Here is a 144,179-nt window from a genome sequence, read left to right on the forward strand (position 1 = left end):
TTAAAGTGCCATCCAAAGGAAACATGTGGTAAATTGGAAGCTCCCTGGCAGTCTTCTTACACAGCTACCATATAAGCATGCCGGGAAAGGCCTAGGGCTGAAGAGGGAACCAAGAATAATCAAGAATGCTGCTATGTGAACTGCACCATAGCACTTGTTCCTTAGTGCAAGCTTATGCCACTTGAAAAAAGGAATATGCAGAGAGTTACCAGGTTCTGAGGAACTCTGTTTTGTAAACACATATAGACCGATGATTCCCACATCAGCGAAAACCTCTCATCTTACATAAGGTATTTATTTACTAGCTATCAACCGAAGGCTACACATGGAATGTTGATGCTAACGGCTTAATTTTTTTTAATGGTTTCTGCGCTCACAGGGTAAATACACAGTTCTCCTTTTTGCCTCTTCATAAGATAAATAATGCCCAGGTAAAGTTTGCAACAGAAGCAGAAGCAGGGAGAAGAGAAATTCTGGACATCTGTTTTCACAATTATCTGGGTAAGGGTAGCACATTCTGAAATACTTTCTGAAAGTATAAATTAAATTTCCTGGCTACACTGCTTTATGAGTTTACCCTGTCAAAGAGATGTACTATGTTCAGCAACCACTCTACGTATGCCCTTCCCTCCCAGGAGGATGTATTAGAATATGACAGGACTGGGTCATTTTTAAAACCCATGTTCATATACTCTTGTCTCTCAAAACCACTTACAGAAAGTAAAAATCAATAAAATCTCCTGCATTGATTAAAATGGAGGAAGGATAGAAGGGATGAGTGGCATGACCTAAAAAGATTGCGAGACACTGCTTCGGAGCAACGTATATATACTGGTTCTCCTACTGGTGGTAGGAGCATCATTTGGTGGTGTTGAAGGACGTGTACCAAGGGCCAGCCAATGTGCCCTTGCTTTCAAGCCATGCTCTCCAGGCACTGCTGGCTTCCCACTAACTACAAATAGCCATGTTGGCTTTTTCCCCCAAGATCGAATAACAAAAGCAGAAACAGGACCTCCACAGAGACTAGGGCCTCCTGGGCTGGCTTCTCAACCTTCTCTCCACACACACAGACTCATCTCCACACGAAGATGCAAATGCCACAAAGATGCCGATGCTTTGATTTGAAGACCTGCTGTATCTGAACGTCCTGGTCCCCAGGTGTGGCACTGCTTCAGATTCTGAATTTCAGGCTACTTCTCTCTGTTTGTGCCTTCGAGTGTAAATCAATGCTGGCTAGTGATGGAAGCCAAAAAATAAAAATGAAAAAAAAAAAAACAAAAAACTAAAAAGAGTAGCTGAGGGGGTCCAGGAAAAAAGTATAAAGGACAGTTTCTCCTGGGCCTGGTTAGGAAAAACCAGCTCAAACAACATTCTGTGTTTGAGTCCCTCCACTCAAAAACCCTGTGAAATATACATACACATGTAGTTCCTGAACCTTGCTCACCCAAGGCAGACTATATACAGCCAAAGTAATTTTTCTTTACTGAATGGTACATAGCATCATAGTGAGACATTTATTGTGTACTTTAACGTTCTCCCCAGATAAGTAATGATGTCCATTATGTGTCTCATTGACAGTCTTGTGCCTTTTAAGTTATTTGTAGGTTCTAATTTTTTATTAGCTACGTCATTTTGCAGAATCATTATAATGTATAAAATTTAAACAGATAAATCCTTAAACCACTACCGAAGCTATTGAAGGATCACATTACCACAATCTTGTTTTCTTTCTAATGGCATAGTATTTTCTTGTATATTCCTTTAAACTATATCTAGGAGTAGTCACAAGTTTTGTATTGAAGGCAGTGTGTTAGAAACACTACCATATGACTCGTTTATTAAATCATACCAGCTAATAGAACATGAGTCTAGTAACATAGTAATTAACTATGTATTTGAAAATGGCTTCTCCTATCATCTCTTATTCTGAGAACTTTCGTCCTATAAAGATAGACATGCAAATTTTCCGGTAATTTCTTCTCCTTCCCTCCTATGTTCAGGATCTGAATAGAATGTCTGAATAAAAAGGATGCCGGCCTTCTGGACTGCCCCATTCTATGAAGGAAAAACACAGCCCTGGCTCTTTGGCTGAACCACATAAATGAGAAACAGATTTGTGCAATATGAGTTTGCTCCAAGCCACAGAAGGCCAGCACCATCCTTTGGCATATTTTTAAGGCTAAAGGGTAATTGAATCCCTTCTACACTAGACAGATAGTTAAAAAAAAAAAAACCAGCAGGGTTTGTCTGGAAGAGACAGTGCAGGCTCACATCTCACTTACGGGAGTGTCGTGGCAGGACTCAGGGGGCATATTTGGATTGTGCTACACGTCCCACAGGATTAGCCATGCATAAAAGGGCCCTTTAGTCATTTGAAGCCAAATGATCTGCAATGACTTCAGTCTTCACTCCTGTCGTGGAAGCTTGTGAAGCCGCCTCTTTTGGTCCCTGCCGGTTCAGCTCAGCCTCAGCTTTGCCTCATTCTGGTAATGATTCCCTAATTAGACATATGAAGGCCTGCCCTCATTAAGACTCTCTTGGTTACAAGTATCTCAAACCCACTCCAAAATAGCTTCCTAGGATGAGAGGATTTATTGCAAGGACATGGGCTACCTCATAGATTCCAGGCGTCAGAAAGGGTGGGAACCCAGGCAGTTCAATGAAGCTCAGGAAATTTTTGTTGATAATCACCCGAGAACTCCATCATTAATACAGCTTAACCTCTAACTTCCAGTCTTCTGTGCTTCTCAATAAAATATTCTCCAGACTCTAGAAGGGAATCAGATGGACTCAAGTTGGATCAGGTGTCCATGTGTGAACTAATCAACTGTGGTCAAAATTAATGGTCACATAATAAGATATATGTCATCTGCCCACCTCTGAAGGATAGAAAGGTACCCCAAGAAAGGGGTGAATTCTGGTAAAAAAAAATGTCTTTAATATCTTTAATAAGGTTTCAGCTGGACGTTACAGGAACCTGGAATCTCCTTGAAACGATATGGCTTAGTCCACCTTCATGTCTCCAGTTCCCAAGGGTAGGTTTAGAGACATTCTGTGCACTCAGTCTAAAGACAGTACAAACTTCCCCTTGTCCCCTGCCCAGCAGTAGCTCCCTTCTCTCTGTGTATAGGCTGACAATTCTGCACCTCTGTCTCCAGTCCAGATTCCTCTTCTGAGTGCCAGATTAAGTCATCCACTTCCTACTTGTCCTCTCCACTAGGATCTTCTAGAGAAATCTCAAATTCAACGTATCCCAAATGAAACTCATGATCTTCCTTCACAGAGCTGGTTTGCTTGCAGAATCTCCTCTCTTTAAGTGGGACCACACTTTACCCAGTCATGCAAGCTGGGAAGCTTGGAAGCAACTTGTGGTCTGCCTCTCATTGTCCTTATCCAGTCAAACACAAGACCATTCAATATTAAGTTTGAAATAGTTGTTGAATCAATTCAACTAACTCCTCAACAGTTGCCTCAAACGCCTGACTTTTATGTACTTCAATTTCTTTTTTTTAAGTTTATTTATTGTGAGACAGAGGGGGGAGAGAGAGAGAGAGAGAGAGAGAGAGCAAGGGAGGGGCAGAGAGAGAGAGAGAGAGAGAGAATCTGAATACACACTGTCAGTGCAGAGCCCAATGCAGGGCTCGATCTCATGAACCATGAGATCATGACCTGAACTGAAACAAAGAGCTGGGAGCTCAACAGACTGAGCCACCTAGGTGCCCCGGTGCTTCAATTTCTGCTAAAGCCTTTTTGCTCTCCTTGTCAGCAGAGTTACCTCCCTAGCATCTGTTCCCCATCCTGGGGACAGTATGGCACCATGCTGCTGCACAGCCTGCCATGACCTACCAATTGTCCATGGTATGAAACTCCAAGTCCTGATAGGGTTTATGATCTCACTGTCCACAGTCTTTAGCCATACCTCCTGCCATTCTCAGCTCTCACTCTCTATTCTCCAGCCATAAGGAGTCAGGTTCACTCCTCTGAACAGTATGTACCTGTCTCCGGGCACAGAGAAGTCTCTATTTAAAACTTCTTTACCTACCCCTGCGTGCAAATAGAGGACAATGTCCTGATTTTAACATTTGATCTGCCCCTGTCCTTCCAGACTGTGCTAGTTGACACTTCATTACATAGTCTAGTATAAGAGAAGGAAGTATAGTTTACAGAATATAAACCTGGGTGGGCTTTGGTGACAGACTGCTTAGATTCAAATCCTGTCTCTATCACATGCTAGGGGAATGGTCATTAATTCATAGAATCATGATGAGGATTAATATATTACCTACAACAAGTAATTAGTATAATGCCTGATCCTTGGTTAGTATTCAATAATTTTTCATTAATGCCATGGATTTGTCAGACAAAGTCAAGAGAGTAACAGTGTAATAGGTATCCTTTGGTATTACGACTTGAAAATAAATGTATTATTTTGGGCTTGGCTTACTGTCTGGATCTATAGAAGCTCACCTATATTTATTAATACAGCAAGTCCCCCAGTTTCTCTCCTCTGACCCCCAAGAGTGCAGCCAAGAAAGACAAAAAGAGAGATATAGGGATGAATAATCCCAGAATTTTATAAAATACCAGCAGGTTCTTTGGGTTCGGTTTTAAGTTTTTAAAATATTAGAAGTCTACCACTAAAAATGCTCCCGGATATTTGCTCATTGACATTTGAAACATGTGATCTGGCTACTCCTCCAAATTTGGCCTATTGGGGAAAATGATGAGAACATCATCAGGAAAATTCTGTTATTGGCATCATAGTCATGTGCAGATATGAGAGGTAATCGGGAGTTACATAGTCACATTGAGGGAATCTTTTCTTTCCTTGGGGGAATTTGCCTGTTTGTTGATTTCTTCCATGGGGACATTAATAGGTTGTAAGCAAGACACTATGGGGTCGGAGGGGACCTGTCAGAGCTTTTGATGGTTAATCAGGGCTGGCATAACAGATTGACAACTAGAGGCCAACCACAAAGCCTGTTTCTCCTGCAGGAAACTTGCTGAATTCTAGAATGGCATAGTAGTCTGTGAGCTAAATTGGAAAAACAGAACAAAATCCTGGCAGGGGGGAAGCCTGCAACAAACCATAATGAGTTTCTTCCTCAGAGCATCTTCACTGCAACTATATGGATGGGAAGCTAGAAAGCTAAGGTCCATATCCTACACTAAAAATAAAATTATTGGGGCTCCTGGGTGGCTCAGTCGGTTGAGCGTCCGACTTCAGCTCAGGTCACGATCTTGCGGTCCGTGAGTCCGAGACCCGCGTTGGGCTCTGTGCTGATGGCTCAGAGCCTGGAGGCTGCTTCCAATTCTGTGTCTCCCTCTCTCTCTGCCCCTCCCCCGTTCATGTTCTGTCTCTCTCTGTCTCAAAAATAAATAAACGTTAAAAAAAATTTTAAAGTAAAATAAAATTATTAGGCATGCAAAAAAGGTAGGAAAATGTAGGAAAAATTATGATTTTTAAAATAAAATCTGATGGTGGTACAACAATGTGAATGCACTTAAGTATGCCTTTCAAATGGCAGCTTAAAAGTTGTTAAAATGGGGGGCACCTGGATGGTTCAGTCAGTCAAGCATCCGACATTCGACTTTGGCTAAGGTCATGATGTCACAGTTCGTGAGTTTGAGCCCCACATCGGGCTTTGTGCTGACAGCTCAGAGCCTGGAGCTTGCTTCTGATTCTGTGTCTCTGTCTCTTTCTGCCCCTCCCCTGCTTGCACTCTGTGTGTGTGTGTGTGTCTCTCTCTCAAAAATAAATAAACGTTAAAAAAAATTAATGGTAAATTTTATGTTATACATATTTTGCCATAATGCAAATAAATAAATAAAATAAAAGCTGAACTGCAGCTGTTCAGATTTTGGAGTCAGCAGACAAGAACATTAGAATATCTATGATTAGTTATGTTCAAGAAATCAAAGTAAAAGGTACACAGAAAAAAGAAAATAAGTAAAATTTTAACTGTGAATTGGAATGTATAAAGAGAATCAAATGTGCATTCTGAATTAAAAATGCAGTGTCAGAATCAAAGAACTCGTGATATAGGTTTAACAGCAGACAAGATACAGCAGATGACAGGATTATTAAAGGTCACTAAATAATATCCAAACTAAAGCACCGTAATATATATTAAAAAATATATAAGGTGAGTAATAGTTAAAAAGTTTAATGTATCCATAATTGAAATGGCAGAGAGGAAACTGAAAGACAATATTTGAAAATATTTGAAGGGATAATGGTCAAGATTTTCCAAAACTGCTAAAAATATCAGTTCACAAACTTAAGAAGCCCAGATTCCCCTTCCCTCAATTATATGCAGACATATCATAACCAAAATCCTAAAAAATCTAAGACAAAAGAAAAATCTTAAAAGCAGCCAGGAGACAAAAACACACATTACCCTCAATAAAGGGACAATAAGATGGAAACAGATGATCTTTTCAGTAAGGAGAGCAGAGTCAGTTGAATAGTCACAGTAATGTAAAAGAAAGATCTCCTTATCCATGAAAAAGCAACCTGAATAAGTCTTTTGGATTTTATGATAAGCAGGGAAAAATCCAGACATGAAAGTGTTCATAACAGGTAATTCAATTTATATGAAATTCAAGAAAAGACAAAACTAATCAATGGTGTTAGAAGTCAGCAGTGGTTACCTAAGTGCAGCAGGATGTCTGTTGACTGGAAGGAGTAAGATAAATCACTGGGAATGTTGGAAATGTTCTGTTTCACCACCTGAGAGGTGGTTTCACACACACACACACACACACACACACACACACACACGTATGTATGCGTGTATATATATATAACTGATCCATCAAATTGCACACTAAAAATTTGTATGTTTCATCTCAATAAAAAACCAGAAATTCTATATATTTGTCCTTTATCTTGCTGATACCCTCCTTGCAGTATTTTTTTTATGTAGAGAACGAGGGCCAAATTCATGCACACAAAGGTAAAGGGCAGAATGAACTGACAACCTAGACACTGCAAAGCACAAACATGCACATTTGCATGCGTATCCTCAGAATTTCAGTTTTACAAACCACTACCATGCTGTCTCTCAATTCCAGACCATCATTTATGCTGTTTTCTCTGCCTGAAATGTGCTTTCTTCTCCCTTGACCTGCTTACTCATCCTCTATGTCTATTTGCTTGCTCTGGAAAATCTTTCCAGAACCCTATGTCTGAATTAGGAGACTCCCTTTAAAAATTTTATAATTGAAGGATAATTGACATACAGTGCTATATTAGTTTCAGGTGTACAACATATTGATAGTCAGGTGTACAACTCAGTACATTACTCAGTACTCACCATGACAAGTGTAGTCACCATGTCACCATACATTATTACCATATTATTGACTATATTTCCTAAGCTGTACTTTTCATCTCTGTGACTTGCTTACTTTATAACTGGATATTTGTACACCTTAATCCCCTTCCTTTTGAGTTCAGAGCCTCTCTCTGTGCTCCCATGGGCTCTTTTCTCACTATTATACATTCCTGGCACTCCATAGTGCAGTTCCCTTCTTGTTTGTCCCCCCAGGTGATCTGTAAGTTCCTGAAGAGGAAGCTGAGTTACTGAAGGTTGTATCTCTGTTGACACAGTGCCTGGTAGGTATTCACTAATCATTTGTTGAATGACTGAATGGATGCAGAACAAACTGGACCTGTTAATCATCCATGGAGAGACCATGCCTGGTACCTGATTCCAATAGGATAGCTCAATGGAATTCGAGACAATGCAGAGCACTTGTTCACGCCTACTCCTCATGTCTATGAGAGTTTCTGACTTCTTGGGTGTTACTGAGCACACCTCCAACACACAAAATATCACCTTATGGATGTAAAGAAAGGGAATGGGGACCTGGGTTACATCTCAGCTCTAAAAGGCCTTAAATAGGTATCCTAACTATCTAAATTGGATTTACAAACCCAAATGCAGAAAGGAGCTAGGCAGAGAGTATAGATGGATATGGCCAATTATTGTTCACAATTATTTGCTGCTCTTCCCGTGTTTTATATAACTTCACCATTGCCATATGACTTTCAGGACCTCCCTTTAGAGGAAGTATACTTCCTTGCCCCACTGAGGTCAGCTTGGCCTGTGATTCACTTTGGCCAATAAAATGTGAGCAAAAATGGCATGTACCAAGTCTGAGCAGAAGCGTTAAAAGCCATTGCTCCATTTGACCATTTTTCTTGTCCCTCTGCACCAAGAACAGCATATTCGAAATGGGGTTGCTCCTTCAGTCTGGATCCTGGAAGCCCTAGTCCTTCCACAGACAAAATGTAATGGGAGAGGGAAATGAGCCGATGCTGCTGAAGACACTGAGGCCTTGAGGTTTTTCCAGATTATCAGGTAGTCTAAGCTGACTGCTGCAAGCATCAGGTGAAGGACTTGGCTAACTCAAGAAAGCCTATCTGTCCTAAGGGACAGCCAATCCTCCCTCGGCTCCGGTGGATCCTCACCGGGCAGGGATGCAAGCTCACTCTTGGCAAATCTTCCCGATGTTTAAGAGGGGCCAGATTTTTAATTAAATCCTCTCCTAATAAATGCCTAATATGAACAATACATACCTTCTCTTCATTCTAAAAGAAGAAAAAATAATAAATCCCCTCCTGATTTTAATTAAAATATAACACCTTCTAAATATTGACAACTAAATCAATATATTTGGAAAGACACCTAGCGCCAAATCAAATTAAGGAATACATTTGCAATCTCTTCTCTACCCCTCAATTTTCTCATGTGTAGAATAAGAATAATACAGGTATCCCTCACTTTTTGAAATTTTCTTGTTGTGCCACTTTGCTTTCACGAAAGACCTATCTACATAAGAGCCTGTTTTCAGTAACCGAAAGAAATCCGAAGAGGATTCTCGCTTTTAGGGAAAAAGACAAAAAGTGAAAATAGCATCCAGTGTTTGTCGGACAGCTGACAGCAGTGGAGGCAGCCTGAGCAGGGAGAGCAAGGAGAGCGGCCCAGCCCAGCTCCTTCCGCTGGAACTCCTCTCAGCATCTCCCCCACACAGCCACCCCAGCCTTGAACTGCACCCGTGAGTGAGCTTTATCTCGATTTATTTTGTGCATCCGTTAACAAGATGTGTCCTAAGGTATTAGAAAAGCCTAAGGGAGGTTTTTGGAGGGGCGCGGTTCTGGAAACGCTCAGGTATGTTTCCATATAGATAGTAACTGCTTCTTTGCTTAATGCCATTTTAGCCTATGAAAAGTTTTATGAGAACGCTCTACTTTCCGATGGCAGGGAAAACGTGTATCTGTTCTGCCTCCCTAATTGGGTGATTTTGAACATCAGATTGGTCTAAATTTGTATTTATTTTAATTTTGCAATGGTAAGGTAACAAAAGAAGGTCGAGGAAAGAAGTGAAACCACTCTGGCAAAGCAGAGTGGTTTAAGTTTCCTCAAGCCAACAGGCTCCTAAGGAGGCCCGCAGTTGAAGCCACTCTTTCTCAACTTTCCTGTCCCTCCCCTCCTCTTCAGTTCTCCATGCAGAACATAAAAAGTGGACTTCTCCACAGGCAGATCAGACTAGCATGAAATCATTGTGAATCAGGACAGTGTGATCCTGAAATAGTTGGGACATAAGTAATTGGCAAAAAAGGATAATCCCCCATGGTGAATGAAACAAGTTCAAGCTAAGTTGATAGATCCAGATTGACTTTCCTACTTCGCCAAATTGTACTTCATCCTTCGTCTGGGCCAGTGACACTCAAGAAAAAAATAGCCTAAAGACATCCAGTAGCAAGAAATTGAGATAAGTTTTCTATGTGTGATTAAATGTCTTAAAAGTATTTGTTTTTTTACTTTAGGCATAGACACAAAATTCTCAAAAGATATGTAAATTTGTCTGACCCTTTTGCATGATGTATCTTACAAGTAGGGTTTCATGGTGATTCTGAATATGTGTTTCAGTAAGAATGTTAAGAAGATTGTGGAAATGCGTGCAAGGGAGAAGTATTAATCTGATGTAGATTTTTTCCGTTGCATCTCGAGATCTCACATTTTTCCTTCCATTACATAGACATGCCACTAGAGGTCACTGTACAGTCTTCCGCGCACCCTGCGTGTAAGTAATGCTGGGTCTGACCTCCAGTTTCTACACTGAGACCCTTACAGGTTTTGCCTGTCTTTAATCAAACTAGCTAGTGTCAACATATCTGCCTGAAGGAAGCTACAAACCCATACTTGACCCAAGGTCAATTCCCACTCTCCACATTATTAAGAGCTAACTAGTCCTTCCAAGTGACGGAGAGCAAAGCACCCATTTCTTTCCTGTGGCTTCATGTTCATGTAGGTGACTACCTATGTCATCTGGTGGCCAGCACTGATGACAATTTACTGACTGCCCTTCAGCCTCTGTAGGGTATTCTGCCAGATGCTGAAGGTAGAACAAGGGAGATAAGACTTACAAATATAATGAAAAGGACCATGCAGTAAAACAAATGAACTAGCCTAAGTGCTATAGGAGTTCTGAGAGTGGTTAATGAAGTGATCTGCTAGGAAAGTAGGAGGTCACATGAAGAAAAGTGTTCTCAACGGCCAAACAGTCCAGGTGGAAAAAGGTATGAAGGCTGGATTTTAGACTGATTTTCCTTTTCTCCTTCTGCCTTAGAAAGAGACTTCCATGCTGGGAGTAGCCTGAAACTAAGATATAATTTAGGAGACAGATGATAGACAGATAGATAGATGGATAGATAGATAGATAATAGATAGATGATAGATCCACCTCTGTTCCTCAAGATTGCCTGAAAGAAATTTCTTTTCTCTGCAGTGCAATATTTATTTATTGATTGATTTGACAAATCTTTATTGTCAACTGTGCCCCAAGCACTCAGTGGTAAATAAGATAGTCACAGGCAGGGCATGCACACTTAGAATTCATAGTCCAGTGAGGACACAAAGATGACTGCAGTGCAATACGTTAAGTCCTATGATAAGAGAAGAGCAGAGTGCAATATGGGTACAGAACCGGGGCCCCTGATGCAGACAGGAAGTTAGGGAAACCTTCCCGGAGGAAGTACTCTGAAATTGAGATCCTAAGCATAATAGAAGTAGATCATGTAAGAAGACAGTAAGTGTGTTCCAAACAGAGGTAATAAGCACAGAAGAAAAAAAAAAAAAAAAGAATCAAACAGGATTTTATTTTTGTATATGCAGTTTTGGATCTTGCCATTTTCCGCTTACTTTTTTTATCCTGAGTCTCCATATCAACTGTTTTTGAAAATATTATTTGATTTTATTTTTTGAAAACATGATTTTAATAGCTGCATAGTAATCCATTGTGAGGATAGTGACTAATTTATTTACCTATTTTCTTTTTTTTTTAATGTTTATTCATTTTTGAGAGATAGAGCATGAGTGTGGGACAGGCAGAGAGAGAGAGAGAGAGAGAGAGAGACAGAATCTGAAGCAGGCTCCAGGCTCTGAGCTGTCAGCACAGAGCCAGATGCAGTGCTCAAACCCATGAACTGTGATATCATGACCTGAGCAGAAGTTGGACGCTCAACCGACTGAGCCCCTTGTTTACCTATTTTCAAAGGGCAATAGCATTTTTAAGGCTCATGATAATTGTTCTCTCCTTAAAAATATGAAATCATGTGACATAATCTTTATTGATCATAATAATATCCAAAATAAATCTCCTTTATTTGAGTATCTGTTGAAAACAATTTCTGCAACCCAATCTGATATCCAGCCATAGCAAATACTAAATTAAGCAAGTTATTCATTTACTGAATATTGGTTACATTTAATGATTTGTAAATTTTGCTGTAATTGATTTTGCATGAATTGGCACAGGCTTCAGAGGGGCTTCAGGATTCTGGGGCTTTCACATTCTTGAGCTGTCTCTCAGAGACCCCTCTGTGTCCCTCAGTCTTAGTTCCCCCTCAGGTCTGCATCTCAGTGCCTTCTCTATCCCCTCAGAACCCCTCTCTGGGATGTTAGCTAACATTTATCTCCATATTTTCCCCAGTAAATGATTATTTTTTTTGTCTGTGGCGCCATATCCTGAGGCTGCAAACCACTAGTTTCCTAAATAGTTTCTTAACCACATTTTGGGTAAAAATGTACATATAATTTATTTGACAAATTGCTGACATAGCAAATTGATTTTCTGGGTCAAACAGGAAAGATATTCACGGCTCTCACAGGAAGGAGATCACCTTCTTTGAGCTGTTTCAGATTTAATTCATATGATTGTTTTTTTATGCCTCCCTTTAAAATGGATATGCCTCAGCCTTCCATAACCCACATTTTAACCTGCTTTACAACAAGATTTTTGGGTTGTCTATTTTTGGTTTTGAACGTTTGCATTTATTGCCTTGGCATTCACTCACGCTTACTTAGTGAGGCATATTTTGGAGAGAGATGATTCACTGACCGCAGCCATGTGGGCACTAGCTGTTGAATTGAAATGCTGTTTTGAATTCAAATTTTCCTGTGTTTCATGTACTTTCATATCGCTGTGTGGCTTGTCATGAGTTGGAGAGTTCTTTCAAACCCCAGAGCACTCAGTGGTAAGGCAACCTCTCAAATACATTTATTTCACGTGTAAGAAGTCATTGTCGTCCTGGCCCAGGAGAACACCTACATGAAAACCGAGAAGGTCTCTAGCTCCCTGATAGCTACCCCAGCCTTGCTCAGGGCCCCAGTCTCAGGCCATCAAGGTCCAATTCCTCTTCTTTCAAACGGGCAACTTCTGGAGACCACTGCCTTGCAACGCCCACTTAATTTATGCGAAGTAGACTTAACATGTAACAGCCAGTTCCCTGAAGTGAAGATTTTACTTAACACTTTAATCGGTGAAGCCGCTATCCATGTATCTTTATTGACAGATGTTTCACAAATTTGCATAATTTAAAATGCCTCCCAGGCCTATCAACTGATGCCTCAGAAAGGTGTGTCGGAAAGATAACAGAGTCCTAGCTGGGGCCACAGACTGCACTCCAGTTGTCTTTGGTGGTTTTCTGGTACTGACTTTTGAGAGCCAGCTCATGATCTCAGGATGTATGAAAAAACAATAATACTAACTGTATTACTACTCTCAGGTAAGTACATTTCTTTTTGTAGCATGATGCTGTTATAGTGGATATCAGATTCTAGGTTAAAATGTAAACTACCTGATTTTAGTTCTATCTTACTTAAAAGAATAAATAAATGAGTAGTATCTCAGAGCCCAGTCTGGTGGATGGATTTCTATTGGGACTCAGCTGGTAAGGTGGAGGGAATTGGGTTAAGGAGTTCTGTAATTGTGGCTGGATCACAATTTTCCAGTAGCATGCTTCAGTTCAAAGCCTCGCCACAGTGAAAAGAATTGTACCAAATATAATGAGAAATGTCTCTGTGTGAATAAATTTATTGCCTTATTTGTGCTTAATGAGGTTAACTTCTAAATTAAACGGTCATTAGTGAAAGTGATGGTGGATATGTGATCCTCAGTTTTCAAAACGTTTTGTGAAAAATTATAATCTCCTTCACCCGCCAAAAAAGTACAAGCTACAAGCATGAAGTCTGCATCCGTGGGGGAGCTGTTTCCCATTCTTTGGTCTTTTACTGAGGTATGATGGAGGAAGAAGAAAAAGCAGCTTATTGGCTTAAGTGTTAGGTGGTTTGGGGAGAAATCAAAATCAATTCATTAAGATAAAGAAATAATGTGGAGTATTACTAAGTTGTATTAAATCAGCAGTATCTGGGGCCTTTTTCTGAGAATGTGATGGTTAATGTCTTCTCAAATGCATTGTCTACGTGTTGGAAATACATAGATAAGGAACAGGCAGTTACTTGAAATGTATGGAGCCCTCAGACATGGCTCTAACTCAAATTGGAGCACATACTAAGGATCTACTGGACACTCTCTAGGAGATAGAGAAGGGAGCCAGCATTTTCTAAGATCTATTAGCCAATAAAAAAGTGTAATGGTTAAAGCATAGGGATGAGGAAGAGACAGCACTAAGCTCAAACCTGGTTTGACATCTGAAAGGCTGGGGGACATTAAGGCAAATTATCCTCTTTTCACCTCCCTGTCTTCATCTGTAAAATGCCTACAGTGTTGGTACCTGCCTCCTACTAATGAAATAATAAATTTCAATAGTAAATTAGTAAATGATATTAGTAAAATAATATGATAGTAATTACTGACTAGGGAACAAATCTGGGTGTGTGAGGATGATTTCTGAGAAGTCAGGGAAAATGGGACAATTACAGGAAAACAGGAGACTAACAAAATTACTCTCTTTTTTTTTTAAGTAGCAAAATATGAAAACATTTAGCTTGAAGAAAAGAAAACAAGCAGAAGGGATGTAGTATATTATTTAAATATATTCCAATACTTCTAGAGCTATTACACAGAAAAGAAAAGAGGTACTGTGCTGTTCAGAGGGCAAAGAAGGCCTACTCAATCGAACTAGATACATTACCCAGTTTTTTGTGGCAGGGGGTGGGGGATATTTGGAAAGGGTTCCTGGAGAAGAAATAAATGCTTCATGTCTACAACTGCTCAAGTGGATAGTGTACTAAGGTCTTCAATGACAGTTCATGAGAGGTCATCAAGGCCATGCGACCCCAAAGGCCCCCCGCGGCCTTCATTGCAAATGCTGCCATCATCTTTGCGTTTTCTGAAACCATCCAAAGACATTCTCTGGAATAATGGAATAATGGAAAGGTGTTTGAGCACCCCCTTACTCATTAGTTTAAGTAGAGAACCTGGAAAGTGGTTTAAACATCTTTGGCTAGGGGAAAAAATAAAGAAAATATGATATTTCTTTCCCTGGAGATCTTGAGGGTAAAAGCCACTATTCCTAATTCTAAATTTATCAGATGACATTTTCCAAATGGAGAGTAAGTTCTCTTGAAATTATTTGATTCCCAATCCCTGAATTCATTTACTCATTTGTTCGTTTGGCGCTTGTGTGTCAGGTGCTGGACACGGAGGCCACGCCAGTAGGATCAGTGAGCTCCTGTGGAGCACACAGTCAGGGCAGTGAGAGGGAGCACCAGCCCTAAACTGAATAAGTAAATCACTAACATAAGAACGATGATAAAGAACACCAATAAAATTAAGCCGGGAAAGGCGATAAACATAATGCAGAAGGCTGATTTACAAAAGGGTAGCAGGAAATTTTTCTTGGAGTAAGTGACATTTATGAAGGGAGGTAAATGACTGGAAGAAGCTGACCTCACAAAAGCTGGGGGAAGGACAAAGGCAACATTTCTGACACTGGACAAGAGTGTGTTCAATGCTTTTATTTGAAAATCAGATTCGGACACTAAGAAGGAATTTGAGAATGCACTATTGTAACACTTCAACCAGGAAATTCATAAACCAGGACCCTCTAAAGTAAACCCTCAGTTTCCTGGTTTTACTTTAAAATTTGTGCAAAATTTGCATTCTAGGCCACAATTTACTGATTTAATTGGAAGATCCCAAGGAACAGGTGTTATCACAGGTTTTATTCGTTAGTGTATCTCCAGAATCTCGCACAGCTCTTGACATGTCGTAGGATATCGGGTGAATCAGCAAGGAAGCAAGTAAAGGGAGGGAGAAAAAGGGGAAGGGAGGGAGGAGAAGGAAGGAAAGAATATTTGTTTTTATTTGTTTAGGCAAAATGAGAGCTCCGTGTAGGTAGACCATGATACCCTGGACATCTTATTCCATATGTCAGCAGGTACATCAGTTTGAAAAGCACATGCTTAGAAGGAGTAAGTAAAGAAACAGGCATCTCCATTTTCTCAGCGATCCAAAAAGAGAGCCTTTCTGTCCATGTAAATGTTGTAGGGAAGAGTTCTGAGCTGGGTTTCAGGGACTACTTGAATTTCTTACTAGTAAAACCTGTGTCTTTATTTATGCATCCCACACATTGCTAGGCACATAGTAAGCACTCAATAAATAATAGTTGCAGATATAAGAAATGACCAGAATTTTGCAGCAGACTAGTTTCACTGTGGAAAATCAATTCATCCTCATGGGCATCAGTTTCCTTGTCCCTATTGAATAAAACACAGAATAGATAGTATCTAAAATCCCTTCCATCGCTTAACTTCTATGAGTTCCCAAAGGTCAGCCTGAGATGACCTGTAGCCTTGTTCCCAAACCTATAAATCTCATGATCTTGGGGTAAAATTGGGTTTTTAGACAGAAATGGACACCTCACTATGAATGCCTGGGGAAGGATCCCTCAAAGAAGGGAAAAAAGAGACAGTACCTCAAGACTGACACCCACTAATTTTAAATTGGTAAACCAGATTTAGCATTCCTGTGATGGATTTCTTTTTACTTTGGTTTCTAGAAGATTATTGAAAACATCTATGAACCTTTTGGGGAAGCACATTTTAAGTAATTTCCTCAACTTGTCTTTATAGGCTATAGTTCCTCTCAACTAGCTACTGAAAGTGTCTCAGTGACTCACGAATCACCAGTAAGGGCCACGACTGTTCAATCACCACGTAAGTTACCAACAAAAGCAGATGGGTAATAGATTTCCAGCCATTCTCATCATTTCTGCATATTTAATTAGGAAAAGGTAAAAAAAAAAAAACATAATTAGGAAAAGGTAAAAAAAATGTAAAAGGTAAACTGAACAAATAATCTTTGCTTTCTAAGAGGCCTCTGTCATTAAGCAATGCTGACAAATATGAACAGGAAAACCAAGATACTGGCAGATGCATTTCATTGTGGTTACTCAAATAAACTTGGTTAGAATGTCTGCTGACTCTTATTTCAGGAATCTGATAGAGAAAAAAGCAAGAATTGTCGGTAAACAGAGGAGATACACCATCATTACTAATTTTCCCATTTTCAATTTTTAATAGGGCTTGTTTCTGTTATGTATATACACAACTTGTCCACATCTGTTACAATACACAGCTCATACATATCTGTTATGACACACAACTCTATTGTGATACATAACTCCAAGCCGCCAACAGCCATACTCCAGCAGCTAAGAGTATCAGAAAAGTGTCAGGTGCATAGAACCTTGGGACACTGTTCACTAAGAGACTTCTGTAACATCATGGGAGCCAGGCCCATGTCTGTCTCAGAAAATTAAATGACTCTAAAACCATTGTAGGCCCCAAATCATAAAATACCATACATTCTTCTCTCTGTCCCCAGGCATCATACCAACAGCCAGAGCAAAGGTGCTGGAGGAGATTCCTGACATCATCTCAGCTAAAGCTTCATCTCCTCTGATATTTTGGAATCAGACTCAAATTTAGCAATTTGCTTTGAAGATACAAGCAAAAGGCCTGGGTTTCTTTCCAAGAAACCGACATAACTGACAGAAGTGTTAAACTTAAGCAATTATCCAGTGATAGAGACAATGAACTGTCACCTTTACAAAAACCATATATAAAGAGGGAACAAGGGTCATGGCATATATTTAACTTTTCATGTATTCATTCAAGAAAAATGAGAAAAGTATTAGTTCAAACTGAACACTTTCTGTATATCAGGCACTATGCTAAGCCCTCTATTATTTTAAGCCCTCTATTATTTTAAGCCTCAGTTATTTTATTCTGACAATAACTCTATGGAATAGGTATTATTCCCATCGTGCAGATGAAAAAAAGAGGTTCAGAATGTTTTAAAAACTTGCCTGAGGAGCAAGTGAGCAGTCAGTGAGCAGGAAAGCTGGATACAAATCCAGGAGGTTTGACCATAGAACCCTCAGCCTTACCCAACATATTCTACTTCCTTCCTCAAGAGAGGAGAGCATCATTCCTGATCTGCTATCCAGAAATAAGCACTGTTGATATTTTGGTACAAATATTCCAGATGTTTTTTTCTAGGCATGTTTATAAATATGTACTTCAAAAATTACTGTAGGGGCTCCTGGGTGGCTCAGTTAGTTAAGCAACTGACTTCGGCTGAGGTCATGATCTCACGGTTCATGGGTTTGAGCCCCGCGTCGGGCTCTTTGCTGACAGCTCAGAGCCTGGAGCCTGCTTCAGATTCTGTGTCTCCCTCTCTCTCTGTTCCTCCCCTGCTAGCTCTCTGTCTCTTTCTGTCTCTCAAAAATAAATAAACGTTAAAAAATTTTTTTTAAATTACTGTATATAATATTCTGAAACCTGACTTTTCCTCACTTAAAAAGCATCTATTCCATATTAGTGAGTACACTTACAAAACATTTTAACGGCTCCACAATATTACATCTGATGCCTAACTATGGTTTGTTTAACCTATGCCATGTTTCAAATATTTAGGTTGTTTCTACTTTAGTCTGTTTTTGTTTGCTTGCTTCAAGTTTTTATTTAAACTGTAATTAGTTAACATATAGGGTAATATTGGTTTCAGGAGTAGAATTTAGTGATTCATCACTTACATACAACACCCAGTGCTCATCACAAATGCCTTCCTTAATACCTAAACAACACTATGATGGACATCCTTGTAGATTCATCTTTCTGTGTCAGAATATGTACTTTTTAAAGATTTTGATGAATATTGCTAAATTTGCTTCCCCAAAAGTTATGCCGAAGTATATACCCATCAGTAAATTTTGAAAGCATCTTGTCTCAGTACCTTCTTCCCAAATTGTGTCCCAGAAATCTGTATCTGAAATTAAGGTTAAGTGAAAAATATGGTGTATTTATGTTTTGACTTTTATTTCCTTGATTGCTAATGAAAACAAACCATTTCTGTGTGTGTGTGTGTGTGTGTGTGTGTGTGTGTTTAACAGCTTTACCAAGTTATAATTTGCATGCAGTGAAATTCACTAATTTCAAGTGTAGGACTCGGGACTGAAGATTAGAATGGGACAAGTGAGGTACTCACCTCAGGACCAAATTTAAGGGGGCACCAAAACCTTAGTCATCAAGATAAATACTTTCATAAAGTATTTTTTAAAAACTCAAAATTAATTCAAAAAATCAATCATGAATAACATGTCAGAATTTTAAACATAGCTGGGATCCATCAGAGTCAGGTCTGAGGTGAGGTGAGTGAGGTGAGGCAAACCAGTGCCAGGTCAGATCTTGGCTTCCAGTGGGCAGTTACTGAGAAGAAACATCTTAATCCACTCAGCAACTGAGCAACTGAGTTGCAACTAGCAATCCATCTTTTTGAAAGCTCACTTTCTGTCCCCCCCCCCACCCACACGCACTTCTAGGGAATAGCACTTTGGGGGCCCCAACTTAAAAATCTCATGGCGTTTATTTTAAAAAGTTTTTTTTAGAATAAGAGGTACCTGGCTGGCTCAGTTGGTAGAGCATATAGCTCTTGATCTCAGGGTCGTGAGTTTTGAGTGCCATGTTGGGTATGGAGAGTACTTGAATAAATAAACTTAAAAAAATTTTTTTTACACGTGTTGAGTTTGTCATGACTCCCACTCCTCCTCAGTGGGCCCTGAACCCCTAGTTCTGTGAGACCATTAAAATCTCTCACAAGTTTCAGGGCCTCTCAGGTCTCACTTGAAAATAGACAAATGTCTTCAGGGGAAAGCCAATGGCAAGCTCACCTCTCTGTACTTCCTCTCCACCTTCAGAGCCTGCTGTCTTGGTAGGCTCTGATGCCCTCTCTAGATGTGTTAAATTTGCTCAGCTTTTCTACTTGTTGTGGACAGGAGGCTTGATCTGCAAGAAGCTAGTTTGCCTTGACTGGAAGCTAGAAGTTTTAGTTTATTCCTCCAGATGAGTTTCAGAATGATTTGGGAAAGTTATCCCTTGTGCAACATAAAAATATTCCCAGGGTTATTTGGCTAGAATGGAATGAATGATAGAATTAAACGAATAAATTGGCTCAGAGCAAATAAAACATTTTGTAATAGTAAATCTTTGAATTGGGAATAGATCATGTTTTTTCACTGGGCCCTATCTCATGTCCTCTGAAGAGTTTGAAAAAAATTCGGAAAAAAATTCTGAAAAAAACTTTAGATAAATTTTATGTATTTCCTTTTGAAGAGATATTTTACATGTCCTTTTATTGTTTTAACTAAAATATATTTCATTACATTTTCAAATTGTTTATCAATGGCCTAAGATGAATTTATCACTTTGTATACGTTCATTTTATAAGTGACATGGCTAACCTTATTTGGTTAAAATAGTTGACTCTCTTCAATTTCCAAAATTAAGAATCATATTCCTTATAAAAGTGAAATTTTGTTTCTTCTTCACTTGAAATAAATGTTCATAGCTGCTTTTCTTATGATATTGCATTTGTTAGAACTTCTAAATGTTATTTATGTTAGTTAATGCTGTATAATGGTCGTGATAGTCATCCTTGTCTTGAGACTGTCTATAATATGAATGTCTCACCATTAATTATAATGTCTTCGGCTTTCAGCAAATAATCCTTATGTTAAGAAATTTCTTGCTAGCGTTAAACAAAGAGCTTTAATCAAGAAAAAGAAATCTTAAATTCTATAAAATGGCTTTTATGCATCATTGTTGAAACTTTGAAAGTTGACTTCCATAGCTTAATGGTAAAATAATAAATTTCCTGACAGTTGTCACAAGAAAGAAAGTATCTGTTATACCTAACATAACAGAAATACTTTTTAAACTTTTGTTTGGTTTTCTTTAAGAACGTCTGTTCATCTTATTAGTTTCTATTTATTTCACAGTATTTTTATTCTTCAATATGTTGAATGATGAATTATATCAATGGATATTATCACATTGCCCTATATCTCACATCCTAGTACTAATCACTTGGCTATTGTAAAGTATTCTTTTAATATCGTGCTGAATTTAATATTTGTCTTAGGATCATTTTACCTACATTTGTCATTTATAATTTTTTTTGAAATACCTTTGTGAGTACACAAGCATTTGCTATCAAAAAGTGAAAGAATTTTTGCCCATTTTATTTAAAAATAATTCATTAATCACTATGTACAAGTTTTAAGTGAGAGATATTTTGAAGGAGAATCATCTCTTCCAATTATAGTAGAGGATTTTTTTTTAATTTTTTTTAATCTTTATTTTTGAGAGAGAGAGAGACAGAGTATGAGCAGGGGAGGGTGCCAGAGAGAGAGGGAGACACAGAATCTGAAGCAGGCTCCAGGCTCTGAGCTGTCAACAAGAGCCTGACGTGGGGATCAAAGTCACAAACTGCGAGATCATGACCTGAGCCGAAGTCAGATGCTTAACCGACTGAGCCACCCAGGTGCCTCTCTATTTGGGGATTTTTGTTAAGAGTTTCTTTATATACAAATTATTATATGTAAGCACCAAAAAAGAAGGTGCCATATTTATTTTTAGTGTACAAAATTCTATGTATAGCTAATCAACTTTGGTACATCCATCTCTAGATGGGTATAGTATAGATTAGGTTCTGTATACAGTTACATTCCAAAGAATAATAGCCAGCATTCATAGAGCATTTACCTACTGCCAAGCAATACTCTAAGCCAGGTACATATATTTAATTTTTTGTGTGTGGAGACATACATGTAATAAAATTCACCATTTTAACCATTTTTAAATGTGCAATGCAGTGGTGGTATTTAATACATTCACAATGCTGTACTCCTGTAGCTGTTATCTAGTTTCAGAACGTTTTCATAAGCTTAAAAGGAAGTATCAAATGCATTAAACTCTTATTCCCCACCCCCCACCCCCACCAGCCTTGGCAACAGCTAATTTGCTTTCTGTTTCTGTTTCCCTGTTCTGAATATTTCATATACATGTAATCGTAAATACATGGTCTTTATGTCTGGCTTCATTCACTTAGCATGTAGCAAATGTTAGTATTTTATTCTATTTTATGAATGAATAATATTCTATTGCATGGATGTACCACATCTTATTTATTCATTCATCGGTTGATAGACTGGTCTTGTGTACATTTTTGGCTTTTGGAAATAGTGTTGTTATAAATATTCTTGTACAAGTTTTTTTTTTTAACACCTGTTTTCAATTCTCCTTTGAGTGTATCTAGGGGTAGAAATTCTGAGTCATATGGTATGTTATGTATAACTTATTGAGAAAATGCCATACTTTTTCCACAGAAGCTTCACTATTTTACAGCCCCTCCAGGAGTGTATGAGATTCCAATATCTCCACATCTTCAGCAACACTTGTTATTTTCTAGTAGGTGTGAAGTCATATTTCATTGTGGTTTTGACTTCCATTTCCTTAGTGACTAATGGTGTTGAGCATCTTTTCATGTGGTTGTTGGCCATTTGTGTATCTTCTTTGGAGAAATGTCTACTCAAGTTCTTTGCCCATTTTTAAATTGGGTTGTTTGTGGTTTTGTTACATTATAACAGTTCTTTATATACTCTGTATACAAGACCCTTATCAGATAGATGATTTGTAAATATTTTCTCCCATCCTGTGGATCATGTTTTTACTCTCTTGAGAACATCCTTTGATAACACAAAAAGTTTATAATTTTGATGAAGTCCAATTTATCTATTTTTTAAAATTTTGTTGCATGTGCCTTAGGTGTCCTATATTGCAAAAGAAAACCACTGCAAATCCAAGAACATAAAGATTTACTCCCATGTTTCCTTCTAAGGGTTTTATAATTTTAACTCATATTTATGTCTTTGGTCCTTTTTTTGATCTGATATTTTTAGATGATGTGAGATAAGAATCCAACTTCATTCTTTTGCATTAGGATACTAGTTGTCTTGCACAATTTGTTGAAGAGACTGTTCTTTCACTATTTAATGGTCTTGGAACCCTTGTTGAAAATTGATTGATAAAAATGTGGGTTTATTTCTAGACTCCCAATTCTATTCCTTTGATTCTTTGAGCAGCAGCACATTGTTTTTTTGTTTTGTTTTGTTTTATTTTGTTTGGTTGTGGGGTTTTTGTTGTTGTTGTTGTTGTTGTTGTTTTGTTTTTTTGGGTTTTTTTTTTTTTTTTTTTTTGGTCCTCAGAGTTTATTTTTTATTTATTTATTTTTTAATTTTATTTTTTATTTTTTAAAATTTACATCCAAATTAGTTAGCATACAGTGCAGCAATAATTTCAGGAGTAGATTCCTTGATGCCCCTTACCCATTTAGCCCATCCCCCCTCCCACAACCCCTCCAGCAACCCTCAGTTTGTTCTCCATATTTATGAGTCTCTTCTGTTTTGTCCCCCTCCCTGTTTTTATTTTTGTTTCCCTTCCCTTATGTTCATTTGTTTTGTCTCTTAAAGTCATCATATGAGCAAAGTCATATGATTTTTGTCTTTCTCTGAGTGACTAATTTCACTTAGCATAATACTCTCCAGTTCCATCCATGTGGTTGCAAATGGCAAGATTTCATTCTTTTTGATTGCCGAGTAATACTTCATTGTATATATATACCACATCTTCTTTATCCATTCATCCATCGATGGACATTTGGGCTCTTTCCATACTTTGGCTACTGTTGATAGTGCTGCTATAAACATGGGGGTCCACGTGTCCCTTTGAAACAGCACACCTGTATCCCGTGGATAAATGCCTAGTAGTGCAATTGCTGGGTCGTAGGGTAGTTCTATTTTTAGTTTTTTGAGGAACCTCCATACTGTTTTCCAGAGTAGCTTCACCAGCTTTCATTCCCACCAAGAATGCAAAAGAGATTCTCTTTCTCTGCATCCTCGCCAACATCTGTTGTTGCCTGAGTTGCTAATGTTAGCCATTCTGACGGATGTGAGGTGGTATCTCATGGTGGTTTTGATTTGCATTTCCCTGATGATGAGTGACGTTGAGCATTTTTTCATATGTCAGTTGGCCATCTGGATGTCTTCTTTGGAGAAGTGTCTATTCATGTCTTTTGCCCATTTCTTCACTGGATTCTTTGTTTTTTTGGTGTTGAGTTTGATAAGTTCTTTATAGATTTTGGATACTAACCCTTTATCTGATATGTCATTTGCAAATATCTTCTCCCATTCTGTCAGTTGCCTTTAGTTTTGCTGATTGTTTCCTTCGTTGTGCAGAAGCTTTTTATTTTGATGAGGTCCCAGTAGTTCATTTTTACTTTTGTTTCCCTTGCCTCCAGAGGTGTGTTGAGTAAGAAGTTTAGCAGCACACTGTTTAGATTACTGTTGCTTTGTAATAAGTTTTGAAATTTTGAAGTGTAAGTCCTCCACCTTTGTTCTTTTTCAAGATTAATTTGGTTATTTGTGGTTCTAGAAATTCCATAGGAATTTTAAGAACAGCTTTTCTATTTGTGCAAAAATTTACACATATTTTAACTCATTTTACTAAGTCAGTAATTTATAAGGTAAGCAACAATTATTATCCCCATTTTACAAAAGATGAAACAAGGGTACCGAGAAATTATCCAACCTGCCCAAGGCCTCAACTAGTAGGGAAATTAGTTTGAACCCACAAAGGCTGGCTCTAGAATCTATGCACTTAATCAATACATTAAACTACCTCGTTTGTCATATGGGCTTGTTTCAGGCTTGGCTCTTCTGACTTGCAACATTGTCAGTGTTCTGCTTATGCTTTCACTAAAGTGGAGCCTATAATGAAAGCTGATGGTCTGTCTTCTGCTGCTGCACTTAATGAACCCTAATTGGGGGACTATGATGTTAGCCTTTTGCTCCTTTTAATCTGGGCTAGGTACCTTTTAATCTAAGGATCATACCTTTGATGATTACCACTTATTTCTCAGTCATGATTGCACTTAAAAATCAAATGAAAGAAAATAATCCTAAAGTACGAAAAGTGAGTATAGTCCATCTATTAAAGCCAACTGGAAAGATGAACCATGGCAGTGAAATTGCATCTTGCTAGGAGAGACACTGCACAAATATGCCTCTTGGTGTCCTCTGAGCTATTCTGTCATGTACAGATCTCAAAGCCATCTTGTCAGGCAATTCAGCAACGTCACTTCAAAATGAGTCTATAGGAATGTAGGGACACACCGTAAAGTTTATTCTCATTGATTTATTACTCCAGAAAAGTCAACATCAATCACTTGTGATTGCAAGTCAGATATTTTTCAGGTCCTGTCAGTATTTCGTTTTGTTTTGTTTTTGCTTCATTAATCTATCACTGTTAAAATTGTTCCACAACCATTGCAATTCTGTCAGTTTCTTCTTTTGCTTTATATTTCTTGTTGCTCTGTTTTGGGGATATAATGGCCCATATTTACCTAAGAATCATTGTGTAATAGATCCTTTAACAGTATAAATTAATCCTCCATGTCTTTGTAAGTGTCTTTGCCTTTAATTCTACTTTGTCTAATCTTAAATTTTTGATTCCTGTTTTTATTTATTTTTATTTGTCTAACATACCTTCACACTTTTTTTTTTACACATTTTGCATTCTTTAGTTTTGTTTGTGCTCCTTGTGATCTAGCATACATTTGTTGGGGCCTTTTTTCCTATTTTGACTCAATCTAAAGGTCTTTGTATTTTAATATGGAAATTTAATTTATGTACGTTTATGGGCTCACAAGTGACATGTAGTATCTTTTGTTGCCTTTATTCCACACTTTTCTTTTTTTAATGATTTATTTCTGATGTTTTGACATACACACTATGGTCAGTTTGCTTTTATCCTCCTCCTGTTTTGAATGTATATAACCTATTTGTAATTATCCCAGTGGTTAACTTTATGTTCTTAAGAATTCTCTCTCAGAACTCTTAAATCAGTTTAATGATGCAGTACACTTAGAAACTGTAACTGCTTTTAGGGACCCTATAAAAGCTGGATAAGTTGTTCTAGGGTGGAGCCAACTTGGCAACAGCTCATGGGTGCCTTGAATGGATTTCAGTTGTGTCATGGGATGTCAATTCCCTCAGCCCCTCTGGAGGCCAGGTCTTCAGGTAGGGTACAGCAAGGTATATCAACGTTAGGACACATTCACATGTGATTAGGAAGTAGTGAATGTATACTGTAAGTCATTGTGCACAAGTATATAAACATATATGAAACAAAATTCCACAAAATAATAAGTGTCCTTATTATGTGTGATGCAGTCTCTTCTATTTTGTACAATTTACTATTTTAATGCCAGTAATGACACAGTGAATTGATTTCAAGGCCCATTAATGAAGGAATTCACTATCTTGACTACATGTTGGAATTATCTGAGGGACTGTCTCTATAAGATACTGACAACTGAGTTCCATAGCCAGAGATTCTAAATACAGTAATGCAGGAGCCAGCAAACTACAGCCTGGGAGCCAAACCCAGACCACCACTGGTCTAGGATAGCTTGCAAGTTAACAATGCCTTTTACTTTTTTAAGTGCTTTAAAAAATCAGAAGAATAATAATACTTTGTGACATGTGAGTATTATGTAAAATTAAAATGTTAGTGTCTATCGGGGTGCCTGGGTGGCTCAGTCTGTTAAGCGAATGACTTCAGGTCAGGTCATGATCTCATGGTCCATAGGTTCGAGCCCCATGTTGAGTTCTGTGCTGACAGCTCCGAGCCTGGAGCCTGCTTCGGATTCTGCGTCTCCCCCTTTCTCTGCCCTTCCCCTGCTCATGCTCTGTCTCTCTCTGCCTCTCAATAATAAATGAAAGTTAAAAAAAATTAATAAAATCTATAAAATCAATAAAATGTTAGTGTCTATCAATAATTATTGGAACAAAGCCATACTTATTTATTTATGCTTTGGCTTACACGTTGCCTATAGCTACTTTTGCACTGTAATGACAAGAGCTGTAACAGAGACCAACATGTGGCCCACAAAACCTCAGATATTTATTCTTTGTCCCTTTACAGAAAGTCTGCCAACTCTTGCACAAGGGATTTCATTCTGCAATTTGAAAAGTCAGTTTGAGACTGAGGATTTCCTAGCTAAGTTCTCGCAGAGCTCCTTGGAGCTGCCTCTAGCTGGCAGTGGGCACAGGGTGCGAGGCTCCAGGCTTACTGCCCACCTTCCCAGTAGAGCCATTCCACCTGTCGTCTGCTTCATACACTCAGGAGCTTACCCTTGCAAACTGCATGTAGTTAAATCAACTGCAGGGGGAGAGGGGCTTTTCTGAGACAAAACCACAAGAAGTACCATCATGTAATATGGAAAATTGTGAATGTTAGTATTTCTCAAGCAAATCAGGCTACTATCCAATTGTCTTCTGAATTTGTTCAAGCTCTAGATAAGGGTGCCATAAGAACCTCAGAAAATTTAAGAGTAGCTCTCAAAGCCCTGGAAAATGAAGCTTCTACATGTGGATTTAGTCTGGAGCAATGGCTCTCGCCACTGGCAGCACACTGGAATCTCATGCCTGTGCACCACAGATAGTTCTAATATGCAGTCAGGATTGAGAATGTTGATCTAGTTTCTATTGTTGCTATTTGTCATTGTTCAACCAGTGGCGGAAAGTATCAGTGGTGTGAGAACCTTGGGATAAGATTTTCTTTCTTTTTTTTTTTTTTTTCATTTTGCCAAGCAAGTGCACCATTGGGGGAGGGGCAGAAGGAAAGTGGCTCCCAAGCAGGCTCCACACCCGATGCAGGGCTTCATCTCACAATCGTTGAGATCATGACCTGAGTCAAAATCAAGAGTCGGATGCTTAACTGACTGAGCCACCCAGGCGCCCCTTCACTTTTAATTAGAATTTTTCTCATCCAGCCTAACTCCTTAAGTTCAAACCTAATGTGTGCAGGAAGTTCAGCTGCCAAAATGCCAATATTTTAAATAAAGCTGGCACACCTAAAGTACGTGATCCTCTTTTGTTCTGAGGATTTGGGATAGGCATAGTAAGTGGATTGAAAGATGCTTGGCTCAAAAAAAGGGAGGTTTCAGCTAACAAATTGTTACTAACCAGAAACATCTGTCTTTCCATAACATGGCTGTGACACTACATGTCACCCTGCCCTTCTGTGTTAGAGGTACCCCCCTCCCACCTCAGGTTACACACAAGGTGAGTTATTATTTTTGTATCTTTTCACTTAGCCCTACTTTGCCATAAGTGAAGACTTGTTTGAGAGTAGTTACATAATTTGTTGAGAATTTAATCTCTCAAAGCAACTTACTTGGAGCTCTCATTCTTTTTATTCTGCATAGATCATAGTAGACCTTTGGAGACAGCTCTGCAGTCAAATAGATCTGAATTTAAAACCCAGCTCTGCCATTTATCAACTGAATCTCTTAGGCAAGTTAGGCAATGTTTCTGATCTTTGTTTTTCTCCTCTACAAATAATGGTTAATGTATAATAATATGCTCTCAGGTTTTGAAGGTGGCAAGAGAGGATACCCAGCATGTAATGAATACATAATGTGTTAAATATGAATATTATTATCTCAGCCATATAAATTTCCATGATTCTGGAGTAGTGACATTCTTTACAGGATATCTGTTCCATTACTCTCATATTAGAAGCAAGAAACTGAGGCTCAGATAAGTTTAGTGACTTACTCAGATCCTCAGCCAGTGAGTGGCAAAGCTTGGACTGGACTGGAACTCTGACCTCTTTTCTCACTGGGACAATGTAGATGAACATCCCTTGCTTTCCTTCTGTCTGGGCTGAAGAACATACAGTGGCCGAGATTATAGGCTGATTTATCTCTCTAACCCTGCTGCCTCAACAATGATTTGAACCAACGAGAATGGCCAGCAGCTGGGTAGTACAGAACCAGGCTATAAAGTTCAAGGTTCCTGAGGGAAGCTGTTGTCATTCTAGTCCACAGCAGCTTCAAGTCAGACTCAATGAGGAGCTATTATTCTGTCAAGTTAAGGAAAGGCAGAAGTGTGACTACCTCGCTTCAAGGGAACTGCCAGAGCATGTCACTCTATAGACGAACAGAAGCTGGGTCATTGCGTTTGACACCTCACCTGCTAAATGCACCAGTTAACAGGCTGTTCCCTTCCTTAAGAGCTAGGGATCAGAAAGTTCAAACAGAATATTGAGAGCTATTCAAAACACTAGGCTCAAATATTATCACAACAACCACTCTGTTCTTTAGCAGGCTCATTTTTTCTGAATTGTAACTGGCTATTTTGGCTTACTAAAACCCTTCCAAAAAAGAAAAATGAATGACAACTTGACCCAGATTGAGTTTGTCAATCCTTTGGTTCAAGAGCAAAATTGAGTATATTATTGCTTAACAGCCAAAGCTTTCTCCAAACATTTTTTTTTTGGGGGGGGGCAGGCAAGATCCCTATTTATACATTCATTCTGTATAAAATAATAGGGCCTGGCAGAAAAGACACTGGGTTGGAAGTCAGCAGATGTGAGTTTTTGTCACTATTTTACCACAGATTAGCTATGTAAAACTTCCACAAATAAATGTATCAACCAACATTCATGGTCATCCAGTGCCAAAAAAACAAACAAACAAACAAACAAACCTATAGCACTTAGAAAATTTAGTTTTCTGAGTTGGAAACTATTTAAGGCATTTCATATGCAGGATGTGTCTTTGTAAGAGTTTGCTCTCTTAAGATAAGACTTCTATCAACTGTAAGTCAGGAGGGAACCAAACCCAAACCAACAGCTGTAAGAGCTGACTTTATCACATCATGACAGGAGCTCGGCTACTGGAAGTTTTGGCATAAAGCAAACTCGTAGGCTATTTGTCCAATATTGCACTTTATTTTTATTCCTTCTAATAACATTTCATGTTAGAATGTCAACTATTTGGGAGAGCTGTGTGATTTGGTGGATAGAGCACAGAGGATGGTGTTAGGAGACTGGACCTCTATTCCCCATTGTATCCCTAAATGTGTCCTGGGCCCACAAGTTGCCCCTCCTTCTTGGTACCCTGGGAATAGTGACAGGGACCTTCTCATGTTCCCTGCCTCAATATACAGATGTCTCAGTCTGTTTTAGTGCACAACTGTGAGGGCAGAGCTGTGAGGGTAAGAAAGAAAGGAGGTGAATGTTCTGGAACAATTCAGATATTATAAGTGTGAGATGATACAGTCATGAAAATTTGGAATCTTTGATATTCTGGGTGGTATATTAATTCATTCATTACACCCTTCCAGAACCTAAAACTATGTGATTCAGTTCCAGTCTCTGTAATGTACTTTGTACAAAGTGCCATAGCAAATGCCATTTCAGTATTTGGGGACTGAAACAAAATTTTAAATGAGGAATTTGAGGCCTTGCTGAAGCTACCCTTGTGTTTTATTTTGCACTAATTTTCTACTTAAACTTTAAATTCTTGTCAATCTGAGAAGTTTGCCAGCCTTTGCCTGCCACCTGTCTCCTGGTCTCCACACAAATGCACACTGCAATGTCCTTGTCTTCACATTTTAGCTCATGCTATTTCTTTACCTTCATTCCTCCCTTTCCACATTTCTACCTAAAGTTCTTCCCATCCTTCCAGTTTCGACCAGCGAGTCATTGTAAGTAAGCATGGGGTAAGGACTGCAGAGTATACTTTTTAGAGGAACTAAGGAAATGTGTAATGTTGGGTAGCCAAATGCTGACACACCTTCCATAATACCTCATATATATATATATATATATATATATATATATATATTCTATATATATATATTCAATATATATATTCGATATATATATTCTATATATATATATTCAATATATATATATTCTATACATATATATATTCAATATATATATTCTATATATATATTCAATATATATATTCTATATATATATTCAATATATATATTCTATATATATATTCAATATATATATATTCTACATATATATATTCAATATATATTCTACATATATATTCTATATATATTCTATATATATGTTCTATATATATATTCTATATATATATTCAATATATATATATTCTACATATATATTCAATATATATATTCTATATATATTCAATATATATATTCAATATATATATTCAATATATATATATTGAATATATATATATTGAATATATATACACATATATATGGCAGTGGGATTTTTCAGGAATAGTCTGGCTGTGCTCTTCCTAGGAAAATTGAACAGATTTAAAAAATGACCCTCGTGTCAAAATTACTAGAACAGTAATGGTTGTAGCAAGAGGCTATAGCAAGAGGACACTGAGGGCTAAGAGCTGTAATGTAATTAGTACAATAAATTGGTGTGAAAAAGTCAAAATGAATAATACATGACTATTTTAAAACTCCTTGGCCCTAGGATCCCAGAATTTAATTGTCTTTTTTGTGTGTGTGTACAATGCACCCTAAAGTTCACCAGCTAATATGCTAATACATCCAAGAAGTCTTGCTGACAAGATTTTGACCAGTCACAGATCTGGAAATGGAAACATTATTGGAACCAGCAGAATTAGGTCTTGGTTCTATTCCTTCCCAGCTGTGTTAAACTGAGCTTATCATTTAATTTTTATGATATCAAATTTCTTATGTGTAAAGTAAAGAAGTTGGATTGTTGTTCCAAGAGACCTTGTAATATAAAATGTAAAAGTACCTTCTGAGTTAAAAAGGACAGTATTTAAATTGACCTTTCATTAGCGAATGATGCAATCAGATTTGTTGAAAGCCAATTTATTTACAGAAATCTGGGGGCCCAGAGCACAAGAGAAAAAAGAGAGAGAGAGAGAGAGAGAGAGAGAGAGAGAGAGAGGCCTTTCTCATAAGCCCATCCCTAAGAGGTTTAGGCAAACCACATCTGTTGTTCAATGGTTGCAGATTTGCTTGGATGCTTTCTACCTAATCAATCTAACTGAAGATTCTATTGTAAAAAGCCCTGTGTATCCCCTTATTCGCAGAAATTTTGCTGCTTTGCATAACTGCATGTGTCCTCAGATGTCCATTAGCTGATTAGGGCCAAGGAACGTGGGAGAGCGAGATAGACTGGAGAGCTATTGCTGTCAAATGTAAACATCAAAATACTCCCAATGGTTGTTACGGGTATATATTATGGATTTTGGTTTCCTTACCTTGAATTTTGAAAGTAGCTTAAGCACCTGGGAATGTACAAAGAGATACTTCTTTTGTTTCTCCTAGGTGACATTTTTCAACCAGGGGCTAGTGTATTTAATTTGAAGTGTTTGATAAAATTATTCAATTTGTCCCATGTGAATCTATCTTTTAACTAAGTACTAGAAAATATAAAAATTTCTGTGAGTGAGTAGAGCTATTTTTCTTTCAAGCTGACATTTTTTTTTTTTTGCAAACTATGTATTTTAGCAACAGATATCTGAGTCCTCTTCATACTGCTGAGCAAGCACAAGTATTAACTACTATTGAAATATTTATAAGATTATCTGTTTTTCTTTCTGAAAATGGAAGGAAAACCATGACAAAGATCATTTTATAGATCAGCTCCAGATATTTGATTATTGAGCAAAAGAAGTTTAAAAGCATTTTTTATTAAGTTGCTCTTAAGACATTTGTTTATTTATTTACTGTAAGTATTTACTTACTGTGTTGGTGACTTTAGGTGACTGTGGTAAGAAATTGCATCAAAACAACTAAATCTGGAGAATTAAAGCAGGTATTTCTAAGAACATAACTGGAAAATTTTAGCCTCATATCAATTTGGCCACCATTCAGGTTTTGTAAGGGTGCAAGTAAAACACAACATTCACAATTGGGACTTGAATAAAGTATATGCAATTTTTGGAAATAGCCTCAAGGACTTTGTTCCTCTAAACAATGTGTTGCCTTTGATGTTAGATATTCCTGAGCTCTGACTACAACTTGGAGCTTTGGGCTTCAGCTTCTACTTCTTCGGAACAAAATTTCCACTAAACTCTCCTTTCCTCTGAGAAATAGCTGTTGGAAAAGAAAAAAAGTCTATTTGCTAGAGAATTAAAATGGTTTTGATAAAGTTCAAGACTTATTTTGATGAGGTCTCTTTCCCTAAGCATCTTCTCATTTCAATATCAAAAATTTTTTAAAAGTTACATGTACTTTGCTTACACATTTAAAATACTTTTTTCTCCTCCTCTGACTTTGTTTAAAATTCAGAGCACTAATGTACCAGTTTTAAGAAATGTTAGATACTATTGTTGGGTCTTTGCCATATTTTTTTACAAGTTGCTATAATTTTCTCCTCCTTTAAGCCTTTAGACTACAGGCCTTTTCCACCAAAAGCAATGCAAAGTAGTGATAAGGAAGCTCTGTGAGGAGGTGTGGCTGGGTTCCCAGGGAACTGCTTATCTTGGCCACTACTGAACACAAGGTGGGATACTCTTAAGATGAGTTCTGGGCATGCTTTTTTCCCACATCATCCAGCCTGCTATTGACAGTGGTCTTCCCCAAATGAAAATTTGGTTCAAACCCTTTATGGTCTTTCCACTGCTTTAAGGATATAGTCCAAATTCCCTACCACAGCCCACACCACACCGCACTTCACTACCTCTTCAGCTGTTTCCCTTGTTTGCTGCATTGGTCTCTTCACATCTTGTGCTGCAGTTGCATAGATACTTGCAGTTCCCTTAATAGTATCAAATTCCAACACACTGCTGACACTACTGACTCTACACCTAAATAGCCACACAGTCGAAATCCTAGAGTTCTCTCAAGAGGAGAACACCTCATGGAGGTGTTCCTTGCCACCTTCTGCTCCTTCCCAGAGAATTGACCATAGTTTCCTTTGTGCCCCCACTTCCCCACCACCCTAAGACACCTTATAATACATGGGTTAAATCTTTGGGTTTCTTTACTAAACTGGAATTTCCTTGCTGTGAAGACCGTGAATTATTCGTTTGTTGGTTTGTTTGTTGTGTTCTTTGTAAACATGCTAAAACACTTTTGTAAATTAATGTATAAATGAATGAATACCCAAGGTTCCCTGTAACCATGAAGGCCCTGGTAAGACAGATTTGGATTACAAACAGTCAATCATAAGGTTTCACTGGGACTCTACCACACCATGCCAAACCCTGGAGAGTTGGTAGAGTTTGTGGTCTAGGTAGGGAAAATAAGAAAGGACCTCCAAAAGGAAATGGTATTAAACTGAGACCTGAAAAGCAGATAGCTAGGCAAGGTGAGTCTGGGAAGGGATATTTCTGGCAAAGGGAAGAGGAAGCACAAAGGTGTGGGCATCGAAAGAGTACAGGACATTTCAGGAACCAAGAGGCGTCTTAGTGTGGCTTGCGCCTGAAGAGAGAAGGTTGGGGGCAAGCAATGAGGTGTGGAGAAAAGGGAGGGTGGCTGGATCACACAAGGCCTTATAGGTGTGCATAAAGAGGAGGGGGTCCGCGGCCCTTAGACTGAGCACACCTCCCTCACTGGCCCCAGACTCCTGCAGTCCCTGATGTCCTCTGGAAGACTTAGGAAGCCTGGAGGAGGGGCGTATTTGTGCTCACAGTGAAAACTCCTCACTGGCTTCAGTTAAAGTTTTTAGCATTTTAACACTTTTAACCCTTAAAAATTTGGGTGTGGTTTGTTTTCTTTCTCACTTTTAGATTTTTTTTCTTGGGCTTAAAAATATGTGAATGTTACTGAAATGTTTAAAGTATTTTGTTGGTCTTCTGTGAATGCGTGTTTTTCAAATATTCTTGCACTCATTCTGTACCTGCCACTTTGAGTAGGGTTTATTTACTTCCTTGTTATGTTCATTTTAGATGCAATCTGGAAACTCACCTAGTTGTTTCTCTATAAGAAATTGGCCAAAAACATAGTATAACTATTAGTATTTCACTGAATACCTATTATATACAAAGCACTCTTCTAATGCTGAGGGAATTCAAAATGAGCTAGCCCTGGGAACTAGCAGCCCTGGAAACAAGTTTTACATCTCAAAAGAATCTATTTGGTATCCTAAAGCAATTATAAATTAATGCCCTACATGTAAATAATTATACTGAACTGAAGGGTATAAAGGAGATGTAACATTAACTAAGAGCTATAGATAAGTTCGTTCATTAGTTATCCTTTTTTATAATTTTTACACACTTTCATTGATCCTCAATAAAAATATTTCTTTCCATAATTTTGATCTTAATATTTGCTGGAACTTCAAATACCATCACCAGGTTATTGTTTAAAAATGTTTTTTCTTATATTATCTTGAGTGTTGAAGCTTAACTTAGAGGTGTATTTCATTTATCATATGTAGTGAATCTGTACAGCAGTTTTTTTAAATACATGTGATGAATCAGGTGGTTGGACCAAGTTGAAGAACATGGTGAAAATAGGATTTATAAAAGAGGGGAAAACATTGCAGAAAACAGTTTGGGGATAATGTTTCCTGCCTGCACAATTTGGGGGTAAGGATTAGCTGGCAGCTGGTAGGAAGAGGGAGGTCTTGGTACTCTGACCTTGAGTAGACTGACCAGAAATGTCAGACATTTTCAATTCTTTGTAGATTCCCCAGGAAACCTTGAGCATTTAGCTGAAGCGCCAAAGTGACACTCTCTCTGGGGAACGTCTGGAGGCACTTTTCCACTCACTCTTCATTGTGGTTGGGCCCCATTTCTCTCACTAGAATGTTTCAAAGGTATAAGCAGAGATACATCCACAGAGTTTAGTTCACTGATATTTATCTAAGAATGACTTATAACTCTCATAAGCATAAATAACAGAAATGCTCAAAGTCAGTGATTGATGACTGAACAATGGTACATTCATACAATGGAATTCTATACAGCCATTAAAAATCTTGTCATAGAAGAATAATCTGTGGCATATGGTGCATGTCTGTGGTATAATATTTTAAACACTATGTACATATTTATACATACTTAAAACACAATGATCCTATATTTAGATGCAGTAGCTAAAAGTTCAAATGGCTATATACCAAAATGTTTAAAGTGCCCATCTCTAGGTGGTTTGATAATGGATGATTTTTATATTGTTCTTGCTTTCCTCACATTTCCCAACTTTTCTTCATTGAACCTAGATTATTTTTGCAATAAAAAATCCTATTTAATTTATCAAACTTGATAAAACAATTCATAATTTTACATTTATAAAGTTTAAAAGTATAATTGTTTAATGTTAAAAAACAATTTATAATGCATTTCATGAGATTTTAAAAGGATATATGAGAATATATTTGCGTGCTTATGTTTATTCTAAAGAATAACCATGGCCTAGAATTTATTCCATCACTTGGTTATCCACATCCTCAGCCAGTCACCTCAGACTGGAGCCAGCATTTCCTACAATTCTATTACAACTCTGAAATGCTACTTTTGAAAGAGAAAAAAGAATTGACTCACCCTCTATCAACAAGAAGAAAACTGAATTCGGTCATGCCTTTGTTTTAATTTTTACCAGGAAAGTAGAATTGGACCAAGGAGGTGGAGACAGGGAGGCATGAGGCAGAACTTTCATCCTATGTAATCATCACGATTCTCCCCCTTTCAACAATTTTTCAAAGTTATGGAAAATACTGTGCAAAAACAGCTTCCAGTCTTTCCCCCCTTTATAAGAATAATAACAATAATAACCAACATGTATTTAAAGCTCATTATGTGCCAAGTACTCTGTTAATGCGTGTATACACACACACACACACACACACACACACACACTAAACTAATTTAGTCCTTATAATATTTTGAGGCAGGTTTTATCATTTCACACATGAGGAAATAAAGATACATTTTCCTCAGCTGTAAAGCCCTGATGTAGAAATTCCAGAGCTGCCACTGGGAGAGACATGGAATAAATTTTTATTTTACGATATGTTCTGGAGTCCACTCAGTTACCTTATTTCTGATCTTTTTCTTAACTTCTGTTTTATACAGATGTGGTTACCACAGAGGCCTTACCTACCACAGAGGCCTTACCGTTCAGCATTCATGGTAAGAAAATAAGACAAGAATTTTTAGTTACTATACACCAGTATCTCTCAGATGGGGAACAAAGTTTGTTCATTAATTTTTTTTAATTCAGGTGTAATTAACATATAGTAGGATATTAGTTTCAGGTCTGAAACTAATCACAAGAAGTGATTACTGATCACAAGAAGTGTACTCTTATCCCTTCACCTATTTCACTGTTTGTGGAAATGCAAGCTGGTGTTGCCACTGTGAAAAATGGCATAGAGCTTCCTCAAAAAAATAGAAATCAAAATACCATATGATCCAGCAATTCCACTACTGAATATTTACCCAAAGAAAATCAAAACACTAATTTGAAAATATATGTGCACCCCTATGTTTATTGCAGCATTAATTACAACATCCAAGAAATGGAAGCAACCAGTGTCCATCCATAGGTGAATGGATAAAGAAGATGTAGTATACATACACAATGAAATATTACTCAGCCGTAAAAAAGAGTGAAATCTTGACATTTACAACAACATGAGTGGATTTAGAAGGTATAAGGCTAAGTGAAATAAGTCAGCCAGAGAAAAACAAGTACCATATAATTTTACTCATAGGTGGAATTTAAGAAACAAACAAAAACAAAGAAGAGACAACGAAAAAACAGGCTTTGTTCATATTTTAAAATAGTTACTTTGGAGTCATTGTTCTGACGCAACTCTATCTAATCAGACTTGTCATTGTGGCAAAACTGTGACAAACACTGAGAAACAGAAGCTAAGTAGATGCAATCCCTATTCCAGAGGAGTTCTCACTTCTGGAATACCTCCCAGAAATACTACTGTGGGATAAAAAAAATTAAAACAATCTATCAGAGTGAATAAATGCTGAATGCAACCACAAAATGGTGCACACAGGTAAAAGGGATCTCACGGTGCAGTGGTGAGGATGGTCTGTGGTCAAACCAAGCAGTGTTCAGCTGTCCCAGCTGTTGACCCTGAGTGAATTTCCCTAAGGGGTTTCTGTCCCCTGAATTTTAAAATAGGCCCATAACATTCATCTTACAGTATTTCTCTAAAGATCAAATAAGAAAATGTAGGCAAAATTGCTTCATCCCAAGCCTGACATAGCATAATTGCCTAGTAAATGAGAACTCTTATGCCAGGCTGAGTGCTGAGAAAAGGGTAGTCAGGTGGCATTCACTATGTCTGGTTATTTTTTTCTTTTCTTTTCTTTTCTTTTCTTTTCTTTTCTTTTCTTTTCTTTCTTTTCTATTTTCTTTTTTCTTCCCCTTTCTTTCCTCCTCTCCTCTCCTCTCCTCTCCTCTCCTCTCCTCTCCCCTCCCCTCCCCTCCCCTCCCCTCCCCTTCCCTTCCCTTCCATTCTATTCTCTTTTTTGCAGGCTCCACTCTCAGCACGGAACCTGACCCAGGGCTCGATCTTACGATCAAGAGTTGGATGTTTAACTGACTGAGCCACCCAGACACCCCTCCAGTTATTTTTCTAGGAAAAAGAAGATGACTTCACAAGAGCTGGCTGAATGCAGAAAGGGAAAGTGTCTTTTGCAGGTGGGATTTAGGCAAGATACTCTAGATTTTTTTTAAGGCTCAGAAAAAACTTAAGAGTGGCCGCAGGATCATTAGCTAATCGAAACATTGAGAAAATAACACTGAGATAAATGGAAGCAGCAGATTTTAAGAACAGAGACCAGGAGAGGAAAATTAGGCTAAGTGCTTGGAACTAATTATTAGGCTTCTGCATTCAGTGAGACAATCTAATTTTCAAAGTGACTTCAATGTGAAGCCAACATGATGGTGTCAAACCGGAAAGCATTTAAAGGTCAAATATAGACATCCAGTGCTATATGCCCTGAATCCTAAAAATAATGGCTAGCATGGTGGGGGATTGTAAGTGTTCCCATGCATTATCTAATTTTATCTTTGCAGACATCCAGAATTTTATCTTTGCAGAATCCAGAGAGACAGGTGTTATGATCTTCCTTTGCCCAAGAAATTATTAAAGCACAAAGAAATTGAGTAACTTGTCCAAGGTCACACAACTAGTAAAAGAGATTCTTATGACTGAAACCCCATTTGTTTTGCTCCAGAGCTCATACACCAACCACAACTACCAACTATCATGAAGAAAGAGAAGACAAGCCCCAAATAACCTTTAAACATACCTTCTAAGGAATGATCAAATATAACCAAGTCCCTGAGTATGTGACACAATAAGGTATAATGTTATTTGTAACAACTAAATTCAAGAAAATTGTAAGGTTGTAGTAGTCATATGGCTTCATGATTTAAAGTGGCATTGGAGACAGCAGAGAAAGAAATGTAAGATGTGGACTGATCAGGTTAACTCTGGTGGTGCATTAAGGCAACATCACTAGAAACTTCTGCAGATAGGGAATCCGGTGCAACCGTTGATAAAAGCTCAAATGAGACACAGTAAGGATTTGGATCCAGATGGTGACCGTGGTATAAATCTGGAAAACTCATAGCAACATGACCTCTCTTGGGGATGAGCTACAGTTCGTGTGGGGCAATGGCTCACTGTGTCTCCTTTTTCCTCACCATTTTTACATATTTTTGAAAATGCACTGCTTTTGATATAAGTCGATAAGTGCTTGAAAGTAGATACTGAAATTACTACTGTTAATATTGACACATCACTTCATAAATTTTACTAGCTAACTGCTTCAGATTGAATAGTAGCAGGGCCCCTGGGTGGCTCAGTCGGTTAAGCGTTGGACATCAGCTCAGGTCACAGTCTGGCAGTTCGTGAATTCGAGCCCTGGATCAGGCTCTGTGCTGACAGCTCAGAGCCTGGAGTCTGCTTCAGATTCTGTGTCTCCCTCTATCTCTGCCCCTCCTCTGCTCTCTCTCTCTCTCTCTCTCTCTCTCAAAAATAGTAAACATTAAAAACAATTTAAAAAAATTTAACAGTGGCTGCAAAACACAGTTAATAAAAAGAAACCCACTCAACAATCTAATTCCAATATGGAATTGTAAAGACACACTCTATGTATTCTGACTTTATTTTGAAATTTTCTTTTTTTAGGAGACGGACTACTTGAACACATTTTTTCTGCAGGAGGTATGTTAACAGTTGGTGTAGAATAATAATAATTTCATCTTAAACTATTGATTTAAGATCAACTAGACACATTACTAGTTGCAATTGCCTAAGAAAATAAAAAGCATCAATTTTTTTAAATAAATGTTTATTCATTTTTGAGAAAAAGAACATGAGGAGGGGAGGGGCAGAGAGAGAGGAGGACAGAGGATCCAAAGCAGGCTCCATGCTGAAAGCAGCAAGCCCAATGCAGGGCTCAAATTCATGAACCATGCTATCATGACCTAAGCTGAAGTCAGACACTCAACCAACTGAGCCACCCAGGTGCCCCAAAAAGCATCAATTTTTAAATCAGAAGAGCATATGTTGTTAACTCTCATCATACAAAACTGTAAAGGCAAACAACATATGCTCTTTTTAAAATTAAAATATGCATTTCTTATTTTCCTAAACATTTTGGAACTAGCAATACATAATCTGATATTAATTTTTCTTTTAATTTAGATATTTTAGCCTTCTAACCAACCATAGGTACTTGAGCAAAGTCTCATAAGAGCTTATAAAATAATTGAACTTCCTTGTTTCCTACTTGTAAAGCAAGCAAGGAGCTTAAAATCATCTGATTAATTGGCACCACATCAAGAATAAACATAGACCATTTATATCTCAATCCTGATTTATTTTGGGGCCTACCCTACCACTTTGGGGTTATCTTCCCAACCCTCTATGACTGGAGGACCGTCACCCCCACTTCTTAGGTGCTGCTGTGGACCTGGCTTTAGTTGATTCATGTGCTCCTTTACTATTCTGCATTTCTCAGCCTCCCTTCATACTTGGCCCGTATCCATACTTCGCACAAGAAAAATGGATAGTAGAACCGAATCCCTATTCATGAATTAAAACTAAATAGACAGGAAGCTGGACAACACCAGGGACAGGAAAAAACACTTTTACCTTTTTTTCAATCAATAATAAGTCTTTTAAGTATAAATTAGCCAAATAGATATGCCATTTTACTTCTATGTCTTGCCTTCAGTTCTATTTACCTCATTTGAAAGCAGTTTAAATATGAATGAATACGCAAGAAACTGTAACTTCAATTGTGTTTCATTCTCAACAAGTAAAAGATTTGAAAAATATTTTTAGTATATTTACAATGTCATATAGTTTGTCTATTACATTAGAAATATACTAATCAGTGTGCACATTATATATTATATTAGCATATAGTATAGTTTAGACATTGTTTTCTCTCATAACTTTGAAACTGTGAAAGAGTTTGTGGGTTTTTTCCATATCAAGATAGAATGTCCACATAGCTCTTATCCATAATTATGCCTGTGAGGTCCTGTAGAACAATGGAGGTGAGTTGGAACTCTTGAGTCTTGGTTGTCATTAGATGTGTGACCTTGGACAAAGACTTTAGCACTCAAAGTTCCAGTCTCCCACATGGTTACTGTGGAAACCTAATTTTCTAAAATATAAAATATACTTAAAAGTATATTAATAAATTTTCTGTAAAAACACAAAGTAATACTACCATGATTTTACCTGTTTTATTTTTCAGTTGCTTTGTGGTAGCTTATTGCATATTTCTGCAATTTTCTGCTCTCTTTTTCTCCCATAGAGATAACAGGGATTGTGTATGCAGTAATGGTTGGTATCATCGGAACTATCCTCTCAATTGCCTTCTGTATTAAACAACTAACAAAGGTGAGATTCAGTTTTTAATTTTGCTATAAGTGCACTTCCTCTGAGTGCAATTCAAGTCAAAGAGACACAAAATTTCATTCCATCTTTTTCAACTGGACACTTTTTTTTTTTTTTTTTGCATTTGCCCTATAGAGGAAGCTGAAATGTAAAACTATCCTCCATTTCCCAATGAAAAATTTTATAAAGTTTTGTCTCACTTGATTTAATATACTTTGATGCATAGAGATGAAAGAGTCAAATTTCTAATTGTAGTATATACTTTAACTTGTGTGTGCAAAATATTTAAAATAACATGATATATTTACATATGTTTAACACTTTTGCTGGTTTTCATTGTCATATTTCTTTTTTTTTTTTTAAGGTGAGAGGCATTGTCATATTTCTTTATACAAATTTTTCAAACTCCATCTATGTGTTTTCCAGCATGAGTGACTTTCTTTTCTTCATCACAAAAGCTAACTTTATGTCCATATGATACAGCATTCCAAAGCACATAACCTTTACTATAACTTTCTATTTAAGATGTTAAAAAAATTTTTTTTAATGTTTATTTACCTTTGAGACAGAGAAAGACAGAGTGTGAGCAGGGAAGTGGTAGAGAGAGAGGGAGACACAAAATCTGAAGCAGGCTCCAGGCTCTGAGCTGTCAGCACAGAGCCCGACTCGGGGCTTGAATTCACGAGCCGTGAGATCATGACCTGAGCAGAAGTCAGCTGCCCAAAGGACTGAGCCACCCAGGGGCCCCTTCTATTTAAGATGTTTAAGATACATTTGTGTGTGTCTATGCTGCTATAATTAGAACTGTGATCCTAGATCATTAAAGACCTAGTCACAAAAGAATGGTACGGTTGAGTTCTCATTCATCCTCTGCTCTTGATCTCTCTTTGTGATCTCCACACCATAACCACTATATATATTTTTTAAAAAGGCTTATTTAGAAGGGTTACAACATTGCTATGACAGGGGTGTAACAAGACTGATAGTAAATTCACATTAAGTTCCTTTGCCTTTTTCTTTTTTTCTTTTTTTTCTAATGTTTATTTATTTATTTATTTTCTCTGCGAGAGTGAGAGAGCCAAAGTGTGAGCAGGAGAAGGGCAGAGAGAAGAGCAGGAGACACAGAATCTGAAGCTCCAGGCTCTGAGCTGTCAGCATAGAGCCAGACGCAGGGCTCGAACCCACAAACGGCAAGCTCATGACCTGAGCCAAGTTGGACACTTAACTGACTGGGCCACCCAGGCACCCCTGCCTTTTTCTTTTTTAACGACTTCTATTAGGTGACTTCTGTAATGATCCAAACCTATGATGGATTATAAACACTCCATGTAAATGTATCTTGTCTAAATAATACTTCTTAATAAAAGTAATTGAGAGTGCCTGTTGTAATGTGAGAAATTTTGTAGAGACTTGAATGCGAGATGACTCCTCTTGTCTGCAGGATAAATATTGGGAGAAAATCATCTCCTTGTATTTGGGCATATATGGCAAAATGAGTTGTCTTCTCTCTTGGCTGGCGATCTAAAACCTAAAAACAATCAATAAAATACTTAGTTGGCAAAATTCAGAGAAAATATTCTATTTGTATATAGAAAAATTGGATCATGTCCAATATGCTAAGAGACCTTACTTCTTTTTTGTTTTTAATTTGAGAGAGAGAGAATGAGAATCTCAAGCAAGCTCCACACTCTGTGCAGAGCCCGATGCAGGGCTGGATCCCACGACCCTGGGATCATGACCTGGGACAAAATTAAGAGTCTGACCCTCAACCAACTAAGCCACCCAGGGGCTCCCTTACCTCTTTTTTTTTAAAAAATGTCCATTTTAGCTTTTCATTACAGCATGGAAATATGAGAGTCAATGTTTGGGGTAATAATTCACCTATGGAAACATCAAATACTATTTAGAAAGACAAATACAAATTGAAATCAAAGTTTGTAGATATCTATGAAACCATAAATTCTTCCAAAAATAACCTCTACAAAGCACATATTAATCAAAAGGAAACAAACTTCAGCCCCAAAAAATATTTAAAAAAATTTTTTAATGTTTATTTATTTTTGAGAGAGAAAGAAAAGCGCAAGCAGAGGAGGGGCAGAGAGAGAGGGAGACACAGAATCCAAAGCAGGCTCCAGGCTCTGAGCTGTCAGCACAGAGCCCGACGCAGAGCCCTACATGAGGCTCGAACTCATGGACATCGAGTTCATGACCTGAGCCAAAGTCAGGAGCTTAACCGATTGAGCTACCCAGGAGCCCCACCCCCCAAAATATTTTTAACTTGAGGCATTTTCTTTATAAGGTCTTAACTTTAGAAAATTGTGACATTAATATTTATCTGGTTTTTATTCATAGAAAACTCCATCTCCCCTGCAAACTGCACAACCAGAGGAGGCAGATCCTGAAAGTTCTATAGAAACAAGAAATCCAGGTTGGTGCTAATATTCTTAATGCCTTTTGCGTTTTGGTGAGGGAAAAAAAAAAATTAGTTACTTCTGATTTGGGAAAGGTATGCCCAAGTAAGATTCATTTGTATTCTATTTTATCGATGCTACTTCTGTAAGATTTTTTTATGTGAACATTTGTCTTCAGCATGAAATTATCCCTTAGGCACAAAGTATCTTTAAAAAAAAAAAAAAAGGTAAAACAGGGGCACCTGGGTGGCTCGGTTGGCTAAGCGTCTGACTTTTGATTTCAGCTCAGGTCGTAATCTCAAGGTTGCTCAGGTGGAGCCCCGAGTTGGGCTCTGCACTGCTGGTGGGAAGCCTGCTTGGGATTCTCTCTCTCTCCCTCTCTCTTTGACCCTCCCCACTTCCACTTGTGCTCTCTCTCTCTTTCTCAAAATAAATAAATAACATTTTTAAAAACAAGATAAAACAAATACTGTAACTAAAAGCAAAATTTAAGATCTTTTGTATACTTTTCATTTTCCAAACTGCAAAGTTATATCTAGGAGGCCCTATAGAGGATACAATTTAATAACCCCTGATCTGCAGTCAGACGTGGGTTTGAATCCATACTCCCAACACTTACTAACTACGTAACCATGAAGAAGCTACTAATATGGAGATAATGGTAGTTAATGTGGAGATAATTTAATAATGACATAATGATAATGTTGACCTCATGGAATTTTATGAGGATTAAATGAGCTATAACAAGTAAAGCATTGAGAACAGTTCTTGGCCATAGTAAATGCTCATGCCTGTTAGCTCTAATAAGTAATGTAGGCTCCATGGCCAAATGACCTCCTCTACACAACTGGCTAGTCACGTGGCCCCCTGTTTTTCCACTTGCAGGTGCTATGTAGATACACAACATGTGGAAAACTGCAGGTCAATTTTTTTCACAAAGAACAGTAATTTTTTTTTTTTAAGAGAGAGATATCACCTGAGCAGGAGAGAGGGGCAGAGGGAGAGAGAATCTTTAGCAGGTTCCATGTTCAGCCCAGAGCCCCATGCAGGGCTTGACCCCAAGACCCTGAGATCACGACCTGAGCCGAAATCAAGAGTCAAATGCTAAATTGACTGAGCCACCCAGGTACCCCTACATAGAACAGTATTAACTCACACAGTGGTTTTTTAAAAGAGCATTCATTGCCAACTTTAAAAAGTGGGAGATTTGTACATTTTAAAACATCCAAATATTAATGCTCCCTTACAGGAAAAAATATAAACTGTAACAATGCTGGAGTGTCTATACCAGCATGAGAGCAATTAATTCATAAGAGTCGAGGAGTGCTTGCAGCCTGAGCTATTGGTTTAAATACCAAGCCAATTTCATTTATTTTATTCATTATGGCCTCTTGTACAACCTCTATAATTAAGTGCATAGTTCCTATTAAATGTTGCCTGAAGCATAAACCCAAGTGATGTCTATTTTGGGAGATGTCCACCAAGAACAAATCTCTGTGAAATGGGCTTTAAGACTCAAGCAAAGAGGACCTGACTCTGCCTTCTGCAAAACTGACTGGGGTTTTTCCATAATTATAAAAAATTATGACAGAACTGAAGACCTGTAAATTTTTGGATTCTAGTTTTAACCTGGGACCAAGCACCTATCTTCAAAGGCCTTGCTAGGTTTCCTAGACTTTGGAGTGAGGAAAGGAAGTTTTAAAGATTCGCTCCAGCTACATAACCTATAAGCAGGACTTGCCTTGTCAGGTTATCTTGTGGATTGCTCTTAAAGCTTAACCATGGTTGTCACGTAATTACTTAGTCCCAGGAAGGTCATGCTATGTAGAGTAAATGGCATATACAGGAGGCACCTAGGTGGCTCAGTTGGTTAAGCATCCAACTTCAGCTCAGGTCATGATCTCACACATGGTTCATGAGTTCAAGTCCTGCATCAGGCTCTGTGCTGTCAGTTCAGAGCCTGGAGCCTGCTTCAGATTCTGTGTCTCCTTCTCTCTCTCTGTCTCCCCCGTTTGTGCTCTGTCTCTCTCTCCTTCAAAAGTAAATAAATAAACATTAAAAAAATTTTAAATGTCATATACAAAGTTCTCAGCTAAAAGGATTAATAAAACCCAATCTGCCTATACTTAAAGTTTTCAGTCATGTGCCAGATTTACTTAATTTACTTAGGCTACCTTGTTATAAGACTTGCAGGTGGAACTAACATGTGTATTTTTTAATCTACATTGTGCATGGTTTCAAAAAAATGTTTCGATGCTATTTCTAAAATGGAGCAATTACCACCCAAAGCCTAATTTTGTTTGTTACTCTATTGCTATATGCTTTTAACTACTGATGTATTTTGGTGACCAATTTAGTGTTTAGCATTTCCTCTGCCATTTCTTTCTATACAATATTGAGTCTCTCTGTACAATAGTCTGCAAAAGTTTGGGACAATTTAATCCACCAAAGCACATTAAAATACCATTGTTAGTTTAAGTGTAACAAATATTTACCAAATGCTTACTGTGGGCTAGGCACCACACTTAATTAGATTTACCAGTGAATGTCTCTACCCTTTAGAAGCTGAGAACCTAGTGAAAGGTGGTCATTGCAGTGAACAAATATTAAGGTATTAGGGGCAATACCATCTAAAGAGACTGGAGTAGGTAGCAGAGGCTTCTGGAGACAGAATCACCTGGGGCCCATCTTAAAAGAGAGATGAACTTGGGGCGCCTGGGTGGCTCAGTCGGTTGAGCATCCGACTTCAGCTCAGGTCACGATCTCAGGGTTCGTGAGTTCGAGCCCCGCATCAGGCTCTGGGCTGATGGCTCAGAGCCTGGAGCCTGCTTCCGATTCTGTGTCTCCCTCTCTCTCTGCCCCTCCCCCATTCATGCTCTGTCTCTCTCTGTCTCAAAAATAAATGAACATTAAAAAAAATTTTTTTAAATAAAAAAATAGAAAAGAAAAAAAAAAGAGAGATGAACATTACCCAGGGCAAGATAAGGCAGTTCCAGGCTGAAGGACAATATGACAAAAGGCATGGAAGAAGACAGAATATGCTGTACTCAAGGAATTATGTGCGTTTCTATATTAGCAAGATTAATGCTTTGGTTCTCAATTCATGTCTCAAATATATGGAAAGACAGTGAAAAGAACCAGTGGCAAGTCAGATGAGCCAAATTTCAGGCTTCTTTTATTTCCCCCTATTTGTGCAAATGAGGTTATTAAATGTGTCTTAGTAAGTCAGTGAAATGGGTTATAAAATCTGATCCATCTCACAGGAAACATTGGGAAACACACACAATTATTAAAAAATGTTTTAGTCCTGTTTTCATAGAATCCTGCTACAAAGAAATGTACAAGTCAAAGGCAGTAAGAGACAGTAGAGTGACAATGCCTTCTTAACAAGAGCTAGAAATGTTAGAGTGTAAAGTATGAACTGCTTTACCCCCCTTGAATTTGCACATTGTTTATGCCTGATGGGGAAGGAGAATAAGTGAGTCGGAGTTCGCTGTCCATGGTGGTGGGCGCATGTGACTCCATCAGCTCATTTCTCACGGGAAAATGTTTGGGATACACAGTTCCCATTATACCCAAATAGAAGAAAACTGTGGAAAACACTCTGTTTTAATAAGAGCAAAACTCTTCTCATCCATTTAACACACTCTCCAGCAGTAACATAAATCCAACTTTCTAGCCAAGAAAGGTGGAGGGTCAGATTTGATGAAGGAGACCAATCCAGCACCCTTTTCCCATGTGGTAGTATCAGAGAGAAATCTAGCAATGAGTTGTTGTACAGACTTCTTCTTGTTTATGTCCAAAGAAAAAAGTTATTCTCAAGAGAGATTATAGACTAGGGAGGTTGCTTTAGATTCAAAGACATATATGTTAATTCAATTCACTTATCATTTGCTGCCTTCCCACTGTACTCGGCTCCTACACAAGTTCTGTGTTAGTTTCTCATCTCTGTAGAAATTAGGAGCAGAGTAATTACGTTTGTGCCTTATCTAAGGCTTTTGGAATAGATTTTCTAAAAAATTCTGTCTTTCTCTACATATTATTCTAATAGTGCTAATCTGAAAGAAAATTCCTTTCATTCCCTAATAATTATGTTCAAGAACAGCTCTGTGAGAATGTAGAATTCTAAAGTATATTTTATGTATTCATTTCCGATTGTGCTTAAATATAACTATGTCCCATACTACTGCTTTTTTTCCCCTCTATAATCCTTCTACAGAAGAGTAATTCATGAGAATCTGCTCATCAAGCCAGATTTTGGAAGAAGTCAAAGACACGAGACTTCAGTCAAGTGAAAAATGAATGTGTGAATTACACACTCCAATAAAGCGTGTACCTTCCTAAGCTGTACGTACTTCAGGATGAAAATTTCATTGTAATGAGTCCAGTGACTCAGTGATGGAAAATGTCTGTATTCATTAGTTGTCTATTTCAAAATGTAGAACAAATATTTTCTTTCATGCTTGCTTTTGTGTGTTAGCATTATTTTTATAATTAATTGATTTGGAATTCTGATCCCCAAACTTTGGTTGGCTTCATCCGCAGTTATTTACAAGTGATTTATTCTATTTTATTATACTTTAATGATCATGCTGTCGAATGAAAGGCTTGTCACATCTAGACGAAATCTAAGTTCTCATTCCAAACTTCTGCATCTTGTCATTGTTTTACATATATTAAGGGACCTGAAATCCTAATATTTCCCTCATTGCAAGATAGGGGATTACACAGATGATGATGATGATGATATTTTAGTCACATGAGTAAACCTTGTGTTTGGAGATGCCTTCCATACACACATGCATAAAAACATGAGTTATATGTAACATAGATATAGATGTATAAAATGACATTCACATTCCTTCTCTCATAATAAAACAACACAAAAAGTTTCTCCCATGTTAAAAGGAAGCTGCATGTGTGTAAATGACCTATTTAAAAGAGTTTGTCTGACAGTCGAGCATTAACTCTTTCAGGGCACTGACAGATGCTTTGTGTTCCACTGGAAGAGTTATTTATGTAAGAGGTCACAGTGTCCTGACAAAGAAAGGAATTAATGACTTTACCTTGCAGAGTTAATAACCCTATAAATTCAGTAAGATGTGCCAATTTGACAAGCAGGTGAATATTTTAATAATTTGTACTGTGTTCTCAATTGAATTCTTTAATCCATCCAGTCCTACATTCTCTTCTTAATAAAGCTTTGGAAATTAGCTTAAATAATCCAAAGGAAATTTCTAGACATGAGACTAAGTCTTTGTAACTACACAGCTCTCACTCATTTATAGTAAAATTTAAAAAGCAATATAAAAACAAAGAAGTGCCCTCCTGTGATATTCTATTTCCAAATTACTACAAATCCATACGGCTTTTCATTGTGATAGTTAAGTAAATAATATTATGTACACATTTGGGCTTGGCAGCTTACATTTTTTAAAATAAATTACAAAATCTAAATCTTAATGTACACATTTTTTCTGAGTGTTACTTTGTTAAATTGATCATTCAGCTGAAAAGAAGAATAGGATATTTCTGTTAGTGTGTATTTTTTTAAGGTAGTTTTAACAGTATTATTGGGTTAATTTAATCAAATGAATGACTCAAGCACCAAGGCAATTTTTTTTATTCATTTTTTTGCACGAAGGCAATTTTAAATGTACTTTTTTCAATAAAAATAAAATGTTGAACCAAGAGAGAACAGACTCGGTTTGTTGCTAACGCAATTTACAAATCAAAGACAAGAGACTAGAGTGACTGTACCATCTCAGCAAGAGCAAGAGAATTCGGAGAATAATGAAAGTATGAATTGCTTTAAACTCCTGGAACTTTTCCAGTTAATTTCTCTGTACTTTGATCTGTGGACTTTTCACATTTCAATTTAATGTTTGTAGGAAGAAATTACCTTTACTCTCTTCATGTTGTTATAATTAAACCATCCTATAATGATAGTAAAGAAATCTTACCTTGGAAGCCAACATGAATGGTTTATATTGAATTTCTTAAAATTGAGACTAGAATCAGGGGTGGGAGTGATGCTGATTAGAAAATTCTATCCTCCAGGCCTGGGTGTTTGCCCACGTAGGTGTGAGCAGAGGGGCCATGCTAAGGGAAAAGAATGGAGAAAGGTGAGACACTTGCGAAGAACATGGGGAGCCAAGGAATGCTGTAGTGTAAGGGCTATATTAGTGATATTCATATACAGTAGTGGAGCAAGAGCCTTCTGGTTTATTCTAAGAATTTGTCTTATCAAATGTAGCACATTTCTCATAAGAAACTCCTAACAGCCACATGTCATCCAAGCAAAAATCAATACAAAATTCTACCCAAAATCATGCATGAACCTGTTCTTGTGTCAACAGGTATCTATCTAAGCTTATGCCCTCAGCTCTGTTCAGCTAGAATATGTGCACTGGCAACTAACTGGTAACCCACTTTCAGTCTCTAGAGTGAAACATGTGGTCTGAATTCTCACAGCACCTGTGCATCTTGCATTGCATTTACTATGATCTAAATTCTATCCCCTACTTAACTGAGATCCCTTGGGAGCAGGGACTTTAATTCATTTTTGTAACTCCTGTGAGGCCTGAAAAAATGTGCTCTTATTCCATGATGCTTTTCTTAATATTTAAAATGACATTATTCATAGCAATAGAAAGGCTTAGTCTGGCATGGTATGGAAAGAGAATCAATTTTGGATCCAGAGTTTGAACCCTTGCTTGTTTATTCACATAACTTCAGTTTCCTTACCTGTAATGGGAGGATGAGAATAACCGCCTTGAGGGGCACCTGGGTGGCTCGGTCAGTTGGGCGTCTGACTTTGGCTCAGGTCACAATCTCATGGTTCATGGGTTCGAGTCCTGCATTGGGCTCTGTGCTGACAGCTCAGAGCCTGGATCCTGCTTCGGATTCTGTGACTCCCTCGTTCTCTGCCCCTCCCTGCTTGCACTCTCTCTCAAAAATAAACATAAAAAAAAAAAGAAAAGAATAACTACCTTGCAAAAATGCCTTGACATTTGTGTGAAATGAGGTATGTAGGGTGTGTTCAGCACCAAGGAGGTGCTCAATAAAAAGGCAGCTCTGATTAACATCACCTGTGACAAAGTCTTCCTTACTTGCTACCCACAAAGCATCATAGAGTTCTAGAGACAATCCGCTTTAAATGCCCTGTGGAAATATGTACCTTTTAAAGTCTGTTCCTATGTTTCTTTTTGCCATCTCAGTTTTTTTGTTGTGAAAAACAGGAAAGGTAGTATTTCTTATCTTTTGTCACTGGAATGTTACAATATGTGTTTTCACTGATTAGATGTATAAAACGAAATCAGTTGCCTTTTACGATTTCAGTTCTCCTAAATAGCTTTGAAGTGTTACTTGGGATTAAATTGAAAAAGTAGGTTTGTTTTGAAGACAATAGAGTTAGAAAAACTGGATCTCAATGATAAAAGGAAGTAGTGATCAACTAATTTTCTTCATGTTTTAGATATCCGTCACACTCACTCACCGTAGGTTTTGTAATTGGAAAAAAAGCCTTCCCCTCTTATAATTCTGACTTGCTTTCTTTCCTTTCTTAGAGAATTAGATGGAAAGCATATGGAGATTCAGAGTGTTATGAAAAATATTCTTACCATTTGTACTTAATAGCTAATAATGGAACCACCCTACAAGTTAAGTGTTGCATAACTCTTAAGTGCCAGTTACAGTGCATACAATTTACCAGGAAAAAAATTTCCTCAAAGTAAGAAGTCACTATTTTTTAGATATTAAATGACTATTAAACTGACAGAAGCATAGCCATTCTTTTCAGAATTACTCATTCTATTGACTTTTAAACCCAGAAAGTTTTGATCATTTTGACATATTCTCTTTGAAAAGAGAATTCTCTTTTCTAATTCCAGGTGCTTTCTAGATCCATAAACCTTCCTAAACTGTCTCTTCTCCTTAAATGACATGGTTGTGATTATAACAATGATTTGTTTCACTTTCCTGCCTGCATAAATGTGAACATTGGCATTATATATCTTAGACTGTAATGTCTTAGCAGAAACAAGATTGATTTTTTTTCTTTTTTCTTACCACAGCACCGTAGTACAATTATGCATTCAATAAATATTTTACCATTTGAGTTTATTTTCAGGACACCTGGGTGGCTCAGTGGGTTAAGTGTCCAACTTCAGCTCAGGTCATGATCTCATAGTTTGTGGGTTCGAGCCCCACATCAGGCTCTGTGCTGACAGCTCAGAGCCTGGAGCCTGCTTGGGATTGTGTGACTCTCTCTTTCTCTGCCCCTCCCCCACTCACATTCTGTCTTTCAAAAATTAATAAACGTTAAATAAATAAATAAATAAATAAAATTTATTTGAAGCACAAACTTCATGGATAATGATACCTTAACATAACATTTATTGAGCATTTGCCATATGTCAAACTGCTTGAAATGCTTAATGTGATCTTCACAAAACCACAAAACCTAAGACCTAAGACAGGTATTAGTTTATTCTTGAAAAGGTAGATGACAGTATGTTTTCCCCTAAAAAAAAAAAAAAAACCAGGTACATAAACTAATAAGTTCGGAAAAAATGTTCAGCGATACTTAATAGTTTCTTTTTCCTTGTTGTTAAGCGGCGCTAGTGAAACCAACATTGCAGGATCCTGCTGAATATCTCTAAGCCAGAGTTCTATTTTAAACCTGAACACCAGCGATACCTTGGTATTGCACCATGGTTCATATCTCATGAAACATATTTTTGGGTGTGCTCAAAACGTGCTGTGACTCTGCAAAACTCGTCCTTGAAACTTGAAGGATAACTGTTTCAAAGAAAGTGAAAAACAGAAAAATTCATCAATAAAATAACTTGGCCTGTACACTTTAAAAGGAACGTGATCCCATTTTTGTAACATGCTATAGTCTTAAAAACTATTTTTTTTTCCTATTCAGACATCTATCAGTTTGGCGCAATGTTAGGAGTACGTATGTATATGATAATTCATGAGCTCAACAAATTTTACATCATTTAAATCCTTGTTTGAAAGAATCAGGCTACTTCTCCCTCTTAGAAACCCAAGGAAGCCATAGCAGAGTATCATCCCAACAACAGAAGACAGAAATAGTGCATCTGTTTCCCACCCCTCCCAATAAGTCTGCTAGTGAATAGTGTTTATTTCCAGATTATCTGCTAGCCACCCCATGCAGCAGTGGAACAGGGACCATGGTTCCCACAGGGGCCTTATAAAGAAAACCCAAAAAGAAAGCAAAAGAAGCCATCATGTCTCTTACTGAACCATTTGAACAAAACGCATAGGAGTTATGTTGTCCGTTTCCCCTGACATATAACAGTTCCTTTTCACTTCTAAAGCAAAACTCAACCCTCTAAGAAATGATAACAGTGTAGTATTAAAAACAACAACAACAACCTTTAATTATTTGCTTTGATCTCCTTACCTCAGGGTTATCACAAAGCTTCCAATATATGGGAGCTCCACGTTCCCAGCTTTCTTCCCTTATTCTTACTTAATACAGCTGTATAGTATTGCCTCCAGTATCATGTGTTTTACTCTTCTCTTACCTCCAGTGTGTACCAGCAGAGTTTCCAGGGCAATACAGAGGATCTTCACATCTAACTCCTTCACCGTGCTCAGAATAGAGCCCACCACAATGATACATTATTACATAGGCGTCTGGTAACTTCTTGAAATCAAAACTGGGACAGACCAAGAGTTCATGTATTTTTTTTGTCCTCAAGTATTCTGAAGACATACTTGGAAATGAGAACAGTACTGTGTTTCCTGGTAGTTTCTTCAAGTGACTGATACTGATTTTGGATTTTTAAGAAGGGCTTTTCCCACAATTCCTCCACAAATTGAAAAATGGACTTGAATCCTACCTCTTTCATCTGGCTGCTGACCAGATAGCCCTCTTCTCTGTATCCTCAGGGCCTGATGTGATGGTGATTCCAAGCCTACTCAGGTTGCCATCCATTTGAGTTTGAGTATTGTCACTGTCTGAAATTACTGCTACATTATCTCACCCACCAGATTGCCTGTGGCTTTAATTAGAGCAGTTTAAGCCCCAAAATATAATGATGCTAACACATAAAAAAGTTTGTTTTTTGTTCGGGTAAAGATACAGAAATATTCCAAGTCAGTGGGGAATAGAGATTATCCTTCACATAGTCGTTCATGAATCTAAGCTGATGGCATCTTTGCCATCGTCAACACATGGTTTCCAAAGTTTCCCTGGACATCATTATTCCAGAAGAGGGAAATAGTATATAGAAGCATATGCGGGAGGTTTCATCCGTCCTTCCCATGAATCAAGAACCAAAAGGACAGGGATGGGGAATGGCCATTTCTCAACTCACATTCCATTAACTAGTATTCAGTCACGTTGCCACACTTAACTGCAAGGGGATCTGGGAAAAGTCAAGCCCTGGGTCCAGGAATAAAGGTAGAATGGATTTTATTGGACATCTGGCTGTCCCTTCCACAACCCAGGCCTCTGGTCATGACATACTCATGTATACCCTCATTCCCACACATGTATCACACTCTTCTCTTTTTCCCTCTGTTATTGTATGTACAGCAAAGCCCAGGATGTCTTAGGATGTACAGTCTTCTCATCAGGTTGCAATGTACTTTCTCATGGCCAGACAGTCAATAAACTAAGAAGACAAGTTTTCTGCCTACTGCTATACCTAATACACAATGGTGGAACCAAGATATCTGCAAAAAAGAGAGATGAATTGGCAACACATTATCAGTCAGTTGTCCATAGCAATGAGAGAATCTGATGGGCAACACTGTGAAGACTCCTGCCCAGGATATGGAAAGATCCATTATTCTCTATGGCAATGCACTTACATTTGGTTTTGTACTTGGTAAGTTCTTCCTGGTCATTAAATTCCATGGCCATATTTGAACTGAGTGTTGAACAGTGTGCCCTGTGTATAGCTTGTGAGTATACAAATTTTGTAACACGTTTTCTAATGATGCTAGGGTTGTTTGGCTAGAGAAACAGGCAAAAGCTTTTTCAAGCCAGGCTGACACTTACTCTGGCAACACAAATTCCCTAGAAAATTAAGTGACTTCTAGTCAGTTTGCTTTCAGTCAGCTCCATTTGCCTGTAACTACACCCAAAGTTATTTCTGAGACAAAATTCTACATCTTTTCCTTTCTTTGTGGACTGGAATTAATCCTTGCCTCTAACTTAATGACAGCTCCTTTGAGGCATCTTAAATAATGGGCTATGATGAAAAGCAATATTCTTGATGTGATCTCAGCCCTAGGGCCGAGTTCTTTTGGTTAATGAGAAGCATTGATGTCTTTTCCCTCTAAGTCTTTGACAGTCTTATCTGTCCTAGTGTTTTAAGCTCAGAAGCGTTTGCTTTTCCCAACACTCTGAGATTCTTAATTTCTTCTTGAAAATCAGGCAATTCTTTCCTAACTAAACTCATTTTTTGTTATAATATTGTTAAAAGCAATAACAATTAAGAAACACTAAAACTTGGGCTCTAACCACTCTCCTAAACTATAGATGCAGAAGGCACACAGTATCCCTTCCAAATTATTGTAAACAATGCTTACCAGATTACTTACTTCAGCATAGCATGAATAGTCTGCTTTGGGGAAGTGATATCTAAATCTTTGTCTCCTGACACCCAAATACTAAGCCGATGACATATATTTCAGGCTTTTGTTGTGGTAGAATCTCTATTTCTGTATTAGATAGGCTAAGTGCTATAACAAGGCAAAAATTTTAGGGTTCAGCACAATTAAATTTTGTCATTTTGGTCACATAACTGTCCAGTGTGAATCTGGGAAGGGAAGGGAAGAGATTTCTGTTCCATAAAGTCATTCAGGGATCTAGGCTCATAGTTCCTCTTGGTCTGCAAAGTCATCTTCCCAATCACCTAGTGGCAGGGAAAAAGAAGAGAAGGACACTCATTTGAGGTTTTCTGGGCCAGACTGGCAAGTGGTATAAGTGGTAACCTTCACTCACATGCCATTGGCCAGACTTAGTTGCATAACCACAACTAAAGGTCATGGAGGCTAAGACTTGTTGTTTTAGCCACTATCTTCAGTAATATGTTAAACAGTAGCAGTGATAGTTGGCATCCTTCTCACTCTTTTTCTTAAAGGGAATATGTCTGAACTGAAGTTTCTCCATGAAGAATAATATAAGTTTTTTGTCTACAACCGTTATAGTTTAAGAAAGCTCCGTCCTAATTGCTAGGGGATATTTTTTTCATCAGCAACAGTTATTGAATCCTATCAAATGCTTTTTTTCTTCAGCTATTGAGAATTTGTAAATTTAAATATTTCTTACTCTTGTAATTATTGCTTGAATAGAACTGCACCTGATTTCAAGCCCAGGTTTTTCCACTACAAAAGGGTTTGGCAGCCACTCCTAAGAAGCTTCTGTGCAACATGGAAATAAAATTATGCATAGGAATGATGGTAATAAAAGAGAAATCATGAGGCACATCTTGCCTCCAGAGAAACAACACAAGTGTTCCAGGAATTGAGATGAGAGAGAAAGATCATGTTCAGCTGTAGGTTTCAAGAAAGACTGAAAGGGTTAGACACCAGACTCAGAGAAATATGAAGCATATATAAGAAGCATATGTAAGCCCAAAGTCAAGTTTGGGAGAGCAGGCTGGGGGTGGATCACAAGTTATACCCTATGAATCCTAATACAAATACCACTCCTCTAGGTCATGTAAAAGCAGACTTTTCATTCAAGATGGTACAATGGACATGTGACTATGTATTTTCTCTTTTCTAAGACATCATCTAACAATAATAGTAAGGTATAAGAAGCAAAATGGAAAGAACAGAAGAAATAATAATAACAACAGATGAATATTTCAGTAAAGATCTGGAAAACGGAAAAGAAATTAAAGGGTTAACTGATGAATTAGAAAGGAAGAGGAAACATGATTTGTGTATTAGAATTTTTCCAAAAAACAGTAAGCTACCTGGGGAATAACAAGACCACCTGTGTGAGTGTTGGTTTCTAGGGCCTAAAATGAGCAGTGGGGAGAGGCTGGAACAAAGAATTGTTACAGAATAGCATAGTGGTTAAAAACACAGTTCTTATGGCCATGACACATGGGTTTGAATCCAAGTTCTACCAGTACTAGTTGTGAGGTCTTGAAAATGCTATTTAACCTCTCTGTGCCCCATTACTCTTATTTGCAAAATAGGGTGATAATAACAGAAGTACCTTCTCAATGGGCTGTAGTGAGGAGTGAATGAGTTTATATATATATTTATATATATATATATATATATATATATATATAACATTTAGAATAGTGATCAATTAATATCAACTGTTATGATTTTTATTATAATCCCATGAAAAGACATTTGACTTTTAAAAATGTACATGTATTACCTTGATGATTTATTATTTTCAAAATTTTAAGCCCATCCCAGGAGGATAAATATGAAGGTATGAACAAAGCCAAGAGCAGAGAATGTGCAGAAGCATGAGGAAGACATCAGCCTGTATTCTCACTGTGTGGCTGTCCGGGCACAAATGAAATAACATGTAAGGGATGGGAAAGGAATGCAATAGAAAAACTGAGACTTTCAAGTACCCCAGGTGCCTGCTGATAAAGCTGCACTGTGATTAAAAACAAGCAGGGGTGCCTGGGTGGCTCAGTCGGTTGAGCAGCTGCCTTCAGTTCAGGTTATGATCTCACACACTGTGAGTTCGAGCCCTGTGTTGGGCTCTGTGCAGACAGCTCAGAGCCTGGAGCTTGCTTCGGATTCTGTCTCCCTCTCTCTTTCTGGCCCTCCCCTACTCATGCTCTGTCTTTCTCTCTCTCTCTGTCAAAAATAAATAAACATTAAAAAAAATTTTTTTAATAAATAAAAGAAGCAAAAGGCCAAGTTTATTATTCTGTGAGCAGCTTGAGGGCAGGGAATGAGTTTAATTCAAGTCTTCGCCTCCAAGGCACGGTTTTTGTTAGGCTTCCATTGGTATGAAGTGATCTCAATTATAGTTCACCTGCCTGGAGTTTAACAGTAAAGAGAGTGACAAGCATAGGGTAGAAACATGCAGAGGAAGGCCAGACATCCAGATGATCTCTGGAGAGTACCTGTCATCTCAAGGACAGGGCAGATCCTGGGGCAGAAATGTCTGACAGACTGCATGAGCCCCTCAGGCGTATGACATAAAGTTTAAACAAAAGGGTCTAATGTCACAACATGTAGTCCTCCCCCCGCCATCACTCACACCAGATGCACCATGACAGCTTTGCCCTAGAAGTGTAGGTAAGGGATGTCTGAGGTTTCATGTCTCCTGTCCTAAGAGACAGGGTATGGCAGGGCCCTGGCCACACGTCACATGCCTTCCCTTGATAGACTATAAGAAGACTGTCGCACATCTGTGTTGCTCAGCAGCATCGTTTGCCTAAATGCATACCATGAACTCCCAAAGTGACAATTTAGAATGTATAAGTTCTAGTGTATTTTGGAAATCTCAGAACATTACTTAACAGTCACACTATACTGGGTCTGTTAGATTTAATGACAAGGAATGTGGTTTGTTACATGTTTAAAAGATTACCAACCTGGGGGTGCCTGGGTGTCTCAGTTGGTTAAACACCCGCCCCTTGACTTTGGCTCAGGTTATGACCTCATAGTTTGTGGGTTCAAGCCTCATGTCAGGCTCTGCATTGACAGTGAGGAACCTGCTTGGGTTTCTCTCTCTCTCCTCTCTCTCTCTGCCCCTCTCCTGCTTGCTCTCTTTCAAAATAAATAAACTTTAAAAATGTTTAAAAATTAAAAAAAAAGATTACAAAGGGGTCCAATAGTAAGAGCTCATTGTGTGTGTGTGTGTGTGTGTGTGTGTGTGTGTGTGTATACAGGTGCACACACGAGCACATGCATATGTGTGGTTAGAAATGGTATTATAGCTAATTTTAGGGTGTTTTTTTTTACATTTGCCTAGCTTTCAAATTTTCTATAATAAGCTGTATTACGTCTTTAAAGAAAAACTGCAATAGAAATCACTAACTTTTTCGAAGTTAAAAAAAAAAATCATGACCACACAGTTGCTAACTCACACTTCTCTAATGGATAAACTATATTAGTCTACATGGGGTTTTACTTACAAATAATAAAAACAGTCCTCTAGATCTATGAGTTCCTAGACTGTGTTGCTTGCCTGTCTAATATGTTCTAGTGACTGCTTAATTGTGGTTTACAGAGAATTGTGACTTCAGTTCAAATTAGAGACAAGAATTTCAGTCCTTCAGGGGGTATCCAAAATGTTCTTCAGTATAGATGGGTTTGGGAATGGAATTTGAGATGATCAGCATGTGCTGAGTGTTTTCTATTTATTTGAGCTTGGCCTTGAACTTATATGACCCTAAGAGTCATTCCTAGATTTGATCTTATGCTCAGGCCAGTCATTTCGCAATAAAGAACATACAATTTCTCAAACCTCCCTCTTTCCAAGTTTTATGACTAGAGTTCAACCTGAGTTCACATTATCAGTTGATGAACATCACTCAGTGGAGCTTATTAACTGGGATTGTTGTCTTATTTTGGGTCTCTTCCAGATGTTTTTGCCAAATGCTATCAGTGCATCATATATTAAAACATGTTATTTCAGCCTCTACTTATGTTACTCACAGGATGTCCTTGACCCTTCTCATGGACTCTTCTCTCCTGAGGGTAGTGTTATTTGTAATGAGATGTGCTCTGAGGAAAGCTAATAAAATAATTTTTAGACCATTTATCAACCGAAGTTGAGTAATTATTTCAAATATTGCCAACGATGTGAAAATAATTTCCATTCTCCGATGAAACATAATATCTTTAAATCAAAAGCAATCCGTTTAATGTAAGTCTTACTTACCCTAAATCAATGCAATTCTTTCTAGGCCTACTAAAGCACAAAAGTGCTTTATATTATAAATTTTCTCAGATCAAAGTAACTCCATCCCTAAGTATTTTGAAATTTAGAAAAGGGAGCACTGAAAAGTGACCAACATCATTTATTCTTACTACAAAGAATAGATGAGATTGTCTGGAACACAGTGACAGCCCACATTTTATCTCCCTAACTCTATTCTTATTTCCTACAACTCCCTCTACCACAAAGCAATCCGAGTAATTTTTCTAAAACTTAAAAAATTAAAATATAAACTACTTCCCAGGACACCTGGGTGGCTCACTTGGTTGAGCGTCCAGCTTTGGCTAAGGTCATGGTCTCATGGTTCGTGAGTTCGAGCCCTGCGTTGGGCTCTGTGCTGACAGCTCAGAGCCTGGAGCCTGTTTCAGATTCTGTGTCTCCCTCTCTCTCTCTGCTCTTCCCCTGCTCATGCTCTGTCTCTCTCTTTCTCTCTCTCTCTCTCTCTCTCTCTCTCTCAAAAATAAATAAATAAACACTAAAAAAATTTTTTTTTAAACCCATAAACTATTTCCCTTATTTAAAAATCTCCATTAGGCTTCCCATTGTACCAGAGCAAAACCCTTACTCTTCAGCATGCTCTTCAAGGATCTCATCGTCCTTAGGCCAGATCTTATCTCTCCCTCCCCTACCCTCTTCAACCCTTTCCTTATTCATAGGCCCCAGCCACTGACCGTTTCTCCTGAAACTCCAACACGCTATGCTTCTTCCTTTCTTGTTCTACCTTTTTTTCCTTTTTGTCTCATATCTTTGCTTGGTTGCCTCCTGCATATCATTCCTGTCTCACACATTCAAAGGTTATTGATGGTTTTACTTTTTGTCTGCTTTGTTTACCACTATATCCCCAAAGCTGGGAATAGTGAGTGGGCAGAAAATACAATGACATTTTGTTGAATGAAATAGGTCTCTCCTGCCTACCCAAAGTAAAGCAGCTGCCTCTCTCCTTCCTCCATTATATTCTATCTCACTTTTTTCCTTTATTTTCTTCATAGCACTCAGTTCCTAGGACTATCCTCTTTATTTGTATAACTGGTTATTGGTAAGTCTCGATTCACCTGGGTAAAAAAACATTCAATCTTTTTTTTTTTAATTTTTTAATGTTTATTTTTGAGAGATAGAGAGTGAAAGAGAGAATGGGGTAGGTGCAAAGAGAGAGGGAGACACAGAATCCAAAGCAGGCTCCAGGCTCTGAGCTGTCAGCACAGAACCCAACATGGGGCTCAAGCTCATGGACAGAGATCATGGTCTGAGCTGAAGTCAGACGCTTAACTGACTGAGCCACCCAGGTGCCCCAAAACATTCAATCTTTTATTCACTTACGCTATATGGAATATACATTTCCTATTACTTCCAGACATCTTGGAAACTTAATAAACTTTCTGGTCTCTTTTGTTATTAAAGCTATTTCAATTTCAAAATGTGAAGTACAAAATTCATTGTACTTAACTGTTCCAGGTTGTGGTTCTCTGCCTGATGGTTGTAGCTGCTAATCTGGCTTACACAAACTGGCCACCAGTGGACTCTGGGAGTCAAAGTACAAAGCTGGATCTCTCAAAGGCATGGGGAATCTCAGAGGATTTTGACATCACATGGGGATTATACCAGCTCTACCTCTTCCATTCTGGCTCAACTCCCATCCCCAACTTCTTGTCCCAAGGCTCTTACTGTTAATGTCACTTTGCTTAGGGAGCAGTCCTTTTATGCCAGATGCCAGTGACATAATTCTTTGGCCACTTTCCACTAGATCTGTTGGATATTCTGGCATCTGTACACACCAAATGGATGGAGTTCAGCTGCTCAAGCGCTGCCCTTCTCTAAGCCCTGTTGTTCCATTCAGGTGTCTCTCCCCTACTCATATAGAAATAGAGCCATATTGGCAAAATGCTGCCCACATAGCCTTCCAACAGTAAGCAAAATGTCAGTCTCTCCTATTTTCTTGCAGACGTCCTCAAACTTTATAAGCTTTTCTTTCAGAGTCCCTTTCCCTTCCCCACTTAGATTCTGGGAATAGAAAGCACCCTTCTTTCCTCCTCCATATGTTCCCTACCAGATCACTGACCAGGAATCCCTGATGAGTTTCTTCCCTCCACATTGTTCACTTTCTATGAACCTGGCCAGTAGAAAGTCGTTCTGTAAAGTCTAAGAAACTCCTGTGAGGTGGCTGGGCCCCAGAAGTGAGCAGCAGTTCAGTGGTTCTCTTTAGAATCAGGTGGTACTCAGTCTTTCTCGTCATGGATACCTATTATGAGAGAATGGGAATATCTCACAACATCTTATAACATTGGCTTCCTTGTTTGTCATAAGCCACTTACAGCCCCACAGGCACCAGGATTTAAGTTTCTTGAGAGCAACGACTGTAGCGGTCCCTATATACCTGGACTAGTGAGTAGAAGAGAGACATCACTCAATAAATAGGTGGTGGAATGACTGACGGGAAAGTTTCAAACCTTTCCCTAGGATGTATAATATTTGTTAGAGCAATTAGCAGATCACATCCCCTAAAAATATTTAACACATTCAATGTTGCTTTTCAAAACGAACTTTTTCAGAACTCATCCTACCTCTGATCAATACACTTCTATTCAAACTTGCAGCCACACTGATAAAAGATGCCAGCTCAGTCCTTGATACATGTTTTACGTAAATCTCTTTTATGCTCAAAGTCCATCTTTAGCAATGAAAACCTCTCACACAACTGATTTCTTACAGAAATGTGTGTTTTCTGCATTGGTGGTTTGATCTTTGTAGACCCTTATGGATTTAACCCATTCTACAACTTAAAAGGTGAACAAAACATGGTTTCCCTTTGCAAAGAAACTTACCTCCCCTATCTTTACCAGCTTTGTTGTGAACACACCATTCTTCCCCTATTCAAAGAAAGCTTCATTTTGACTTTGTTTTAGTTACCCACCCTTCCCCATCATGTACGCTGGTTTCATCATGGTTTAGTGTAATGACTTGCTCTTTGTATCTTCATTCCCTGTGCTTAACCACACCAAGTCACTCTTTATGCTGTGTTTTCAAATAGCCTGTTTCAATTGTCTCCCCAAGTCAATTGCTTTCAAATCAGGGACTGATTCACCTGTCACCACTATACCCATATCACCTCACATGGTAACGGGCATACATTGGGCACTTATAGACACTCACTGTGTAATTGAATGAATAAATGGATTGGTTTATTAAAACTCTAGTGAAATCTTATGAAACATTTACGTTTTACATCAGCTTCTAAAATTAAAGCTTGCAATTACAGAGTGAAAAATGATATTGGTTTTGTTTTTGTTATTATTATTACTGAGAGTAGCATTATTATTTCTACTGTGAGTAGAAAAGCAGTAGATGGGCATAGAAATTACATGAAGAAAAATCTAAAAATGAAGGTCAAAATTCTCTTCCCTAGGAATCCTCCTCCCATAGATGTCTACTTGGTTTCTCCTTCATATCCTTCAAATGTACTCTCAAAAAAGTTTTAAGAGAAGCTCCCCTGATTATCTTTTAAAATAAGCAATCCCTTGCTCCCCACCCCCCACCATGCACACCTTCTAATGGATACAGTGCTACTGGTTGATTACTGCTATTAGCTGTCTCTGGGAATTGCCTTGCACAGAAGAAAGTCACCTCACAAGGTCACACTCCCTTCCCCAGGGACAGCTTGCAACCACTCTTTGGTCATTGCAGGAGCATAAAGACCTGGGCTCCTTTGCCACAATTCAACACTATTCTGAAGGCCCTTCCTGGCTTCCCAGATCCCAGGGTGTTAGTGGAAGCCTAGTTGTGTCTACTTTGTAGCCCAAGTTCTCCCCCCAACCAATCCTACCTCCTCCCGTTCTCTGACAAGTGTTGATCCTTTCAGTAAACTTTCTGCATTTAATCTCCATCCCAGTTTCTGCTTCCTGGACAACCTCCCTTCTTCCACTTTATTTTTCTTCATGGCACTTCTTACACTTCCTGCTCTATCCTATATTCATTACTGACCTATTGGATACTCATTTTCCACTGTATTATGGACCACAACACCCCCCCCCCCATTAAATTGTAAGCTCCATTTCAGCAGATGCTTTGTTTTATTTGCTACTGTGACCACAAAACTTGGAATACTGTAAGCAATAGATTTCAGTGGTAAATATTGAATGAATGAAAATTGGAATTTGCAAAACTATACCCTGGTTAGATAGCCATTGCTCAAAAGGGTTCTTAAACCTCAAATTTCACCATCTACCAGAAATCCAAAATACCTACAGTGGTATACATTAATTAAGATCAGAGCAAAAATTAAGAATATGAAAAGGGCATGCCCTAGCCTAATTAAGACTCCAACATTGAAAGTTAACATTTCCAGGGGCTCCTGAAAGTTAACATTACTGGGTGGCTCAGTAGTTGGTTAAGCATCCGACTTCAGCTCAGGTCATGATCTCATGGTTCATGAGTTTGAGACCCTCATAAGGCTCTGTGCTGACAGCTTTGAGCCTAGAGCCTGCTTTGGATTCTGTATGTCCCTCTCTCTATTCCCTTCCCCTGCTCGCACGCTGTGTGTGTGTGTCTCTCTCTCTCAAAAATAAATAAGCCTTAAAAAATTTTTTAAATTAATATTTCCAGCACTACTTCTGTTATATTTCTATAATTTGGGTAACTTTGGTTGTAATAGCCATCTCAGAATAATGATAGCTAGAATTTGCATAGAGTTCTGTGAGTCATAAAGCACTGCATATATTATTTTCATTTGGTTTGATACTGACAAAAATCATGCAAAGGACACAGAATTGTGAAGTCAGCTTTACTGATGAGAAGATGAAGTCTCTGAGAGTTTAAAGGACTTTTTCAGTGACACAGCTGGTACCTGAGTCAACTCTGGGTTTGCCACTGTCCTTTTTCTCAGGACACTATCCCAAGAACTCCCCACAGAGTCCTCTACAAAGCTAAAGTTGTGCGGTAACACCTATAAGAACAAAATTTGAACAACTCAGTCACCCATTTAAAAGATATCCTGTGTGCAGCTTATTTAAAGTTAGTGTTGATAGTATATTTACGGAAGCAACATTTTGTGGAAATTCTGAGTGATTTGTTTTGTTTCATTTTTTACATCTGTATCTGTGAATTAATGCCATAGATCTTCTGGACAAAAGACACATGCTACTTGCTAATTCTTATACCTCTAAACGTTTATTTGCAATTCTTTGTCCTTCTTTGGAAGAAGATCTGTAGAGATGACCCTTGAACAGCACAGGTTTGAACTGTGTGAGTCCACTTATATGTGGACTTTTTTTTAGAGTACCTTACTATAAATGTATTTTTTTCCTCCTTATCATTTTCTTAATAACGTTTTCTTTTCTTCAGCTTACTTTATTGTAAGAATACAGTATATAATATATATGACACACAAAATATGTGTTAATTGTTTATGTTACCAGTAAGGCTAATAGTCAACAGTAGGCTATTATTAGTAGTTAAGTTTTTGGGGAGTCAAAAATTATATGCAGATTTTCCACTGCATGGCAGGGTCAGCACCCCAACCCTCATGTTGCTCAAGGATCAAGTGTATTTCACCCATCTATAAAATTGACTTGCTTTTGGTTGTTAGTGACTTTCATTCTCTTTTACATATTTTGAACACAGAAATATAAAAAAAATCATATTGGGCACCTGGCTGGATCAGTTGGTAGAGCATCTGACTCTGGATCTTGGTGTTTCAGTTCAAGTTGCCCATTGGGTGTAGAGATTACTTTAAAAAGATGAAATCTTTTTTAAAAATTCATATAAACAAAAGCAAAGAAAATTACATATAGCATCTCCACAAAGAGATCACATTATCACACTAATATTTTTTATATATCCTTCTAATACTATACATATATGATGCTATATGATATATATACATGTAATACTTATTATTTTACTAATTTATTTTCCCTAAATCTTTTTCTGATGATACATAAATGTTGTCTTCTCATTTGAATATCTAGAAATCAATTAGGATTTAAAAATCATTTTAAATTTGTAGATAAGTTCTTACCAACACTGATACACACAATTAATATGATTGCCCACAGCAAATAAGTCAATAATGACCTAAAACTTCCACCTTAAAAATAAGAGGAAAACATCTATGTAGAAAATCCAAAATAATGGACCAAAATATTCCTGGAACTAATAAGCAATTATATCAAGGATGCAGGATACAAGTGTAATATACAAAAGTCAATTGCCTTCCTGTATACCAGCAATGAGCAAGTAGAACTTGAAATTAAAAACACAATACCATTTACATTAGCACCTAAGGAAATTAAATACTTAGGTGTAATTCTAACAAAATAAGTATAAGATCTATATAAGAAAAACTATTAAACTCTGATGAATGAAATGTAAGAACTAAGTAAATGGAGAGATATGCCACATTTATGAATAAGAAGACACTATATTGTCAAGATGACAGTTCCTCCCAACTTGATCTAAAGATTCACTGTAATCCTAATAAAATTTCAGCAAGTTATTTTGTGGATAATGACAAACTGATTCTAAAGTTTGTATGGAGAGGCAAAGACCAAGAACAGCTGACACAATATTGCAGGAGAAGAAAAGGTTGGAGGACTGACAGTACCAGATCTCAGGACTTACTATAAAACTATAGTAGCCAATCCAGTGTAGTATTGGTGAAAGAATAGACACATAGGTCAATGGTGCAGAATAAGTGGCCTAGAAATAGACCCACATAAATATAGTCAACTGATCTTTGGCAAAAGAGCAACGGGAGTATGATGGAAAAAAAAGATAGTCTTTTTAACAAATGGTGCTCAAACAACTGGACATACTACATGCAAAACAAAATCTGGACACAGAACTTAAACCTGTCACAAAAATTAACTCAAAATAAATCATAGACATAAATGTAAAATGCGAATCAATAAAACCCTTAGAAAACCTAAATGAACTTGGGTATGGTGATGACTTCATAGGTAAAACACCATAGGCATAAACCATGAAAAAAATTATTGATAAGCTGGGCTTCACTAAAATTAAAAATTTCTGCTCTGGAGGAGCTGTTCAGGGGCACCACCAGGAGCTGCCACATCCAAGACCGGGAGCCGCTGCCATCAGGGCCATGGTGTCAGCAATCAACACTGTAGACGCCTCTTACTAGGACATGATTCACGATGCCCAAATGGATCACTATGGCACCTGCCTGGCAACCTGTTCATCAGACAGGTCCATCAGAATCTTCAGTGTGCACAATGGAGGGCAGATCCTCATTGGTGACCTCAGGGGTCATGAGGATCCTGTGTGGAAAGTGGCCTGGGACCACTCTCTGTATGTCAACATCCTGGCATGCTGCTCCTTTGACCAAAAAATCCTTATCAAGAAAGAAGAGAATGGCATCTGGGAGAAGACGGACGGACAAGCATACAGGATACGACTTCTCAGTAAATTCTGTGTGCTGGGCCCTTCCATGACTATGCCCTATATCAACTCAGATGGGGCCATATCCCTGCTGTCGTACACGGGAGATGACCAGTAGGAAGTGAAAAAGATCAACAACGCTCACATTATTGGCCGCAATGCAGTCAGTTGACCCCCTCCTTTTGAACCTGGAAGCCTCATAGTCCAGCTATCGGTGCAGAAGCCCAACTGCATTAAGAAGTTTGCGTCAAGTGGCTGTGACAACCTCATCAAGCTGTGGAAGGAAGAGGAGACCAGCCAACAGAAGAAACAGAAGCTACAAGTGCACAGTGACTGGGTTCGAGATGTGGCCTGGGCCCTCTCCATTAGCCTGCCCACCAGCACCATCACCAGCAGCTCCCAGGATGGTCATATGTTCATTTGGACCCATGACGATGCCTCAGGCAATATGTGGTTGCTCAAACTGCTGCATAAATTCAATGATGTGTGGCATGTGAGCTGGTCCATCATGGCCAACATCCTGCCTTTCTCAGGCAGAAATAATAAGGAGGCCCTGTGGAAGGAGTCCATCAATGGGCAGTGGGTGTGCACCAGTGATGTCAACAAGGGCCAGGATTCTGTGCCTGCTTCCATCACAGCGGACGAGCAGAATGAGTAGTGACAAGACAGGTGAGGCCCACTGCTGTCTCCAGGACTTCTTCTTCTGGACCAACTGACCAAACAGCCCAGAGGAATAGCTCCAACAAGATTACTTTCCCAGAAGCAGCTACAAATGCAGCCAGATTGATTATGTGCTTTAACACAGTTTGAAATGGTTTGTAATTTACTGTCCTGCAGAAAGAGTTCATGTGATGAGGAAAAAGCTACAATGACCTTCAAATCTACTATTTTAAAATATGTTTTGCCATTTTTACGTACCTTTTAGGTTCAGACATTATTGGGGGGGAAGGGGTTGTTTCCAAAATAGTTAAATCAACTCATATTGCTCATAAAAAAAATCTGCTCTGAAAAAGACAATGTCGAGAGAATGAGAAGACACGTCACAGACTGGGAGAAAAATATTTGCAAAAGATGCATCTGATAAAGGACGATATTCAAAATGTACAAAGAACCCTTAAAGTCAACAGTAAGAGTACAAACAACCCAACTAAAAAATGGGCCAGAGACCTTACCAGACACTTCATCGAAGTATATATATTTTATAGATAAAATATATATATATTTTAGAATGGCAAAATCCAGAAAACTGACAACACCACATGCTGGCAAGGATGTAGAGCTGGTAGAAATGCAAAAAAGATACAACCATTTTGGGAGAGTTTGGCAGTTTCTTATAAAACATTAAACACATATATATTCTGACCCTCTGATCCAGTAATCACACTGCTTGGTAGTTATCCAAAGGTGTTGAAAACTTATATCCACACAAAAAACCTATACATGGACGTTTACAGCAGCTTTGTTTACACTTTCCAATACTTAGAAGCAACCAATATGTCTTTCACTAGGTGAATGGATAAAAAACTGTGGTATATCCACACAACGGAATATTATTTGGCACTAAAAACGAATACACTATCAATCCATGAAAAAACATAGAGGAAACTTAAATGCATATTACAAAATGAAAGGAGCCCATCTGAAAAGTCTACATACTGTATGATTCCAACTACATGACATTCTGGAAAAAGCAAAAATATGGAGGCAGTAAAAAGATCAGTGGTTACCAGGGTTGGGTGAGGAGAGATGAATAAATAGGTGGAGCACAGAGGATTTCTAGGGTATAAAAATACTCTGTATGATACTATATAATGATAGCTATGTGTCATTATACATTTGTCCAAACCCATGGACTGTCCAACACCAACAGTGAACCCTGATGTAAACCCTGGACTTCAGGTGATTATGATACATCAATGTAGGTTCATCAATTGTAACAAAGGTACCACTCTGTTGGAAGATGTTGATAAGGGACAAGGCTATGCATTGCGGGGGCAGAGGAAATCTCTATACTTTCCTTTTAATTATTCTGTGAACCTAAAAGTGCTTTAAAAAAAAATCTTAAGTCTATTTTAAATACTGAGAACAAACTGAGGACTGATGGGGGATGGGGGGGAGGGAAAGTGGGTGATGGGCATTGAGGAGGGCACCTGTTGGGATGAGCACTGGGTGTTGTATGGAAACCAATTTGACAATAAATTATATATAAAAAATTTTTTTTAAATCTTAAGTCTAAATAAACAAATGGAAAGGAAAATATGCCTTTAATTTTTTTGTATACCTTATTTCTGTCAACCAGTAAACCAGCAAGCATACAAGAGACTATCCAAGGCTTGTGTTGGCCTATCTCAGACTGCTCAGGCTGCCATAACAAAATGTCACAGACTACAGGATTTAAACAACAGAAATTTATTTTTTTCACAGTTTTCGAGGCTGGAAAGTTCAAGATCAATTTCCAACAGTGTTTAGCTCCTGGGGAGAACTCACTTCCTGACTTATAGATAATTGCCTTCTTTCTGTGTCCCCATATGGTAAAAACAGAAAGCAACCTCTATGGTATCTCTTCTTATAAGAATACTAATCCTATCACATCAAGGTCACACTCTTATGATCTCATTTAACCTTAATTACTTCCATTTCTAAATACAGTCACATAAGGAGTTATAGCTTCCACATATAAATTTGTTATGGACATTCAGTCCATAACATGGCCCAAGCCTAAAATGAAGAATGTATTTAAATAATACACTCTCAAAGAAAGATTTTGGAAGCAACTGAATATGACAGCTCTTTGTGTCCCAAATCCTCTCTGGGCAAGGCACACCACTATCTGGATAGTAGCCAAGGTGTCATATAAGTCTACACATTGCTACTGTCAGTAGGTCACTTTACCTAAGTCTCTGTTCCCCTATGTGAAACTAAGAATAATATTTACATTGAAGGACTAGGGTAAGGGTTAAGCAAAATTGTGAATATGACTGCCAACTATAGCATTTCCATATAAACTCAATAAACGTTAGTAGAAATAAAGGAATAACAAACTGTTTCAGCTCACCTCAAGGATTATTCAGCAGCTTAGATTAGCTAAGGTCCATCGAGGTATGCTCCCAGAGTGCTAACCCAGCACCAAGGAAAGATCTGGGTTTACTCCACAAGCTATAAACATATATATTAAATACCTGCTTACCCTCTGCCAGGTTCTGTATCAGGCTCAAGGTTTTCTATAGCGTATTAGCCTAGGTAATATACATTCCTAGGTAGAAATGATCAGATTTAAGGTGTTTAATTAACTATAGCTAACCTATAATTAGATAAGCACATCAGAGGGCAGTGCCTACTGGTCACAGTCTTTGAGGGCCTTGGAGTTACAAGTCACTTTTTCTAAGAAGTGAGTCACTCTCTTTGATGATTATTAAACCCAATGACAATGACTACACCTCCTGAGCACATCTCAGTATTAGAGCTCATTGGCTTTCTGAGTCCTCTGGCTTGTTGCTCATCCCCAGGGAAGATACCCTGTGGTAACCATGAGGAGACTTGAAATACCCCTTTATCATACCAATAGCAGTGTCACAAAAAATTGCAGTTTTCCATGGAGCACTGCTACTGCCAGTAACAGACCCTGAGTTAGATCCACCCCTCATGTTACTTCCTTTGTGTCTCACAACTCCATGAAGCCAGTATATTTATTATTCCCATTCTACCAATGGGTGGGGGGGGGGGGGGGCAGTGGGGGAGAGGCTTCAAAAGGGACTTGGCCTGAAAGAGGGGACCTAGACCCGCTGACTCCATTTTGTTCTGTGTCCTCCATCTTGAGTGACTATGTCCCCGACATGGCCCCTTTCCAGGAAAACCACAGAAAGAAATTCCCACTCAAACCTCAGACCACGCCTCCTCCCTTGAGTAACTTCCCGCTCACCTGTTCAAACTTCCCGTTCAAGCCACGTCTGGCAACCTGCACCACGGGACTCTGACCCTTCCCCAGCCAATCGGCTAAGGCCACGACCATTACCCCACCAACTGCCCCTAGATCCCTATAAAACCTTTGTGCCTTTGAAACTCGCTCTCTCTCCCGCATCTCACTGCTGCATCGGTACAGGTAGGGGATTGAGCTCCAGCTAGCTCGAATAAAGTCTCTTTGCTTTTGCATCAGACTCAGCTCCCTGGTGGTCTTTGGGGATCACGAATTCTGGGCATAACAGGCCAAATAAAAATATAAGGGGCTGCGTAAAGTTTCAACCTGCAATCTAACTCCAAAATCCATGCATGAGTCTATCACAGGCTGGTTGATGAGGGGCAAACTAAAATCAAGGAAGACTGGCAATTTAGAATTCTAAATTGCTGGCAAAGGCATTTCTCATTTCACTTTCAGTAAAGGCTTACAGCTAATATGACACATACAATCCAACTTCGTATCAGGACCCTGACAAGAATGACACAAAATGACTATTAGAGGCCAAGTGTGCAAGAAAATGAGAATAATCAACTTTTCAGAGCTATTTATTTTCACCCAGAGATAGAAAATGATATTAAACTCTTATTTATATCCGGTAAGGAATCATACCTATTGTCGAACTCTGCATCTGATTATTACCATGGCACTGAGCAATACACTTCGGTGTAAACAAAATAATTCTGAGCTTGATTAAAAAAAAAAAAAAAACGTTTTTTAAAAACTACCTATGAAGGGGAAATCATAATTCTCCTTTGGTCTTTTTTTTCCTGATGGGTGAGCATTTTTCCATTTTTCGAAGACATCGAAGTAAATTCTACAAGGCTTAACTTGCTCACGTGACTTTTGGTATATCTTTTAGCGCTGCCGAAGGGATGTCGGACAAAACATATCTCCTTCACTGTGGTATGAGTCAAACTTGAAACGCCAGGCTTGAAAAAGAAGGCAGAATTTTGCTTTGTATACTGAAAACAGTCCATATTTTTCTCTCAGGAATGTAAAAACTTTGGAGGTGAAAAATAATTGAGAGAAAGGAGTAAAGGAAAAATACTTTTTTTGATCGTATGTAAACATCTAAAAGCAAATTCTCTCCTGAAATCTCAGTAATACAAGTAAATTAGTATGCTAGTAGCAAGCTCTTCCTCTCTAATACAGAGTCTATTTACTGCTCATTCGTTTCCATAAAGCTCCCCCAAGGTGGTAGAACATGAAGAAAATTGTTTGGAAAAATAGATAACTTTAGAAGTGCTTTTCAAATATCCCTCTGCCACCAAAATTTTAAATGGATCTGTTTACCTACCCTGGCCAAAGCCAAAGTGATGAATATCACCATTCTCCCTTCTAGTGATTGTCACAGACTTCTACAGCTTTTATTTTTTACCCAAGAAGTCATAATTCATCTGCCTGAAAGAAATATATTCAGCTATCTCAAAGGCACCAAAAAATGATCCTAAAGTTGATTTTTTTAAGATAAAGTTTATTGATTTTTTTTCCTACTAGAACGTGTTCTTCTGGACACATCCTATGCCAATTTACTTGAATTGCTGATATTTCAGGATAGGATTTGTTTTTAGATGTTGACATATAATCAACAAAAGCATTTTTCCTTTACCCTTTTTTCTCAGATGTTTATTTTTCACCTTTAAAACTTTTTCATTCCCAAGAGAAAAACATGGACAATTTTTAGTACACAGCAAAATTCTGTCGATCTTTATATCCTTTATTTTTTTTAATTTTTAAAAATTTATTTATTTATTTTGAGAGAGACAGAGACAATGTGAGTAAGAAAGGGGCAGAGAGACAGGGAGAGAGAGAGAGAATCTGAAGCAGGCTCCACACCATCAGTGCACAGCCCTATGTGAGGCTCAAACTCCTAAAACCTTGAGATCATGACCTGAGTCAAAAACTGAGAGTTGGGCACTTAACCGACTGAGGCACCCAGGAGCCTCATATCTTCATATCCTTTAGATCTTGGGTTGATACATACATAAAACAATAGATTTGTTCACATATTTTAAGAAAATGTATAGCCTGAAAGAAACAAAGCAAAGAGAGGATATAGGAATAAACAGGATGGAGTGAATTTTATGCATAAGTATAGATGTCATCTAAAGGAATAGATGTTTCAAAACCCATGTCCTTGCCCTTCTCCATGACTTCTGCCAGTTGTGTCTCACGGCCATTTTCTACCCAATATAACCCAACAAGGCAGCATTTATCATTAACACAAAGTGTGTGCCAGGGTGCATTCCTAATGCCAGCTAGAAAAGGGGATCTGGACTTACCTGTCTTTGTTCAGCACAGTTATAGACCCGAATCTCTCTGAAACTTCAGTTTTGTGAGCAACTAAATCCTGGCTAAGATTTATGTTTCTGCAATCTTTAACATACCTGTTTCTCACTTTAATCGCAAACTCTGATTGGATTGGATGTTATAAACTTAATTCTTTAAGACTTATAGTGTCTTAAACTTTCTTTAATTAGACTTTCAAATCCTAAAGAGACCCGAAGATAATTACTTTTTAAATCTTTATAACTCTACTCATATCCATGTGCAAATAGATGCTCTGTTATCAAGAAGTGACTAAATAAATGCCCAGTAGGTGTCAACCAATCTTTTGAACCGGGAAAGGAAAGCTCCAGAGTGATTAGCTTGAGTGACAAGCTGTCTAATTTATCTGCTGAGCAAAATGTATTCATTTGCCAGGAATAATAGTAACACAAAAATAAAAAGGCCATGCAAGTGCCAAGTAATTTAGCATGGTAATGGAATTACCTCAGGGTGCTGTGGGGGGTCTAGGTTTTAGTACAACACCGATAGGAAATTGATTTGAATTATCTAGATGATCACGCCTTTTCTTTACATGTCTTATACTACCAATTTGAAATATTCTGGTCTTCTTTACTATTTTTTTCTAGGATTAGGCCAGCTAGAGGGCAGATGCTTTTACTTTTACATATGTAGTCTGTCAGTGTACAGAAATGTTCTTGTCTTCCAGAGACACATAAATAACATAAAATGCCACCGTTCCCCTGTGTTGTAGAAGTACCTTAAATATTTGATTGATAGGGATTCAAACTGTCAGTCAGACTATAAAGACTCTACTATCTGCCAATATTCTAAACAGAAATTGCAAAATATGTTGTGATGGAGACAAAAAAACAAAACAAAACCAGAAGAACAGGGGCCTAGTTTATAAAAGAACAGTGATTGACTAAACCCTGTTTTTATGTCCTTCATTCTCTAGGACTTACGGTACTTTGGTGGGTGGAGACACTGACACAGACATGAGTTCTTTATGGAAAGCAGCTCTAAGGAACACATATCCCTTAAAAAGGCAACAATAGCCTAGTGTCCAAGTGGCCCCAATTAAAAATAATACTTATTCACACTTTTTATTCTAACAGACCTCCTACCGTCCCACGCTCCCAATTACCCCCACCTCATAAAAGGACAGTCCATCATGAGGTGTTATGTACTTATGGGATACTTCTTTTCTTTTAATTCTATTTAGATTTATAAAGATTTGTGTAGAAGTGCTTGTGAAAATAGAATATGGAGTTGGCCCAACTCCCAAGTATTAGAAGCTTTGGGATAAAATTTTTCTAATTGAATGTCAGAACTGTGGCAACAAAACTCTGCTTGCAAGAACAGATAAGGTCCAACAGATCACAGATCAGGTTAAGTGAGAAAAAAAATTAGATGATTACTATGTCATGCTCCCTGCCCTGAAGAAATAAATCTGAGATTTGGGTCTTCTTAAAGTCATGAAACTAAACTGCAGAAATCCATCTTCTCCTTTTTACCCTTCTATGGTTTACAGAAAAACAAAAAACAAACAAACACACAAACAAAACCACTCTCATCTGCAAAAAATCTCTAGTGCCAGGGTCTGGAACTCACAGGTCCTGATATTCTCACATGTAGGCACATCACTTTGTCAGGCACCCAATAGAGTCCTTTGCTTGCTTTACTTACAAAGAAGATTCTACAGTAATGCCTGGGTGGCTCAGCCAGTTGAGTGTCTGACTTTGGCTCTGGTCATGATCTCACTGTTCATAGGTTTGAGCCCCGCATCAGGTTATGTGCTGACAGCTCGGAGTCTGGAGCCTGCATCATGGATTTTGCATCTCCCTCTGTCTTTGCCCCTCCCCTGCTTGTGCTTTGTCTCTCTCTCTCTCTCTCTCTCTTTTTCTCTCTCTTTCTCTTTCTCAAAAATAAATAGACATTAAGAAATTTAAAAAAGAAAAGAACAAAGATAACAGTCTCTGCAGATAGCATTAATTGTATATTTTCCAGCTAACTCAGGGATCACCTCCAACTGTGATTAACAGCAAAAATGAGAAAAGCATTTTCTTGTATTTTGCTACCGTGATGATGGCAAATGTTACTTTTGAAGCAAAAAACTAAGTTGGAAAAGTTAGTGAGATCCTAAAGAGTGAAATAAAGACAATACAAATAGAATATGCCATGTTGAGGTCAAGCAAAGTGAGCTGTATTATCATGAATGAAACAATACTAAAGTAATATTGTAAATTAGTCCAGTTAACGCTATGCTCTGGGTAAGAAATTCTGTAAAGATGAAACCGAGTATATCTTTCTCAAAATCCATTTGCTTCATAATCTAATTGTTCAGTTTTTATAATAAATCCAAAGAATTGTTCTAATTTAATGAAAATTCAGAGGAAGAATGTTGACAGAAAAATCACAAAAAGAAGGAATACAATTAGGCCTGAACACATGGAAAAAATATTCCATTTCCTTTTGAGTCCAAACTTTCTTGAGACTCTTGGAGAAATGTATCTCCAGGCTCGCCTGACCAGTAAGTCCAGTGTGAATGTGTCCTGAGATTTTTTACAATTACAGTCTATCCAACTGTTTGGAAAACAAACAAATAAATAAATAGGAATTTATTTATTAAGTTCTGGAACATCCATAAAATGAAATAGTCTGCCACTGTTAAAGGTTATCTCAGAGAAGTGTATTTATTATAAAAGAAATATTCAAGATTAAAGTAGAGAATTTCACATAACTGTTTTATGAGTCATATTGGATATGCCCTCTTTGATTTGAGTGATATTCCATGGCCCTAAATAAAGTCATGGTAATTTCATCTTTGTAAAAAAAAAAAAAAAAATAGTCTTTATGCTATAGAAACTTCTCCTCCCCAGCACCAGCCTCCCCGGAGTCTCCAGAGTAAGTGAGGTGTGGACAGAGGTAAGTGAGCCTGTGAGCTAGAGGAGCAGAATCTGCCAAAGTGAAAATAGGATGACAAAGACGTGAGGTTTCAAATGCCCAGAGCATCAAAATAGCTGTGTGTAAACTAGGTAACATCGTGCCCGTATTTGATTTTATTTGCAAAACTTACATCGTTTGTAAATGTCAAGGATGAGATTGTGAGGAAGCAGATCCCTCAAAGACTGCTGACGGAAGATGAGAGTAGAATAGGGAAGTCACCTCAGTAGTAGCACACTTGAAAATATTCTAATCTAGGAACCCACAGTTTACGTTTTAGATACCTATCCTTTAAAAATTAATCCAAAACACTCAGATAGATATCTACATTAAAAAAAAAAACCCACTCAGGATTTTATACACAGAAAAAACTTCATTTCAATCTTTTTTATTTATTTATTGACATATTTGCTAATTTCAAAACTTGGAAATGGTTAACAGGGAATGGATAAATAAAACGTGGTACATTTTTATGATAGAACATTATATGCAATTAAGAGAAGTAAGATAGATTTATATCATAGATGTATCACGTGTAAAATGTATCATGGAGTGGACAAAGCCAACAATGAAAAGATACATATATATATGTATATATATATGTATATATATATACATATATATATAATATTCTATTAGAATAAGAAATACATAGGATTAGAGCAAAATCAGAAGCAGCTACTATGGACATCTTGGTTGGGGGAAGGGGGTGTCTCATGGAGGTATCTCCTAAAGTTACAAGTAACCCACCTACTGAGCAGTAGGAGCACAGTACCTGGACACCCAGGTATTTTGGGGATGTGCCCTACTTCGTATAAGACAAGAATGTTTTATTTTTTAAACTGTAGTAGGGGAGCTTGAAGTCCCATCTTTTTGGCAATCTCAGTGCCTCTATCTCTGAACCAGGCACCGAAAAGAAAAGTATCACCTGCTTTCACCTTTCTCTTCTTGTCCCCCATCTCTACTTTTCCCACCTGCTTCGTCTTCTACCCCTCCCTCACACAGTTGATTTCAGATGAAGTAGGGAAGGGAGAATTGTGTAGGACAGTTGGTTGATAAGAAAGCAATTCTTTTCCTGACCCTCTTCCCATAATATAATATCGAATTCTATATATTACGGATGTATAATACATATGCATTGAGTAGAACTGAGTTAGGGAAAAAAACACCCAGTTTTTCCCTCCTGTGTCTTTCTTTTCCGTGTGTCTCCTTTATTCACCACATTCACAAACCTCTGGCACCAGATGTGTGGAGGTTTTTCCCCACACCAAGCAATTCTCTGTGACACCAGCTGATATCTTACAATCGAACTCAGTGCTAATATTATCTACCTTAAGATAGTGTCAGATGCCACAGGTTATGAGCTCAGTCCCACAAGACTGCTTCCACCTACTTCAGTCGCTACTTCAGTCACCAGTCTCGAGTATATGTCCCCAGGTTACTCATGACTTCTGTTCCATGTGGCTAAAACTTAGAGGTGCCTATGGCCCTCTTCTCAACTTTGATTAATTTGTGAGACCAGCTCACAAACTCCGGGAAATACTTACTTACATTTACCAGCTCATTAAAGGATATGGTAAAAGATACAGATGAATAATCAGATGAAGAAATACACAGGTTCTGGAGTGAGGTGTGGAAGGGTCCTGAGTTGCAGGAGCTTCTGTCTCCATGGAGCTGGCGTGTGCCATCCTCCCACTGTGGATGTGTTTGCCAACCTGGAAGCTCTCTGAACCCCACAGTATTGGGTTTTATAGAGCTTCATCATATAGGCATCCACAATTAGTTCCATTTTCTGCCCTTCTCCCGTCTCAAGAGAATGGGTGTGGGAGACTGAAAATTCCAAGCTTCTAATCATGGCTTGGACTTACTGATGACCAGTCCTCATCCAGGAGCCATCCAGGAGTTCACCCAGAGTCACCTTATTAGAATAAAAGACATTCTCATTATTCAGAAAATTACAAGGGTTTCAGGAGCCCAGTGTCAGGAGCAAAAGATGATCCTAGTGCTCTTATCACTTTAGGAAGTTACATGGGTTTTAGGAGTTCTGTTACAGGAACTGGAGGAAAAGACATATAGTATCAGTATATATGTATCAGAGTATCAGTATGTATGTATGTGTATATATATATATATATATATGTGTGTGTGTGTGTGTGTACATTATACACTACATTATATACATTACATGTGATGAAAATATATATGCATTCTATTCTCTAACAATTACAAATGTATTTATACACATTATATATGTGATAAAGAACATATGTACACATTATATTATCTAACAATTACAAACAACAGCTTCACAAATCAACAGAGTATCAAACCATAGATCTTACAAAGTAAGGCTTTATCTGTGTTCAAAACTATGTAGGTTAACACTTCTCAAATTGTAAGACCCTCCCCCTTTGAAACCAGAGTCCTCTTTCCATTTCCACCTTCTCCTCCTCCAAGAATTCCAGAGGATATCTGAGATACTAGACAGATCTCAGTCATCCTAAATTCCAGAAGGTCTTATAGAATCTAACATTGGTTTCCTCTTGTTAGAGAACAGACACATTTCTAGAATATGGTTTTTGTTTTTGTTTAGAATAGCATTGATTTATCAGATTTGTCTATTGTTTCCTTTTTTTCTCAGGAGGGGAAAAATAATCATGATCATATTTCTTACCTAATTACTAGTTTAAGATGAAATGAAGAATTTTTACATCAAAGATTTCTTTGCAGGGGTAAGAGTAGGGGAGTTACATAGAAACTAAAGAATGTATAATCACATTTTGATACAACTTTATGAAGCTAGAATCAATACATTTAAATAGAGCCAGACCATTAGTTTCATTTGGAAGCATGGGCTTAACTACATGACTTGGATGAAATTCAGTATTGTATTTTGGCTCTCAAGCCACAGAATATAAACCACAGTTTCACTAAAGCAACAGAGTATTAAGCCACATAATTTTACAAAACCAGGTCTTTTTCTATGTCCAAAAAGTTTTTGTGTTAGTCTCAACATCTCCTACATTTCCACAGAGAAATGAGAATTAGAAATGACATAAAATTATTCAGTATTATTACTTGCAATCAAGCCCCATTTTGTTAGCACTTGAAAATTGAGTATGTGTGTGGCTATTTAGGAAGATGAATTCCATTGATGCTGATGTTTTGTTATGATGAACTTTGCCCAGTGGCCCAGTACATTGTTCTTTATCACTCTACTTAATCTAACTACACTTCCTTCTTGGCCAAAAGTTCATATATATAATAACTCCTGTTTATTCAAATGGCTGTGGGATGGCTGACTCGTATCATCGATTTGACAGGCAACTGACTCTTATCTTTGTTCTTCCCTGAGGCCTCTGTATGCTTCCTTCAATGAGATTAAAACAATTTCCATTTCCTGGAAACTGAAAAATAAGAGAGTATCAGTATTACTTCTCGAGAAAGGAAATGTTTACACCCCCTAGAGTGGCACTTCCCAATTTATAGGACCTTCTCTTCAAAGCCAGGGTCCTCCTCATTTTCAGAATTCCAGAGGTGAATTTGACCCACAGTGATCCCTCAGATACACATCAAGGTTCTGGCTAATCACCCAAGATTGTTCTAATTTAGTATTCTTTTAGAATAGTTCTGATTGGATTAAATATATTTTGTAATGTTTTGGAGAAAATGAGATGCTATATTTGGAATGCCACCTGTTTATACATTGGTCACTGCCTATAATTTTATCACTGAATATAACTAACTACAACTACTAGGAATAGTAAAGCTGGATGATGTATAGGAATCCTACAAGTTATGTATGGGTTTCCTCAACTAATTATCTTAACTTGTCTGTGCCTCAACACCCTTGCTGGTAAATGGGGGATGATAGTAACTATCCAACCTACCACATACAGTTCTTATGAGGATTAAATGAGATTTAAAAAATTTCAAAATTTTTTGAAACCTATGAAGCATTGCACAAACTCAATAAATTACTTTTAATAACCTCAGAGATATAACCTATCAAAAAATGTAAGCCAGTAGTAACACAAGGAAAAACACACTACTAAAAAGCAGCCACATGTTTCTAATTTACAATTTTATAGTTTATTATTTTAATATGTTTTTCTACATGGAGTGGATATGTAAAAGGAAAAAATGCTTCTTTCCTTTGGTTAACACCACTCAAATTACTTCAGATCTGCCTTTGTCTCCTCTCTCTCCCACACCCTCCAAACCCAGCCCATCAAATGGCCAAGTCCTCCCGATGCTACTCCTGAAATGTCACTTCATCTCCTCACCTCATACCCACTGGTACTCTCCATGTAGTCAGGCCTTTTTTATATATATCAAAATTTTTCAGAAGTAAATCTAACTTGAGGCACGTTTGCATTCGGGAGATCAAATGACACTGTCCTCACTCTGTTGCCTCCGTCAAAGGCCGTTTTTCACCGGCAAGCCCTACACGTATGAAGGCAGTAAGGCCACCAGCTTCTCCGGCCTCACATCCACCAGCTACGCAACCTCAGTGGAAGCAGTACTTCTGTCCCAATAGTTGTGAAAGAAGTCCAGTGCTGACGGGGGTCCCCTATCTCTTCCAGAACTGAGCTCACTGACCAGAGAGATGAACACAATTCGTTGACCAGCAGGGATCACATGCTTGACCACACCTACCCATCTGCCTTCAAAGAGCAGCCCCCTCACCCGCACGGGGCCTGGGTCTGCCCCACCCCAAATTACATAGTCTGTGGGTGTAGAGGAAGTAGCTTTCCATGTAATAATAATAATAATGACAGAATAATCAGTGGAAGAAGGAGAAAGAAAGAGAAATAGAGGCTGGTCAAGCAAAACATATGTCCACTACACTCTCCTAACCTAGGCTCCCATAATCTACTGTCCCCTTCTAGGTTTAATAAAACTGACCTGAGATTAGTCTTCAGTAACATCAATTTTAAATGAATTTTTAAAGTTTTAAATATTTTTTAATTTAAAAAATATTAAATATATTCTTAAAATTATTAAACATTAAAACAATTACAGGAAGCCACATGTATGTACTACCCTAAAAGTTATCCAACAAGGCTGCTTCCATTGCTACAAAACCAAAATCCTGTTTGCATTGTTTGCTTGTGCTGACTCTTCTTGGGTTCCCAGTCAATTCCTCCCTCAGGGCTGAATAAAACCCAATGCAAGCTCATTTTATTTCAAAATACAAATCATATTTCACTTCTGTGACCAAAAATTATACAAAAATCCAGACAATTATTTTCCTTTTTTTTTTTTTTTTTTTTTAAGTTTGTTTATTTTGAGAGAGAGAGAATCCCAAGCAGGCTCTGTGCTGGCAACTCTGGGCAGGAACTTATGAACCGTGAGATCATGACCTGAGCTAAAACCAAGAGTCGGATGTTTAACAACTGAGCCACCCAGGCTTTTAAAATTTACAGACACTATGGGGGTTAAACTGACCCATCTGTTTTTTCACTGTTTTGCTGCCTCTTTTTTTTTTTTTTTTAATGTTTATTTATCTTTGAGATAGAAAGAGAGAGAGAGAGAAAGAGAAGGGAAGGAGCAGAGACAGAGGGACACACAGAATCCAAAGCAGGCTCCAGACTTGACACTGTCAGCACAGAGTCTGATGTGGGTCTTGAACTCACAAACTGTGAGATCATGACCTAAGTCTATGTCAGACGCTTAACCAATTGAGCCACTCAAGCACCCCTTGCTGCCTCTTCTTGATGCAAGCTTGTTTCTCCTGACATTTATGTCTATTTTCTTCTAAAATATTGTTTGCATTTAAATAAATGCATCCTTATTATTCTAAAATTTGCTCTTCTTTACTCCCTGTGTTGGACATCTTTTATTCCCTATCTTATGACATCTAGGTCTATTCTTCAGTGATTGCTACACTAACCAGATACAAACATGGATAGTCTGACAACCCCTCACCTCAGCTGGACCCCTTTTCTCTTGCTTTCTTCCCCTGTGCTCCTCTACCTTCTCAGGGTAGGATGGCCACAGGAAGGTGCTCAGCCATTCAGACCTATGTGAAAACCTAGAAATGTGAGAATTTAATCCACTCTGAGTCAATTTTTGACCCATGAGGGCAAGAGCCAATAGATAAATATTCCCCTCCTGCATGCTTTGGGCAGGCAATATTGAGGGGAACTTTACATAGTTCCTCAGAGAGACCCCAGTGGAACTGAACTCCAACTGCCCACACCAGTAGACCAGTTTAATATTCAAATGAACCTTGAATTTGCTTTCTTTTTCTCCCAAGCTAACTCTTCTCCAGCTTCCTGGGACCCCTCCAGTCCCTATTCAGTGCTTTAAATTTGAGCAATGCGAGTATCCACGCTAAGACATTCCATGTTTACCTGTGATGAAGTTGCTTGTTGTAGACTATTCTTCATGCCAAAAACAATAAGAAAAGCCAACTAAAATTCTAAAAGAAAAAAAAAAATTATTTGTTTGAAGGCGTTGGAGAACTTCCAGTGGCAGCCAGACCCTTAAGGTGTCAAGATCCCAAGGAGAAAGAAAATCCAGAAACATGACTTTTGAATGCTGTTTACCCCTCAAGGCTTTGCCAATTCTAGATATCAATTGTGAGGTTAAGAATCTTTATTCCACTGCTAGAGATCAGAAAATCTAAGTGCATTTTTGGTAATTTTCCAAGTCTGGGTAAACAAAAATTAGAGTTACGCTGTCAAGGCAGCCAGAATCTTAGAGTTTAAGCCTAGACAGAAGGGAGGTGCAAAAAAGTAAGAATGATACTCAGCTTGTTTTTCTGTCAGTGTATTTTGTGAATTTAGCCGATGAGGGCAATAAGCTAAGAAGCCAAGCATAAAGCCATTGAAAATCAGAGCAGATTAAAAAAAAAAATCTTTTTTTTAAAGAAGATAAAACTGGAGGCCATGACTCACCAAGGAAAAGGCACTCCAATGAACATTGCATGCTGTCATTTGAAACCTTTGGGATGCCATACCACTCAAGAAGGAAATTAAACTTGAGAAAGAGTGAAATACAGCTTTTGATCTTCTAGGTTCAGTTGGTTATGGTGATTTGCCTCCATTAGAACTACCAAGCGGAGGATGGGGAAAACTCACCAGAAAGAGATAACACAATCTATATCATCTCCAATTTTTCATTTGCAATGTCTGGTGTTCAATAAAAATATACCAGGTACACAAAACAAAATGACACCAACACAACAACAAATAGGAACAAAAGAAAAAATAGATAACAGGGAAAGGCTCAGAGATGACCCAGATATTGGAATTAGTAATCACTGACATAATATAACTATGCTTAAAATATCTAAGAAAATAAAGACAAAGTGGGAAATTTCAGCAAACAACTGGAATCTCTTACTAAGAGTCATATAAAAATTCTAGAACTGCAGAATACAGTAACAAAAATTAAGAAATCCATATATAGATTTAACAACAGATTGATTATAGCTGGATAAAGGATTAGTCAATTTTAAAACTACAAATTTAGACGATGTAGATGGTGTTTTGTTATTGTAACTAATTGTAAATTTTATTTTACATTACAGTCAATAATGTTCTTTATTATTTTTTTTAATGTTTATTTTTTGAGAGAGGGAGACAGAGCATGAGCATGGGAGGGGCAGAGAGAGGGAGACAGAATCCAAAGCAGGCTCTAGGCTCTGTTAGCACAGAGCCCCATTCAGGGCTCAATTTCGCAAACTGTGAGATGATTACCTGAGCTAAAGTTGGACAGTTAACCAACTGAGCCACATAAACAGAAATGTTCTTTATTGATGGGAGAAGGAAAAGCCCAAATGAGTTTTACTCAAACAAAAAAATGGGGCCAGGGGTAGCAAAAAAAAAAAAGAAAGAAAAATAGTAAGGTAGGAAGAAATAGTTCTCTGAACAGGGATCATTTACATGGTTCAGATTAGTGATGAGAACCTTCACTACATATGTGCACTCTCTTTTTTAGATTTATTTTTCTGTATGATGACTTCTACAAGCCAAAAAACCAAAGTAAAATTGAAACTGAGATCAGAATAAGGCTAATAATTTGGTTATGATAATTATATAATTAAAGGACTCTTATTAATGAACATAAAGAGTAGAAGCACTGTAAAGACCTCAGAGTTAAAACTGCCCAAAGTTAAGAAATGCACACATACTGAACATTGGTTGTGGTGCAAAAAACATTGATTTTTAAGTTATATAGTATATTAATTTAGGTCCCCACCAGACAAAATTTTAAGTATAAGCAATTTACTTCTACAAAAATAAGTAGGAGAGGGGCACCTGGGTGGCTCAGTATGTTAAGCAACCGACTCTTGATTTCGGCTCAGGTCATGATCTCACAGTTTCGTGAGTTCGAGCCCTGCATCACGGGTTCTGAACGCTGACCACACAGACCTGCTTGGAATTCTCTCTCTCCCTCTCTGTCGGCCCCTCCCCCACCCATGCTCTCTCTGTCTCTCTCAAAAGAAATAAATAAACTTAAAGAAATAAATAGGAGAGTTACATAAGTGGAACAGGACAAGGATAAAAGTTTGCCATTAAGCAAGCTACCACTGTGGGTGTTTAGTATCTATGAGCTCTGAGAAATGGTATAAAATATATGCCTGCATGTTATCACAGTAGAGGAGCAAGAGAGCTGGGGTATTCACATGCCAACTCCCATCATTCATTGTTTGAGGGTTGCTCATGAGGGGACAGGGCCAATTTCTCAGAACTTCCAGCTTGGAGTCTGCATGCACAGAGCAGTGTTCTGCTCCTTACGGGAAAGCCCTTAGCAAGAAGAGGAAGAAGAAGAAGAAGAAGAAGAAGAAGAAGAAGAAGAAGAAGAAGGAGAAGGAGGGGGAGGAGGAGGCGGAGAGGGAGAGGGAGAGGGAGGGGAAGGGAAAGGAGAAAGAGAAGAGGAAGGAGGAGGAGGAGGAGGAGAGAGAGAAGGAGAAGGAAAAGAAGGGGAAGGGTGAGGAGAAGAGGAAGAAGGAGAAGGAGAAGAAGAAAAAGAATAAAAAGGAGGAGGAGGAGGAAGGGGAGGGGGAGGAGGAGGGAGAAGGGGAAGGGGAGGGGGAAGAGGAGGAGGAGAAGGAGAAGGAAAGGAAGGGGAGGGGAAGGAGAAGAGGAAGAAGAAGAAGAAGAAGAAGAAGAAGAAGAAGGAGGAGGAGGAGGAGGAGGGGAGGGGGAGGGAGAGAGGGAGGGGGGAGGAAGGGGAGGAGGAGGAGGAAGTGGAAGAGGGAGGAGGGGGAGGGGGAGGAGAAGGAGAAAATACTGCAAGTTGGAAGTCATTGACTCACTGGAGCGGACTGCAAGTGGTAAGGCCCAAGAAATAAGGGTGAGGCACTGTCAGCATCTGCTTCAGGCAGGGATTGAACATGGTGAGTAATGTGGTAAGTTGTACAGCACTAAAGGCCCAAGTGTTCACCTCTTCCTGTATGTATGCCTTTTGCCAAGCGACTTTAAATGTCTTCTCATATACAGGAGAGGCCCACCTCCCTTCTTGTTGATCCTGAGTTTGGCCTTATCATCTATTTTGGCCAACAGGAAGACAGCAGATGCATGCAGAGGCTTGAAAAAAGCATTTTTGACTTCCACTACCTCTCTTTCTCCTCTGACTTTGCCATAAGGCCTACCTTGGCTAGCCTACTGAAGAATGAGACATAGTAGGGCAAAGCCAGGACATCCCGTTCATCCCAGATAAAGTCGTACCAGATCAGCCAAATTGCAGCCAATCTCCGAGTATGTGAGACCAGAAGAACCAAATGATCCACAGACTTATTACTAAATAAATGTTTATTGTTTTAAGCAAACAAAGTTTGTGGTTGTGTTACTGAACCATGCTGGAATGCTGGCGGAAAAACCAAGGGGCACTCGGAGAACTTGGTGGATCAGAGATTTATTTAACACCGGCGGGCTCAGAAGAGACTGTTTCTCCAAAGATTTGAGCGCTAAAAGCAAGTGGGAAGGGTAATTTATAGTTGTCAGCTTCCATATCTATGGCAGGTTTTCGTGTGTGCAGCAAACAGGGCAAGAAGAACCCAGAAGAGGGGTCTCTGAGCCCGAGACCAGAGCTTGTTTTAGTCCCGTAGGCCATCTTTGGCACAGTACTTTATTCATTTCTCCAACAGTTATAATAATGCACCATATTATTATAGCAATAGATAATTAGTACCTAGAAGGAGTGTGCTGCCATAGCAGAAATCAAATATGCGGAATTGGTTTTAGACAAGGTAGATGAAAGAGGCGGAAAACTGGCAAGGAAATTGCTAGAAAAGACTAAAAACATGGTAGCTTGTGTTATATAGTCATGAAACATTTGGTGGAACTGTCGTGTGAGGTAACGTGAAGATACAAAATGTACCTTATGAATTTTTGGACTTGACTTCCAGGCAGAATGTTGAAAATATCAACTGACTCTTATACACTTGATTAGTTGCATATAAGTTATACAAGCAAAAGATGAACTTGGGAAAGAACACACACAGTTTACAGGGAGAATTTTGTGGGAATCCTGAGACCAAAACTTGCTAAGATGGAAACCAGAACTTATCCCTACTCTCACAAACCAAAAAAAGATTCCCAGATGAAGACATGGCCCCAAGGTAAAGATAAAATCAAGGGTGTGGGCAGCATACCTTTTATTAACACCTTTTAAAGAATTAAGCCAGGTTCCAGTAATAGCTCTTAGCAAACAAAAGAACTTCCAGGAAATTTAGGGTGTTGTCCCTCAGGAGTCAATATATGCAGAGTAGCAGTGATTAACTGTAGAGAGGCAAGCCTGCAATCTGACTATAGGAGAATGCTAACCCTGAATAAGTATTGTGCTTTCTCTCCCCCCTCTCTCTTTTCTCTCTCCCTCTTTCTCTCTCAGCCTAAGTTTTCCATCTAAAATTTTCAAATACCCCCAAGTCATGACTGAAAATTAATAAAAAGAAACCTCATTTAAAATGGGCTGGTGGAGTGCACCGGGGTGGCTCAGTCAGCTAAGCTACCGACTCTTGATTTTGGCTCAGGTCATGATCTCACAGGTCATGATCTCACAGTTCATGAGTTTGAACCCCAAGTCAGGCTCTGTGCTGGGGGTGCAGAGCCTGCTTGGAATTCTCTCTCCTTTTATCTTTACCCCTCCTTCTCTCTCAAAAATAAATAAATAAACTTAAAAAAAAACCTCAAATAAATAAAATGGACTTGGGGAGCATCTGGGTGGCTCAGTCGGTTAAGCAGCTGATTCTTGATTTCGGCTCAGGTCTTGATCTCATGGTTCATGACTTCGAGCCCCATACCTCAGGCTCTGCACTGACAGTAAAGAGCCTGCTTGGGGTTCTCTCTTTCAGCTCCTCTCCTGCTCACATGTGCATGCACTCTCTCTCTCTCTAAGTAAATAAAATAAACTTTAAAAAAATAAATAAAAAAATGGAGTAAGGAGGTTAGAAGAGGGAGTTCTCATGCCTTACCACTTATCAATGGCAGACCCAACAAGAAGAGATGGACCTTGTATGTGAATACTACTTTAATATCGAAGCAGGAAAAGGAATGTTTTTCCTCCTGAAACAGGGTACTGTCGGAAAAAACACCAGACGCTGAATAGAAGTGAGGCAAGATTTTATTCACGGCCAGGCCAAACCTGATCTCCTGATCTTAAGGAGAAAAGTGCAGGGAATGGTCCGAACAAAGGTAGCAGTGAGCTTATATGGATTTTAGCAAGTCAGAGTACATCATTATTTAGTTAGCCAATTATAATTTACAGCATTTCATGGTAGCCAATCATATTGTGACACACAGATGTTAGTCTTGGTGGGAACCTATCAATTTAAAGTTCTTTGTCCTAAGAGGATTTAAAATGACCAAGCATAGTTAGACACCTAAGATACCATGGGGCAGTGAGTTCTGACTTTTTACATGTTGGTCTTGCTTAGGCTAGATCTTGGTGGAAGGGGTGGGGGAGCGTTTTGCAACCTAAATTATCTATTTAGCAAGCAGGCGAAGTTACAGAAGCGAGATAGGGCGGTTAGTAATTTCTGATAACCCTAATAGGGAACTACATAAGCTTTTATCTCAATTATTCATGAAAGGTGAGTTTAAGCCGAACTTATATACAATAATCTTTCTAATATCTTAAAAGTTGACCTATTACACTCCTATCCTGGCAACAGGCCAGTCAATGAGAGACAGTCACAACTCAGCCAATGAGAAGCCACTCTACTCCCACTTTACTCCAATGGACCTTGTGTTTATAACAGCTCCTCCCAGATTCTGCTTTCCTCTAAAAGAGTGTTCGTCTCCTTTGTTCTGAGGACTTGTCTATGGTTTTGTCATAGCTTGCTCATCCCAGATTGCAATTTTCTGCTATTTCCAAATGAACTCATCATGCTGGTAAAATAACTGGCAGTTTTATTTTTAAGGTTAACACCACCTAGAGTCAGACTTAGGTAGGAATCAGCAATTTCATACCTGTTATATGTGCATTTGCAACTTTTTGGAACCAAACCAAAGGTGTGTTGGCAGATTACTTATCATATCAGTAGTCAGAGCCTTCATTGCTGATTCTTTTGTCCTTCCAAGTTAATATAAATCAATGTGTAACGGTTAACAAACCAACAACAGCAAGGGCAAGCTGCCCAGGGAATACAGTCTAAGGAGATTGAAATAGTCAAGACGTTCCAAATTCTGGGGTGTGGAATTACTGAAAGAGAATCCTGGAACAATGTGCTTGTCAGAAATGTATCTTCGGAGACTGAGGATAGAATCTGAAAAGTTTAATTTGACTTGAGAAGTTATTCTGCATGCATTAAACAGCTATAAGCCTTGCTGTTGGCCCTCCACATCATACAGTTTTTTAATAATCAAATACCTTTATTTCCCAGGAGTAATACCTGGTTTACAATTACGAACAACACTGCGGGTCAGGGAGACAGACACTCCTCTTTTGAAATTGACTTGAAAAACTCCTTTTGATCTCTATAGCCAGAGGCAACAGAGTTAATAAGTTTCAAACACTACAACCTCCAGAGACTAGTTTTTCTTATTTGGAAAAGCAAGTATAAATAAAAATAAGCATAAAAACCTTACCATGGAAGTATTTAAATTTCTAGCCCAGTATATTAAAAAGTTCTTAATAATACTCAAAAATAAAAAGCAAAAAACTACATTGGTTCACAAAAGGACCAGGCCCGTGTCTTCTTTTTTCCTTAAATTTATTTATTTATATTGAGAGAGAGAGAGAGCACGTGAGCACAATTGCTAGGGAAGAGCGGAGAGAGAGGGAGAGAGAGAGAATCCCAAGCAAGCTCTACACTTGTCAGCATGGAGCCAAACGAAGGGCTCAAACTCACAAACTGTGCGATCATGACCTGAGCTAACCAAATGAGCCACCCAGTGCCCCAGACCCATGTCTTCTGATTCCCACTCCAATGCTCCTTTAATTGCTGCCTCATTTGACTGGATGTTTTACATACTATTAAGATTATTTCTATCCTAAATAACTCCAATGTCATTTTCTTTAATATTGAGATTCTGTAAATTGTTACTAAGAATAAAAACTTTTTTTGGGGAAAAAAGGCACATTACAAACAGTATGTATTATGATGTCATATTTGGAACACATGTTTTAGACTTCTAATATAATTGACTATTGAACCAATTAAATTCCTATTAAGTTGAAGACACTTGCCAATTAATTGAATGAAAACAAGATTAAATCTAAACAGAAGGAAAGCCAATATTTCATGATTATCTTTGAAGGATATAGATGAAGGAAAACAATTGCTTTTCACCAAATGTTTTCAGTCAACCCATGAGGGGCTTGTGATTAAAAGGGGCCATGGTGGGCAGGGCACCTAGGTGGCTCAGTTGGTTAAGCATCTGACTCTTGGGTTTGGCTCAGTTCATGATCTCACAGTTTTGTGAGTTCCAGCCCAGAGTCAGGCTTAGCTTGGAGCCTGCTTGGAATTTTCTCTCTCTCCCCCTCTCTCTGTCCCTCCCCCACTCGTGCTTTCTCTGTCTCTCTCAAAATAAATACATAAAACTTTAAATAAATAAATAAATAAATAAATAAATAAATAAATAAAAGGGGCCACTAGGTGAGAATCACCAAATAATATTTTGAAATGGAATGAGTGGGATTATGGGCTGATAAGTTATTATTTAAGTTCATGTAACCTTTATCTCTAAAGTAGCCCTATAAGGAACTAAGAAATCCTAGAATGCTTGGAATAAAAAGGTTTTGAAAAGACTTCAGTGTTCAGGCAAAATCATACCTCAACCAAGCCAGTGGTAAATGTTGGCTTATTAATTTGGGGCAGAGATTATATTCAAAACATGTAACCACTTCTATTACATGTGCCACCCAATCAGAATGAATACTGACTGACATAATGCAACAGTGCAGGATAGTTAAATATCAGCCCCATTTTTAGGTAAAATTAATAAAATGAGATAAGCAATAAGGGGCCATATTCTATTGTTTATGCCCTAAACCTTTAATGTAAATGCTTGAAAAGGTGGGAATCCATGTTCTTTAGCTGCCATATTGAGAGATGTTCTAATACTGATGCTACAAATCACTGAGGCACTTCTGATATAAGGGCTAATTTTGCTTGACCTGCACAGCATATGTTTAATGTGAATTAACTGACAATGTCTTATAATAAATAAACTTCACATAAAATGTTTTAGCTTCTCTTGAAATATCAAAAGATCTATGAATAATGATCTCACAACTCCTCACGACAACAGGGACCAGCAGTTGCTCCCTTCAGAAGGGACATGCTCCCTGTCTGGACGCAGTTGCCACCAGCCATGTTCTATCTACACTTTTAGGGAACATGCGTCATGCTTATAGACACTTGAGCTTGGAACTTGTGTAGAGTCCAGTTAGTCAAACTACTGAGAACAGCCTCAAGCTTCCTATGCATTTAGGTCATCTAATTAGAGTTCCTCTACCCCACGTGTCCTTCTACAACCCAATCCAACCGTTGCATAAGTAGAAACAGCCTCAAAGATAAATAAGTGACTTGGAAATGAATGTAAATGGTATGAACAGGCCATTACAAAAAGCAGGCTACTTGGGGCGCCTGGGTGGCTTGGTCGGTTAAGCATCCGACTTCGGCTCAGGTCACGATCTCGCGGTCGGTGGGTTCGAGCCCGCGTCGGGCTCTGTGCTGACAGCTCAGAGCCTGGAGCCTGTTTCAGATTCTGTGTCTCCCTCTCTCTGTGACCCTCCTGCGTTCATGCTCTGTCTCTCTCTGTCTCAAAAATAAATAAACGTTAAAAAAAAATTTTTTTTTAAAAAGCAGGCTACAGATTATTTGATGATTTTACAAACAAAAACAAAAACAAAAAAAAGTTAGTGTTTCCTGTGTCATTTCCTTACAATTTGTCACAATGCCTCTTTATAAGGAGTAATTATTCCAACCCAGTGCCTAAATTGCAATTGGAATTGGATGTCAGATGAACTATTTCATGTCTCCTAAAATTTCAATTAAAAATTCAGACTTATTTTATCTTGCTAATAAAGACCTTGTCTAGCTGTGGTTGGCTGAAGGGTTAGACACAAAGCAATTAGTATGCTTTGACTCTTCTTGTGACTCCGAAACACGCATTTGTAAAATCCTCATACTATAATACAACCTGGTTTACTAGACAATAAGAGTATAAAACACTTCCAACTGCAAATGCTTAATAACAGTTGATTACTATTGATCAAAGAAGGTACAGAAGAGGGATGCAAAGCCTAGTCAATATCTAGTCATGTCAAATAAAACTCACTTCCTTTTTCCAATAGGATTACTAGGTTGGTAGATCAGGGGAATGTGGCTACATAGTATATCTACAAATGACAAATGTTTATGTAAGCTTTTTTTATTATATTATTGTGGACATATGGAGGAATATGGACAAAATGAAATCACAATTAGGATGTTATCTTTTGCTTAAAACTGGCTTTTCCCCCAGGGTTTTCTTAGTTCATAGTATTGTCATTCACCACCAAATATCCAAGCTAGAAATTTCAGTATCACCCTGATTCCTTTTTCTCCTTCACTCATGTTCGACACTCTACCACATCTAGAATCCAGTGTCCTTCTCAGCCTCACTGCTGCTTCTCTGATACAAGCCTTCCTACTACTACAACTTTCTGACTGTTCATGCCCTGCAATCTATCCCCACAAGCCACCAGATTGACTTTTTTTTTTTTAAATAAAAGTACCTCCATGGCACTACTATACATAATACCCATCAATAATTCCCCTTCCAAAGCCCTCAATGATCTGAGGTTGCAATAATGAAATTCAAGACCTAGGATGCAGGCAGTGGAAATGCTGCTTTGTTCTTCATGGGTAGACCACACCCAGGTGGGCAAACCAGAAAGAAACCAGAATCACCAAGAACCACACAACCCTTTCATATGGATATTTTGTATGCAAGTGAAAAATCTGTGGGTATATAGAACAATTTGGAATGATTGTAGGACAGTTGTTAGATTTGTTCTGCAAAGGCCCAAGAAATGTAACTAGAATTCATATATATATTAAAGAACCAATTTTTGGTGATTACAAGCAACAACTTTTAATGCTCAGAACTAAACAAGATTCTTCAAGGAAAGTGATGCATTTCCCATCACAGAAAGTATTCAAACACAGACCCGATAATTTATATGCCTGATCAGATTATTATAGAAACGACTCAAGTCTCTAATAATTTAGTTATGTGAACTTTAAAGTTCTTCAAATTCCAATATGCTATGATTGATTTTCCAAAATTAAAGACACTCAATACTACTAACCCTTCTATTATAAGATTTAATGTATCAAAATACTGCCAACCAATGGCTTATTTATAATAACAATTTCTCTCTCGTCCCTTTTGGCCACCACACCCACTTCCCAATTACCCATCTCATCAGTTTTAACAATCTTAACTGAAGTAAATAAGACCTCCTTGGTTTAGAAAAAACTCAATGATATGCACAACTACTACCCACAATTCCTTCCAGGACTCAGTGAGCAAGTCTGTCACTCTGGGAGTGCCAATCTCAAAGCATTTGCCACTCCATGTCCTTCAGAGATATCCTTGCACACTAACTACATAATAACATTTTTCAAAGATTCTAATTTTAAACTCAAGTCTAACATTCCTGATGAAATAAAGACTCTTATGAAGATTCTTACCTCTGCCATCCAAACTCTCTATGACACTCAGAGCCAGAAGAAGTGGGAAAAGGCCATGTAGGAAAACAAAAAAACAAAACGACAAAAAAAAAAACCCAAAACCTAAAGCAATACTGCAAAGTAACTTATGTAGTCAAATTTTCATTATTTGGTGTGATCAATTTTGTTATTTTTATGGTACAAAACAAGTTTCTAGGACTAGAACTCTCTTCTAGGAAGAAATTAGATCATAAATTTCCCATGTGCCTTCTTTCAAGGAACATTGGGAAAGGCTACATAAATATGACATAATTATGGCAAGGGGGATGGTATCATATTATTTTTCTACTGCTATTCAAGTCTTTTCTTCTTGCCAAGTTTAGAGGAATTGAGTGTATATAAAGATTTAGCAAACTTTTCAACATTCTGGCCACTGCACAGGAAAGATGTTACCAAGAGCCATCTAGAAACTCATAACTATGAAGTTGGGAGTCAGGCTCCTCCCTTGATGACCCTCCAAGCATCTAAAGGAAGCAGGTCTGGGTCAAGCTGAGGTTTCCGTAGCCCAGGGGGATGTTCACAAGATGGTGGTCAGCCTTCAGGACAAAGATAGATGGCTCTGGTGCTTTCTCCAGTACACATGCTATAGCATGCTGGCTCCTGTTGTGATGTGGTAACAATGTCAGAGGAAAATCCAGACACAGAAATACAGGAGGATTGGGGTGCCTGGGTGGCTCAATCGGTGAAGCTTCCGACTTCACAGCTTAGGTCATGATCCCATGGTTCATGAGTTTGAGATCTGCATAGGGCTCTGTGCTGACAGCTCAGAGCCTGGAGCCTGATTTGGATTCTGTGTCTCCCTCTCCCTCTGCCCCTCCCCTGCTTGTGCTGTCTCTCTATCTCTCAAAAATAAATAAAAACAAACAAACAAAAGAAAGAAATGCAGGAAGATAGACAGATCTAGGGCGTGTGTAGTGAAAGAGAAATGGGAACCATAATTCAGATTCTTTCATAGCTTGCCCTTCACTGGCCACATGTCTTAAGTGGGAGAATCTGTGCCTGTTCTCAGTCTGGACTTCGACAGAGGAGGGGTTGAGGGAGGGGGTTGATGAGCTTTCTGAAGCCTTTAATTTAGAAATTCAGAGACAGGGAAGTCTCTTCTCATTACACATAACTGCAAAATGTCAATAAATTACCCTTGATGTCTTTTCCAAAATATCCCATAATGTATGGACTCTAATGGAATGTTAATACCCAAAAAAATCAGAAAGGAAAGTTCAGATGATCATGAAACATAAAAATATAGTCATCAATTCATTCTCCACTCTTAGTCCTATTAATCAGCTTTCCCTGAATCTTTGATGCATAATGACTCTCATTTGCACCCCTTCTGGAAATGGCTAAATATGTTTTGAAATTGGATGGCTCATTTCGTGGTCATTCTAACAGCAATTACAATATTCTGTGGTTAACACAGCATAATGTTCACTGAAACTCTATCATAATTATGCCAGCCAGTTGTAAGTGAATTACCATGGCAGGCACTCTGGGAATATAATACCACCGAATAACCTTCCCTGGCCACCCACACGGAGAGCTCTCCCTATCAGAGTGGAGGATAGGTTTGTATATCTCTCTCAGGACCTCTGAAAGAAGTTGTACACGGCAACTGAAAAAATACCTTCTGATGGTATCATTTGTTCCTAAATACTGATGACCTGAAGGAGTTCAAAAACATCAGTCTCCAAGCCACATTTCCCCTGTGGTAGATTATATCTAATGCCCCACAGGGCTTTCTTCTTGCTAATGAATCATTTTAAACGACTCTTCTCCCTATGGTTCACAGCTTGTTGCTGCCATGCCATCTATTTTTCCATTGTAAATGGACTCTTGTGATTATTTAAAGTTAGTTTCAATTGTAATATATTTTGCATACACGGGATTAGAAGAATTCCATTCCTGCCTTGTTTCTCTTGACCACAGTATTCATCCTGAAGAGAGGCAGGAGAAGGAAGAGAGGGAAAGCAGAAATAGAACCCATGGTTTTCTTGAACCCAACTCTTTCCAGGTAAAAAGCTTCTGGCTTTCATCCTCCACTAGGACGAGCTGCCTGACTCCATAATTCTTGCTCTTACTTTCTGCACGTGACTCGATTCCATAGTTTCTGGCCCCTATAGGAAAAAGCAACACACAAAAGAAACTGTACCAGGCTTGGCATTTTTTCAATGCCCATAAGCTGGAATTCTGTGCTCAAGGCACCAGTAAAGGTTTTCCCTCAGAAACTGGCCTCAGGAGCTAGGGATTGCCTCTGTGGCATTCATGGTGGTCTCAGTTCTTACTTCCTTGTAGACACAAACATTTCCCACACTGAAATTTCCCTTTCACATCCTTTTCAACTTCAATTCTTTGTTCTATTTGCTTTGGTTCCAAGTGGGAATCCAGTGCTCCCCCCACAAGCTAATTAATTAGTTAATTAATTAATTAAATCTTAATTTAATTTAATAAATTAAAAAAATTAAAACTCATAAAAATAAAAAGAAGAAAGGAAGTGACAATAAACATCAGGTAAGACTTCTTAAGCACCTCTATGAGCCAAGAATTCTAAAAAAGGTGTGTATATCTAAATGCCTGCCTCACTAGCTAGAAGTCAGAGGGATAGCAAAACCAAGAATTGGGCTAATGAGTGAAATAGTGGGCAGTAGCTGGCCATGCTGGTCTCATTCACTGAAATTCTGAAGAACTACATTGTGTCCTCTGTCATTGGCATGGTACATATCTGTTCTAAATAGATGGCCACAGTTCCAGACAGGACTTTTTCAATTCTGAAAACATTTATATTTATATTTATATTTATATTTATATTTATATTTATATTTATATTTATATTTATATTATTTATATTTATATTTATATTTATATTTATATTTATATTTATATTTATATTTATATTTATATAAAACTGTGACCAGATAATATTTTTCAGATTCAATCTATATTCCTTTCTCTCCCTTCCATTCAAGCAGATACACAGTCATGCATTCCTTGCCTGGGAGGAGAAACCTAACAACAAAAAGCAAAATTTATCTTAAGTTTCTCCAGCCTTTGGATGCCAAGCACACAAGTTCCAGAGAAGGAAGTCTACGTGATATTAACAAAATATTTTTAAGAAGCAAGAGGGGGAGAACAAATAGCCCCAGCAGAAAGGTTCTCTAGGGCTGCAGGAAGTGAGAAGCAGGAACTGCTTCTTGCTTGCTGTGCAGTGCAGACAAAGAAGTGGCAAAATCACAGAGGAGAAATGGCTCAGCGTGCACCTTAAAAATTGAGGCAAGGCAAGGGGTGTGCCAAGGAGCCAGAGGACATCGAGGACTGCACTGAAAGACAGGATGGGTGTCTTACTGTTCACCTGTGTGGGTAAGTGACTCAATGACCAGAGGCCATGCTCTGAAATCTTAGCACTAGGCAAGTTTTTAGAGCTATGACACAAATTCCACAGAGATAGAAGAATCCTTCAAAAGACTAGGGTTAACGTTTTCTGCCTTTCTGGAGGCATAGAAGCCCCAAATAAGACTTATGATGAATTACAGAAAACTAAAGAGGTACTTCCTCCCCACCTGCAGTGTTTCCCCAGCCAGAGTAGGTGGGGATTCATGATTTCACTGTAATCAGCACATAGCCATGTAACAATGCGCCATAGTTCTTTTGTTTCCCACCTGCAATTCCATTCCAGCAGCTAATATTTCTCCCACCTCAGCAAAGGATGGAGGCAATTCTACATTTTCCAGTTATGTAATCATTAGGCACCTAATCCACGTGGGATTTGCAAACACTTAACCTGTTTCAGTGAGAATTTTCAGACACTAATTCCCCTCTCAGCTCTAAGGTCTTGATTCTTCCTTAGGACGTGGGCTTTAGCAAAGTACACAGCAAAGTCCCTTACGTTATCCTCTAATGTATACCCTTTCACACTCCTGCATGCTTCACAAGCCACAGAACTCCCTCTGCAACCTTGAATAGGTGAGAAAAATGTCTTCTACAGATAGTTTCATCCTAGACATTTTTGTGCAGCAATCAGAGATTAAATTCTGTGTGTGCCGCAGCCACCTGACCGATTGACTACTGTGCAAAGAAAATTCATCTCAGTCTTTCCTGTTGTTTGAGAGCAATGCTGGGTCGATACCTACTACATAGTTTCACTGCTATCAGTTCAATCAATGTCTCCATTTTTGTTCTCTGCTTCTTACAATGGGACCTGATGTTTCACTTTATCAGTAACTGAGCAAAGCCTGATGACAAGGCATTTTATTCCAAACCACAACTGGCAATCTGTTTTAGTTTTTTCCCTACTTGGAAACTCAGAACAAGTACAGGTCATTGTCTCTTGCCTGTGTTGTTGCCTTTTTGATGGCATCTTCACAATGGGAAGCAATCTACTCACCTGGCACCTCGCTTGCTTTGATAAACGTTAATTAATAATTGCAGCCTTTGTTGTTGTTATAGTAATGAAAAGTGAAAACAAGGATAGAAGAGTGGATCCCAGGGTCTGGGCCAGGAAATAGATTGCTTCTGTGGGGCCAAAAGACAAGCTAAGGAGACATACAGGCTGTAGAATAATTGGCAGAGTGAAAAGGAAGAGCTGGAGAGAGAAAGGGAAAAGAGCCAGAAGACTAAGAAGAAGAAGCCAGATTCATTAAGAAAGTAGCACCCAGGAAGAGATCCGGAGGTGAAGAAAGATCCCCTGCATTCAGAGAAATACGTGGAAAGAGAGAAATCCAAAAAAGGAGAGAGGCAAGCAATGAAAATAAACAAAACGCAGGAGAGAAGGGGGCTTAGTAAGTTCAGAATTGCTTTTGTTAGCTTATGGGTTTCAGAGGAAATTATCACATATTACTTTCACCCTTTGAAATTCTAACCTGATTATTAACTTTTATTTGTAATTTTTGTTTTGGGGGGGTCCAAAGTGAGTCCTCACTGAAGAGGTAATAGCTTCCCACTTGATGAAGAGAGGAACAAGGATAATTGTTTTCAAACTGTCAGAAGTGACCAAAGTAATACTATCACCGAGACCTGATATTGTAGTAGAAAATCGCATCAGGTAGCCAAATACTTCATCACCCTCTGTGTTAATCTTTTGAACAAGTTCAACTCAAAGACTGAATTATGCTACCTCTAAGAGTGTTAAAAAGATTAATGACCTTAATATCAGTAAAGTTCTTTGAAGGTTAAAAAGTACACATACTAAGTTTTTAAAAGCCAGCATGTAATTTGGGTAACTAAAATATATTGTAATGTTTCATTTAGACAAGTCTTTGAGAAAGAAAGAAACATGCATGAATTACATTGATTTATGTCCCTGTGCTGCTCCTGATTGGGAAAGTGATTTGTTAGATGACCTTGGAAAAGATACAAGATGCCAGAACGGGGATGGTGAGGAGAGAAAGCTAACTAAGGAAAGCCACCTACTTTGAAATCATAGCTATCACAGGAGCACAGCCAGGACTATAAGACTGGAAAATAGAGTTGGCCTTTGTGAACACCTTCACTGCCTCTTAAGGCAACTCTCAAGTGCAGACATCATGCTTTTGCTCACCCTACCCACTGGCTGTCTGGAAGCACTTCATTTTCTGTGCCCCAGACCCTGGATCAACTCCAGCTCCAGCTCCAGCTTCTCAGATTGAAAAATCCCACTTTCTTTTTTTTTTAACATTATTTTTTTTCTTCAAGTTTACTTATTTATTTTGAGAGAGAGAGAAGGAGAGAGCACAGGAGGGGCAGTGAAAGAAGAGAGAGAGAATCCCAAGCAGGCTCGGCACTGTCAGCCCAGAGACTGACCCAGGGCTGGAACTCACAAAATTTGAGACCTGACCTGACCTGAAATCAAGAGTCAGGTGCTTAACTGACTGAGTCACCCAGGCATGCCCCAAAATCCCACTTTCTTAACAACACATCCTGCCCTTCCATTTCTCTCAACCCCTTCCTGCCACTGTATCTGTTCTTCCACCATGGAGATATTTGTTTTCCTTCTTGGCCCATCATAGTTTCAACTTCTTCCCTCCTGCCTGGCTACTCAGTAGCTCCAACCACACTATCTGCTTCCTCACCCTCTTCTCTCCCTGCTCCCAACCAATGAAGTCTGTCCTGGATAAGTATAATCCCACACTTCTTATTTTGTGCCTATAAGACCTCCAGCTTTGTCTCTACCAATTAAATGCGATAATATAAAGTAAAATACACAAGATAGGACAAGAGGAGAGAGAAGAGAAGAGAAGAGAAGAGAAGAGAAGAGAAGAGAAGAGAAGAGAAGAGAAGAGGAGAGGAGAGGAGAGGAGAGGAGAGGAGAGGAGAGGAGAGGAGAAGAGAAGAGAAGAGAAGAGAAGAGAAGAGAAGAGAAGAGAAGAGAAGTTTCTATTTTTATTGGCCTCAGCTACAAAATGATGACTTCAATTGGACTGTTGGTCTCATTGCACTCAAAACTCTCTCCATCCAGCTGTTTGTGTTCTTTGGGGTAACAGTTCCAACCCTTACCCTTCTCAAATTCTCTATTCCATTCCCATTTTCAATTTTCCACTGATGATCTTGTCTCATGCTTCTCACAGTAAAGAGAGACCACCAGACAGGACCTCCAACCTCTCTTTCTCTACCTTTAATATTGACCCATTACCTTTTCTCCTAAGGACAAAGTGGCTCCTAGACGATCTGTATGATGAACATATTTCAAGAATATTTCTATGCAAATAATAATAATAGGAAAATGATCTTTTATCTGCTATTTTATAGTATCTTAAACATTTCTCTCTCCTTCTGTCACCTGCCCATTCTGAAGTAATAGAAGCTTATTGGCTTTTCACTTGGACCAAGCTTTTTGTATCTTACGATACAAAAAAAAAAAAAAACCCAGAAAATGATAAAGCAGCTTTTAAAAAATGATTCTATAAAAATGTATGCCCTTAGAAGTTTGCTAAAATGTAAACTTTGCAAGATCAGCAAAGAGGACTATAGTAGTATCAGATGCTTTTTAAACACTTGTACAATTCCAATTCGTAACTTCCAAGATTCGGAAAACTTGTTAATTGCTCTTCATTTGCCCTACTAAGAGTCAGAGATATCACCTCAATGTGATACTCTCAAACTGCCTTTAGATGTTTATCCTTACTTAGCATTTGAGGAACCTAAGACTCAGAGTGTTAATTAAGGCCCTTAAGCTACTTACGAGAGCACCTGAGATGTATGTGCAGACCCTCTCCTTTCCAGGCTCAGGGGGGTTTTGTTTGCTACTGTACTATGCTATTTTTCATTAGACAACTATTTTAGCCTTTAATTCATCTATTTCTGATGAAAATCCTTCTCCTTCTCCCCCTCCTCCTCCTCCTCCTCCTCCTCCTCCTCCTCCTTCTTCTTCTTCTTCTCCTTCTCCTTCTCCTTCTTCTTCATTATCATCTCAGAAACCATTATTTTAGGTAAGATAATTTAATACTGTTTCATCATAAAATAAAAAAAAAAAACAATGTATTCTCATTCTGTCACCACTAAGCTAAACCAAGTATCAAAAAATATTCTAGCTTTATGTAATTTGGGCAGAATTTAGCCATGGCAAAATATTAACCTTTATCCTGAATGGGTACCTTGAACTTTTTCAAAAGGTAGCAGAATTAGTAATAGCCATAGGTTTAGGGGCAATAGATGCATTTATAATGTGCTATTATAATGAGTTCAATGGGAATCTAGTTGAGAAAATTAGAGATTACTCTGCTAACAAAGGCTAGTGTTACCAGTACCTCAGTTTGAAATTGGACAGTGACACCTGCGAGTGATATAGCACTGTTGACCTTCAGGATTGTCCTTAGTTACATAAAGCAAACTGGAGAGGTGGTCAGCTATTTGAAACAAGAAAATTTGCATAAGCTTTTTGCATAAGGACATTGCTTTTGGATAAAAGCAGAATATGAAGGTTGTAGAAAAAGACACAGTGCAAGAAGGGGAAATAGGAGATGCTGTTGGGGCTGTATGGAATGACTATATGACATTCAGGGTATAGGCTTTGTTAGGTTCTTAAGGGATAAAGTGCAGAACCCACAATGAGAAAATGAAACAAGAGCCACATGCACCTTGAGGGCTGATAACTCTGGGAACATCAGATAATAATGCCCATAATTTTGACACTATTATTCTCAGGTGAGCATAGGAAGCAGTGGCAGTGATGAGGTATCATGAAGTTTTCTAGACAGAGCGTCAGCAACAAGGGTGGAAATAAAGTCTGGGGCAAACAACTTACAGATACTGTGGCTGGCAGATGAGTTTTTGCTGGAGGATTCGCAAGAGGACACTGTATACCCTCCTACCAACTGAGGCCTTATTTTATGGCAAAGAATATGTGCCTATAGCTTCCTCTAAAATAAACTATTTTTTTCAGGAGATTTCTCAATCCTTCCTGAGAAAAGAAAACTACAGGCCAGTATCCCCAATGAGCATAGATGCAAAAATTCTCAATAATATGGAAGCAAATCAAACTCAGCAGCATATTAAAAGGATCATTCACCAAGATCAAGCGGGATTTATCTCTGGGATGCAAGGATGGTTCAACATACACAAGTCAATTCCTCTTGAAGATAGTAGGCCCTATCCCCCCGATGTGCCAGGATCTTGAGATAAGCTTTAGGCCAATCTGAGGTCACAAGAATGAAATTTAATCAATATTTCCCTATAATTACTGTTCCACATTTTTCTAGACTCTTTCTGTTACAAAGTTCATTCTCAAGCACTCCCAGGAATGGAGACCAAACAATTCAGCAATTCTTTTCTAGGTCCTGGCAAGGGGTTGATGGCTCCAATCATCTGTGTTTATGACCCAGCAGGAGATGAGAAAAATTACAGAACTCCTGTGTCTTACTTTTCACAGAGAAGAAAGACTGTTCTGAGCTTGCTAGAGTCTCCCTCGATTTCTTCCACCCCTCTACCACACCAGACATTCCTCCTCCTCCCCAATGGTAACTATCTCTAGAAAAACTTTTCCCTACATCTCTCAGATGAATCACTACAGTTTCAGCCCCCTGCATTTGTCCTTTTACCTCAAAGACTCATAGTACAAGCGCTTCCATGATTTTGGTTTAGTTTTGCCTACTCCTGATGGATAGGGTGTCTAGAGAAGTCTGGAGAACCATTCAGTTAATTCTAACCTCTCCTTAGCTTCCATTTCCTAAGCTAGTCTGTGGATAACCAAGAAGCAGAGGGGCCGGGCCCCAATGCCATGTGTCACTCACCCAAGATGTAGACAGATGAGATATGCACAGTGGAGTGAGTTTACTTGAGGCAGTCACTTCCCATATGGCCCACATCACCTCCTTTGCCTGATTGCCAACAGGGACAGCCTTCCTGTGGCTGCAGGTTTGGCACAGGGTAATGGCACTACAGCACCCCCCCCCCCTGCATTGGTGGTTTTGTATCGAACCTCTGAAAGCATACTCTCCCAGAATGAAAGCTCAATGTCTCTTTTGACTACTTTGTTACCAATAAGTGTTTGATGTGAGATTAACCTTGCCGAAAAGCTGGAAGGACTTAGTCAATACTTTCAAGGAAATATCAAGGAAATTATTTTTTCTTGATGGGGTGACTTTTACCCAGTGCAGAATGTAGTCTATGAGGTTGTCTTGGGAATATGTGTCCTCAGTACCTGGAACCAGGCCACATTTCAACAACCTGGTGAAAGAAATGAAAATTGTCTCCCTTTGCAGCAGGCAATCTTGACTTGCTGGTTTTGAAAGTAAGAGATTGTAAAATGAACCCACAAGAAACCTCATGACGTTAAACCAAACATGCAAATTCTATACTTTAAACACCAAACTCTTCACTTGTATAAAATTATTCTAGCATGAAGAAATAGCCCCTAATTGAAATATAGAAAAATATTCTTTACACTGGAAACTTTAAATTTTAGGTAAGAAAAGTACAGAGAAGGTATCATACATATAAAAGCCTAGGTGACTCCTATATGACTTATTTTATAACGTTAAGGGAATTCTGTGTAATATGCTGGAGGTGAAGTAAATCATTACTTTTCTTTGGTATTCAGATTTAATATCGTTGTAAAGAAATAGAGCAAAGCAGCCATCCCTGATGGCTCACAAAATTGTTATTGTGACTTTTGGAAAAATTGTATCTACTAAAATTTCTCAGCCCAAAACTAGACTTTCCTGCTTAAAGTGATGGATTCTGATATGAACCAAGGATCTTTATGTTTCCTAACATTTAAACATCCTCTTTTACTTGTCATGGAAATAAGCCAAGGATTCTTGGGTCCATCCTGCAGGTAAAAATCTCATGAATACACGGAAGTACAATTCAGTTATCTATAATTTCATGAAGCAGATAAAAAAATGTGAAATAAATATTTATTTATTTGAAATGTAAAATATTTTTAGCACACCATGATACAGATTCAATAAATATTCCTGCTTTCCTTTATTTCTACTTTTCTTCCCCAGATGTTTCTGATACTATGATACAGAAAGGTAGGATAAAACAGGCAGGGAGGGAAAGGCCCACCCAAACCCTATTAAACAGCCCCTTGGCCATAGTCATTGGCATTCACTTTCAAATACCCCCTCGCTGTAAAGAGAGCTTTCACACTATTCTTACCTTCTCACCTTATACTCTAATAAACTTTTGCCTGCTGCTCATTTTATTCTGGGTTCACCTCTTCATTCTTTGAAGTGACAAGACAATGAACCCTGGGTATTGAGGTAAAAAGATCCTGCAACAATACTATGAAAAATTAAGGATGCCATTTTCAACCTGAAGAGTTAAGTGAGAAGTTCAATAAAGCAGGTGAAGGAAATAGCTGACATTTATCCGTTTCTCTGGAATAGCTTTGTACAGACCAATCCTCCCATGGAGAACAACTACAAAACAGGATAATCCTTTTGAAATATTTGTTGGAAGGTATCAGAGAGCCAGCAGAGGGGCTAACGTTCTGGAAAGAAGGACCGTGCAGAGAAGTGAGCCAGCATCTACTGCCACTTTTCCTGAAGTCACACGCCAACTCTTAAACAGCAGCCTAATAATGAAGAAACTGAGCAAATGTTCTAGCAGTTTTATGCGGCTAAGGGATAACATTGAAGTCAGGCACAATAAAAAGCGGATAAAATATCTCAGGGTGTCAGTTGGAACCTGCCTGTTTTTATCCTGAGTGGTGTACAAGTGTGTTCATTTTGTATTCATGCAACAATCTGTACACTTGGGTTTTTGCGCTTTTCTGCATGTACATTATATATTATTTGTCAATAGAAAATATTGGTAAAAAATAAAAAGAAATAACGTGAACAGAAGGAATAAAATCTTGTTAAAAATCAAGTTACAGGGGCACCTGGGTGGCTCAGTCAATTAAGCATCTGGCTCTTGGTTTCACATCACAACTCCTGAGTTCGAGCCCCAAATCAGGCTCTGCACTGGCAGCGTGGAGCCTGCTTGGGATTCTCTCTCTCTCTCCCCCTCTCTCTGCCCTTCCCTCACTTGCACGCGCTCTCTCTCTCTGTCTTTCTCAGGAATAATAAACATTTTTTTAAAAATCTTTTAAAAAATCAAGTTACAGAGCTATACTCTTTATCCACTTTTTAAGAGTTTCCTGATGTGAACCAGAAATACGGATCGACTGAGTTGTGATTTCACATTTCACCAGGGCATTGTTTCATTGCTTCCTTGCTCTCTCCAAGAAAACAGGAGTGTGGGGGTACAGTAGAAGAAGCTGGACTTATTAGCCAACAAAATGTTCTAATTGATTAAGTCCTTCTTTCCGACTAATCTCCTAACCCAGGCAAAAGACCCTAAAGGCAAAGCGGGATGCTTTGGGAATGGAAACTAGTCCTCAAGGAATAAGGGCTGCCCTGAGGCAGTAAGACCCCACGTGATTGACCCCAAGACTGTGATCAACCTCACCTTTACTGCCTGCCTACGGGTACCCACCCACCCACGTTTATCTCAGATTTTCCTTATATAAACCTAAAAGTAATTTAGTGAATTCGAAGAAGCCCTAGAAATTTGTTGCTGATGAGTTTTTGCCATAAGTGCACACCACACCACTGTCAGCCCTGCATGGTTCCCTGCTGTTGGGTTCTTTTGAACCATTCATCTGGTTTCGTAACCCATTTGTTCAGGCTGGCATAGCTTGAGTTGTGGCGGGGACTGTGGTAATTTGTGATGGTACCGAGGGAAAGAGAAACAGGTGTGAGGCAACCGGGAAGCCAGGGACACATTTGGGGAGATCTCTGTTGGAATTTGTGTGTGTGAGTGAGTGTCTGTGTGTGCATGTGTGTGTGTATGTGTACACAATGGAGAATGCCCACCCTATCCCCTCCCAAAGCACCCTAGGGAGAATATTGGCCGACCAGACTACTTGTAGTTATAAACCTACAACTAAGAAGAAAATGACTTTAGGGGCGCCTGGGTGGCTCAGTCGGTTAAGCGTCTGACTTCGGCTCAGGTCACAATCTCGCGGTCTGTGAGTTCGAGCCCCGCGTCGGCTCTGTGATGACTGCTCAGAGCCTGGAGCCTGTTTCAGATGCTGTGTCTCGCTCTCTCTCTGACCCTCCCCCATTCATGCTCTGTCTCTCTCTGTCTCAAAAATAAACGTTAAAAAAATTAAAAAAAAAAAAGAAGAAGAAAATGACTTTAGTGTAACACCAGCTGGCCTATGTATAAGTCAAGCTCAGAGGAAAGGTGGTCACTGAATGGCTTTCCCTCCTCCCATTTGGTTGCCTCCAAATAGTGGGTTTTGGTTTGGCTCTCTCAGCTCATCCAGGAAGCCATTTGGTTCAGCTGGTGGAGCTCTGACTTCTGGGAAGGAACCAGAAACCAGGAAGCCATTCGGTGACTTTTGGGGAAGAATGAATGCTAACAGAGGTACCCTGGGCTTTCACTTGGTCATACTTTTGTGTCTTCTGTGTTCTTTCGGAACTTCTGCCTTGAAAGATGGGGAACACGCTTGTTTCCAAAGAAAGTCTGCTAGGACGCATTCTGAGTAAATGGCATAGAGCGCTGAAAAGCAACGGTGGGGGGGAAGTTTGTTTTGCAGGAGGGAGAGACAGGAGCCTGAGAGAAAGAAATGCTAATCCAAACTTTCAATCCGCCTCCAGGCTTGCTGGCGGCACTTTGCTCCTCCTCCCCCTCCTACTGCTCCTGCACCAACACCCGGGTTGCCCTCCCTGCCCACCCCCTGTACCACCCTCAGCGACACCGCAGGATCAGCTTCTGCTCCCCCCCACCCCCCACCACCTATCAAGGAGCAAAATCACCCTTCGCTGTTGCGCCACCTGTTGATGAGATTTAAACTGAAGCACCTTCCAAACCAGCATGATGCGGCCCAAGGGCCCACCCGAACTTAAACCGCCCACTTCAGATTTCCCCACAGGAACCCCAGATTTCCTCATAGGAGCCCCAGGTAGAATTGACAGTGGGGAAAAAAATGGATTAACTTTTTAGTGGACACAGGTGCAACATATTGGTACTAAAGCTAATTCGAGGTTGTTGTTTTAATTAAAATAGAATTGTCTTTAGAGTTATCAGCATTAAATATAAAGCTTTTGTATTGTAACTTCTAGTAAACCTACCAAGGTTTACTAAAGGTCAAATAAGCTCATGTTATCTCGGTTGCAATTTGTCAGTGAAAAGATGACTTAAAAGGACAGCTAATTTTGTTTGTCTCCTAAAGTTTCCATGGGCATTTGTTAAGAACAGGTAGGTTGAGTAAATAATAAGGTTTATAGCTTTCAAAATCTTTGGTAACCTGAAACTTTGAAGTTTTGCTAAGTTAAATGATAAATTGGGTTGAAGTCATTGGATATCTAAGTCTTCCAAATCAGACTACTCAAGTATTGATTACTGGACATAGGTTTGCTTTTGGCTTATTGTGGAGAAACTGAGGATACTTGGGTCTGTTGGTAAACTGTTTTGTGCTTTACTGTAAATTGTACTTTAAAAAAAAAAGCAGATTTCCAGAAATTATGAAATGTATTCATAAGTTTTCAATCTAAAGAATTATAGTGTAACAGTTCACAATTGGGTACTACTTGGTTTTCACTGGAGACTAAGGTTTCTGAAAGTAAAATTCTGATAAATGTATTAAGATTGCTAGAAAATAATAAGGAAAACAACTCTGTATGCAAAGTAAAATGTGGTCTTGATTTAAAAAGGGGGGGGGAAGCATGAGGAATAGGAATACATTTTTGTCGAGGGGAAAAGAGTCAGTTTGTCCTAGGATGCCTGCTAGCTCAGTCGGTAGACCATGTGACTCTTGATCTTGGGATTGAAAGTTCAAACCCCACATTGGGTGTAGAGATTACTTAAAAAAATAAAGTAATTTTGTCATAAAATGAGACTGGTTATTTAGAGAAAAGGCTTAGGACAAAATCTGAATGAAAAAGAAAGTTGTAGGGGCGCCTGGGTGGCTTGGTCAGTTGAGTGTCCGACTTCGGCTCAGGTCATGATCTCACGGTCCGTGGGTTCGAGCCCCGCGTCGGGCTCTGTGCTGACAGCTCAGAGCCTGGAGCCTGTTTCAGATTCTGTGTCTCCCTCTCTCTCTGCCCCTCCCCTGTTCATGCTCTGTCTCTCTCTGTCTCAAAAATAATAAACGTTAAAAAAAAAAAAAGAAAAGAAAAAGAAAGTTGTACAAGGTTTGTGAAAGGAAATCTTTGGAAAAGAATTGTATGTGTGGTCAGAACTAAGATCACTCTAAATAAATAAATAAATAAATAAACAAACATTTTTAAAAAGAGCATAAACATGGAACACAAATAGAAGAAAACCCTCTTTGAGCTCTTCCTTGAGTGTCCTTACAAAATAGGACACTTTGTGTTTTGCAGAAAGCTGCAAGAATCCATATTCTAGAGACTGTAATCCCTGCGAGGGGTCATTTTTTCTTTAGAAAGAGTTCAGAAAAATTGCACTGCAAAAGATGGTTGAATTTCAACTGTGGGTCCCACCCGTTTCTTTACCCTTGAAGGCTGTGTGTCAGAATTGGTCCCTGAGACTAAGGATGCTCCAATTATTTCAGATTTTCCACGTACTTTGTCTGTTGCAGTTTGTGATAACCACAGATACCATCCTGGTAACAAAGAGCTTATTACTATATTTACACATGAAACCAAGCTCATGCAGCCTGGGAAGAACTGCTTAATGCCACTAAGTTCAGTTTCCTTCTCCATAAAATGGGGATAATATTACATATTTCATAAAGCTGCAAAATTAAAGGAGATAATGCCTGAAAAGCACTGAATATATAGTAAATACTCAATTTATACATTAGCTCTTATAATTAATGAGGCTCAGAGTGGGAAGGTGTTTTTTTTTCTGTCATGTGTGCAGTACTCACACTATTTTACATTTTAAGGCTGAAGCTAAATTGGCTTTTGCTCCCTATTAGTTTTCGATGGTTCAATAAAATAAATGTTCAAAGAATTGAAAACTACTTCCTTCAAAGACCTCAGTTCTCACACTATGGAATTCATTTTCAAAGACTCCTCGGACCCTGACAATGAGTATGCCCTTTGTCACATTATCATTTTGTTTTTAATTCTCCAGAGGTGGTTCACACAAAATATTGCAACAAAATACTGCGTTTCAGAAGCTTCAAGAGAATAGTGTTGAGATAGCATGATTATGAAAAAACAGTTACCAAATTACTAATAAAAAGTTCGTTAAATACCAGATTTTTTTCTTTCCTTTTTCTCCTAACATAAATTTCAAACTTCTAGACGTTCTCTTAAAATTTCCATTCTGTTGAGAAAATGAACTTTCAGATAATCAAAGTTTTCCTCACTCGATAAAAAATAAATTTTAGAAAAAAATGACAAAGCATTTTGCTGCTCGGAGTAATTTACATATTAATTGGCAATTATTATAGTCAAGTCTTTTCCCATCATTCATGTAACAATATTTGTTAATTCAATGCACACAGTAATTATAATACTTTACAATAATTATCCAATTTTAATAGGGAATAAGTTATGTGTATGTTTCTGAACTTGTGATTTTAGAACAAAGCCATACCAGTAGTCAAGCTAGGCAAAACTGACTCAGCTCAGTGTCAACACTGCCCCAACTGACTGCAGTGGCTTTAGAAAGAGATTCAGACAAGCTCATTTCACTCTTAACTCCAATGTCACTTGATTGGCCCCAAGCTTGTCTAATTAGAAAGGTAACTCACCACTGAATCCCATCAGGACATTCATTCAGGACTTCTAATTAACTGCAATCTACTATTCAACCCAGCTTCCTTTGGTTTTCTTGATATAATTTCTCCATCTCCTACTTTCCTAATCCCTCTCCCATTTTCTCATCTGCCCACCCTCCATGGAAACGCCCTCATTTCCCTTGCATTCAAACCCTCTTCAAAAGGCCCCAAAGAACCAGTATTCCCTGACTGCTTCTTAAAGTTTCACAGAATTCTGCACAACAGAGCTCAGAGGTTGGAGTAGCCATAATCCAAGTTCTTGTAGAGTGACTAATGCATGCGACATTTGAGAATGAGGATCAGTCTGTTTTGCAGAGAATTTTCAGAAAAGACCTTATAACAGTATCAGTACTGAATTGCTGTTTTGGAATGTGATAGTTGAAATAAAAATATCTCTGCTGCCAGAGTTCCTAGTTCCAATCCTGATTGGGCCATTGCTTATTTTATTTTTTTGATCTTTAGTTGCCTTGTTTGTGAAGTAAGGAAACTAGAATTTGTGGTCTCTTTCAGCTTTAAAATAGCATGCCCTGGGGCGTATGGGTGGCTCAGTGGGTTAAGCCTCTGATTTTGGCTCAGGTCATGTTCTCAATGCTCCTGAGTGAGTTTCAGCCCCGCATGGGGCTCTGTGCTGACAACTCAGAGCCTGGAGCCTGTTTCAGATTCTATGTCTCCCTCTCTCTATGCCCCATCCCTGCTTGGGCTCTCTCTCTCTCTCTCTCTCTCTCTCTCTCTCTCAAAAATAAATAAACTTAAAAAAAATAAAATTGTATGCCCCAAGTTAGAATTTATGGATCAGCTATGAATCAAAATGATTTTAATGTTTTATTTAAATATTATTCAAGTCCTGTTAAATTTCTAGGAGGTTTTATTCTTTTATTACTCCCATCTCTGCCTATATCAATTATGGAAAAGTCATGCCTACGCTGAATGTATAATTTCACTGGGTCTTTTTAGAAACATATTTCTCCTATACAAATGAGAGCACACAATACCTGGTCTGAAGGCTTGGTTCTCAGAGCATATACTACAGACATTTCATAATCTTTTAAAATAACTGTGCTCTCACATCGTAAAGCATAGTTATTCCAAGGTTAATCTACAAACTTAAAGCGAAACAGCCCATTTCCTTTGCAAATTAGTCTGTTTGTTGTGGAATTGGTAGTCAATTAAAGCAGGAAAGTATGAAGATTGATTTAGGTGTATCCCAAGCCAGTGGTCTGCTAAATGTGGTCAATAATCAACCAGCCCATTCTTCTAAATGTTCTTCAAGGTATAGGTTTTTAAGCACCTGCCAGCAAGCAAAACCTGAGTAAAATTGTATCTCCTATCAAAGGTGTAAAGTCAAAAGTCTCACAATAAAATCTGGCTTCAAGTCTGCAATCGGTAGTACTGGAAAACTGTATCTGACACTCAGATGAAATAAAGTCCTTGGTTGCGTGAGAAGATAATTAACACACAGAAAGGAAAATGTGCATCAAAATGTGCTTATTTTTTGTCTGGAGTGGTGAGACCTTATGGTTCCTGGATAAGATTGAGAATTCATATTTGCGGGCCCCCTGGGTGGCTCAGTCGGTTCATTGTCTGACTCTTGATCTCAGCTCAGGTTGTGATGACACAGTTCATAAGAGTTGGAGCCCTGTGACAGCTCCACACTGGTACTGCAGAGCCTGCTTGGGATTCTCTCTCTCCTGTCTCTGCTCCTCCCTGGCTTGCGCTCTCTCCCTCTCTCTCTCTCTGTCTCTCTCTCAAAATAAATAAATATGCTTAAAAAAAAAAGAATTCATATTTGCATTTCAAACTGGAGTCTGTCTCCTAGACGGTCTTAACTTTAAGGAAACATCTCCTGCTACAAGGAAACAAACAAATTTGTTCCTTGTAGCAAACAGGTTTGTTTCCTTGTATTTTCCAAGAAAATACAATTGCTTGATTTATATAGACTCAACCTTGAAGTACTTTAGGGGAAACCTCTGTACTTCTTTATCTCACTCTCTTGAGCCGTTAAGTGATTTGATAGCATGAAAAAACACTGTAAGAACTGAAATTGTGTGGGAGAGCAACCAATATAGTTATTTAAAGAATGGGCTTTATTATTCTGTATGTCCTCCTTAATGTGACATTATTACTATAGAAAGAGAAGGCTTCAGAGGTAAGTAAAATCTTGATGAGCATTAAAATATTATAAATAGAAACATAGGGTAAATATTGCTGCTTTAAAATTTTTTATTTTAAATTGCAATTTTAATTTTCTTTGATAAGTAACCCTCTAGAATCCTCAAAGTAATTTCAGATACATTCAATGCTTGGTATACTATAATACATTTGACAGTTTATTCTGAAGAAGTCAGGGTCTTGACCTTTCAGTTTTCCTGCTCATTTACGGCCCAAAATGGTCTTTTTAAAGTAAAACCTTGATTAAAAATAACCAAAGCGTAAAAGATTCAATTCCATCCATTCATATCAAGAGCTACAGCATCTCTCATTTGTAAAATTAAGTCAGTCACTGCACAAGATCTATTTGGCCTGTATTACATGCACCATCTTGAGCACAATTTAAGAATGTGTTCAGTAACTTGCTCTTTCAACTATTTGATTTGTTGAGCAGAGAAGGATATACATTGTGTCCTCCCAGGACACAGCAAGAAAAGATGTATACCAACAAACAAATAAAAAAAAAAAAAATAGACTTCAGGTGAACTTACAAGTCGAATACAGGCAAAGCTTTCTGGACAGGTAGAGGATTGTCAATGATCATAGTCCTGCCATTGCAAATGGCCAGTGGTCGCTATTGACTGGAGTATCATACTGCATAATTGGCTTTTGGGGAATTCTACTCACGTTGCTGTTTGAAGCAGAAGCACAGCTTCTCTGGGGAAACCCACTTCCTGGCCTCACAGCACTCATGAACTCATGAGTAGCTCAGACCACCTCCTCCAAGGAGTCTGGCCTTGGAAGAAATGAGAGATTAAAGACCCCATGAAAATCGAGTCACAAAAAAGTCTTGTTTTGAGAGTTAAATATGCTATCTTATTAAATACCATATTGTATTGTCAAAATCCTCTAAGAGGAATTAATATGTAAAATTATTCTCCTGGACCCCTGCACAAGGACACCTGAGTGAATAGGTGTGGGTGTGCTGAGCCCAGGCCCACATTCCAGTTGGTCAGACATGAGTTATGAGGCCCGGTCTATACAACCAGGTGACCTTTTTCTAATTTACACAAAGTAATGACATGAGAGTTAGCTGGGCCTTGTTTATTGTGAGCTAGGCACCAAATCCCACAAGCTTAACACATTCCATAAAGTAAGATACCAATCCCAGGATGCTTGGGTGACTCAGTCAGTTAAGCATCGACTTTGGCTCAGGTCATGATCTCATGGTTTGTGGGTTCAAGCTCCGCATCAGCCTCTATGTTGACAGCTCAGAGCGTGAAGCCTGCTTCGGATTCTCTCTGTGTCTCCCTCTCTCTCTTCCCCTCCCTGCTGGCACTCTGTCTGTCTGTCTCTCTCTCAAAAATAAATAAACATTAAAAAAATTAAAAGAAAAAAGATGCCAATCCCAAATGGAAAACAATATATGCCTTAACTCTTTCAAAGAAATAGAGCCCAGGGATGAGGTCACTTTGTGGCTCCAACCCAAAGACCAGAAAAGAAATTAAGACAAGTGTGCTAAGTCCATGAATGTGCTTGTGGAACCATGGTGAGCTTCTGTCATTAGTCCTGGGCTTTCTTTTACCCAGTGAATGAGAATTCACAACCTGAGTTATCAAACAATAGTTAGAACACAATGTTTAGAGAGGGAGGGAGCCAAAACAGAAGAGACTCTTAAAAACTGAGAACAAACTGAGGGTTTATGGGGGGTGGGAGGGAGGGGTGGGTGGGTGATGGGTATTGAGGGCACCTGTTGGGATGAGCCCTGGGTGTTGTATGGAAACCAATTTGACAATAAATTTCATAATAAAAAAATGGTTAAGATGGTAAATTTTACATTGTGTTTTTTACTACAATTAAAATTAAATATATGTGTTTATATATGATATATAAAAATACAAACAATTGTATAATATAGCTGCTCAAAGTGACTTTTAAAAGATCAAAACAATACTTATTACCATAATGTATCATTTTGTGATTTAAAAAAAAAAATTTAGTGTTTATTTTTTGAGAGAGAGAAACAGAGTGTGAGCCAGGGAGGGTCAGAGAGAGAGGAAGACACAGGGTCTGAAGCAGGTTCTAGGCCCTGAGCTGTCAGCACAGGGCCTGACGCAGGGCTCAAACCCAAGAACCATGAGATCATGACCTGAGCTAAAGTCGATGCTTAACCAACTGAGCCACCCAGGTGCCCCTCATTTTGTGAGTTTTGAAATGAGAGACTAAAATTCATAAAATGCAGTAAGGACTAAGTAGAAATTCTGTCCTTTTACAAGATCTTGAAATTCAATTTTTTTTTTTTTTGCATTTCTTTGAATTGCTTATTTCAGATTCTATGCTACCATATATTTAGATTACTAACAAAGTAATACTATGATGTTAATGATGCATGATAGTTTTTGAATAGCATTTGAAAAGATTTTACTATTCCAAGGAGCATATTAAACATTCAATAATTATTTTTAATTAGATTTGTTCATAAAAGAATAAACCAAAAAAAAAAAAAAAGAATAAACCAAAATTATTCCAGTTCCTAGGAATAGTCAAGCTAAGTTTCCTCATTCAAAGTCATGAATACTGACCACAGGTGGGTTAGGGTCCCCAGTCCACAATTTCTAGATGTAAGATATTAAGTATATTACTTTTTCTTAGCTTCATTTTCATATCTGTAAAGTGGGGATAGTTTTCTTAGTATTGAAGTAAATAAGGTAATCCATGAGATGCTCTTAGTAGAGTAATTGGACTATAGTTAGAAAAAAGAGTAATATGGGAAATGGAAAATTACAGGCTAAAACTAATGGCTTTCCACTTTTGGTAGGCTGTTTTCAATTGTGCCTTAAGATGATCGTCATCTAGAACAGTGAGATTCCAAAAGAAAACTCGATAAAGAACTCTTAAAACCAAGAATATATTAAAAAGAACATATGCGATTCTAAATCCCAAATGAAATGATTACTCCTCCAGATGTGGCCAATTTAGTGCCATGTAGATGTAAGAGGCATTGGGATGCATCAGAATGTTAATGTGGTTTGAGAAAATTGCATCCAAAATGTTATTTTGTATAAAAGGATGCCAAATATTAGATGCTAATAGTAACCTTAAATGTCTTTTGGAATCTTAACATCTAGTTTTACACACCCTTCAAATTGGAGAGAGAGGGTTGTATTTCTGTAGGGTTTTATTTGTCTGATGGAAAAGAAAAAAGGATGAAACTGGGTTACTCATCCCAAGTGGGTGGGGGGTGGGGACAGTCAATGAAGTCCTTACATGAGTTTTCTGCTATTAAAGTGTCAGGCAATGAGGCTATTCGTAGAAGGAACAAAGTTCACTGTCGTATGTCACAAGAATTTTTAAGATTTAGTGTTAACACATATGAGCCCTGCTCCCAGCCCGATAGTGATAAAATAGTTCAGTTCCTCTGACTTTGCTCTAATGAGGATCTATATCCAAGGATTATAGGAAATGATATGCGTGGGATTTTTAGCATTTCCTCAGTCCATACACTGATTATTTTAGCATGATCAGGAGGCCAGATATAAAATGAACACAATGGTTTTGAGCCTTTTCATAGTTCATTTTTCCTGATGAAAGTGCTTGATTTTTATTTTTACAACACAGAGATTTAAATACTCTACAATATCAATTATTTGATCTCCCATGATCAAAATCAATTATTTTGTCTCCCATGTTCGTTGGAGACTATTCTTTTTAAAGTCATGAGATAGTCAATGGACTTTTCCAAGTGATGAATGCAAGCTTCCAGTCCTTTGGGTTATTTCTAAACTTTAGGTCTTTATACACTATCAATTCAAAACTGTGCTTTGAATTAAAAAATATATATGACTAGGCAAAGTTTATTGTTTTTCTGTTTAGTTCATCAGTGTGTATAAACTGCTCCTCCATTCATCTTCTCCCTTAAAGATGCCCATGTTCTAATCCCTAGATGTGTGACTATGCTATGTGACATAGTAAAGAGGAAATAAGGTTGCAGGTGGAATTAATGTTACTAATGAGCTGACTCTGAGATGGGGAGATTATCTGGATTACCTGTGTGGGCTCCATATAATCACAGTGGTCCTTAAAAGTGGAAGAGGGAGGCGGAGGAAGGAGTACCAGAGAGACGGCAGCCTGGAAAGGACTTGGGACGACATCACTAGCTGTGAGACTGGCCACAAACCAACTAATGCGAGCAGCCTCTAGAGGTTGGAAAAGGCAAGAAACTAATCTCCTCTAGACCCTCCAGAAGAAACCCAGCCCTCCTGACACCTTGATTTTAGCATAGTGAAACACATTTTGGACTTCTGGCCTCCTGAAATGGAAGACGATAAATTCTCAGTTTCAAACCACTATGTATGTGGTAATTGGTTGCAGCAATAACAGAAAACTAGTGTAGCCAACAACTATCTATTGAGCATCTACTCTAGAGCCAGGGAGGTAGGGTCCCTCTGGGTCTCAGAAAAAACTATAGGGGTGGTTTTGAGAGTGGGATCTCTAAGAAAGGGTGGTGGGGCTGGAGAGGAAATGTGAAGCATCTCTAGCAGATACCATTTAAGTTTGAGACTAGTGTCTTCTCATCTCCTCTTCATGCTTTCAGAAGTCATGTTCCTCTCTCCAGAAACTGGCATTTTCTGCAGGGGAATTTGCTCCATGGAAACACTTGTCTTTACAAAAGTAAATGAAGTTTCAAAATACGGGGTTTTAGGCATGTAATTAGACTTGGTCTTTTGTTGTTTAGCATCTCTTAAATCAATAGAAAATTGATTTTGTGCCATTCAATTGCATTTGATTTTTACCTTGAAGGCTCAGATAAAGTATGTTCTACAGACTTACTTCTGCTTTCCCTCCACTTTGCCTCCTGGGAATATAAATATATACCCCTGTGACTGCTCGTAGGTCCTCCGAGAATAAGCAATGCCCTGCCACTCAGCCAAGGAAAATGTTTGTGGAAATGGCAGACTAAAGACTTAACAGGAAGCTCACCAAAGCAGGATCTTATGAAACACAAAATAAAGCACATGAGAAAGGTGCAAAGCACCTTCTACTCATCACATAACACTGGCGTATTCTTCCATAAGCTTTATTTTTATGGTCTATAAAACTGATTAAAAATACCTTTATGATTATGTTTGTCTGAAACTTCAAGTTTTTGTTTCTCTGTTTTTCTTTTTTTCTGTTCCTCTTGGGCTTGTTTTTAAAGGAGAGAAACCTTTTTAAAAAATGTGCTCAGGCAGCAAGCTGCAGTAGAAAGGGTGGCTGCTTTGACATCAGAAATCTTGTGACAATATGGCACCACCACCTACTAGCTGAGAAGCCTAAGACAGGTTTCTCCAATGACTTCGGTCTCAATTTCTTCCGCTGTAAAGTGGGGGTGCTGATAAAAACACATACCTTGCAGGGTTGTTGAATGTATTTAAGACACATGAAATACAATATATAAAAACCTATGACATGGAGGAAGTACTGTATAAACAGTAGGTCGATGAGTACATGGCAGCTAACGGAGCAGCGAGAGGTCACTGCATTCAGGTGTCCTGGTCCTTGCTACCAGTTGTGTGACCCTCAGCTTCCCAGGAACTCAGCTCCCTTGTGTCCAAAGGAGAAATATCTATACCCACCTCATAGGCTTTTTGTGAGACTTAATTAGGTCATGTATGTGAAAGCAGAGTGCTTTGCTTAATTTTAGTTGAAAAAAAAAATCTGTGTAGTAAATGTTATAATTATTTGGCTGGTTTACACACACACACACACACACACACACACACAGACATGCACATACACACACACTCCTACAGATACAATAGAACCTTCTTATCCAATGTGAAATTTTTCCATTTACTGTCAATATCACTTATCTGATTAGAATACAGAGTTGTAAATCATAATTTTATAATGTCTTATAAATACAGAAAGTGTCTTAATATGCTCAGTAGTTTCTCACCTTTCACAAATGTTTATGAAACAATTTAATGCATGATGCAAAAAGACACAAATCGCTCCCTCTGCTGTAGGACACTAGTTTTTCGTGTGTGTGTGTGTGTGTGTGTGTGTGTGTGTGCATTTTTCCCATTAGTCTTCCTCTCTCTCCTTTTGAATTCTGAAATAAATGTGTCTTCCAATTTGTGGTGAGAGCATAAATCCAGATTTAATCTCCTGGCTCTGAGAAGGAGTTAGGTGTTGCTTTTTGCTTAATGCAAAGAGAAGCTCGTGTATTGAGCAGTTGGTATTGATGAAGAAACATTTTAAGAGGTAGTGCGGGACTCCCTTAATCTTCCTCCGTGACGGCTGCTGATGGAAAGACGGGAAATGGTGGCGCTTGCGCAGGCTGCCACTCGGTTTACGTGACCTGGCCACCTCCCTGCTTCTCCGATGCCTAAGGGGAGGTGAACCCCAGGGCACTGCACTTCATCATTTGTATTGAGAATGTGTCAAGTCCTGTCTGCAACTTCCAGCTTGTTTTGTTGTTTTAAATCAAACACTCCACCTTGTGGAAAACACTCGGCCTCGAAATACCTGGTCTGAAGAATTGTCACTTTCATTTTAATGGCCAGATCCCCTTTTTCGGAGCAACACAACTCCACCAAACTGCTCAAACCACTGTGGTCGTTCCCAGAAAGGAACCATATCCTGCTGATCTGTCATGTGAAACCTGGAGTTAAGACACTCCTCTTAGATTCTGACTTGCACATAAACGTGTGCTTTCTCTGCACGCCCTACTTCAACAATCAGGTTGACAACAAAAAAGCAGCAACAGCACCCAAGGAACATTTTTAAAGGAAGTCTGTCATTTGGAGGGGGAAAACAGGAGAAGTGAAAAGATAAGAACAAGTCAGAGGAATTGGAGGAAAAGTTGCAATATTAACTGTATTGGTCCTGAGCCCTCAGTCCCCTGAAAATTCCAGCCCCTTCTGAAACAAACACTTACAGCATGATTAAATATTTGTTCAGTTGGTTTAAGCTACAATTTCACAGCCCATAGAAACTGCCATATCAATCCTGTGAACTTTGGCTTTATAGAGCATGGCTTCTCCCCACACTCCTCCATTTCCAACTTTTCCCCTCTGTCACTCCTTACACCCCTGCCTGTCACACCCCACCTGCCACTCCCCCACCCCTGCTGGTGAAGTGGTCTTAAGAAAATTAACAACAGACTTCTAGAGCTACAAAGGCCCCTGCTTAGGTGGAGAAGAGTGATGAGTGCTCATTCATTCATTCAACAAATATTTGTGGAGAGTCTTTTCTGTGCAGGCACTATTTTAGATTCTGGAAATTCAGATGTGAAAAGGTTAGTCAAAAATCCTTCTGTCATGAAGCTTGCATCTAGTAAGATAGATTGTAAGTACTATGTTAGATGGTCATGAGTGCAACAGGAAAAATAAAGCAGAGAAGGGAGAAAAAGATTGCTGTGGGTGGGCGCAATTTAAACATCACAGAAAGGGTGGCATTTGATTAAAGATCCTAAAAGAGGCATGAGCCAAGAAGTTATGTAGGGAAAGAGCATTCCAGGTAGAAAGGTGCAAAGATCCTGAGGTCTGGCTTATTGAAGGGGCAACAGGAAAGCTAGAATGAGTGAAGAGCAGAGTGAAGGGACCCTAGGTCAAAGAGGTGCGAGGGACTGAACTTGCAGGCCCTTGTTGGATGGTTTTCTTAATAAGATGATTAACTATTAGACGGTTCCAAGTGAAGAATTGTTATCGCTTGGCTTATATTTTAACAGATCTAGCACAGACATCTATTTTCATTTATGACTTGCCTATTCACAGTAAGTGCCAAGTGAGAATGATGGGGAAAACAGCAAGGTGCACCCTGACCAGTAGTGGGGAGTTCTTAGTTGAAGAGATGCTCATGCGGGATTACAAAGACAGTAGGAGGCACTTTTCATGGAGTCTGTGCTATAGATGCCCCATAGCTCAAGAAAGAAACTCCAAAGACAAATACATAAGTCTTCTATGAACAGGTACACTCACCCAACTGCAGAATGAGAATCTGAGTATACAGTGTTGTAAGCAGGAAATAGGAGTCTCAAGAGAAGAAAATTCTTAGTTTGAGCACCTGACTGTCAGAGCTCTGGCTTATCTTGGAAGAGCTTCATCGTGTAAGAACCCAGATGACTTCTTTGCTGCTAAATCCCACAGACAATACCTAATCTTTCTTACTTGGTCTGTTTGGAATATTTCAGACTATTGACCTATTTGTTAAATTTTCCTGCTCTGGCCTTCTTGGTTTTTAGGGACACCACGCTTCTCTAGTATCCTTCCTATCTCCAGCAACATTCCTTTTCTGTATCCTTCATGGCCCCTCTTCTTCCTACATTTTGTCTAGCTTTCCAGGGTGAACCTCAGCCCTATTTCCCTCTGACTCTGGATCAACTAATTCTTTCCCGTGGCTTTAACTACCATTAGTATTTGAATATTCACTCCACTTGAATATCCCACAGTCCCTTGAACCCAGCATTCTTAAAGTTTAAACATCATATTTATTAGCCTTTATTCTCTTCTCCTTGTTAACTTGTTAACTCTTAGAATATCCTTCAAAAACTCATTTTACATCATCCAGGAAGCCTTCTATGGATGTCTTTGTCCAACTCTGCACAACCTGTTCTAGGAGTCCAACCTTCAACACCTTCCACTTTGTGCTTTCTTACCTCTGCCATCATATTGTTATACTGACAGGTTACTCTCTCTGTAGATGGGGGAAAAACTATCTGGTGGAGCTGGAAAGTTCATCTGAGGCTCAGAGGAGACTTTTTCATTTGCAAAAAATAAATATTTTTATGAAAGTTAGTCAATAAGGAGATGTATTACTCTGCTTAATAAAGTAAAAGTGTACCTTCGTGGGGCAGAAATTTTGTTTTTGTTTTCCGGTTTTTGTCATGATAAAGAATTTTCTATTTTTTCTCAGCAACTTGGGAAGAATATGGGAAAAGCCAGGAGTTTAGAATCCTGGGCCTGGGGAATTGAGAAAAAAAAGGGAAAAGTAACTCAATCATGAAAAATAAGCCATTGCAGTACAGCAGCAGGCCAGGGCCAGGACAAGCAATGGTCAGAAGAGTGTCCCCTGTAGTGAAGCCGGCCTAGAGGCTTTAGGTAAAATATTATTTTCTAGTCTGCAATGTAATTTCTCTCTAGTATCCCTTTAGTAAAAACAATTCATACACAATGACCGTTTATTAGTGGTCCCTGGGGAAGAATGAGTAAAGGTTCTGTCCATGACTTCCATGCAGGGGAAAGTGAGTGGGCACTGGACTAAAGCAGGCAAGGGCTCTAATAAAAGATGATTGAGGAGAGGTCTTGAGGATCTTTTGAAAGACAACAATGTGGCACACCTAGCAAGCCTCTGAAATACTAAGGAAGGCACTGGTGTATGGATAGTAATATAGTGTGGAACCCATATGATTTACTTGGAATATTAAAGGAAACGATGACTCCGGGAAGATGTCAGATTTGTGGAACGACCTCGAATTCACTGTCTACCCACTGGGATGTGGGCTACTGGACACAGAGGAACTGTATCCCTATCTCTATATTACCAGTCCCTGACATAGTGCTTATGACCAAATAAATGATTAATAATTATTGGTTGTTTTTATAAATGCTTGATTCCTTCCTTCCATTTTGTCTCAGAGAGCCAGACCAGAAAGGAAATTAATGGGGTGGCCATGGTTTACCTACTGTGACTGCCAAAGAGATTACCTAAGCACTGACACTTGCTGTAACAGTGCTTCTCAAACTAAATGATCGCATGAATCACATAGACTTCTTTCTAAAATGAAGATTCTGATTCAGTTGGTTTATAGTGAGGCCTGAGATCCTGCATTTTTTAAATAAGATCCAAGATGATGCTGAGTTTGCTGGTCCACAGGATACAATTTGTAGAGCAAGGGACTGGAAGACACTGGGCCACCCAAGAATAGCATAATGGTTTATCATCCCAGAGTGAGAGTAGGCAGATAGTGATATGAGGAGAGGAAAATGAAATTATGGAAAACTCACAGAGTACTGGTGTCACAGTACAGAATGCTCTGATATTTGTGAATATAATAAGATTTTAGGTTACTATGTTTGGGCTATTATGTAATATATAGTATTTGTTGATTTCTCTGTTCTTTTAAATGAGTGTCCATTTGAAATACAGCCAGCTGTTGGCAAGCTTGCAAGTTTGGTAGTGGATGCCAATTTCCTGACCTCTCTATCCAAAAGAGAAATTTGTGGGGCACCTGGGTGGCCGGGTTGGTTAAGCGTCCGACTTCGGCTCAGCTCATGATCTCATAGCTCGTGAGTTTGAGCCCCGCGTCGGGCTCTGTGCTGAGAGCTCGGAGCCCAGAGCCTGTTTCCGATTCTGTGTCTCCTTCTCTCTCTGCCCCTCCCCTGTTCATGCTCTGTCTCTCTCTGTCTCAAAAATAAATAAAAACGTCAAAAAAAAAAAGAGAGAAATTCGTCCAGATTTTGTACAAAGCTTAGACCCTGGAATATGAAGTTCTATACAAACACACCAAAGGAATCCATCTATTACATGTACTTCAAGACTGAGAAAAAATAATAATCTGTCAGTTATGTAGAAAGGAGTAAGGACATAAGGAAAATAATGCTGGCTACTTATAGTTAAAAATTAATTACATGTAAATAAACCCATATGAATATCTAGGCACTATCCAATAATGTCTTACAGATAGAAAAATCTAAATCTTGAGCCCAGAATTTCTATTGGCCATTCTCTATTCCACCTTCCCTCCTTCACATGTATCTCACACGTTACCTTGTCTTTTCCCCTTGTCACATCCACAGAAGTTGATTCCACCTAAAGTCCAGAAAAATTTGGGCCGCTGCATTTTCACTCATTTATCCACAGTGCAAAGGAATTTGTTAAATAAGGAGAATATCCTAGGAGATATTCTACACATATAGAACCTTCTCTCTTCCGTTCAATTATCTTTAGACCACATTGGTATTCATTTATTCATTTTTAAATGTTTTTCCCCCAAAGCTGTTGCTACTTCTCGAAATCATTCAATTCAACTTCATGAATTTGAACTTAAAATTCTCTTATTCAATGTGTTATTTCCCGTTTTCTTGGTTGTCACTGCAGCATAAGCATCAAATTCTGCATGGTCTGGCTCTTAGTATTTCCAGATTCGCTTAATTATATGTCTCACCAAATTCCAGGGATGTGGTTTCCAACTCTTCATCCCAAGGCACATTACATTTCATGGTAAGAAATGACACAGGCATATGAATATCAAAATACAGTGTATTATAAATCATTTTATTGCATCTTCTCTGAGCTTACTAATAAATAAAAACAGGTTGACTCTACCTAGTTAACTCATTATTTCATGAACTATTGTGAAGCCTCAGGTTAAATGCCAAGGGTGAAAAGACAAATTGACATTTTTTTTCAAGCCAGATCTTAGATTGTAAAACAAGCAAAGGATACTACAAAGTTGTTAACAAAGTATCCAGGCCCCCCGCTATGAATAGCTGGCAATTGAAACTATGGAAGGGAGCTGGTGTCTTATGACTACTCTTCTTCCAGATTAGGTCTCTGTCTTTCCAAAACCAGATTTCTTCATCATTCCTTGTACAGCTTGGTTCCAGATTCTTCACATCTGAGTGAGTGCTTATCCGCAAATACCTTGCTCAAAATATATACTGTCCAAATTGCACTAAGCCCCGTTTCTGTACTTTTGTCTAAGGTACCAACGTGCATTTTGGTAGCAGCCATGTCATATGGTTGGCTCATATTGATGTATTTTAAAGATTCGTATGTTGCTTCTAAAACACATGTGAAAGCCTGATTCAGTCCTTTTTTAGCATTGTTTTCTGGTTTCAGTATCATTTTCTGGTTTCCTTTGCTATCACAGGTTTAAACTTAAACATATTCTCTTAGATATCATTTTTAAATATTGTATGCATAATTATTTCCCAATTATAATGTAAATGCCTTAAGGATAATGAATGTTATATTGACCCGCATAACTTTTTCCTTATTAGAAAAATGGTGCTTGGGATTCTTTCTGTCCCTCTCTATCTGCTCCTCTCTTGCTCTCTCTCTTTTGCTCTAAGCAAAATAAACATTAAAAAAGGGGGAAAAAAAGAAAAACAACATAAAAATAAATATCTTTCCACCATCATGTTAATAATGGTTTTAGGAGTAGTGAATATATTTGTCATAACTCTTGGATGATTACACAAAGGGAGGAATTTATCAATATGCTACCAGGCTATCTCATGTGGCTTCTTAAGAACAGGGGTGCACTGAGCCTCAGGATAAACCAAAATAAGGAATTCAGATGTGGCCAGATTCTTAAAAATAGAGAAAGAATAACAAAAATAATTCAGCCATATTAATGATTATTTAATTTTTTTTTTAATGTTTACTTTTCAGAGAGAGAGAGCACGAGCAGAGGAGGGGAAGAGAGAGAGGGAGACAGAGGATCTGTAGCAGGCTCTGTGCTGTCAGTGCAGAGCCTGACATGGGGCTCAAACTCACGAACCATGAGTTGATGACCTAAGCTGAGTTCATGACCCGAGCCAAGGTCATGACCTGAGCCGAAATCAAGAGTTAGTGGCTTAACTGACTGAGCCACCCAGGCACCCCCATGATTATTTTAAATGTCAAAATTTATATTAAATGTCAATATTTATATTTAAATGTCAAGATTATTTAAATGTCAAGATTTATATTAAAGCTTGGAGTGTGTCAGGCTGATTTAACAACACGCAAACAAACAAAAACAGACCCAAGTGCATACTATCAAAAAAAGATATACTTTAAAAAGAAGGATACAGATAACTTGAAAATAAAAAGATATAAAAGACATATCATGTAAACACTAATCACAAGAAAGCTAGTATAGTTATATATATATATATTTGTGTGTGTGTGTGTGTGTGTGTGTGTGTGTGTGAAAAGCATGACCAATCAATTTTGTTAGGTGACCTTCCAGAGATTTCCTGATTGAGGTGTCACACTGACATAGGTTATTTTAGATAGGTCTCACTTCCCTCCAAACAGCAAGACAAAAAATGCCACAACAAGATGCTTTGGTTAATTATATTGGAGTCAATAAGAGCAGGAGACAGAAAAATGAGGCGTATGGAGGGTCAGGCCAGATCATTTCTTCTTCTGGTGCTGGTCTTGGTTGAGGAACCCAGCAGAGGGGGCATGCAGGTCTTGGCTTTCCATGTGGCAGTGGGAGACCAAGCCCTGGAGCCTGGAGAAGGCAAGGACTAGTGGAGCCCTGAGGTTTGACCAGCCAGAGAGTGGATTGCCTGGCAGTGTCATCATGGAGTTTAAACTTTATTAAATGAGTATAGAGGACACTCAGTATTATATTCGTTTCAGTTGTACAACATAGTGGTTCAATAAGGTTATACATTATGCTGTGCTGATCACAAGTGAATCTGCCATCTATCACTATGCAATGCATCATGATTTCATTCACTGTATTCCTTAACTGTACTTTTTATTCCTGTGACTTACTCATTCCATAGCTGGAAGCCTGTATCTCTCACACCCCTTCACCTAGTTTTCCCTGAATCCCCATACTCCTCCTCTCTGGCAATCATCAGTGTGTTCTGTGTTTATAGGTCTCATTCTGCTTTCTGTTTATTCATTTGTTTTTCTTAGATTCCACATATGAATGAAATCATATGATATTTCTCTTTCTATGACTTATTTCACTTAGCATAATATCTTCCAGGTCCATCAATGTTGTCACAAATGGCATGGTCTCATCTTTTTTATGGATGCATAATACTCCACTATATATATATATGTACATGTGTGTACCACATCGTCCTTACCCAGTCATCTATTGATGGACACTTTTAGGTTGCTTCCATATCTTTATTGTTGTAAATAATGCTGCAATAAATATAGGGAGGCATATATCTTTTCAACTTAGTGTTTAGTTTTCTTTGAATTATTGGATCATATAGTATTTCTACTTTTAATTTTTTGAGGAACTTCCATACTGTTTTCCACAGTGGCTACACCAGTTTGCATTCCCATAGTTATATTAATATAGGAAGGAAATTAAGTATTATCCAAACATAAAGAAGGAAAGAAAATATCTGAAAGAAATAACAATGCTAAATACATAAACCTAGGAATATTACTTTATAATTTAGGAAGCAAAAATTCATCTAACTATAAAGGACAATTTTTAAAAAGCATAATCATAAAAGGAAAATATAACATACTTCTCTCAGCAACTAATAGAAAAATCAGACAAAAACTAGCAAAGATGTAGAATATTTTAATAAAATGATTAACCAGTTTAACCTGATGGGTATTTAGAAAACATTGGACAGCAACTGCACAGGACATTTTTTACAAGGTGTATGGAACATTTGCCAAAATGGAGCATATACTGAACCATAAAATAAATCTTAATAAAATATAAAAGATTAATGTCATTAAAAGAGACCCCTAAGGGGACACCTGGTGGCTCAGTCAGTAAAGCTACTACTCTTGATTTTAGCTCAGGTCATGATCTCATGGTTTGTGAGTTTGAGCCCCACACTGGGTTCTGCCCTGACAAAGCAAAGCCTGCTTGGGATTCTCTCTCTCCCTCTCTCTCTGCCCCCCACCTAATTCGTGCACATGCTCTCTCTCAAAAATAAATAAACACTAATGAAAAGAAAGAGACCTCTAAGAAAGTTAAAAGGCAAACCACAGAAATATCAAGTACAATTTGGAATAACTAAACTAGTTCAAAGTGGATCCCACTAAGGAGGATGCAAGGAAGAAAAGGGCCTGTGGTAGGAAAGAGCTGTTTTTCTATCTAAGTCTGTATAAAATTATATAAATAATATATGTGTCACTTTATATATATTATGTTGATAAAGTTAAAAGTTAAATTAAATAATATCCAAAACAAAATCTATTGGGGTGCCTGAATGGCTCAGTTAGGTAAGAATTTGACTCTTGATTTTGGCTCAGGTCATGATCTCAACATCATGAGATCAAGCCCCTCATCAAGCTCTGCCCTGGCCATGGAGCCTGCTTGAGATTCTCTTTCTCCCTCTCTTTCTGCCCCTCCCCCACTCATTCTCTCTCTCTCTCTCTCTCTCTCTCTCTCTCTCTCTCTCAAGAAAGATAAATAGGGGCGCCTGGGTGGCTCAGTCGGTTGAGCAACCGACTTTGGCTCAGGTCATGATCTCACGGTTTGTGAGTTCAAGCCCCACATCGGGCTCTGTGCTGACAGCTCAGAGCCTGGAGCCTGCTTCGGATTCTGTGTCTCCCTCTCTCTCTGCCCCTTCCCCACTCATGCTCTGTCTCTCTCTTTCTCTCTGTCAAAAATAAACATTAAAAAAAGTTTTAAAGAAAGACAAATAAAAATAAAAAATAAAATGTATGAATATGACTTAATAAAGTGGGAAAATACACTTAATCTCAAAGGTACCAATATCTTCCTCTTCAAGATAATTTTAGTAAATTAGAAAAGAAAGCACACTAACTTGTTAAGGGAACTATATTGCCTCCATCACTGACATTGTGCTTAACGGTAAAATGTTAGAAGCTGTACTACCAAAGCCAGATACCATATCCACTATCATTGTTAATATTTAACATTATTCTATAAATTCTAACCAGTGTACAATGGAAATAAAAAGAAAAGGAATATGCATAATTCTTATTATTTTAGTTAATGTCAAATGAAAATTGCCATTATTAAGTTTTCCCTGCAGGTAAGGCTACTGATGATTTTTTAAAACTTTTGCTTACCTATATTCTAAATATTTGTAATAGAGGTTTCATTTATAATTTAAAATATTTTAAAATTATAAATATCAAATATTTACCTGAAGCACAAAAGTTAAGAACATCTCTAGGTATACATTTAGAATTTAAATTGTTCATGTTTTTCTCAAGCATAAGCTTTAAGATCAAAATGTTAAAGAAATATTTACCTGAAATAGGTGTTTTATCAGTTTCCTGAGGCAAAACAACTGTTATGAACATCAATATTGAATTCTACCCATAGACTGAAAATTGTAATTTTAGAAAATCTCCCCGTGTTTTCCAACCACCAAAATGTAAATTCCTCATGAAAAAATGAGGCTAACCTTCATGTATTTTGAAGGATACAATCAATTGAGAAGGATTATAGCAAAATGCACCAAACATATCCTAAGTTAAATAAGCTTTGCCTCTGTAGTCCAGTGTATGTTACCTGACATTCCTCCAGAATTCATCCTCATTCAGACACCTGAATAATGTGAGTAAATGAGACATTAATTATTCTGATTCCTACTGTTTCCCTTTCAGCTCAGGAAAATAACATAACCATCTTTCTTTCCCTTCAGACAAAGCAGTTTAACAAATTAATGATGTGGCCTCGGGGACATCAAACTTAAAGTAGTTGGCAGTCCTTGAGAATATAATTTGGACCAACTCTGGCAAGGTTAATGAGTGATACCTTACTGGTGTTCAATGAAGTCTGTTATCCATGATGTTTAGTCTGCCAGGGCATACCGGTACCTAAATAATTTTGCCCTTTGAAAGTAAATGAGCCTATGGTTCAATTTAGAAAATCTATGAGAGGTTCCATAGAATTACATCTTGTCATTGCAGTAGTGATCAACTGTATTTTAAAAACAGTATTCAAGAAACAAATTAAAAGAATCCCCTATGTGATATTTCTCTATAAAGTGGAGATAAGTTTCAAGGCATGGATGTATATCTCCCTGGATTAATTTTTTGATACTTTTAAAAGTCTGCCATAAGACAATCCTCAATGAAAAAAAAAATTTTTTTTGTTTTTTAGCTTATTTCAGATTCTCTCCAACTCAAATGATAACCATTTAGATATTGAGCTATGTGGTAACTTCTAATACAGAACCACATATTTATTTTTTATAATGCATGTTTCTGAAATAAATACATATTTACACAAGCCTAAAGTATATTTTAATAAAGTTCTTTTTGAACGTATTTTTGATCAATTTTTAATTTAAAAAAACCCTCTTGATAGTAAGGCTAACCATTAGAAAAACTCTTGTACACATACTTTATAACATTTCTCCTCAAATATCATCTCCCCACTCTGTAGATCTGGGGTCTTGTAGTGTGGATTCATGGGTAAACCTCAGAAGCTCATAAACACTCTGAAAATTTGAAGGAGTAAGCATATTTTTCAACAAAAAAAGTCTCTAATTTTCATCAGTTCTAAAAATATCACTGACCTTAAATTGTGATGACAATTTTTTGGCAAAAGGAATTAACTTCATTTTTATTTATTCTGTACTGACTTTTTCTGGCTCCCAGAACTATAATTTTGTCCATTTCTATAATTTTGCTGTATTATTTTATTCTTATACAAAGACAAATAGCATATGCAGTAATTTTCTATAATATATGATAGTCTTTTAGATAAAATGACAATCTTCTTATGACTCTTATATCTGTAAAATTGTTTGCTTAAATGTATTTACATGAAACTTTCTGATCAGTGTTTTTGGTTATTACTATGTTCAGTACATATGTATTAGAATCATAGCAGCTTAGGGGTGCCTGGGTGGTTCAGTCAGTTAAGTGTCTGACTCTGGCTCAGGTCATGATCTCATGGTTCATGGGTTTGAGCCCCACATCGGGCTCTTGCTGACAGCTCAGAGCTGGGAGCCTGCTTCCAATTCTGTGTCTCCCTCTCTCCCTGACCCTCCCCCACTCGCACTCTGTCTGTCTCTCTCTCTCAAAAATAAATAAATTAAAAAATATTAAAAATAAAAAGAAAGAATCATAGCAGCTTACAGTGGTAAGGAGTCTTAGTAGACATTGGTCTCTACATTCTATCCAAAGCATGAATACTGTTTGCACCACTCTGGAGAGATGAAATTTTCACGCTCCATCTGAATGTTTCTAGTGACAAGGAACTCTCTACATTTTAAGCTGATCTAACACATTGTTGATAGTTTTAATTATTAAGTTACCTCCTTTATAGAATCCACATTAAGAATTTGAATTTTATGCTAAAAGTAAAATGAGACCATTAAAAAGATTTATATTTTAAGATATGTACTCTGAAGTGCAGAGAATGAAATAGAAGTTTAAGAAGTCAGTCAAGAGGCCATTATGAATGCTCAGGAAAAGAATTTGATGGTGGCCTTAAAGGCATAGAAGGTTGGCATAGAAATAGGAATTTTAGAAGTTTTTTAGGAGGTAGAAAATACAATATTTAGGGGTTGGGTAGATTATAGGGAAAGAAACAAAACAAATAACACCCAGATTTCAGTGTGGAGAGTAAGACCTTTCAATGAAGTAAGAAGTCAGAAAGATGAGCAAATTTCAAGGGTCTTGCTTCATTCATGGTAACTACAGGGCATCTATGAAGTTCAGACAAGAAATTTGAACTTAAACATATATTTTCAGAATCTTAAGGGTAAAAATGTAATTGAAATGATAAAAGTGGATGAAATTGCAATTCAAGAAAGACAAATAACCCAATTTAAGAATGAGTAAAGAATATGAATAGCCATTTCTCCAAAGATGAAAAACAAATGACCAATAGGCACATGAAAAGATATTCAATATCAGTGGTATTAAGGAAATGCAAATTAAAATAACAAAAAGATAGCGTTTCACACTTACCAAGGTGGTTATAATAAGAAAAGATAGATAATAACAAATGTTAGCAAGAATGTGGATAAACTGGAACCCTTATACACTGCTGGCAAATGGTGTAGACTTTTTGGAAAATGGTTTGGAAGTTCCTCAAAAAGTTAAACATAGAAGTTCCACTCCTACATACATACTCAAGAGAAATACAAAAATATGTCCACATGAAAACTTGTGCACAAATCTTCACAGCAGCGTGATTCATAATAGTCAAAAATAGAAACAACCTAATGTCCATCAACTGATAAATGGATAAATAAAATGTGATACATCAATACAGCAGAATATTATTTAGCAATAAAAACACATTTCTGTTTCTAAACAGAAAGTAAGTTAATAGCTGCATATGGTGATGAGAAGTGGGTAAAATGAGTGACTGCAAGTGGGTAAGAGTTTCTTTTAGGAGTGATGAAAAAGGTTTTGAAATTGATTGGGCGATGGTTGCACCATGCTGTGAATATACTAAAACCACTGAAATGTACACCTAAAGTGGATGCATTGTATAATATGTTTATTATATAACATTTTTTTTATTTATTTTTATTTTTTATTTAATTCTAGTATAGTTAACATACAGTGTTATATTAGGTTCAGGTGTACAATACAGTGATTCAACAATGCTAATTATTATTCAGTGCTCATCATGGTAAGTGTACTTTTAAGCCCTTTCACCTATTTCACCCATCCCCTCACCCACCTCCTCCCTGGTAGCCATCAGTTTGTTCTCTGTAGTTAAGAGTCTGGTTTTTTAAATTTGTCTCTTTTTTTTCTTTGTTTTTGTCTGTTTGTTTCTTAAATCCCACAGATGAGTTAAATCATATAGCATTTGTCTTTCTCTGAATGAGCTATTTCACTTAGCATTATATTCTCTAGATCCATTCATGTTATTGCAAATAGGAAGAATTCATTTTTTATGGCTGAGTAATATTCCATTGTATATACCACTTCTTTATCCATTCATTTATTGATGGACACTTGAGCTGCTTCCCTATCTTGGCTATTATAAATAATACCGTTATAAACATATGGATGCATATATCTTTTTGAATTACTCTTTTCATATTTTTTGGATAAATACCCAGCAGTAGAATTAGTAGATTATATGGTAATTCAATTTTTAATTTTTTGAGGAAACTCTATACTGTCTTCCACAGTGTTTGCACCAGTTTGCACTCCCACCAACACTGCATGAGGGTTCCTTTTTACCCACATCCTCACCAACACTTCTTGATTCTTGTGTTTTTTTATTTTAGTCATTCTGACAAGTGTGAGGTAATAGCTCATTGTAGTTTTCATTTGCATTTCCCTGATGATGAGTGATGTTGAGCATCTTTTCATGCATCTGTTAGCCAACAGATCTGTTGTCTTCTGTCTTTCATGCATCTGTTCATGTCTTCTGTCCATTTTAATTGGATTTTTTTTCATATTGAGTTGTATAAGTTCTCTATATATTTTGGATACTCATCCTTTATTGGGTATGTCACTTGCAAAAATCTCCCATTTAGTAGGTTGTCTTTTAGTTTTGTTGATAGCTTCCTTTGCTGTGCAGATGCTTTTTATTCTGATATAATCCCAATACTTTATTTTTGTTTCTGCTTCCCTTGCCTCAGGGAACACATCTAGAAAAATGTTGCTACAGCCGTTGTCTGAGAAATTACTGCTTATGCTCTCTTCTAAGAGTTTTATGGTTCTAGGTCTCACATTCAGGTCTTCAATCCATTTTGAGTTTATTTTCATGTATGGTATAAGAAAGTGGTCCAGTTTTACTCTTCTCACATTTAGATCCTTAATTCATTTTGAGTTTATTTTTTGTATAGTGTGAGAAAGTGGTCCAGTTTTATCTTTTGCATATAGCCGTTCAGTTTTCCCAGCACCATTTGCTGACAGTCTTTTTTCCATTGCATATTCTTGCCTCCTTTGTCATAGATTAATTAACCATAGAATTGTGGATTTATTTCTGCGCTGTCTATTCTGTTCCATTGACCTATGTGCCTATTTTTGTGCCAGTAACATACTGTTTTGATGACTATAGATTTGTAGTATACCTTGATATCTGGGATTGTGATACCTCCAATTTTGTTCTTTTCCAAGATTGCTTTGGTTATTCAGGGCCTTTTGTGGTTCTTTACAAATTTTATTATTATTTGATTATTCTGTGATTCTATTAATCTTAAGATTATTTTAAGATTATTCTGTGGGGGCGCCTGGGTGGCTCAGTCGGTTAAGCGTCCGACTTCAGCTCAGGTCACAATCTCGCGGTCTGTGAGTTCGAGCCCTGCGTCAGGCTCTGGGCTGATGGCTCAGAGCCTGGAGCCTGCTTCCGATTCTGTGTCTTCCTCTCTCTCTGCCCCTCCCCTGTTCATGCTCTGTCTCTCTTTGTCTCAAAAATAAATAAAAAAAAAAACATTAAAAAAAATTTTTTTTAAAAGATTATTCTGTGAAAAATGCTGTTGATATTCTGTATGTTGCTTTGGGTAGTATGGATGCTAACAATATTTTTTCTTCTAATCCACAAGCATAGAATGTCTTTCCATTTCTTTGACTAGTCTTTAATTTCTTTCATAAGTGTTTCATAGCTTTCAGAGTACGGGTCTTTCACCTTCCTTGGTTAAATTTATTCCTAGGAATTTTATTATCATTTGGTGCAATTATAAATGGGATAGTTTTCTTAATTTTTCTTTCTACTACTTTATTATTAGTATAAAGAATGCAATGGATTTCTGTATACTGACTTTGTATCCTGCAACCTTACTGAATTCATTTATCAGTTCTAGTAGTTTTTTGGTGGAGTCCTTATGGTTTTCTCTATATAGTAACATGTCATCTGCAAATAGTGAAAATTTACTTCTTCTTTACCAATTTGGACTTTTAAAATTATTTTTCTTGTCCAATTGCTGTGGCTAGGACATCCAATACTATGTTGAATAAAAGTGGTGAGAATGGACATCCTTGTCTTGTTCCTAATCTTAGGGGTAAAGCTCTCAGTTTGTCACCATTGATTATGATGTTAGCTGTGGGTTTTTCATATATGTGACTTTATTATGATGAGGCATGTTCCCTCTTAACCTACTTTGTTGAAGATTTTTATCATAAATGGATGTTTTACTTTGTCAAATGCTTTTTTGCATCTAATGAAATGATCAAATGGTGTTTATCCTTTTTCATATTGATGTGATGTGTCATGTTGATCAATTTGTGAATACTGAACCACACTTGCATCCCAGGAATAAATCCCACTTGATCGTGGTGAATGATTTTTTAAATATATTATTGGATTTTGTTTGCTAATACTTGTTGAGGATTTTTGTATCTATGTTCATCAGAGATAGACATTGATCCATAGTTCTCTGTTTTTGTAGTGTCTTTATGTGGTTTGGTATCAGGGCGATGCTGACTTCATAGAATGAATTTAGAATATTTCCTTCCTCTTCTATTTTTTGGAAAAGTTTGAGAAAATAGGTATTAACTCTTCTTTAAATGTTTGGTAGAATTCACCGGTGAAGCCACCTGGTCCTGGACTTTTGTTTGTTGAGTTTTTTCTTTTGATTACTGATTCCATCTCATTGCTGGTAATTGGTCTGTACAAATTTTCTATTTCTTCCTGCTTCGGCTTTGGTAGGTATATGTTTCTAGGAATTTATCCATTTCTTTTAGGTTGTCTAATTTGTTGGCATATGCTTTTTAATAATGTTTTTTATAATATTGACAGGTCTGTATTTATTGACATGTTGTTACTTGTTTTAATGGCTGTTTATATAGTTCTGTTTCTTTTTTTCTCTTGGTCCCTTCTCTCATAGTTTGCTGGATTTCTTTAGTGATTTGCTCAGAGTCCTTTCTCTTTATATTTTGCATATCTATTACCAGTTTTTGATTTGTGATTACCAGTCTCTTTAAATGTAACATATTATGCGCATAGCAATCTATGTTAAGTTGATGGTAGCTTAAGTTTGACTACATTCTTCACTCATCTCCCTTCTCAAATTTTGGGCACATGGTATCATACTTTATTTCCTTTTATTTTGTGAGTCTTTTGACTTATTTTAATAATTATACTTAATTTTATTGCTTTTGTGCTTCCTACTTATTCCTACTTATGTTCTTTCTTTCCCACTCATAGAGTCCCTTTTAACATTTCTTGTAAGGCTGGTTTAGTGATGATGAATTCCTTTAACTTTTGTTTTTCTGGGAAGCTCTTTATCTCTCCTTCTATTCAATTCTGAATGTAGCCTTGCTGGATAGAGTATTCTTCATTACAGGGTTTTTTGTTTCGTTTTGTTTTGTTTTTTTCTTTCAGTATTTTGAATATATCATGTCACTCCCTTGTGGCATGCAAAATGCCTGCTGAAAAATCAGCTCATAGCCTTATGAAGTTTCCTTTGTATGTAACTGTTTCCTTTTCTCTTGCTGGTTTTAAAATTCTCTCTTTATCACTACTTTGGCCATTTAATTACTATGTGTCTTGATGTTAATTTTATTGAAGGTTCTCTGTGCCTCCTGTTTTTATTTCCTTTCCCTGATTTAGGAAACTTTCAGCTATTATTTCTTCAAATAAATTTTCTGCCCTCTTTTCTCACTCTTCTCCTTCTGGAATCCCTATAATGCAAATGTTGTTGTGCTTGATGGCATCTCTGAGTTCCCTTAACCTATTTTCATGTTTTATCATTGTTTTTCTCTCTCCTGCTCAGCTTGATTGCTTTCCATTACTCTGTCCTCCAGGTTGCTGATTCGTTCTTCTGCTTTCTCTAGTCTGAGAGGCTAAGAGAAAAATTACCAGGTGTACTCACAACTCCAAAGAAAGATCCCCCCCCCACCCCCCGCCCCGTTCCCAAAACCAGCCAGGGCGTGCCGGTTGTAGTCTGACATAAAGGTGGGAACCAATCGAGTTCTGCTGAGCGTTCAAATTTAAATGTTAACCAACAACAGCTCTGTAACCTGTAAAAAAGGTCCCTAACTTGTTTGTGTGGGGCTATAAAAGACGCTGTAAGATCCTTACTCGGGGCCTCTTAGCGCCACCGGCAACGAGTGCGCGGAGGACCGGGTTCGAACCTGCAATAAACGACCCTTGCCACTTGGCTTTGATTCTGGACTCTGGTGGTTTGTCTTCGGGGGGGGGTCTCTCGAATCGGGGCATATCAAGTCTACATTTTGTTCCATCTAGTGTATTTTTAATTTGTTACTGAGTTCTTCATCTCTGGTTGGTTCTTTTTCATGTTTTCTATCTCTTTGTTGAGGATCTCAGTGAAGTCCTCCACTCTTTTCTCAAGTCCAGTGAGTATCTTTATGACCTTTAGTTTAAATTCTCTATCAGTCATATTACTTATTGTTGTTTCACTTAGCTCTTGCTGTTATTTTGTCCTGTTCTTTATTTGAGATATATTCCTTGTCTTCTCATTTTGTCGAACTCTCTGTGTGTGTTTCTTTGTGTTAGGAAAAACAGCTACATCTCCTGCCCTTGAAAGTAGTGGCCTTATGAAGAAGAGGTCTTATAGGGTCCTGCAGTGCAATGGCTCCTGTTCACCAGAATCTGGCACTTCAGGGGTGTTTCCTATGTGTGTTGTGTGTGCCCTACTGTTGTGACTAAGCCACATTTGCCTTCAGTACAGTCATCTGCAAGGCTCTCTTTGCCTGTTTTGGGCAAGGTTTGGTCCCTTTGTTGTTAGTGGGCCAGTCTGGTGCTATCTTAAGGTTAAGTTGAGTCAGACCAGGTGTTTGCCAGAGATGCAGAGCACTGAACTGCAGGGCACTTTTCCTTTGTTGTCCCTTGAGAAGTTTTCGTTGATGGGTGGAGCCTGCAGTCAGACCAGACATCTGCCCCTAGCCCACTGCTAGGCCCACAGTTGGACTAGTGTGTGTGGTTATTTTCCCCTCTTCTCAGGGCAGGAGCCATATTAGAGTAGTGCTGGCACCTGTTGGGACTGCTTGGACCCTGCCAGGCTTGTGGCACCACTTTGGATGGCATCTGGCCAAGGGCATATTGGAGATGGCAGGCTGACAAGAAAACATGGGAGGGAGTGGTGTGCTAGTCCACAGCAGGATGGAACCTGCAGTGGCCTGGGAGAACTCCTGCCGAAGCCTGCCAGGTTGGAAGGGGAGCGTCCACAGGAGACACCGGGGCAGGGCGCTGGGCCAACAAGGTACATGCCCATCCACTGCAGGAGGGGACTACAGCCATCTAGGAAAACTCCTGCCTAAGTCCTGCTGGGTTAGAGGGGGCAGATGTGCAGAAGTGCAAAGGGGTGGGGCATGCTGTTAGCAAGCTAGGTGGAGAGTGTTGCACCGCAGGTGTCCTTGTATCTAAGCTGGGGGGTGCAAGAAGGAAATGGTGCCCGCCAGCTGTTTTGTTGTTGGAGAAGACTCCCAAAGATCCCTCTCCCTCCAGCACATGCTCTGAAAGTAATAAATAAATCTCCTTCCTGTATACCCTAGGCATTTTTCAAACTGCTGCTTTTATGCCGTATCTCTACAGAGCTGTTTGTTGTGCTGTTTCTCCCAGAGTTGAGCCTGCTGATTTTTAAAGTTCCAAGTGTTTAGCCACACTGATTTTTAGGCCCCTCTGATTTCAAAGTTAAATGTTATGGGGATTCTGTCTTCCCCATGAGGGTCCCCTGTGCCTGGGGTGCCTGGTGTGGGGTCTGGTCCCCTCTCCTCTTTGCACTTGTGTCATCCCTCCTTCCCTCAGACACTGCTGTGGGTCCTTTAGGCTCCCAAACATGTCTCTGCCCTTTCTGCCCTCTCTGATGTGGCCTCTTCTCTACATTTAGCTGTAGAGATTCTGTCCTGGCAGTCTTTGTGTTGTTTTCTGGGGTATTTACACTGATGTGGGTATTATCCAGTTGTATCCATGGGACAAGGTGAGCTTTGAATCCCCTTACTCTGTCATCTTCCGCAGAAGTCTGTATATCCTTTTTTTTTTTTTTAAATGAATGAGATTGTTCACAGAAAATATACAAAATAAAACAATAGAGAAGCTTAGGGCATACCACTGAAGAGGAATGATGTTTAACAAATGGAAGGAAGAAGAGCCCACAATGGAGGTTAAGCATAGATTAAGAAGCCAAGGGGGAAAGTAGCTACTGGCAGTGTGCTGAAGCCAGCTCCTGGGAAAACCAATTTTTTAATTATTCAAGAAGGGTAGGAGTATTTCAGGCCCTGGCGGAAGTATTTACACGAAAGAAATTGGCAACACTACAAAGACCTTTATTTATTTATTTATTTATTTATTTATTTATTTATTTATTTATATTTATTTATTTCTAAAAAGAAATATTTTAGAAATATTTATTTCTATTTATTTACTTATTTCTAAAAAGAAAGCTAATTTACCATCATAACACTGGCTATGACTGAAGAGGTGCTGAAGTACCCAGCATTGTCTGAATCATTTTTCATACATTCACTTAATGACTTCTTACACCTACCCGAAGAGACAGGTACTATTATCATCCCCATTTTAACTGTAAGGAAACTGGATCCTAAATATACTGAGTGACCTAACCAAGGTCATGCAGCTAAGAATCAGAGCCAAGAGTTGAGCCCAGACAGCCTGACTCCAGAGACCTGAAAAATAGGGAGACTGCAGTGTCCTCTATGACAAGGAATGACAGTGCTTGCAGAAAAGGGCAATCATCGATAGTGCCAGCTGCTGCTGAAAGGTCAAATAATTGAATAAGAACCCAGAAGTGCTCACTGGATTTAGCAAAAAGTGAGTCATTGGTGACCTTGGTAAGAGCATTTTCAGTGGAATAAAAAGGTGTATATCTCTGCTAAGCGAGAAACAATGAAAGATTTAAAAATTGTTGTCTCTTCAGTGACTTCTTTTCAGCAATCTTAGGAATTGTCAGCATTCCCTGATCAGAGTGAAGGATAGTGAAGAAAGGAAAAAGGCGCAAGAAGCCCACAGTGACACTAGAGAAGTCACTGTTATCGAGAAAAAAAAAAAAAAAAAACCTGAAATGAACAGAGACAAAACAGTCTACAAACTTTCAGTTTTCATGAAAATGCCCCTATAGCGAGAAACTAGCATTAATGACACAAGTGAACAATTTGAACACATATTTGAAGTCATGATTATCATGTCTTTAAGGTGAGACTATTTACCATATGTTTCTGAAGACAGATTTTAGCCACTATCTTTGGTAAATATCTATATTTATATCAATATTTGGGTAGTGGTGTTTATTCATTTTTAAAAGAAAAAAATATATGAAACCTTGTTTCTAATATGTACCCAACTCTTGCATCATATACAGTCTTGTTCCCAAATTAAATTAAAATTTCCATGTGCCAAAAATAGTAACCGCAAATGAAAAAAGAAGTAATGCCTGTGGAAGTGTATAAAATTATGTCATATATATATCAATATATACATATGTGTATATATATCAATTTATATATATATATATGAATTGTATATCAACATATATATACCTATGTATATCAACAATGATGCTGGAATCATAAGATCTTAGAACTATGATAGGCTAACTTTAGATATGATTTATGTGACATGTAGAAGTCCTTCAGCAACCTTCAAAAGTTTCATTTTCTTCTAGTAATACACAATTGGAAATACTATTTCCAAGGGGAAATAATCTGAAATGCAAAAAAAAAAAAAAAAAAAAAGTAAAAATTTGCAGAGGCATAAATATGCCGGATATTTTCATGTGACCTGCAAGATGTTGCCCACTTTTCCTGCGGCCTCCTCTGTGGTATGAGAGGCTGACCTGTTTAGATTGCATCAACAGATGCCTTCTTCCCTGGCTTCTCGTTGTGTTTAGTCAATGAGAGGCACAAGCAGGAGAACAATCAGAAGGGAGAAGAGTAAAGCTGGGGTATTTACAGCCATGAATCTCCTTTTTAGATCTCCAAGCGTTGGCTGGTTTTCTGTGCCCCTTTCCCCAAGGCCTTAACTCCAGAGAGGCAGCACATTCCCTTCAGCTGCTCCAGGATCCTTTTCCTCCACGTGCACTATTGGTAGCTCCAGCGTGTGGCACTATCCCTTGCTTGTTTCCCCAAACTCTGCCCATATCATTATAAATTAAGCCTCTATAAAAATCTTCCAGTGAGAATGCAGAGCAAGAGGAACCCTCGTTCATTGCTGGTGGAATGCAACGTGGCACAGCCACTTTGAAAGACAGTCTGGCAGTTTCATGCCAAACTAAATCTAATCTTACCATACAATCCAGCAATCACATTTCTAGGTGATTTCACTAGATGTGAAAATTTCACTGATGTGAAAATTTATGTCTCGACCAGAAACTGCACATGAATGTTTATAGCAGCTTTATTTGTATTCACCAAAAACTATAAGCAATCAAGGTGTCCTTTAATAGGAAAATGGATAAATGCACTGTGGTTCATTCTCACAACGGAATGTTACTCTGCAGTAGAAAGAAAGGAACTATCAAGCCACCACAGAAAACATGGAGAAACTTTAAATACACATTGCTAAGTGAGAGAAGCCAGTCTGGAAAGGGTACATCCTGTCTGATCTCGATGACATGATTATGTAATATTCTGGGAAAGACAAAACTGTGAAGAGAGTAAAACTATCAGTGGTAGCCATGGGTTTGTTGTGGAAGAGGGTTGCATAGGTGAATTACAGAGGATTTTAGGGCAGTGAAACTAACTGTTCTGTATGTTACTATAATGGTGAGTACATTACATCATGCATTTGTTAACCCCCATAGAACTTACAGCACAAAGAGTAAACCGTAATGCATGTAAATTTTAAAACATTATTTAGGAGGTCAGAGGATCCCAGGATGGAATGCAGACTCTGAGCAGAGAATCTAACTATATTACAAATATATGAAACAACCTCAGTGTAAAAGGATACGAGAGAAAGGTACTGACCTAAGTAACTTTGGAAATGAGTTGAATCTGGAAGACTAAAGGCAAAAGAAACTGCACATGAGCATTATACCCTGTTTGATAAAGTTGTTTTCTACCAGAGTAAAAGTTATCAATTCTAATACTCCTATGTATATATCATAAATGAACAATTAAGTAAATGGCTAGTGGATGGTCAGAGCCAGGTTTCTCATTGTTGGAGTGGAAATTTACAGACAGGCAAGGGAGAAATCTAAAATAATCCATGTGGTAATGGATCAGAGTTGAAGACATCAGTATGAACTCATCTTTAGCTTAATATAGAGATGTTTACATATAGAGATAATTATAAATATGAATATATTCATGAGTTAGTATACACAGATATATTTCTCTGCTCTGTCAGCTGAGCAAGTCAAAAAGTAACAAATCTCAGTAACAATGACCACACCAAATGTCCAGATCTTAGTTTTCTAATAATTATTCTCCAATAAAAGGACCTAGGGCTCCTTGAAAAAATGGCTGATCCGAATACTAGGGCAAGAAATAAACGAGATAAGCCTAGAGCATTTTCTAGTGTCAGAAAGTAAGGAAGTACTCTAAAAAATCCTACATTGATGGGAGTATGTCAGAGGAACATAGGAGGCAACTGAAAGAGCCCCCAGTGACCAAATCTGGAACGACTTGAGTAACAAAATAAAGTAGCATTGTATTAAAACCCAAAGAATAAAATACATATCCATGAGCCCATACTAGTAAAAAATGAATAAATAAACAAGTAGGGATAAAAGACAAGACCCCTTGCAGAAGAAGTCTGAACAATCATACAGACATATCCCTCAAGGATGGGGAGCATGAATCTTCACTTTTTAAGTTTGTGCTGTACATAGTGATTTTTTCCCCATTGAATACATTAAGGAAAAGGAAGTGGGGCCAGTAACTTTACAGTAGAAGAACCTGACAAATATGGCAACCAGGTGATTGAGGTCAACACCAACAGTGATAAATCATGCTAACATATGTACCCTTAATATGACATAATGAAAAATAGCATGGTCTTCTCAAAACTCATAGCTCCAGTCTAATCATAAAATAGAAAATAAGAAAAATTCCATTAGTGTAGCATTCTACAACATACCTGACGAGTATTCTGCAAACTGTCAAGGTCATGAAAAACAAGGAATGTCTGAGAAACTATCACAGCCAAGAGATGCCTAAAGGGATTTGACTGCTCAGTGTAATGTATCGCAGTTGGGACCCTGAAACAGAAAAAGACATTACGTAAAACTAAGGAAATCTGAATAAACTATGGGCTTTAGTTAATAGCAAAGAATCAATATTGGTTCATTAATAGTAACATGCACCATACTGAGATGAAATGTTAGTAAGAGACACTGGGCAAGAAAGTACGTAAAAGAACTGTCTGTACCGTCATCTCAGTTTTCATGTGAATCCAAAACTGTTCTCAAGACTAAAGTCTACTTTTCACAAATCTTCTCAATTATCCAGTTTAATTGTGTAGTTTTCTTGGTAGGATGCTGACTAATAATCCAAATGAATTCAAACCAGAAGCAGAATGGTTAAGAAAACAGTTTCTCTTGACTAGCTATAGCATCATACACCTGTTAAAAATATTTTAATGAAAAGTATGAAAGAGAAAATGTTTAAATTATATTGAGTAAATATTTGAAAGACAGAATGCATCATTTCATAGGTATCATGTTTACCAGCTATGTTTATTTTTTAACGTGAATAGGAAAAAAAATAGGAGGACAGGCATCGATATGTGAAGAGTACTTATGAGTGGTAGAAAACAATTTTTCTCCTACTCTCCTTTCTACTTTTTTGTGTCTTCCAAAATTTCTGAGTACGTACTATCTTTGCTATGGAAAAGAATAGTAAATTACACTTGAAAACTTTTGATAAAGTTTTATTCTTAATTACACTTGATGTCCTATCTGTTGTTTTAGTTTTATAATTTCAAAATTCTGGCATAGTTATAAACTCAAAATTTTGTTATTTGGTGTATGTTATGGTCTGAATTGTGTTCCTCTAAAATTCATATGTTGATGTACTAACCTCTGGTACCTCCGAATGTTATTGTATTTGGTGATAGATTGTTAAAGAGCTAATTAAGATAAAATGAGATCATAAGATCGAATTGGAACCTGGTCCAATTTGGTGTCCTCATAAGAGAAGATTAAGATGGGGTGCCTGGGTGGCTCAGTTGGTTAGGTGTCCGACTTCAGCTCAGGTCATGATCTCGCCGTTCATGAGTTTGAGGCCCATGCCAGGCTCTGTGCTGACAGCTCAGAGCCTGAAGCCTGCTTCAGATTCTGTGTCTCGCTCTCTCTCTCTGCCCCTGCCCAACCCATGTTCTCTCTCTCTTTCTCAAAAATAAACATTTAAAAAGAAATTGTAAAGACACAGACAGACAGGTACAGAGGGAAGACTTTGTGCAGAACCAGAGAAAGGCAGACACCTGTAAGACAAAGAGAGAGGCCTAGAAAAAACCACCTCTGCCCATATCCTGAGTTTGGACTCCTGGCCTCCAGAACTATGAGAAAATGAATTTCCATTGTTTGAGCCACCAGTCTGTGGTAATTTTTTATGGCAGTCTCAACTAGCACAGTGAATCACTATTTGGTATGAGTCTCAATTCTCTCTGCATCTTTTTAAATCTTATTCTCTATATTGTACAATTTAATAATTAGTTTCTGGTAATAACTGTCCATTCCTAAAAACAGTATCACTGTGAAAATAATTTGTCGTAATCTGTTAGTAGCTCAATTGAAAACATTGAAAAAATAAGTTTTAATTGAAATTTGTTGATGCTAAAAATAATTGAATTTGTTCCACAGAGATAAATTTATGTGGATAGCTATGCAAATGTACGCATATTCTGAAAGAAAAACAAAACAAAAACACATAGAGAAAGAAGTATTAGACCCTACATTGGTGGTTGAGCTTCAGAATCACTTGGGAGATTTTTTCAAATGGGGATGCCTGGATAGCTCTGGAAGTTCTGGTTTAAAGGCCTGGCATGTAGTCAAGTCACTGGAATTGTAAAAGCTCCTCCAAGTAATTCTAATGTGCAGCCAGAATTGAGAACCACCGCTTTGTAGTAAGAAAACACTACCTGAGTTTTAATCTGGGTGAGGGAGTAGTAAAGATTTTTAAAATTCTCTCTTACTCATAGAACCAATAAGGAACAAACTGAGCAGGGAAAAATAAAAAAATATCCTCAGTATCATCAGTAAAACCAGGGAAAGGCCATAACCTCGAAGCCTAAAATTTGAGGACAAAATCCTTACTCATCCTATAGAGAGGGAAGAAGGTGAACATGAATCAGCTTTGAAGCAGTGGTTTGGAGTCAAAAGTAATAAACTAAACAACTAAACAGAAGGCATCAGATGCATGGAGTCTCTCAGGAAGTCACAGGCCAGCTAGTCAGCACCCACCATGGTTTTTGGCTTTGGCACTTTCTTTGCAGTGGTCTCTACTGTGGCCTGGACCATGGCTAATTATATCAGTGGGCTCCCTGGAGGTGCTTAAGTTGAACGTCATGATTCAGGGTCAGGAGGAGCAGAGCTGTCAGGAAGGTCTCTGAACCACCTTCAACAGCTGTGGCCACGGTGGGAGCCCCCCCACAACCTCCCCCAACCAGGAGGAGACCTGCAGATCATTATAGATGAAATCACAAACTTACTGGCTGCTATGTGAATAATATAATGGAAGATACAATCCTAGTGACAAGCTACGACAATAAGACTGAGAGGTTAGTTGGTGAGATATGGAGATAAAGAGTTTTTGAGTATTGTAAGCTCATAGTTGCACACCACAGCTCAGTTGGACCTTCAGTAACGAGCCATGCTATTAGTTTATACCGAGAAAAACACTGTGGTGTCTGCAACCCAGCTTTTTTTCAGGCTAATAGCTCATCAGCTTGCTAAAATCTATACTATTCATGCACACAATGGTTGAATTCCCAAATGTAATCAGTGG

The 144,179-nt window shown here is 38.2% G+C and overlaps 1 protein-coding gene and 2 pseudogenes across 2 annotated transcripts; all 3 read left to right on the forward strand.

The window, feature by feature from the left end:
• Positions 1–12,886: 12,886 nt before the first annotated feature.
• On the forward strand, positions 12,887–49,326 carry GYPA (glycophorin A (MNS blood group)). 2 transcript variants are annotated; one of them, XM_042982680.1, is made up of 7 exons: positions 12,887–13,078; positions 16,389–16,472; positions 36,514–36,570; positions 39,603–39,638; positions 41,245–41,330; positions 43,680–43,755; positions 47,958–49,326. In XM_042982680.1, the coding sequence occupies exons 1-7, from the start codon at positions 13,036–13,038 to the stop codon at positions 47,963–47,965; spliced, it is 390 nt and encodes a 129-aa protein (XP_042838614.1). In that variant the 5' UTR covers positions 12,887–13,035; the 3' UTR covers positions 47,966–49,326. The 2 variants fall into 2 exon arrangements, with proteins under 2 accessions (XP_042838614.1, XP_042838615.1); XM_042982681.1 differs by lacking the exon at positions 12,887–13,078 and adding an exon at positions 21,986–22,071 and having other exon boundaries at positions 16,387–16,472; positions 47,958–49,325.
• Positions 49,327–66,756: 17,430 nt separating this feature from the next.
• On the forward strand, positions 66,757–67,713 carry LOC102958676 (annotated as a pseudogene).
• A 75,923-nt stretch (positions 67,714–143,636) lies between these two features.
• Positions 143,637–144,179, forward strand: part of LOC102950511 — a 1,126-nt pseudogene continuing 583 nt past the window's right edge.

The sequence above is a fragment of the Panthera tigris genome, chromosome B1 (assembly GCF_018350195.1).
Source record: "Panthera tigris isolate Pti1 chromosome B1, P.tigris_Pti1_mat1.1, whole genome shotgun sequence".
Classification (NCBI taxonomy): Eukaryota; Metazoa; Chordata; class Mammalia; order Carnivora; family Felidae; genus Panthera; species Panthera tigris.

Coding starts and splice junctions, on each gene's coding strand:
- GYPA (XM_042982680.1), top strand. CDS start 13,036: ATGTATGAAAAAACAATAATACTAACTGTATTACTACTCTCAG. Junction 13,079..16,388: donor AACTGTATTACTACTCTCAG/GTAAGTACATTT, acceptor TTGTCTTTATAG/GCTATAGTTCCTCTCAACTA. Junction 16,473..36,513: donor CACGACTGTTCAATCACCAC/GTAAGTTACCAA, acceptor TGTTTTATACAG/ATGTGGTTACCACAGAGGCC.